General features: G+C 40.3%; 1 protein-coding gene across 1 annotated transcript; it reads left to right on the forward strand.

Annotated features, from left to right (window-relative positions):
* Window positions 1-592: 592 nt before the first annotated feature.
* chrdl2 (chordin-like 2) lies at window positions 593-64,749 on the forward strand. Its single transcript, XM_072595385.1, is given in 14 exon segments — window positions 593-681; window positions 1,819-2,068; window positions 3,272-3,310; window positions 3,313-3,432; window positions 5,463-5,575; window positions 6,821-6,917; window positions 15,904-16,049; window positions 26,193-26,286; window positions 29,733-29,800; window positions 41,597-41,771; window positions 46,859-47,053; window positions 50,151-50,333; window positions 59,164-59,262; window positions 64,093-64,749. Coding segments are annotated over 13 exon segments (1,548 nt in total). The 5' UTR covers window positions 593-681; window positions 1,819-1,980; the 3' UTR covers window positions 64,224-64,749.
* The last annotated feature ends 79,430 nt before the right edge of the window (window positions 64,750-144,179 follow it).

Consider the following 144,179-nt stretch of genomic DNA (forward strand, 5'->3'; position numbering starts at 1 on the left):
TTTTCTACTGAGAGGGGTAACCAGCTTCTTGTATCCACAGGAGATCTGAGCTTATTTTCTGTTTGAATGGCCTCTCTCCCCTTTTGAGTTGCTGTCTAAACTTGCCTTGACACTCTTCTGGTGGGATCTCTCCTGATGAATTAGGGGGCTGAATGCTTCACACAGGGATATGACAGTCACAAATTTACATTCTCAGCCAACCTTCGCTTGAATGGCCTTCTTTGAAAAAAACACGTGGTACTTAAAAGTTTAATATATCCGTAAGTAATGGTGTTTGTTAGGGCAGAATAAATTGAAATTGAAATAATTTGAAAATTGTCAGTCCCCCTAATTTACAAAATTACAAAAGGTCTACCACTATGTTGCATTTTGTCTTCAAGTCCGGAAACCATATGATGTCAGATGGAATTCCTTAAATATTCAATCATTTACAAAGCATTTCTGAGTTCCTTGTGTAACCGTTCGGACTGCCTAGTGATCTAATCCTTCTGTATTTGATTTGCAGATGACTCAGTGATAGGAGAGGCAAAAAAAAAATCTTTTCATTACCGTTTTATTTTTGCAAATCTCTCGTTATTTTTATTCAAATACAGAATCTTTATAAATACAACCGGAGTTTCCAGGTTTCAAGAAGCATTGAAAACAGAGCCTTTGATAGCATGTCTCTAAAAGTGACTGACGGTGAGCAACGTTTGGGAAAATTATTTGTTTCAATGGACCTCATTCTATTTACTAACCAGCTAGCAAATTGCAAAAGTCTGTTGTTAAATATAATTTTTTTTTCTGAACTTTACGTCCGGTAATGGGATTGTTGTTTCGCTTTCCCCGTAATGCTGACAAACAATTTAATACAGGGCCATGCCACAATTAGTCGAGTACAATCGCTTTATTTTGTGCATGTCACAAATGAAATGGCTTTTGTCCAAGGCAGATAATGTTCGCAGAAACTGAGAACACAGTGGATTCCGTGTGAGGGGGGGCCAGCAAAGACACAGGAGTTGTTGTTTTTTATTGCAGGCAACTCCGGATACTAACCCCAACTTGCATCTGTTTCCTTATCCAGCTTAAATAACAATTCTTAATGGCTTGACCAAAATACGCTTCACTGCATTCTGTTTTAAACAATTTATCATAAATTCCATTACCACTCTCCTAAGACGTGTTTTAGAACTTGCAATTTCGCTGGCTAACATTCTTTTGTTCTCCGGGGTTCTCTGACACCAATTTAGCGTTCTGATGGTCAGTATTGAGTTGCACTAAGTTAGCCAAAGGACTGCAAGTGAAGTTACTGCGTTCCTGGTGTGTGATGCGCCCTCACTGAGCATCCAATATGTGCCCAAGGCGTCTTGGTTGTTTGAAATCTCCGCATCAGATCACAAATGCGAAGGGGGGGGGGGGGAGTGGAGAAGAAGGGAGAATCCCGTTAAAAGTCAGCCACCAGTTCCCCCAAATGATTGATCCGCTCCAAATGGTTATGCTGTGGCCACGCTGTGTACAGCGGCGCTGAGTCCACGCGGCCCACGCTGCAGACCCTGAGGCTGTCATAGGGGCAGCAGCCAGTGGGGGTCGCTGCTGAGTTACTCTGATCCCCTGCAGCAGATTGGAGCTCGGCCACCTGAGGGATTTCAGGAACGATAAGTTACACTTGGCAAAAAAATGAAAGTGTGAACATTAAACACTGGGGCAGTGTCTGGTCATTAGACTGTCAGAGAGGCTTGGGGATATGACTTCATTTGTCTGCATGTGTGCTGCCCAGAAATTCACACACGCACAGTCCTACACACAAGGTGCTCAATTTTCTGTTTGTTTTGTGCTAAGGGGTGGATTTTGAAGAAGACAATCGCTGATCTACCAAACTAGTTGGAACTGCACAGTTGAACTGATTCTTTGATCCGAGCTGCTGTGCCCCTGAGCAACTCGGGTATACCCCAGGCCGTTTGAAAAACCTGCCGTCAGCCAGTACGGAGGACAGTGCATTGTATGAACGCGCTGTGTAACTGGACCGACTTCCCGGGCAGAAAGAGGACCAATAATAAGCGCCTGAACACTGCAGCGTCAACAGCTGTCGGTAAGTCATTCCTTCGTGTTAATGGGATAAGGGTGCTCCGAGTTAAAATCTTTATGCTTGCTTGTCAGTCTTGGAAACAAACTCGAACTCATGTGTAAACTCATTTGGTATTGTAATACAGTAGTTGGAGCTGTGATTGGTTAAAAAACCGTTTTCTTGACCAATATTCCAATATAGTTATTCCGAGGCACGAACGTAAGTTGCGTTGGACAGTTATTCGTTACATGTGCATGCATGGCCATCCTGTACTTCACCAGTATGTCACTTGTAGTCTTAGTATTGAGAAACTTGAGTTTCGAGTAGAAGTGATTTATTTCAAACCTTCGTCAGCTTTCGCCAGCAACATACCAAGAGTGTTGCCAGAAAATACTGGATGACATCTCCAGTAACTCAGGCGAAGTTGCATCAGGAATTAAAGGTCCTCACTCGTCCACTGGAAACAGGCTTCAAAAATAGAATGGTCTTGTGCTAGTCAAGCCGATCAGTCAGAGAGTGATGGAAAATAGCAGCTGCCCAATTAAAGAACTGGGATATCACATCTGAAAGAAACACTGAACTATAGTCAGTCAATCGGACAGGTTTTGAAGAAGGTAATTTTTTAAAAAAATTTAAAACTGAATGAGTGCCAATTAATCCTGACGGGAAATCCTGCCTGAATATTATAGATAGCCACTGACAGTTGAACGTGTAAATGGGAATTAAAGTGATCTCACTTGGACGGTCAACAGCGAGTGGGTTTTTAAACGCAACACTGTCTCAGCAGAGTCATTTTCAGGAATTACATTGAAAAGTCATGGAATGCCTATTTCCTGACAAAAATATTAATGCGTGAAATCCAAGGACGGTCTGCGCTGAGATCATGCCTTTAACTTATTGTCGGATCAGTAGTTTGATGTTTTAACAGTCCAGTCAGAAGCAGAGCGTCCGCTTTTAAATATACCTTGAAACTTTCAATCCCAGGATTGGGGGGGGGGGGGAAGCACGCCTTGAAGTGCCTGAGCGTAGGGACGCGTGTGCAATGTGTTTTAAAATACGCCGTGATTTATTTTGGAAGGGGAAAGTCAGGCGTGTTGGTTGAATTTGTTGCGCAGTCTGGCTGTATCTTCCGACCAAATAAAACAAAAGAGGAAGGAAGGGGGCTGCACCGCCGCGTTAATTCAAGTGACGTTTCCCCCCTTTTTTTTCCGCCGTTCAAAAACACAGCGCCCGTTTTGCTGAGCAGTTTCCGTGGAGACCTGGCCCCGAACTGTGCGGAAGGATGAGAGCGAGCTGGAGACTGACGGGCAGAGAAGGGTTCCGCCTGGTCCTTTACTGCGCGCTCATGTTCCTCAAGGTGGACGCGGGCAAACCTGAGCTGGGCAAGCGTAAGTGGGCAACTCGGTGCCCGGCTTAACAGCAAATTACTGCGGATGCTGGAATCTGAAACCAAACCAGAAAATGCTGGAAAATCTCAGCAGGTCTGGCAGCATCTGTAAGGAGAGAAAAGAGCTGACGTTTTCGAGTCTAAGTGACCCTTTGTCTGAGCTTTGACAAAGGGTCAGTTAGACTCGAAACGTCGGCTGTTTTCTCTCCTTACAGATGCTGCCAGACCTGCTGAGATTTTCCAGCGTTTTCTCTTCTGGTTTCGGTGCCCTGCTTCATCCCTTCACCGGGGAGGGATAGCAACTTCACGCCAACAGCAACAACACACACAAGCACATGCAGGCGTGTCCTCGAAGCAGGGTTCATGTCCAGCGCACAGAACTCACCACCAACTGCGAACGGTTTATTATTTATTATTTCAAGGATTCCCATTTGTTATTCTTCCATCCTGCTCGGAGCCGGGCAGGCGGCTCCCGGAGCTACAGCACCGCGGAGAAGCTAATTGCTAAACCGGCCCCTGAGCCCTTTCCATCTGGGGGGGCGGGCTGCTCGATCCAAAGAACCCGAACCCCATGCAAATGCCGCTCAAGCAACGTTCTTCAGCTCCTCCACAACCGCAGCTCCCCTGCTCCTAATCTAACCCGGCCCTCTCCAGAAACAAGGCTATCGATCCGAGTGGCCTGCCAAGGAATGAACTATTATTGCCCTTTCCAATCCTTGAGCCAAGCCTGGCGATTCTGCTGTGGGGCAATACATGGACAATTGCCGCCCGGCTTCTCTTCAATGAGCCCTATCACCGAAAATGCAGAACCACCCAATTTCAATCACAGGTCACCTTTCTCGCCACAAACTACCATTGCTACTTTGCTTTATCACATGACCCTGCTTAAACTGAGAACACCGCCTGCGGTTTCCCATCACTGTGCACCCAGACCTGAATGATAGCTTTCCCGGCTTTACCCAGGAGCACTGATTAACTTTCACTTCAATCTGACCCGGAGCCGATATAGTTTACTGCTATCTCTGACCTCAATCCGAAAGAATCGCTGTAGTCCCTGCCAACCCTCTACCGCGTGTTACACTAACTCTAACAAGACAAGAATTCTCTCTGGTCAAAGCCATTGCAGAAGTTTGACGTTTGACACACAAGTGCCACACTGTTTTTTTTGGGGGGTGGGGGGTTCCAACATTGAACTCAGCAGATAAAGCTGGAAGTGTGCGGACTCTGACACGCTCTCTTCCTTTGAGAGCCAGTCTCGTCTAAGGGCTGGCTTGGACTGTACCAGTTTGTGGAAACAACCGGTCTTGGGTCAGGGCGGAGTGTTCGATAAGCGGAATACTGCGGATGCCGTGTTTGTCGGGATTCCGCTCGGGTCTAACAATGCTGGTTAGCTCCAGCGAACATGTCCAGTCTGCAGACGAACTGTAACAATCGCCTGCTGATCGCTCAAAAACGGGGAAAACGAACCCCATTCCGGGGCAACTGAGCGGAGTCCATTGCATGTTCCCTAGCTGTGTACGAGTTCCTATCCCTCCTTCATTTCAGATTTTTTTATTAAAACAAAGGTTATTTACAACAGAAAACATTCTAATCTTGTCCAATCGCTCAGGTAACCAAGGCCGGGCACCTCAATGTCTGGGCAGTTCAATGCTTCATCACACCTGCCTGGGCTGTCACATTTCACATTTGTATGACTTGGATATGTTTGGTTACAATGATGTGGAGATGCCGGTGTTGGACTGGGGTGTACAACGTTAAAAACGGCACAACACCTGGTTATGGTCCCAACAGGTTTATTTGGAAGCACTAGTTTTCGAAGCGCTGCTCCTGATGAGGGAGTGCTTCCAAATAATCCTGTTGAGACCATAACCTGGAGTTGTGTGGTTTTTAACTGCGTGTGGTTAGACACTAGATTCAGTCTGTGGAGATATCTCAGACTGCTTCCTTGTCGTTCGGCCTCAATGTTAAATAAAAGGCAGCTATCATCAGGTCGGTTTGCTCACATTCCCGTTGTTGCATTTCCTTGAACAGAGTCCGACGCCTTTTGCGTGTTCCAGGATAAGAAGTATCGCTTGGGTGAGAGATGGCACCCTTACCTGGAGCCCTATGGATTCGTGTATTGTATAACCTGTCTCTGTTTGGAGGTATATTGGCATCATCATTGTCTTCTTTCAGTGTTTGCGATCCCGGGAGTAAATGTGTAAACCCGTGTGTGTAGAAAGTGTGTACGGCCAAACAGAACATTACTTGAGCTCTGTTGTAATAAATGATTACAAGCTTGGCGGTAACAGACAGCGTCCGAGTGCAGCTGCTGTTTAAACAGCGAAATGATACGGAGATACAATTCCGGCATATGTTGGTAGATTCTCTTTTAAAAATTGGAGTACCGAGAACCGTAACCCAAAGCCTGGCCTCACTGTGATCGCTTTTGGCGAAGTTAGAATTGATGGAACAGTGTCGGAGCTCGATAGAGAGGTATCCCCCCGGTGATCAAGGGTTCGGTAGGGTCAGTGATGAGGTGGAGGGGTAGGGTCAGTGATGAGGTGGAGGGGTAGGGTCAGTGATGGGCTGGAGGGGTAGGGTCAGTGGAGGGGAAGGGTCAGTGATGAGGTGGAAGGGTAGGGTCAGTGATGAGGTGGAGGGGTAGGGTCAGTGATGGGCTGGAGGGGTAGGGTCAGTGATGGGCTGGAGGGATAGGGTCAGTGTTGGGATGGAGGGGAAGGGTCAGTGATGAGGTGGAGGGGTAGGGTCAGTGATTGGCTGGAGGGGTAGGGTCAGTGATGGGCTGGAGGGGTAGGGTCAGTGATGAGGTGGAGGGGTAGGGTCAGTGATGGGCTGGAGGGATAGGGTCAGTGTTGGGATGGAGGGGAAGGGTCAGTGATGAGGTGGAGGGGTAGGGTCAGTGATGAGGTGGAGGGGAGGGGTCAGTGATGAGGTGGAGGGGTCGGGTCAGTGTTGGGATGGAGGGGTAGGATCAGTGATGAGGTGGAGGGGAACGTTCTCCTCAGCAGTTTATCACTGCATCGGGAAATGCACTGCACAAACTTCATCATGGTTAACTTTTCAAAGTTGACCATAAACAACAAAGTGAATGAGTCAGAGATGAAAATATTTACAGATAAGATGCGCATTTGAAAAAAAATCAATTAGAAATGACCATATAAACGCTGGAGAAAGGTCCAGTTTTTAGAGGTTATATAGAGTCTTAGATGTAGCAAAATAAGATTACAAAATGGGTTTTTAATGACTGTGGGATGTGCACATTACTTCCTAACAATGATTCCTTGATGATAGTATAATGTAGATAGCCCAGTTCAAAGCCATGTAAACTCTCTTCGGTGTAATGTCTGAATTTGTATTTATGACTGACAAAGGATTTAAATTTCCAGAATGGACACGTGGCCTGCAATCGAGTGAAATGCCCAAATATCCACTGCTCCAGCCCAGTGACAGTCCCACAGCAGTGCTGTCCTCACTGCGTGCCAGGTAAGGACACCGTCTGCCTCTTCTTCAGCATCTACTCGGTCAGAGGTGTTGGCGATTGCGGCAAGTAGTCTGATCCCTTATTTGATTTCATTTTATGGACTGTAGTTGGTGAGAGTTTGCCAATAACTTCCACAAGGAAACACTGGGTTTATTAGTTTCTCTTCTTAAAAAAAAATCTGCTACACAAATTGAAGATGAACTAAGTCAAGCTGCAAACAGTTTCTGATGTATTTGATATGAAAGACTGCCTACATCCCTGGTCTGTCAGGGCACTAACAGCCTGATCTATAGCCTCAGAATTTACATTGCAAGTTTTGACTGGTGCAAATGTACCACCAAAATTGAATTATTGTGTGTAGGTACATTTTCTCACACTTAGAATTTGCCTCCACCCATTGAACAATCTGGATTCTGTTAAAATGTTCAATGAACTGGTATAAATAACTACCTACTATATTCGTGCATTGAACATTTCAATTTTTGACAGCAATCAAGCAAGGTCTAATGTGCAGCCTGAAAACTGCAACAGATAGGTGCTAGTCCATACAGGCTAAAGTAAAATATAGCACGTATAATTAGGGGCAGCATGGTGGCTCAGTGGTTAGCACTGTTGCCTCACATCACTAGGGTCCCAGGTTCGATTCAAGCCTCAGGTGACTGTCTGTGTGGAGTTTGCATATTCTCACCGTGTCTGCATGGGTTTCCTTTGAGTGCTTCGGTTTCCTCCCACAGTCCAAAGATGTGCAGGTCAGGTGGATTGGTCATGCTGAATTGCCCATAGCATTAGGTGGTAAAAACAATGACTGCAGATGCTGGAAACCAGATTCTGGTGCTGGAAGAGCACAGCAGTTCCTGGATGCTGCCTGAACTGCTGTGCTCTTCCAGCACCACTAATCCAGAATAGAGTTAGGTGCATTAGTCAGAGTGGAAATGGGTCTGGGTGGGTTATTCTTTGGAGAGTCGGTGTGGACTGGTTGGGCCGAAGGACCTTTTTCCACACTGTAGGGAATCTAATCTAATCTAAATTGGATAATATATGAAGCACTTCCTTCCTACACTTCTCCATTGTTAAAAAAAACTGCCGAAAATTATAGTTGCCTAGGAAAGTTTATCAGGTCGAATTTCTCATAGGTGAGCTAGCATTGTGATCTGAATTTTACTTCTTTAACTTTAATAAAAGGAACCAGGATATAGAGTTTTGAACATATCCCCCTGTGGCTGGCTTTTTATATGATCACAGAAAGACTGGACATTACTTAAACAAATGTAGAAAAATATTTCTTACTGTAGAATAACATTCAGTACGGCTATGGAAGGCATATTAGGAAATGAATACTCTCTTCTGACCAAGGTATCAGTTAAATTACCACTACCAGAAGATTCACCAAAGCCATATCAGAATGTCTCTTTGCAAAATCTACATTCACTAGCCCTATTATTTGTAGCTGGGAAAGTAGAGAATTTTGATTGGTGCACCCATCTATCAAAGGATGAAAATCATTACTGATAGATTGCTCATTATTCCGGTAGGTGTTTTTTTTGAAGTAGGACATGAGTCAGTATTAAATACCTTTTTACAATTATTTAGTTAATCTGTCAGAAGATACACATCATCAATACATTGTACACTGGGCTCCAAGCATATTGCTTTCCACAAACACAGTTACACATGTAAAAATGGACACATGTAAAGATACATAAGTTTCAATAAGTATTACTGATGGACATCAGCCCTCCACCTCCTGAACTGTGTCCAGGTCCAGCACAAACTGATGCACTGAAAGTCAGTTCGGTCGAATGTTTCTCAGGATTTATTTTGGATGAATTTCCATTGTTGCATTCACAGCTCAAGGTTGCTTCAGAATTAACTAAAATTGGGACAGACTACTTCTCTGTTTAAAAGAGATCCTTGTTGCTGTATAACTTGGGGAACAATTTCTAGCAAGAATGTATAGAAAAGTAAAACCAAAAATCCAGAAGTTCCTGATGAACTCATAAGCTCCTGTGTAAGCTTTGCAAAAATAATATCTGCACTGCCCTGGCTTGCCATATGAATGTATTCAGTGATACAATGTTAAAACATTTGTATTGTAAATCAGGACTAAATTCCTTTGAACAGCCAGTTAAGTCTCAAACACCAACAGAAAACTAACTTTCCAGGTATGAAATATCACTACTTCAAATTTAATAAAATAAAAACTTCTTAAAACTAATCTCTTAATATAATCTCCCTTTAGATTATCAAATGAGGTACAGAAAACATCGAATTCACAATTCTAAATTATTTTTTCTGATTCTGACTCTTCACTGATTGGATAAATAGATATATGAGAATAAAATGGATGCTGAAACTATGAGACAAACAGAAAATGCTGGAAGTATTCCACAGTGTGGTGGCATTCCCTACAGAGAGGGAAATAGGTCATACTTTGGGTGAGAGCTCTTGTATGATTTTGATTGCCAATTTGTATCATGAATTATGGTGCAATTTGATGGCTAGAAAAGTTCCAATACTTAAAAAGAAATGCACAGGCTTATGAACATGAAACATATGACAGTACAGATAACAGAACAATGACGAAAACCATACAAGACTTTCTGCAACGATATCTCTAAATAAACAAGAATTTTAAGAAGTATCGTATAAAATGTGCATGTTACAAAAGAAAACATCAATTATATCACACATCAAAGTTTATAAAAGAGTCACATTTATATATTATAACTTGTTGTAATGCAATTTTTTCTTTTACTATAGCATAGCTGTCTATATTATGATAGACTATAACACCGCTGATTGGGTACATTAACATGTCCTGTTAATATATGAAAATTTGTAACATCAATCCTAATGTGAAAACATGAATAGCAGAGTGAGATTGACAGATGTAATTTCCCAACTTATGTTCAAAAACCTTCATTAGCTTTATATTTTTACTAATTCTTGGTGCTTCCAAAGTTTTCTGTTCCAGTTTTGAGGACAGATGGTGAAACAGGACAAGTTTTAAAGCAGATTTGAAAGTGTTGTTTGGTTGGTGTCATTATTCTCATAATGGTAAAAAATTGCAAATTTCCAGTCTCCGTGAACAGCCTAAATTAATAGCCTCTTTTGAAATTAACAAATATGACCTATTAGATGTTTTCAGATGACAACAAGTTTAATAGCTCCTTTGGAAAGAATGAAGTGGTGGTAAAATAGAGGTAACATAACTGAAAGCTTCTGCTGTACCTTTTCAAAATAATCTCAAATAGTGGCTCAGTTTTCAAGAATACTCAGTAAATCTATATATAGTGTTACAAAAGATATGAGTTTTATTTTTGAAGATTTAAAATATTTACATTGGTTTTTTAAAAAATCACATCGTAGAGAAGCAGTGCGTTCAAAAGGTAATCACAAAAGCCATCCATAAATGTAACATACTACACTATCCAGGCTTGTGGCTTTTGAGAGCCACATGCTGTTAATTAGCATAAATTCTTTGGGTGATCTGTGGTGCAAGCAAACAATTTATTTTAGGGGCATAATACGTACTAGATAGTCAAGGCTTTCATATTTCTGCAGGGCAGGAAATGTGAAGCTTGACAATATATCATATATTGCTTTATTCTGGTGCAAAATACTTTTGATTTTTTTATTAAATGCAGTATAATATATTAGTCATTAATAATGTGCTATATCATCAAAAATGGCATCATGTTTCGTAAGATTGCTTAATTTAAAAAGCTTAAATTCTTTTGGAACATTCTTCTGCTAAAGAGGCAATATTACCAGAAAATAATGTGGGCATGATGGACTGCCAGGGGGATCAAGGGATTATGAAGTGGGCAGGAAAGTGGAGTTGAGGTCCAAGATCAGCCATGATGATACTGAATGACAGAGCTAGCAGAACAGATCATATGGCCTACTCTAGCTCCTTCGCTTGAGTTCATGCCCTCTAAATCCAAGAACACAAGTGTGTTTGAATCAGCATGCTAAATACAATGAGTAGTCCACTAAATACAGTATCTACTCCCCACCCCTTCCTCCCCGGCAATTATACCAGTGGTGAGAATAGCATTGAGCCACTTGTCTACCCGTTGCCAATTAAGGTCCTTAAGTGGGAAGTTGATACCAATTTAAGAGTGTCATCCTGCCACGACTGCCATTTGACTGGCCATAAGAGAAGCCCCCAGCAAATAATCAGTTTGGCAGGTATGGAAGGGCAGTCATTCTTTAACCTGGCCCATTAGAGGGTTCCCAAGTTGTAACACTGTACGTTGCCCTCTCCTCATTGCCTCTCAAATTGCAACCCAAACCCCTCATTGACTTCCAAATACTTTCAAAGCTCTTATCCAGCTTGATTTACCTCATCAAGTGCAGAGCTTGCAGTAACAACTGTCTCCAATGTTCTACTCAGACAACAGAGCTGTCAGCCTCTGATCAAGGTGGCCTTCCAGTCTAAGAGACAGAAAACTAGTTTCTACCCTGATTGCAGGTGTGACCAGTATTTCCTTGGGCTGTCCCCAAGGCCCTAACCTGTTAATCAAAATGGCAGAGAAACACAGCATCATAATTGATTTGCATGTGTGTAACTGCATATACCATGGAAATACATTGGTTGAACTGCAGGTACATGACACCTTGTTAGGCTATGGTAATGAGAGAGACAAAACTCAGAGAACAGGAAGATTGGGAACTTTCTATTATTGGATACAAGAAACAGATTGGAATAAAAAGAGGGTGGCAGTAAGAAACTATTATAGCCATGTAGAGGGGTGATGTAGATGAGGAATCAAAAACAGAATTGATTTGCTTGCAATTAAAGGAGTAAAGAAGTCCTATTAGGCTACTGAATAGAGAATATGAACATCAAATTACAGAAAGATGCAAGAACTATTTAGCTGTAATGGAGAGCTTTAATTATTCCAGTATAAAGTAGGATAGTAACAAGTCATAGAATCATAGAGATATACAGCACAGAAACACACTCTTTGGTTCAACTTGTCCATGCCGACCAGATATCCTAACTTAATCTAGTTCCATTTGTCAGCTCTTGGCCCATATCCCACGAAACCCTTCTTCTTCATGTACCCATCCAGATGCCTTTTAAATGCTGTAATTGTACCAGCCTCCACCACTTCCTCTGGCAGCAAATTCCATACATGCACCACTCTCTGCATGAAAACATTGCCTTTTAAGTCCCTTTTTGTATGTTTCCCCTCTCACACTAAACCTATGCCCTCTAGGTCTGAACTTCACCACCCCGGAAAAAGACTTTGTCTATTTGCCCCAACCATGTCCCTCATGATTTGATAAGCCTCTATAAAGGTCAACCCTCAGCCTGTGATGCTGCAGGGAAAACAGCCCCAGCCTCTCCTTTTAGCACAAATCCTCCAACTCTGGCAACATCCTTGTAAATCTTTTCTGAACCCTTTCAAGTTTCACAACATCTTTTCAATAGGAAGGAGACCAGAATTGCACACAATATTCCAAAAGTAGCCTAACCAATGTCCTGTACAGCCGCAACATGACCTCCCAACGCCTATATGCAATGCCCTGTCCAATAGAAGAAAGCATACGAAATGCCTTCTTCACTATCCTATCTACCTGCGACTCCACTTTCAAGGAGCTATGATGTAGCAAGTGATTAGGATCTGCAATAAAATATTTAGTATAACACTACCTCTATTTTTACTGCTACAGTAACAACACCTTCTTCTCCACTGAAGACAAATGTAAAGGATTTATTGTTTCTCCAGTTTCAGTTTGAAAGACTGATTTATTGAATCTGCCTTTGCACTCTCATTGTACACTAAGAAGAAGGTGTTGTTAGCAGTAAAACAGGAGGTAGTGTTATATTAAATAAATATTTAGTATGCAATGAGAGTACAAAGGCAGATTCAATAAATCAATCTTTCAAACTGAAACTGGAGAAACAACTGAAGAAGAAAGAATTTGCAGCATTACATAGAGAGACAGGGGCATGTAGGATTAGCGGAGTCACTCTTACAGTGGCCAGGCACAGATTTGATCAATTGTAACATTCTAAAAGGAGGAAGATTTCTTGAAAATGTGTATTACAGATATGTTGCCAATCCCATGAGGAAAGAAAGAGTGCTAAATGTGATTAAGACAATGGAGTGGATGAAGCATATTTCCAATGATTGACTATTTAGAAATAGTGATCCTAATATCATCAGATTTTGAATACTTATGAAAGAGAACAAAGAAGAATTGAAAGTGCAAATACTTAACTAGTTAATTTCTGTGAATTAAAATGAGATCTAGCCCAGGTTTAATAGAGTCAAACTTTGGCATGCAGAACAGTATGAACAATGGGAAGCCTTCAAGGAAGAAATGTCTGATACAGTTGCAAAGTACTATAGATGCTGGAAATTTGTAATGAAGTCAGAAAATATTGGAAATACTCATTAGATCAAGCAGTATCTGTGGAGAGGGAATCAATGTTTCAGGCTGACAATTACCCTTCATGAGAATGTCTCTGTTTTTATTGTCAGAATAGGCAAAAGCCTGCAAGAGGGAGAAGGATAACAGCTAAAAGCAGAGCTCAATGTATGATTAAAAATATAGAGATGAAAACGAAGTGATCAAAGAGGTTTATGACATTTTTGAGGTTGCTGGAAAATAAAAAAAAGTGGATCTAGAAAAGAATAAGATGAGCAAAGGGAAAATGTAAGAAAGTGTAAACAAAAAAGGAGTCCAGATACTGATTGTACACGTATGATCATTAAAAAGGTAGTCAGAGACAAGGTAGGGCCAAGTAAGAGACAAAAAGGATTTCAAGTGAAGCAGAGGGTATGGCTGAGGTATTAAATAAATACCTTGCATCTGTCTCAAACAGCAGGATATTGCCAATGTAGCAGTAAAGGTGGATATTCTATCCATATTGGATATGATTAATTTTTATAAAAGTAGGAACATAAAAGAATGGCAGCAACCAAAACAGAAAACTTATCCTGTCAAGTTACTGGTTATTGAATAAGTAAAGGTAGAAATGGAGGTTCTAGCCACAATCTTCCAATCATTCTTAGATTTGGTAATAGACCTAGAGGATTGCAGAATTTCAAATATGACACATTGGTTTATAAAATAATGGGTGATTAATCCAATAATTCCAAACCTGACATCCTCATCTTGGTGGTGTGGGGAAAACAATATTAAGAAAATTGTCTGTACATAAATGCAAATCAGCACAGATTTGTTAAAGGTAAATCATTTTTAAAATAAACTTAATTGAATTCCTTAACAAAGAAATGTTGATTGAGAGATAACTGACTTTCCAAAAAGTATACTTAATATTACTTAAGCTTTATACAAGTTTAGTGATGGTAAAACACATTTACAAAATTGGCAAATATGCAGGAGAGGGAATGATATGGAGAACTAGGCACTTCAGGTATTTGGGGAAGCTGTACTTCTGAAAGCAGAGAAGATTAAGAGTAGCTTTAGAATCCCTATAATGTGGAAGCAGGCTATTTGACCCATCAATTCCACACAATCCTCCAAACAGTGTCCACCTACCCATTCCCTGTATTCCATATGACTAATCCACCTAATTTGCACATCTTTGGACTGTGGAATAAACCAGAGCATCCAGAGTAAAGTCAGGCAGACTAGTTGCCCAAGGGTGGGATTAAACCTGGTCCCTGGCACTGTGAGGCAGCAGAGCCACCATGCTACCCTTTGATAGACGGCATTAAAAGTTGCAGGATTTTGATACAGAAACGCAGAAAATTATTTTCAAAGCATTAGAAAAGTCAGTAAGGCACAGATATAAAGTAATAGAGAGAAAAATTAGAAGGGCTAAGATTTTAAAAAATATACCTATTTTCCCTGATCCGGAATGCCTCGTTGGAATGGGTTGAAGTAGATTTAATAATGACATTCTGAAGCCAGAACAGAAGAATGGGAGTTTTACCAAACAGCAGAGGGGCCCAATGGCCTCTTTGTGTTGTATCGTTCTGTAAGTCTGAACTGTTTTTAATGTAACATGAAAAGAATAGCGTGACGATTGAATCCAGAATAACATATGCTGTTGAGTCAACCTCTGTTTAAGTGTTGCTGCAAAGCTAGTAAAACCGTCACAAAGCGAATTAAGTAGACTAAATGTTGATTTTATAGTGCTCTCGGTTTTAGGGGAGCGTGGATGTGTTTAAATGTACTATTTTTGATGTCTATGTTTATTTGTTGTCGAGGGCAGTATCTTGGTATCCATGTGTGGACGCCTGGCCCCAGGAGCTAGCTGAATGCACGTCACACAACAATCGTTTTGGCTTCTCGTAACTCGCCTGATTAGAAACACATTCCCTCAGTCCCCATATCTCTATCGCTACTTTAATAACTGGGTAGTGCACCGTGTAGCAAAGATACAGGCACGAACTTCTCCAGTCACCTCCTGTACGCCATGTATTCAGCGTATTGCAACGTCTGGCGGCGAATTCTGCTTATTGCAGCTCCTCGTCCATCCCCCCCCAAAAAAAGCAAGACACCCCCGAGACTGTTGTACGATTTGTAAATAACAACAATGTGACCAGCGTTCTTCGAATTCTATCCCAAACTGAGATAGCAATCGGCCAGAAAAAAAGATGATGAATAAATTATAGATTAGATTAGGTTCCCTACAGTATAGCTGCTGAAGGAAGCAATACGTCAAGTAAGTAGAGACTGTACTTAGTGATTGGTAAGTGTAAACTATGCATTGGTGTAGGTAAAGTCTAACATTACAATGTCCAAACTTCAAAAGTAATTCATTTTCTGTAAAACGCTGTGGTACAGCCTAAAGTCGCGAAAGGTGCTATATAAATGCAGGTTCTCTCATCTTTTAACACAGATGCATCTGGCGCATTGTGCAGGTGCATTTTTTTAAACATTCTGAACACAGTTGATAACATGAAGTATACATTCATTGCTATTTTCACTCCACTCGAAATGGCTTTCTGTAGACATTTGCTATTTTAAATGCCATTCCTCCCCTCTCCAATGCAGATGAGCATCATATTCCAGCAGCTGCTAAAATCGTTGGGAAATCCTGTGAATACAACGGCACCAGCTATCAGCATGGAGAGATGTTCGTGGCTGAGGGGCTATTTCTGTCTCGGCACCCAAACCAGTGTGCCCAATGCAGCTGCTCGGTAGGTACACAGTCTGCCAAGGACCATTAACAAAAGCATGCCATACAAAACCTTCAACCTCCTGGCCAGAGAGCTAACATTTCATGTAATTTCAAACATTTTTAAAGCCACATGTAGGGTATTGTTAAGATTCATTCACAGGATGGGCACCTCACTGGCTACAGGTCAGTTTTTTTTTTAACTGCCCATCGCTAATGGACCTGGAGAAGGTGGTGAGGAGTTGCTTTAGTGAATGCTGCAGTTGTTGGGGTGAGTGAGTAAGGACAGCGATGGTGCTGTTAGGCAGATAGCTGCTGGGTTTTGGCCCGATAATAGTGAAGGAATTGAGAGATAGTACCAAGTCAGGATGGTGTGTGCTTGGAGAGGCTGGTGTTCCAGTACCTCCACTAGCCATGGCATTCTAGGTAACTCTGGCAGTATCTGTTGAGTTTATACCATAAGACCATAAGAAATAGGAATGGTAGTAAGACCATTCGGCCCATCGCGTCCACTCTGCCATTCAACCATGGATGATGGGCACTTCAACGCCACTTACCCACACTCTCCCCATACCCTTAATTCCTTGCGAGATTAAGAATTTATCAATTTCTGCCTTGAAGACATTTAATGTCCCGGCCTCCACTGCGCTCTGTGGCATTGAATTCCACAGGCCCACCACTCTCTGGCTGAAGAAATGTCTCCTCACTTCCATTCTAAACTGACCCTCTCTAATTCTAGGGCTGTGCCCACAAGTCCTAATATCTCCACCTGATGGAAACACCTTTAAGCCATGCATTATCTTGCAAGTTTCAATTAAATCTCCCCATAACATTCTAAACTCTAATGAATACAATCCCAGGATCCTCAGCCAATCATCATATGTTAGGCCTACCATTCCAGGGATCAACCGTGTGAATCTCCGCTGGACACGCTCCAGTGCCAGTATGTCCTCCCTGAGGTATGGGGCCCAAAACTGGTCAGAGTACTCTAAATGGGGCCTAATTAGAGCTTTATAAAGTCTCCGTAGCACACCACCACTTTTACATTCTAACGCTCGAGATAAATGACAACATTACATTTGCTTTCTTAATCACGGACTCAACCTGCAAGTCAACCTTTACAGAATCCTAGACTAGAACTCCCAGAAATTCCTTTGTACTTTGGCTTTATGAATTTTCTCACCGTTTATAAAATAGTCCATACCCGTGTACTTTTTTCCAAAGTGCAAGACCTCACATTTGCTCACATTGAAATTCATCAGCCATTTCTTGGACCATTCTCTTAAACTGGCTAAATCTTTCTGCAGCCTCCCCACCTCCTCAGAACTACCTGCCTGTCCACCTAACTTCATATCATTGGCAAACTTCATCAGAATGCCTCCAGTTTCTTCATTGTGATCATTTATATATAAAGTGAACAGCTGTGACCCCAAAGCTGAACCCTGCAGGATACCGCTTATCACCATCTGCCATTCTGAAAAATAACCTTTTATCCTAACTCCATGCCTTCTGTCAGACAGCCAATCATCAATCCATGCCAGTAGCTCACCTTGAACACCATGGGCCCTCACCTTACTCAACAGCCTCCCGTGAGGGCCTTTTGGAAGTCTAGATCGATAACATCCACTGGGTTTCCCTGGTCTAACCTACTTGTTACCTCTTCAAAGAATTCTAACAGGTTTGTCAGGCACGACCTCCCCTTACAAAATCCATGCTGACTTGTTCTAATTCAACCCTGCACTCCCAAGATTTAGAAACCTCATCCTTAAAGATGGATTCTAGAATTATATCTGCAGCTGAGGTTAGGCTAATTGGCCTATAATTTTCCATCTTTAGTCTTGAACCTTTCTTGAACAAGGGGTTTACCACAGCAATTTTCCAAACATCTGGGACTTTCCCTAACTCCAGTAATTTTGAAAGATTATAACCAACGCCTCTGCTATTTCTTCAGCCACCTCCCTCAGAAACCTAGGATGTAGCCCATCCAGGCCAGGAGACTTATCATTTTTTAGCCCCTTTAGCTTTTCAAGTACTTTCTCCTTTGTAATGGCCACCATGCTCAACTTTGCCCCTTGACTCTCCTTAATTGTTGGGATATTACTTATGCCTTCCACTGTGAAGACTGACACAAAGCATTTGTTTAGTTCTTCAGCTATTTCCTTATCTCCCATCACTAGCCTTCCTGCATCAGTTTGGAGAGGTCCTACTTTTACCCCTCATTTGTTTCTTATGTATTGAAAGAAAGTTTTACTATCATTTCTAATATTACTGGCTAGCCTACCTTCATATTTGATTCTCCTTCTCCTTATTTCTCTTTTTGTTATCCTCTGTTTGTTTTTATAGTCTTCCCAATCTTCTGACTTCGCAGTGTTCTTGGCCACTTTATAGACTCTCTCTTTTTCTTTGATACATTTCCTGGGCTCCTTCGTCAGCCATGGTTGTCTAGTCACCCCCCCACTACCGGGTAATCTTTCTTTTCTTTAGGGTGTTCCTCTGTATGGTGTCCTCAATTACACCCAGAAAGTCCTGCCATTGTTGATCTACTGTCTGTCCCACTAGGCTCTGCTTCTAGTTGATTTTCGTCAGTTCCTCTTTCATGCCCCTGTAATTACCTTTATTTACCTGTAACACTATTACATCCGATTTTGCCTTCTCTCTTTTGAACTGCAGACTGAACTCTACCATATTATGATCGCTGCCTCCTAAGTGTTCCCTGACTTTAAGATCTTTTGTAAAGTCTGGCTCATTACACAGAACTAAGTCCAGAACAGTCTGCTCCCTTGTGGGCTCCATCACAAGCTGTTCCAAAAAGCCATCCTGTAAGCATTCCATGAATTCCCCTTTCTATGGATCCACCGGCAACATAATTCACCCAGATCATTTGCATATTGGAGTCCCCCATGATCACCCTGACCTTGCCTTTCTGATATGCCCTATCTATTTCCTGGTAAATCTTGCACCCCTGGTCCTGACCACTGCTGGGAGGTCTGTATATAACTCCCATTATGTTTTTTTTGCCTTTGTCGTTCCTCAACTCCTCCCACACAGACTCCACATCACCTGACCCAATGTCATTTAGTGCCATAGATTTAAATTCACTCTTAACTAACAGGGCAACCCCACTCCCTCTGCCCACCTTCCTGTCTTTTCGATAAGTTGTAAATCCTTGGATGCTTAACTGCCAGTCCTGAACCCCCTGCAACCACGTCTCTGTGATGCCTACCACATCATATTCATTTATGATGATTTGTGCTGTTAATTCATCTCCTTTGTTACGAATGTTTTGAGCATTCAGGTAAAGCACCTTAATGCTAATTTTCTTATCCTCATGATTTCCATCACCTCTGTCGAAGTTATCCTTCCTTTTTGCTTCATTCCTAAGTTCGTCTGCCTCGAATTTAAACCCCACACACATGCTAACCTGCTGCTTATCTTTCTACTTGATTGCATAGTCCCTGTTGCTTTCTCTTTCCTTTCCCCCCTGACTCAAGTTTAAAGTCCGAGTGACCACCCCATTTATCCTTTTCGCCAGAACACTGGTTCCAGATCGGTTCAGGTGGAGACCATCCCAATGGTACAAATTACCCTGGTTCCAAAACTGATGCCAGTGGCCCATGACAGGGAATCCCTCTTTCCCACACCAATCTCTTAGTCATGTGTTTACTTCCCTAATATTCTTATCCCTATGCCAATTTGCACATGGCTCGGACAGTAATCCAGAGATTATGACTCTGGAGGACATGTTCTTCAATTTCCTTCCTAGTGCTTGATACTCCCCACACAGGTCCTCTATCCTAGTCTTGCCTATGTTGTTATTGCCAATGTGGACCACAACAACTGGATCCTTCCCCTCCCACTCCAGTATCCTTTCAAGCCGTTCAGAGCTGTCCTGCATCCTGGCACAGGGCAGGCAACACACCATGTGGGACTCCCGATCAGGCTCACAAGGGATACTATCTGTCCCTCTAATTATAGAATCCCCTATAAAACTACTTGTCTTTTTGCTCCCCCCCGACCCCCCCTTGAATGGCCTTCTGCACCATGGTGCCGTGGTCAGCTGGCTCATCCTATCCACAGCTCTTTTCCTCATCCATACAAGGAACAAAAATCTCATATCTGTTGGACAAAGTCGAGGGCTAAGCCTCCTCCAATCCTGAACTCTCCACTCCACGTCTCTGCGATGCCTACCACATCATATTCATTTACGATGATTTGTGCTGTTAATTCATCTCCTTTGTTACGAATGCTTTGAGCATTCAGGTAAAGCACCTTAATGCTAATTTTCTAATCCTCATGATTTCCATTCGTAACAAAGGAGAATAACAGGAAGGCAGAGTACTGGGTCAATGGAAAGATTCTTGGTAGTGTGGATGTGCAGAGGGATCTTGGAGTCCATGTGCAAAGATCCCTGAAAGTTGCCACCCAGGTGGATAGTGCTGTTAAGAAGGAATATGGTGTGTTAGGTTTCATTGGTAGAGGGATTGAGTTCTGGAACCACAATATCATGCTGCAACTATACAAAACACTAGTGCGGCCACACTTGTAATATTGTGTATAGTTCTGGTTACCCTATTACAGGAAGGATGTGAAGGCATTGGAAAAGGTGCAGAGGAGATTTACCAGGATGTTGCCAGGTTTGGAGGAAGGTCTTATGAGGAAAGGCTGAGAGACTTGGGTCTGTTCTCATTGGAAAGAAGAAGGCTAAGGGGGGATTTGATAGAGACATACAAGATGATCAGAGGATTAGATAGGGTAGACAGTGAAAGACTTTTTCCTAGGATGATAATGTCAGCTTGTATGAGAGGGCATAACTACAAATTGAGGGGTGATAGCTTTAAGACAGATGTCAGAGGCAGGTTCTTTACGCAGAGAGTGGTAAGGGTGTGGAATGCCCCACCTGCTAATGTAGTCAACTCAGCCACATTAGGGAGATTTAAACAATCCTTAGATAAGCACATGGATGATTTTGGGATAGTGTAGGGGGACGAGCTGAGAATAGTTCACAAGGTCGGCGCAACATCGAGGGCCGAAGGGCCTGTTCTGTGCTGTATTGTTCTATGTTCTATAACTCAAAATCCCACTACCTGCCTCACTTACAGTCCCACCCTGTTCCTGATCACTGACTGAATTTGAATTACTTAATCTACCGGGTGTGACTGCCTCCTGAAACAAGGTGTCTAGGGAATTCTGTCCCTCTCAAATGTGCCACAGTGCTTGAAGCTCAGATTCCAGATCATCAGTTCTGATCTGGAGTTCTTCCAGCAACCAACAGTTGCTGCAGATGTGGTCACTGCCATTCACAATGGGATCAGCCAGCTCCCACATCATATAGCTGCAGCACATCACCTTTCCAGCCATCTCTACTTATTTAATTAATTTATACAAATTTATGAGTTAAACAATTGTTAGTACTTCCCTATGGTCTTGTTCAACTAACCAACTAATAGTAAACATTTAATCAATCACACGAAACACAAGAGATATCGGTTGAAAGTTAATGTTTCGAGTCCAGTTACCCTTCTCCAGAAGGTTGACGCTGGTTTCTCTCCACAGATGCTGCCAGAGCTGCTGAGTTTCTGCAGCAATTTATTTTTGCTATAGACCCATCAGCATTTGCAGTTTTTGTTATTTTATTATCTTTCTCGGCGGTGCAAGTTGCCGGTTTGCATGTGGAGAAGCCTAGGCGATTTATTGCAGTGACCTTAGTCATAAAGTACACATCCAGCAAAATAGTAAATCAGATCAGAATGATGAGCTTTATCCAGCTAACAGCACTACGATCAGTAAACGAAAGCACACACAGACACACACACACACAGTACTTTCTTAGTTCATGGGTCTATTGTCCTTAAAGTCAAAATATTACAAATAAGCCTGGCAGCTGTGCCTTTAAAGCATACCTGGCTGAGTTCACCCTCGGTAATTACATTGAAAAAACAACCATCTTGAGTCTTGAACAACTGCGTCCCTTGTAGCTTTCTATAGCTTGAACTAACGGGATGTGAATCTAGATAATGATTTTGCAAAACAAAATCGCATGAAAGCCTTACAGAAACTGCTGAATAGGCGGATTTCACTCGCAGGCTGAGCAATCCCTTGCAGCATTTTTTTTTGACATGTCGAATGTTCGAGTCCCAGTACTATTCCCACAGTGAGGAGCCAAAACACACGTCGGCTAGTGGAAATTTATTTGCGAGATTGTTTTTCACTCGCTCTAGCGTCGGGAGTGCCAAATTGATGGCGCCAAATTAATAGAAACATTTCATCTTCGCCAAGCTCTTAGGGCGGACATCACACAGTGCTCTCTTTTTATATTTACTTTTGCTCGAGAAAAATGAGGGTCTAAATTAACTCTGTTTACACCCAGACAAGCAATAGCGATCTAAAAGTACCTGGTGGGAGTTGATTTAATGAATAATCTTACCTTTTGGAAACGCAGAACATTTAACTGTTGTAGTACCTGTTCATAGATTTTGCTTCAAATGTACTATGTCTATGGTAATGTACATTAATAGCGGATACCATTAATAGCACAACTTTAAAAACAGGCAAATAATATATATTTTAAATAAAAGGTTATTCTTAGAAAAAAAAATGTTGGAACACTAGTATGTTCAGATTGGCTGGAAGATATGTTTTCCAACATCTCTGAGAATATGCTCTTCAGCAGACTGTATCTCTGTTTTGCTTAAGGTCAAACACTGCTTAAAAACACAGAACACAAATCCAGTTTCTGCACAGAAGTGTTACTTTTGTAAAAATTGAGAGGTTAATTACAATAATACATTTCTATGTGCTTGATGATAATCCAGTCATTTGAAAAACCCTCACTGTTTTGTGGCCCACGTGTACAATATTGTTTAATGGACTGTCAGTCAGTAAACAGAGTTGTGATTTCAGTTCACAATTACTTAATGAGGAACTAAAGCAGAGTTTCTCATTAGTCCAAATAAAATCTAACACATTCTCTTCAATGAAACAATAGTCAGGCAGAATACTGGGAGCTGTCAATAATGGATTACAGATAATATTCTGCAGGCATGTTTGTCCTGGAATCTTCTTCATCCTTTCTTGAACTCTTACTGCAAGCACATCTCCTACGCATCACTCCATTGACATGCTGATGTGTGAGCAGACTATTTCAATGTGGGAAGCCCATACCAACCCTTACATTCACTTCATTTGTGTCATTTTTACACTTTGGAAACCAGTTATCTGATTCCTGATATCTTGCTTATTTTAGTGGTAGGGAGTAAAATTTCCAATTACTTCATTTTGTTTGGTGGGTGAATTAATTCTGTTAGGCCTGCTAGCAGTAACCTGGCAAATCAGGACCTGCCTGTGTTTTTTTTTGTGCCTCTTAAGTAGATTAATGGCTCCACAATGAATAAAGGAAAGGTGAAGGATATCAGTCTTGTTCTAGAAGGTGGATAGTGGGGTCTCTTGTGAAGGAGTAAAGCCCCTACCTCTAGACTAGGAAGCCCAGATTCAGGTCTCACCTGAATAATACCTCTAGATCGGTTGGTTAGGAAGTGGGCAGTTGTGGCAAACTCGTCTGAGCAGCACACTTGCAAAGCTCAATTGCTGAGAAGCCATTTTTAGATTTTGACAGAATAATTTGTAAATATATGACAACTGAAATAAAACATTTCCTGTTATGCACATGATTGAGTTCTATATTTTGAATTTAGAAACAAAGTCCTGTTAAAGTGTGCATGATCTGGGTGAACAGATTGCATTGAAATCATATTTAAAAGTATTTATTACTAACCTCTAGGCTTTATTTTACTTGTTCTAACTTAAAAGACTCAGAATTTGACATATCTGTGTTTTCACTTGGGAATTTACACCCCGAGACAACCTCTCCTACCAGCAGAAATAATAAATAAATAATTGCAGCAAAATCCGTGTTGAAATGATCCTCAGCCAGAGTAAATAGACAGATTCATTGAATTGACTCTAGCTCACTGGGAGATCTAATTGGTTACTACCTCATTATTTAAACTCCCCCAGCAGAGAGATAAGATAACGTATAGTGAAAATAAATTAACAGAACTACAAATGCAAAGTAACTGTAACCAATTGTACATTTTTATGTAAATTAAAGGAGTAAGGCTGAAGAAATTTTTTTTAAAATTGTTTCAGTTTACTTCATTTTTGCTCAGCTTAGTAATTTTTTAGTGTCAATGCCAAAAAAACAATTTAAGGAAATATCTGTTCAGTTCAAGGTCACAGATCTCTGTAATATGATCAGGAACAGGACCCTTAGATGATTTATTTTCTCCACCACATTTGCAGGCAGAATAAGACCTGGACTGTTCTAGAACAGAGACCAACTGCGTAAACAGAGAGCAAAATCTAATCTAGGACCTTATGGGCTTGTATGGTTCAATAATAAAGCTGTTGCCTTTACCCATCAGTCTATGAAGGGATTTAAAAAAAAACTCTTTTTTGTCATTTATGAGGGGTGGAAATAATTGTTGAAAAATAGAGAGCCAAACCTTCCATGACGTTTTTTTAATATGAGGAGGTTTGATTGGAGCATGCTGGGTTGAATGACCTGATGGTGTGCTGTAAATAGTTTTTAATTATTTTGTATGTCAAGTGCTGATAAACAATGAATATGGATTGGCATTTCTAAATATACAACTCTTCAACAATTTATAAATCACTCTGTCAAGTATTTAATGTGACAAACAACAACTCACATAATGCTAAGACAAATGCTTCAACACATAATAAAGCAGAAAAAACGTACCAAGAGAACTTTTTAAATTATGTACTGAACTACCAAAAAGTTGGTATACTAGTCAACATATTGCATAATATATAAGTCATGTAATTCCAATATGAGGGCTCTTTTGGTGCAGTGGTAGTGTCCCTATGCTTGGGTTTGAGTCTCATCTACTCAAGAATTGTGCCATAACATATTTGAATATGTTGATTAAAAGTTTTTAAATTTTAAATTTACTATTTCAAAAAATGAACACAATACCATGTTTATGTATTTTATTTTATGCAGTTTATAATAGACGATTCTGACCTACAATATTTCTGGTTAATCACTCATGAGGAATACAAATGCTAAACTACCAGATTATCTGATTGGTCAGTTACTTTTCTCTCCATCAATGAAAGTGTGACATAATTAATTTTCTTGGTACAAACCAAAGACTGAAATCCATTCGGCCAATTTTGGCAGAAAGAAAACTACATCTGTATTTTGAAATTATTTAACATTCTGTAATATTTTAATAATTTTGTAGTATAATCATAATCAATAGTATTTGCCAGTACTACAGAATGCCATGTGGCCCATCACACCTATTCTGTTGCTTTGAAAAAGTGACCACTTAGACCCAATTCTCTACTTCCCTGTAACTGTATTTTATTATCTTACATTGGTGTTGTAATTACTTTATTGGTGTAACCTTAAATGTATAGTACTGTTATAAAAAGCTTTTATGAATAATACCAAGTGATAATTTAATCACACCACGCCTCTAAATAGGTTACTGACACACATACTTGTTATGTAATAATTCAGTTTTGTAGCTTATTTCTCTACTTCTTGCTTCTCTCTATATCGTCTAATTTTGCTACATTTATGAAGGATGTTTTTAAGATTTTGACTGGCAGAAAGACTGACATTGTTTTTGCCTTTTCTTTATCGTGAAGGGTTTGATATCCAGGTTAGCCCACACTCTTAGCACTGTACCCCTGTGCTCTAGAACATGTTGGCTTATCCTTGTACAGGGATGCTGTTATATAGAAGGGAAGAATTAAAATTTTGTTTTTATCATATCTGCTTTTATTGGTGTATTAAGGATCACATTCTTCAATTTTGTAAACTTATAATTAGGCTCAATAATTCAAATTCAGTTTTCTTCTTTGTATTATGTGATTCATGTGCTATAATTCTGTGCGATTTTCTGTGAAAGTTGCAATTCAATGGTTTTCCAGATGCAGCAAAAAGAAGTATATTTAAATATTGAAATCTGGTTCATTGAATCCAAATGAACCAGTACACATGATGTTTATTAATACTAATGGCAGTGAGTCAGTGTTTTAATAAAGTGTTTGTGTTGGAAATATGTTTTCATACGACTGCAGGAATGCTCCTGTGGACTGGAAATGTTAATGGTTTCTTTTCTTTGATGTGAAGGAAGGAAATGTATACTGTGGCTTGAGGACATGCCCAAAGCTGACCTGTCCATTCCCAATATCTGTTCCTGATTCTTGCTGCCAAGTTTGCAGAGGTAATTTAAAAGTCAATCTTTACATGCTTCTGAACACACACAGATAATATATAAATACTTAGTTCATTTTGTACTCATTTCAGAATGCAGCATTTGTTCAACTTTTGACATCTTGAGTCAGTGTCAAGCAGTTTCAGATCAGGTATGACATGTACCAGATGTGGAGTTATGATCCCTCTACTTTGCCAGAACAATCCTCAAGAGTAAATCTCAGTAAACCCAAATCCTCAAAATAAACAAATCCTTTTACGAATGTTAGCTCCCTGACTGAGATCAGTAGTTTAGTCCAAATTATTATCAAATTATGAGCAATTTGGAGTTGTAGATTTCTGCTCACCAGGAATTGACTTAAGATTAATCTCATTTCATGTGAAATTCAAAGGGACATTATTATAAAAAAGCATTTGTAATTAAAAAATACATTTGAAGAAGAGAAGATACAATATCACAAATCAAAACTATATCATATGAATCTTGTGGTGGACCCCACTAGGGAACAAACAATACTGAATGTAGTGTTGTGCAATGAGGCAGACTTGATAAGGGAACTTAAGGTGAAGGAACATTTAGGAGGCAGTGATTATAATATGATTGAATTTACTGTGCAATTTGAGAGGGAGAAGATAGAATCAGAGGTAACAGCATTGCAGCTGAATAAAGGCAACTACAGAGGCAAGAGGGAGGACCTGGGTAGAATTTACTGGGAGAGGAGCCTAGCAGGAAAGACAGTGGAACAGCAATGGCAGTAGTTTCTGGGAGTAATTCAAGAGACACAGAGATTCATCCTTAGGAAGAAGAAGCATGGTACAGGGAGGATGAGGCAACCGTGGCTGACGAGGGAAGCCAGGGATAGCATAAAAGCAAAAGAGAGTGCATATAATGTGGCAAAGGGCAGTGGGAAACCAGAGGTTTGGGAAGCTTACAAAGACCAACAAAAAAAGAAATAAGGAGGGAGGAGATTAAATATGAGGGTAAGCTAGCCAGTAATATAAAGGAAGACCTTAAAATTTTCTTTAAATACACAAAGAGCAAATGAGAGGCAAAATTGGACATTGGGTTGCTGGAAAATGGTGTTGAAGAGTTAGTGTTAGGGAACAAAGAAATGGTTGAGAAACTGAATAATTCCACGTCAGTCTTCACAGTGGAAGACAAATAATATCCCAAAAATTCAAGAGAGTGAGTGGGCAGAGCTGAATATGGTGACCATCATCAAGGAGAGGGTGCTAGAAAAATTGAAGGTGGATAAATCACCTGGACCAGATGGACTACACCCCAGAGTTCTAAGGGAGATAGCTGAAGGGATAGTGGAGGCATTAGTGGTGATCTTTCAGGAATTGCTAGAATCAGGGAGGGCCCCAGAGGACTGGAAAATCATTAACGTGATACCCCTGTTTAAAAAAGGAGTAAGGCAAAAGATGGAAAATTATAGACTGACTAACGTAACCTCAGTCGTGGGTAAGATCCTGGAATCCATTGTGAGGGATGAGATTTCCGAATACTTGGAAGTGCATGGTAAAATAGGGTAAAGTCAGTATGGTTTTATCAAGGCGAGGTCATGCCTGACAAATCCGCTAGAATTCCTTGAGGAAGTAGCAACCAGGTTAAACAAAGAAGAGCCAATGGATGATATCTACCTGGACTTCCAGAAGGCCTTTAACAAGGAGGCTACTGAGTAAGATAAGGGCCCATGGTGTCAGAGTCAAGGTGCTAGCATGGATAGAAGCTTGGCTGTCTGGCAGAAAGCAGAGAGTGGGGACAAAAGGGTCTTTCTCAGGATGGCAGCCGATGACTAGTGGTGTTCTGCAAGGCTCCGTGTTGGGACCACAACTTTTCACTTGATACATTAACAATCTAGATGATGGAACTGAGGGCATTCTGTTTTCAGATGATACAAAGATAGTTAGGGGGACAGGTATCATTGAGGAAGTAGGGAGGCTGCAGAAGGATTTGGACTGGTTAGGAGAATGGGCAAAGAAGTAGCAGATAGAGAACAATGTTGGAAAATATGAGGTCATGCACTTTGGTAGGAGGAATAGAGGCATGAACTATTTTCTAAATGGGGAGAAAATTCAAAAGCCTGAAGCGCAAAGAGACTTGGAAGTTCTAGTCAAGGATTTTCTTAAGGTAAACTTGCAGCATGAGTCAATAGTTAGGAAGGCAAATGCAAGGGATGTCATTTATTTTGAGAGGACTTGAATGTACTTTTGAGGCTCTGGTCAAACCACATTTGGAGTATTGTGTGCAGTTTTGGGCCCAATATCTCAGCAAGGATGTACTGGCCCTGGAGTGTGTTCAGAGGAAGTTAATGAGAATGATTCCAGGAATGAAAAGCTTAACATATGAGGAATGTTTGAGGACTCTGGGCTATACTTGATGGAGTTTAAAAGGATGAGGGGGGAATCTAATTGAAGCTTACAGAACACTGGATGGCCCGGATGGAGTAGATGTTGGGAAGATGCTTTCATTGGTAAGAGAGACTAGAACCCAAGGGCACAGCCTTAGAGTAAATGGAAGACCTTTTAAAATGGAGATAAGGAGAAACTTCTTCAGCCAGAGAGTGGTGAATCTATGGAATTCATTGCCACAGAAGGCTATGATGGCCAGGTCATAGAGTATATTTAAGGCTGAGATAGGTAGGTTCTTGATTGTCAAGGGGATCAAGGGTTACAGGGAGGAAGTGGGAGAATGGGGTTGAGAAACTTATCAGCCGTGGTTGTATGGCTAAGCTGACTCGATGGGCTGAATGGCCTAATTTCTGCTTATGGTCTTAACATAAGAAATAGGAGCAGGAATTAGTCCTTTGTTCTTTCAAGCCTGCTCCACCATTCAATAAGATCGTAACTGATCTGATTATGGCTTTAATTGCCCTTTCCTGTCTGCCCCAGATCAAAACAAAATCTGCCTAACCCTTCCTTGAATTTATGCAATGATCAATCTTCCAGTATCCACTGAGGGAAAAAAAGAAATCCAATTACCCACTGACTGAAGAAATTGCTCCTTTTCTTCATAATTTGAAGCACCCTTATTTTCAAACACTGCAACTGATACTAGGTATCCCCTAAATGTGGAAACATCCTCACAGCCTCTACCCTGTCAATGTTATGTGTACTACACTTAAAATGAACAGAAAAAGAGAGCTCTTGTCCATCTTCAAAAAAGTTTGGCAAAGACTTTTTCACAACCAAACTGGATCTGTAGGAAATATTTCTTATTAGTTTATTTGCTAAATATACAAATCGGGTAGCTGAAAATTTACAAAGGGCATTATAATAAAGTATTGGTGTCTAAAATATTTAATGAATTTTTCATCCAATGGTACTCGTTGCTTCTGTCTGTTGAATGCTCTCCTTACAAGGCGGGACCATTTCCAGAAGAAATATGGTAACTAGTATTTACTCAAATATTCTAGTATGTTTCCCATTTCTGAACGTGTACATTGTTGACAGGTGAAGGAGACTCGTCGTGGGACACAGCAGGTGCAGAAATATTTCGGCCACCATCCAACAGGGAAGCAGTAAGTAACTGAATACAATTCCTAATATAATAGTAGGGATGATGTTTCAAAATATGTTGAAATTAGGCGAGCAGGCTTTATTTCCTATGAAGCTGTACAAAAAAACACACAAAAGTCAGACATACAACTGTTTTTGTTTTATTTAGCTACACCACAGTTTCACCTTCCAAGAACATTTATCTGAATAATTTGACAATCAAGTGTAGTAAGCAGTCTACATAGAATGTCTTTGCATTGAATCAATGGCAAATTTGCTATTGATTTTTTTTTGTCTAGTTTTGATGTCACATGAAAATATTTTCAGCATATTGTATCTGTTCTTGATTATCTCATTGACAATGTTTTTGGATTATTCTATGTATATTGTGATTAATTGCTTTAATCCTCATAATTATAACCCATCAGCACAGCCACAATGGTCATTGTCTACATATGTGAATATTTTGTAACTTCTTCCTACTAATTCAACCTTATCCCTCTTTGAACTTTTAATAACCCAAACTGGAAACATGTGTTGGGTACATTTCAGAACAGGTCACATCACCTCCTTCTTTCCTCCACCTCACCCTAAAGACACAGTCCTAAAGTATAACAATCTTACAAAACAAATATAGGCAATATTTTACCATCATTCAATGACAACAAAAATGTTTTGCCAGCTGATTGTATTGTCCACGTATTGATAGCCCAATAGATAAAAGTTTATTTTGTGCAATAACTCATTTCTATAGCACTCGTCAGATAAAATCACTTAAAAAGTATTTATAATGAGGGAGCCTGAAGCTGGTTGAGGAAGGGGCAGAAATTCTAGGGTTGAAGCAACATGGTTGAAGGCAAGGAATGTTCGAAAGTTTTTGAAAGGAAGGTAGGAGATGACAGGTATTCAGGAACTACACAGTTCAAAGATCACCCCAGGGGCAAAACGAAGGGACTGAGCATAAAGCATAGTAGCAGTGAAGGGCACTAACAGTATAAGGAGGTGACCAAAATAGGGTGGAACAAAATTATGAAAGTGAAAGTGAACACTCAATATTCAATTACCTGCATAGAAAGGACAAGTGGGACTGTGTGGAACTTTGTTCCAGTGATGTTTCTGCATATTTAGTAATTTATGCAGGGTAAAGTTTGCATAGAACAATGTTTAAAGGGTAAGCTGCAGGGTGGTAATGGTAAGGATTAAGGTTTTGCCAGAAGTAAATTGAAATGGCACAGGGAGGCTATATTACAAAGGTGAAAGAAGCAGTTTTATCAATGGAACTGCAAATGTAGATTCACGTAGTATGCCATGTTTGCATAGCACCAGATTTACCTGAGGCCATAGTTAGGGAGGTTAATGAAGTTGAGATTAGAGGGTTAGAGGAATGTGTTTCCAGAGAAATTTGTTTTTAGTTGATTGGTAGAAGACATTTTAATTTATTGTAAGCACAATTAACAAGATATAGAAGCAGTTTTGGAGTTGATCCAGAAAGCGGAAAGGTAAAGATGGATGTGAGCATAAATGTAAAATCTGATCTAGTGATGATCAAACATGATTAAATAGCGATGATTACACATGATATGATTGAAGAATAGAATATAATAATCTTGAAGAGGAGGAATCAAGGATATAGAGACGAGGCAGACCAGAGTGTGTATCTCGGCATAGGAAATAGAATAATCCAGAGATATTCTTGGATGTAAGTGAAATTAAAGGGAAACTGGTTTAAGGACAAGGATTGAGGACAATAGAATTGTTGAAAGTCTCAATTTTTCGAAGATAAATTGCAGAGCTGAGGAGACACAGATAATCACATGCAATAATTGGTTGACAGAAATTGTGTAGGAGAGACACAGGAAAAGGGGAAACAGAAGAAAATCAGAATCAATAATGTGCGACAGTCAAAATGAAAAGGAGTGGGGGCTTGAATAATTGTGAAATTTAGAATAAAACTGATTGTAATTTAAACACACTGACAGCGAATGAACAGGTTAATAATGAATGAAAGATTAACAGATTTTGACAGACAGTGAAAGTAAGTGCAAAAAAAAGAACATTCTGTCAATACTCAACAGTTTTAGGAACATCTGTAGAAACAGAGTTAAAGGCCCAAATTTTCAAAGAGTGTTGCAGACTCCACAGACCTTTAAAAATGTGGGGGAATCCCAAATCTGTAAATCTCAATTTAATTTCCAATGAATTCCATTTTTTTCCTGTTGGGAAAAGGCACAACTCCCGTGTGAGAGAAATTTGAACTCAGCAGGACCATTTGAATGGGGTGCAGAGTTTAAACTGACCTAATTTTCACCAACGTGAGGGGTGTAAGAGGGCATGGTGGTGAGTCAGGGTGCATGAATTGACATTGGAGCATAGATTTGGCATGGGGAGTAAGTAGGGTATGATAGAAGGTGTGTCATGAGCATTAGAGGGCCTGAAATTTCACCTGGCAATTGGACATAAGTGTCAAAGCACTGAGACAATCCATTTAAACAGTCTGTCTTGGCACTTGAAAAACCATGTGATCTAGTTTGACCTGTTTCTGGGATGGTAGGCACAGCTCTATACTGCATACAGTCATTCAGGACGAAAGATCCCAGCATTTGGAGGAGTTTCTCCTGAAGCGAGTGCAGTGAGCAGGGACTTGCACTGCCCATCTCAGGAGTAAATATTCAGGCTAGTGTTTCAGGTCAATTACCTATCATTAAACCCTGACCTGAAATGTTAGCTGTGTTTGCGCCTCCAGATGCTGCCTGACCTGTTCACCAGAATTGTCTTTTATTCAGATTTTCAACATTTGTTATATGTTGCTTTTGTGTTAATAGCCTTCTGTTTTTTCCCTCAATATTAAATATACTTTTCTGCATATTTTCTCATGTTGAAACTGGATTTTCTTTGCAACAAGATTAATCCAATCAAAATCTCCAAGTGATACAGAGCAGTACTTGAGCTCCTAGCATTTTAAACTTAATAGTACAAATCATATTGAAATAACTGGGTTCCTTCATCTTGATTTTTAATTTTAAACAGAATCAAGCATTTGACTCAAAAGTGCAATAGATGAAATTAATAAACAACGAAAAGGAGAAAAATGGAGACAGCGTCTGAACTTATTCAAGTTGAAGTCAGACAGACGTGCCAGTGCACCAAATTTAGAAGTAATGTAAGAATTGTTCAAACAGAAACTGTTCAAGCTCAGGTCAAGATTTTATTAAATCAAACATACTTTTGGCAGAATGCTTTGCGAACAAAAAAAAATCAAAATCTTTCATAAACAACGCTATGCGTACATGAACGTTCTGGTCTTACATCCCAGCACAAGTCACTGGGAAAACACAGTTTTAAACTAATGTTTACAAAATGAACAAATGATATTGAAATAAATTTAAACACTTGAAACACCCAGCTTTCTGGCATGTTCTTAGTTTTGCACTGAACAGTTTAATGCTAAAAAGGGAAAGATTTGGTGAGTGCACAATTTTTTTTTAACTTACAAAGCTATGATAATCACCAAGAAATCAAACTTAAATTTAGAATAAATGATTTTTAGCCAAATAGTGTGACTATGGAACTCACCATCCCAGGCAGTACTTGTTGTGAATAGTTAAGATATATGTAAAGGAACAAAAAAAAGCAGTTGCTGGAGAAATTCAGCAAGTCTGTCAGCATCTGTGGGTAGAAAGCTGAGTTAACGATCCAAGTCTGTTGATCCTTCATCAGAATCTAATCTTGTCAAATCCTAACATGATGCCATCTTGTACCAGTTCATAGTTCGACCCTTTCCACGGCCATGCCAGTTTAACAATAGCCACTAGCTCCTAAGGACACAGGAGAAAAAAAAATTATTACATCAAGTTCCTTTTTGCAGACTAAAGTCTTTTGAGAAAAAAACACTGTCACTCATTAAAAGAAATGTTGACAGCTGTTGAACGGATTTTCCACTTTTTGACAAGTCAAAACAGTTCTTGACAGTTTTTGATATTTCTTGATGATTGTTGACACTTCTTGATCGGTCATCAAGAGTTTGACAGGAATTTTACAGGTTTGACCATTACAAGGAGTATATAATCTGTTGTACAGTTAACAATCCCAAAGAGTCCCCACAACATCTAACATAGAGGTTCAATGTAATCTATGACCATATCTGCAGAGGTACTTCTGCTCAGCAAACAAGGTGCTCTTGCTTTCCAAAGCAAAGGCATCTGTTTTTACCTGGTCTAATCTCTCCATTCTCCAGACAGCAGGTATTCCAAAATCTGATTTGAGTGTAGGCAGCTGATCATTTAAATGGCCAGTTCCCTCTGACCCACACATGCATTAACCACAGCCCATGTCCAATGCCGTTCTAAATCCCATCCATGAAAATGGGAAATGCCTGATTTGATGGCCAGACATAGGATTTCCAGTGTCTTTCACATTGATCTTGTATGTTCTGATATATGTGTAAGTGCAAAGAAGCTGACTCTACTGAGCTCTGAAATGCTTAGGGCAGGCCATTCAAGTTTTGTCAGTAATACACCAGTCAGAAAGGAAATACACATTTTTATTGATGTATTGAGGCATATTAGCTGAGATACATAGAACACATTATATTTTTGACACAATGGGCAGAAATTGGACTTTATTGCACGATTCTATTGGAGTAAAATTCATGTGATGAGAGTTAATTTTTAGGACCAAGATCTATTGCTCCTTAAAAGTCTGACAAAATATTGAATTGGATCTTTTTGTGGACACCCTGGTGGTCTCCTCAAACAGACGTTAGGTTGCTTATAAATGTAACTGAGGGTCCACCATCTTTTTTGAGCCCTCTTTTGGGAAATTATCCAGCAATGAGTGAGGTAAGAGCTGTGCTTGGTCTGCTTAAAATTCCCAAGTGGATGCTAACTTGTTTTAAGAAGCATTCAAAAATCACTCATGTGGAATAGGGAGGGGTGGAGTGTTTATCCAACTTTCCAGCCCCTGCAAGGCCACTGGAGTTCAGGGCCTTTGGAAAAATACTTTGCTCAGCCCAAACAGATTTGAACAGATCGAAATGCAAAGTTTCTTTTCCCTGCAGAGGCCTGAACTTAGCGTGTCTACAGTTCCATTAGGGTCTGCATGGGCCAAACAAGAGTTTTTCCAAAGGCTCTGAATGGGCCAATAGGATTAAGTATATCCGAAAACTAAAAATATTATTTAGGCCAAAAAAAAAGGATTCCCAATGTGTTGCCATCTTTTTCTAACAGATAGAAGCATCATTAACTCACTCAAATAATAACAACCTGGATTTTATGGCGAAAGTGAAGAAGCAATGCCTAGTTTGCTGTAAGAGAAAACCTATCACAAAGGTTTAAGAAACTCTATCCTATTGATCTCTTCCATCCTTCGAATCTTTCCCCACCTGTAAAGCTTAGGTAGTGACCAGGTATAGCGAGATAATTAAAATACTCACAGTAGGCAAAACATAAACAAAAAGATAGGAATTATAATTCCCTTTTGAATGACTTTACAGAATGCAAATTAAAGATTGTGACAAGCACATGGGAATATGGTAAGCAGTGGAATATAATAATATTTAAAATGCCAAATATTTAAAAGTTATTTTGTCTTTTATTTTATCCATGTAAGTAGTATTCTACATTGTTCATTTAAAAATGTTCTTCTGAGCGAAAGGGACTCCACACTGATAAAAAAAAGTTGTCAACATCACAGAGGTAGTTTAGCAACAATTTTGACCTAGTATGCTGACAAAACCTCTCACATTTTCTCAACAAGATACATCGACAGCGGTTATTACAGCAAGAATATATGAGAAAAGTTCACATTAAATCAGAAACATTCCATAGGCTGCATCTAATAAAGACAACAAAAACCCACCTTATGTAGGAGCAGGATATTACTCGCTGTGCCTTCAGATTTCTGATGTGTGAAGATGCTAGAAGTTGCTGTCAGTTTCAAAGAGTTCAAATGCCATGCGCTGAGTACTTACACTGGCAAATTCCTGGCCATTATATTAATGAGGCCCAATTTCATCGTCCAAAAATTATGTGTTAAGGTAATTACAACGTACCAACCTTTGACTTTGATTTATATTAGCATTATGCAGTTACTATTACATTTTGTGGTAAGACATTATTACATTATGTAATTGCAAATTGACTAAAAATGTTTTGTTAAATTTTCATATGGTGGAAATACATTTTCAATTCAAAACCTGAATTCAAATTGACATCTATTCGTGTCCCTATTGTCATTTAGTAGTATTATCTAATGTGGGACAGAAAGTAAACCAAACAACTATGGATGTTGGAAATCTGAATCAAAACTGAAATAGCTAGAGAAACTCAATGCATCTGGTAGCATCTGTGGAGAGACAGCCGAGTTAAGGTTTCAGGTCCAATGACCCTTTTTCAGAATTGTTTGTAACTGATTGTAGCATCACGTTTTCTGCTTGGGAACCCTGCAAATTCCAGGATCAATACTGAGTTCAATAATTATAGGGCCTGAGTATCTTCTTCCATGTCCTTCCCCCAACCCTGAAACACCAGGCCTTGTCATCATGTGGGCTGCTGCCACAACCAACCCATTGTTTGATAATAATGATCCCCATTACCACCTATTCATTGTCCCACGTTGACCTTTACCCAGTCCTTTGTCTGCACAACTATTGTTCTCTCTCTCTGGGATCCATCTCCACCTGTCATTTACTTCTACTCCCTTTCCCCACCCCATCTTCAGCATTTATACCAACCTTTTCCTAACTACAGATAGCTCTGGAGAAGCATTATTGGACTTGAAATGTTAACTTTAATTTCTCACCGTAGATGTTCCTAGATATGCTGAATTTCTCCAACAATTCCTAATTTTGGGACAAAAACCTTGTTGCTGATTTTCTTTAGCTAAATGTCTTGTTAAAATAACTGCCTGTGCTGAGTTCAGATGACCATGTTACCCTGCAATGTCTACATTCTAACTCCATAGTTTATTTGTATTCATTCATGAGCTGTGGTCTTCACAAGCTGCACTATATATTTTTTTCATTCATTCAAAGGATGTGGGCATCATTGGCTTGGCCAGCAATTATTGTCCACCCCTAATTGACCAGAAGGCAGCGAAAGTCAACCACATTGCTGTGGTCCTGGAGTCACATGTAGGTTAGACCAGATAAGAATGGCAGTTTCCTTCCCTAAAGGATATCAGTAAACCAAATGGCTTTTCCCAAAAATCAACAATGGTCACATGATTATCATTAGACACTTAATCCCAGATTTTTATTGGATTCATCTGTTATAATAGGATTTGAACATTACTCTTTGGATTATTAATCCAGTGATAAAACCACTAAGCCATTGCCTCCCCATTGCCTTTGAGAAGGTAGTGATGACCTGCTTTTTGAGTCGACACAGTCTATTGTGTTATACAGTTAGAGAGGGAGTTCCAAGATTTTGACCCAGTGATAATCAAGGAATTCCAACTCAGTATGATGACTGGCTTGGAAATTAACTTGCAGGTGATGGTGTTCCCATGTATCTGCTGTTCTTGTTTTTCTTGATGGTAATGCTCATGGTTTTGGAAGATGCTGTCGAAGGAGACTTGATGTAAGGTTTAGGACCAGACGTAGGCCACTCAGCCTATTGAGTCTGCTCTGCCATTCAATGAGATTTTGACTGATATGATAATCCTTAATTCCACCTTCCTGCTTTTTCCGGAGAACCCTTGATTCTCTTACAGTTTAAAAATCTGTCTAACTGAGCCTTGAATATAATTAATGACCCAACCTCTATAGCCCTCTGCAGCAAAGAATTCCATAGTTTCCTTACTTTCTTGGAGAAGCAATTCCACCTTATTTCCATCATAAATGGGTGACCCTTTACTCTGAGATTATGCCCTCTAGTCCTGGACAAGGAGAAGCCAACATTTCTATATCTACCCTGAAAAGACCCCTAAGAAATTTCTTTGTTTCAATAAAGTAATTCTTCTAAACTCCAGTAATGCAGGTCCAATCTGATCAATATTTTTCATAGGACAATCCCTCATACCCAGGATCATCACAGTGAACCTTCTTTGGACTGTATATCTTTCAATGTCTGCATATTTTTCCTTAGAAAAGTACACCAGAACTGTATACAGTATTCTAGGTCTTGCCTAACTAGCGCTTGAATAGTTTTAGCAAAATTTCCCAATTTTTATACTCTATTTCCTTTGAAACAAAAGGGCAACACTCCATTTGCCTTCCATGTGCCTGCTGAACTTAAATGCCTGTTTTTAAAAATGATATATGCACAAGAACTTCCAAATCCCTTATTCAAATTTCTATTTGAATAATATTGAACTCCTGTATTACTCCTGCCAAAGTACCTTACATTTTCCAACTTTATATTCCAGCTGCAAAGGTTTTGCCCATTTGCTTATGCTGTCTCTATCTCTTGCAATCTCTTGTGACATCCTCACCGCTCTCTTCCCACCTATTTTTGTGCCGAGTACAAGCTTGGTTGTATTGTATCCACTTTTCTCATCCAAGTTAATAATATACATGTACATAATTGTGGCCTCAATGTTGATTTCTGTTGCACTCCAGTAGTTACAGGTTGCCATCCTGAAAATATCCCCTCACCCACCCCGCAACATATGCCAACTCATTTTCTTCTTTTAGTTGGTGAATCCTGTATCCATGCTGATATACCATCTCCATCACCGTGAGCACCAAATTATTAAGTAACCTGACAGAAATCCAAATATATTACATCCACTGTTTCCCCTTTATTTATCTTGCTTGTCACCTCCAATTCTAAGAATATTTTGGCATGATTTTCCCTTTGTGAAGCCCTGCTGGCTCTGCTTGTACATCTAAATGCTCTGCTATGACATTCTTTAAAATAAACTCTTAACATTTCCCAATAACAGATGTTAAGCCAACTGGCCTATTTAGTTAATTTATTTTTAAAAACTTTCCTTTTTAAACAAAGGTATTATATTGGAAGTTGTCCAATCCTGTAGTAGCTTTCCAGAATCTAAGGGTTCTTGAAAAATTGCTACCATTGTATTCATGATTTCTGTAGCTATGTTTTATAAAATGGGACGCATTCCACTAAGTCCACGGGTTTTATTCATCTTTAGCCCCATTATTTTCCCACCCACTCTTTCTCCGGCAATAGTTATTGTATTTATTTCCTTTCCTTTTTTTTGTCCTTTCATTATTTATCATTTTGGAATCTTATTAGTGTACTCTATTATGAAGACTGATGCTTATTGCACTGAAGTGTTTGTTCAACTCCACTGCCTTTCCTTGTTCCATTGTTATTTCCCCAGACTCCTTCTGTAAGGGGACTATATTTACTTTTTCCTGTCTCTTGCTTTTTATACATTTAAAGAGGCTCTTGCTGTCCGTTTGGATATTATTTGGTGGATTTCTGCAGTGTACCTTGTAAACGAACAAGCTACTGAGTGCAGGTGGTAAAACGGATGAATGTTTGTTGATTTAGCATCAATCAGGCAGGCTGTTTTGCCATTGATGGTGTCAAGTTTCTTGAATGTTACTGGAGCTGCACTGATCCAGGCAAGTGGGGAGCATTTCATCCCACTGCTGATTCAGAGTCATAGAATCATAGAGATGTACAGCATGGAAACAGACCCTTCAGTCCAACTCGTCCATGCCGATCAGATATCCCAACCTAATCTAGTTCCATTTGCCAGCACTTGGCCCTCTAAACCCTTCCAATTCATATACTCATCCAGATGCCTTTTAAATGTTGCAATTGTACCAGTCTCCAGCACTTCCTCTGGCAGCCTCATTCCATGCACGCACCACCTTCTGTGTGAAAATGTTGGCTCTTAGGTCCCTTTTATATCTCGCCCCTCTCACCCTAAACCTAAGCTCTCTAGTTCTGGAGTCCCCAATCCCAGGGAAAAGACCTTTTCCATTCATTCTATCCATGCCCCTCATAATTTTATAATTTGGAGATGCCGGTGTTGGACTGGGGTGTACAAAGTTAAAAATCACACAACACCAGGTTATAGTCCAACAGGTTTACTTGGAAGTACACTAGCTTTCGGAGCGACACTCCTTCATCAGGTGATAGAATTGATTTTATAAACCTCTATAAGGTCACCCCTCAGCCTATAATGCTCCAGGGAAAACAGCCCCAGCCTATTCAACCTCTCTGTATAACTCATATCCTCCATCTCTGACAACATTGTTGTAAATCTTTTCTGAACCCTTTCAAGTTTCACAACATCCTTCCAGTAGGAAGGAGGCAAAATTGCACACAATATTCCAAAAGTGGCCTAACCAACATCCTGTATAGCCGCAACATGACCTCCCAACCCCTATACTCAATGTTCTAACCAATAAAGGAAAGCATACCAAATACCTTCTTCACTATACTATCTACCTGCAACTTTCAAGGAGTTTTCAAGTGAACTAACACTCCAAGGTCTCTTTGTTTAGCAACACTCCCAAGGACCTTACCATTAAGTGTATACGTCCTGCTAAGATTTACTTTCCAAAATGCAGCACCTCACAAACTCCATCTGCCACTCCTCAGCCCAATGGCCCATCTGATCAAGATCCTGTTGTAATCTGAGGTAACCCTCTTCACTGTCCACTACACCTGTAACTTTGGTGTCATCTGCAAACTCACTAACTATACCTCTAATGTTCATATCCAAATCATTTATTTAAATGATGAAAAGTAGTAGACCCAGCACCAATCCTTGTGGCACTCCAATGGTCACAGGCCTCCAGTCTGAAAAACAACCCTCCACCACCACCCTCTGTCTTCTTCCTTCAAGCAGTTCTGTATCCAAATGGCTAGTTTTTCCTGTATTCCATGTGATCTAACCTTGCTAACTGGTCTCCCATGGAGAACCTTTTTGAACGCCTTGCCATATAGCTCACATCCACTGCTCTGCCCTCATCAGTCGTCTTGTTGGTGGAGGAAAGGCTTTGGGTAACATGGAGTGAGGTATCCACTGCAGGATTCCTATGTTTTGTAGCCAAAACATTGGTATAGCTCAACCAGTTCAGTTTCTGATTAAGGGTGGCTCCAGGATAATTATAGTGGGAGTTTCAGTGATAACAATTCTATTAAATGTTATGGGGTGATGGTTCGATTCTCTCTTCTTGGAGATGCTCAATGTGTCTTACATGTCTTAAATACTACTTGCCAGTTTATTCAGCCCAAACCTGGATACAGTCCAGGTCTTGCTGCATTTGGTCTGGATTGCTCCAGTATTCAAAGAGGCACAAACGGTGCTGAACATTTTACAATCATCAGCGAGCATCCCAATTCTGCCCTTGTGATGTAGGGAAGGTCAGTGATGAAGCAGCTGAAGCTGGTTGGGTGTAGGACACTGCACTGAAGAACTCCTGCAGAGCTCTACTAGAGCTGAGATTGACCTCAATCAACCACAGCCATTATACTTTGTGATAAGTATGACTCAACTAGTGGAGAGGATTTCCCCTGATTCCCCTTAACCCTTGTTTTACGAGGGCTCCATGATGCCACTCAGTCAAAAGTGAGGCTTTGATGTCACATTCCCGCCATATTTCAGCAAAATCTAATGATCAGTAGAAGCAGAAAACACATGTCACAAAAAACTTGAAATAGTAACACTTGCCAGGTAACACACGGCCAGTCAATGGCCATTGAAAATCCATTGTGCAAAGAGCATGATTTTGAGGGAATATTGTCATGTTGAAAACTTAATAATGATGCTAGGAAGAAATTGTTGCTTCACACTTGAAGCAGAATGTAATATGTATAATCAGAACACTTTATTTGGTGTTTCAGGACAACTTGCACATTTGAATTAATGGCATTCTAACTTTGTTCAAATAGAGACATTCATACCAGCGGACTCAATACGAATCATGGGGAGGTTCTACAAGCTCTATTGCCAACTTACCCAGAATTTCCAACTCGAGGATTCATCAAGGCTTGCTAACAGATCCGCAACAAGGATCTGGTACTATTGTGCAAATAGTGATTGACAATAAGCACAGACATGGCAGAGGTAATAAAATTTCACAAGTTAAGCGCTAAGCAATTGTTTTTGCATTATTGATGTTTTTAATTGAAGTCAACATATGTTGGTAAGTGAGAAACAACTAAAAGGACCATCAATGCTCATTCTATTAATTATATGATTCAGTCTTAATACTTCAATATAAGCAATGCAAGATCCTGAGGAGGAAGATGAAAAAAGTGTCCAACTTCATAAAAAGATGTTAGCAAGCTCTTTCCAAATCCTATAGGATATTCAGGAAACCTTCACAAAGAGAATGACATGGTCCCTATGGTAAACCTAAACCCTGCACACTAAATAGCACAAGGCCGCTAGTACTCACTGGAAAACAGTTTAGTAATTGTAATCTTGAATGTATATGCCCGTTAAGAAGCTTCTGAAAGAGAATGATGGCCACTGCCTTTCAGCCACTGCATTACACACTCCATCCCCTTGTTGGACCTTTCAAAAGTCAAAGCTTTTCCAGAGGTGTTGGGACTTTAATATCACCTCTGGGACCCTGATTTTTAATTCTCACCCATACCGGGTGCCTATGCCATAGCCCTTTGAAAATGTTTGCTTTTTGTAGCTGTGTCATGTTTCTCCATTGGATAAATTGTTTTGAGTTTGATCATATTCGAAACATAGGAGCAGGAGTAGGTCATTAACCTCCTCGAGCTTTCTGTGCTATTCTAGGTCATGGCTCAGCACCTACCTCAAGGCCATATTCCCGTGCTATTGCCACATCCCTTGATGTCATAAGTAATGTGAAATATTTCAAGCACAGCCTTGATTATAATGATTGCTGTATGATTAATGTTCACTTACCATTAGGCTGTTAACTAAATCTGACTCATTGTTCATTATTAAATTTAATCTTGCTGACCACCCTGCATCTAAGGCCTGCCCACTTATTCTCTTAGCACTTTCTCACTTAACATCTGTCTGTATGCTGACAGCATTCATGCCTTACCATCCCATGCCTGCCTGCCTGCCTGCCTGAGGGCTATCAGTACTGCCATATTGACATGTTCTTTTGCGCAGATGCACAGACAGGCTGCTTATCCTGTTTGTCAGTAAGGATCTATCCAGCAGAGCCTTGCTGTTGTACAGTACACTAAGATGTCAATCTAACACCCACTGCATTTGCCAGTTGCCTGCACAGCAAACACATTGCATGTTCATTCAACTAAATGGCTATATTGCAAAGTGAGTGAGGACTAGTCCTCAGTCTAGTCAAGTGGAGGCTTTAGTCAATAGTGGTCCTGCCACTGTCAGTCATAGGCACAGTCTGCACAGAGTCCAGGGGTGTGGCCACTTGGGTCAGTCATGGTCAGGAGGCAGGTCTGACCACAGTTTGGGGAGTGGGCGCTGGTTAGTCCTGTAAAGCCATCACGAGTTGTCAGGCCAAATCACATACCATCAGTCAGGGAGCGGCAAGGCAATGGTCTGTGGCTTGGTCAGTGATGTCTAAATTACTTGTTGACATTGGTCAGAGGTCTGCAGTAAAGACTGTTAGGACAACTATGGGCCTGTGCATTGTTGTTGAGGAAGATACAAAGGTGGGCTGCAAAGGCAAATGTGGTTCACTGACTAAAAGAGGATGGGAAAGTCAAGTTTGGGAGTTGAAAAACAGAGGCACGTGTTGAGCTTGAGACAAGGATGGTGACAGTGGGAAAGCTTAAGGTATAATTGGGGGGGAGTGGGGTGGAACAGCATTGGAGGGCATGGTAGGTCCATGAGAGGGGAGTTAATGGCAGTGACCATCATTACATCAACAACCAGGTTTGGTATCATTATAATGTAATGGGGGCTCAGTTGAGGGTCAATTGGAAGCAAAGATCAAAGTGGTGAGTCTCCACATGGGATGAATGGATGAAATGGGCTGTCAGGGAAAAGGGAAAATGGTAGCATCAAGTGTGTTGGAAGGGTGCCTGGCAACAAGCTCAGAGCTGAAAATGTGTTGCTGGAAAAGCACAGCAGGTCAGGCAGCATCCAAGGAACAGGAGAATCGACGTTTCGGGCATGAGCCCTTCTTCAGGAACAAGCTCAGCCCAGTACTGATGGGGTCTACCGCAAGTTGTATTCCCTACCATCATTTGTCATTCTCTAGATGCTAGCAATAACTGGAAAATGACTGACACAACACCAGAGTGGGCAGAGTTGCTGTCAATTTGAAAGGGAAAAGTGCAGGATCCATATCCACTACATGCTAGGACATTGAAGGGGAAAATACTTGAAGCAGCTATTTGCAAGCTTTAGTTTATTTAATTTCCAAGCATTCCTCACCCATTTGCAATGTACAAAGAGTGAATGTACTTAGGTTCAAATGCTGGTCAAAGATAATTTGTACCATGTCATTGGTGCTTGCAAAATTAACATTGGTATCACAAGGATGCACCAGTTAGTGGCAATGACTTAAAACGAGATGACTGCTGTCCAAAAGGTTAAACTGCTGAAACCTCCAAAGGTGCTGTGGGAGGAGGGAAACATCACTTCATCATATGTCATGTAAGTATGACAGTGGACTTTACTGAACGTAATAACAATTTGAATGATTGATGTCAGTCTAGAATGGGAAAAGCATCAGACAGCAGGCACTCCCTTTCTAATATATGATGTGTTGGTCATTCAGCTGGCATGGCACCTTCAACCAGGTTTGCATACATGCTATGACCAAGTCTGTGGTGGGACAGATGATAGGGCTGCTGAAGATGCTGTTTGAACCAGTCTTGGGGGTTCTCTAATGTATATTTTACCTCGTGTGCTGCAACATCCTGATGTGTTTTGCTCTTGGAACACAATTGGAGTAGGCAACAAGGTGATGCGCAAATGCTGAGGAGCTGGGAGAATGGAAGCAGGTTTCTGAGGAGGGTGATGAGGACATTGGGAAGGAGGAAGTCTTCTTATCCACGACAGTGTTCAGCATGTGAAATGGTCACTGTTAATGGCAGTATTTGGTTTGCATTGTGGGGTTGAACTGCAGCCTGTATTCATTCTATTTGTGTTTGAATTTGCTGGCTGTAAATAAAAGCTTATGTATGGGTTTATCCACTTGTTTGCCATGTGATGGTTCCTTATTGGACAATGACAAGCTGCAAGTCTGCATTGGGAATTAGGGACAGAGTATGATGACCTTGAGAGGGTGTTTAGGTGGGATGTAGCTACAGTATGCTGTGGTGGCTAATCAGAGACTAGAGTGAGAGAATGTCTGAGGGAGTGTTAGCCTATGTGCTATGAGCAGTGGCTGGTGTGCCCTTACATTCCTGGTGTGGAAGCAATGGCAGATTGCCATTGGGTGCACAGTGGCCTTTTAAAGATGGTACTGGTACCGGTACCAGGAATACTGGTCTTTCAGCAAATTGGTTGAGTAGTGATTTGTTCTGGGGACAGAGCATGGTAAAATGGGCCTCAAGGTGGGCAAAAGGGCAGGATAGCTAATGAAATAAGTCTGGTAAGATCTGGTGGGAAATCTCAGTGGGCCCTGTGGCAAAACAAAATCCTCCCAACGTTCAAGAAAACAGACACTTACCCAAAAAAGTAAGATTCAGCTTTTTGTTTATTTGATTGATGTCTTGTAAAGCTAATTGATCCTCCATCTGTGTCAATTCTTTCTACCTATTAAAACAATATAAATCCATTTATTATGTTTGGTCTACTGATTCAGGAGTTGTGTCAGTTAACTCTTGGGGTCTAGTTATGTCAGAACTATATTGAATATTGAGTACAGTTCAGACTGCCAACTACTAATGGAATGGAGCCACATTAATATATGCCCTTGTTTGTCAACAATGCCCTCGTTTGTAAAATTAATTCAGAGATCATTGTCACTTATTCATGGTTTATATATGTCATTGATGAGGCTGGCATCAATTGTCTACTCCAGTTGAAGAGGTGATGGTGAGTCACGTTCTTGAACCACTGCAGTCAATGTGGTCTAAGTACACTCACTGTAGCTGTTAGGGTTATATCTGTCACTGAAAGACTAAAATAATGCAGTCATTGTAATTATCCTATTCTGAAGAAAACTATATGATTTGTTTCTGGCCAGCCATATGTCTGACATGCACAGAAACTCATTAGCATGTTTAATAGTCTCCAAACCAAACTACTGAGAAATCAATATGTGGAATTTCCTCTTGCTTGATAATGCTCGCTCCCCCATGGTGACACATTTATTGGGATTTAGATGCAAGTTGGCATGGAACCAAGGTATGTACAAAGGTATTACTGATACTTAACTGGCTGAAACCATGCAATTTACTGGCATAATTTATTCACATTGAATGTAAGTCAACTTTTACATTGTTTTGTCAACTAAATCTACATTACCAGTTAAGCACTGACTAGCAAAATCCTACTAATTGAATCAAACAGACTGGGATAAGGCAGAATTTGGCCCATTTGCCTCAAATTTAAAACTTTAATCTTTGCATGTACTCCTATTTTTGATTATAGTAATGTTTGCCTGTGAAAAGGTAGAGGACAGAGTTGCAGTAAGAATAATCCCTATAAATTAATAGCAGTCAGATCTCCAAAATGTTGGAAAAATCTACTGGCTTGAATAGATTAGATTACTTACAGTGTGGAAACAGGCCCTTCGGCCCAACAAGTCCACACCAACCCGCCGAAGCGTATACCACCCAAACCCATACTCCTACATTTATCCCTTCACCTAACACTATGGGCAATTTTAGCATGGCCAATTCACCTAACCTGCACATTTTCTTTGGATTGTGGGAGGAAACCGGAGCACCCGGAGGAAACCCACGCAGACACGGGGAGAATGTGCAAACTCCACACAGAGAGTTGCCTGAGGCGGGAATTGAACCCGGGTCTCTGGCGCTGTGAGGCAGCAGTGCTAACCACTGTGCCACCGTGCCGCCCAAGAATGGCGATATATTTCCAAGTCAGGATGGTGAGTGGGTTGGAGGGAATCACATTAATTTTAGAGTGTATATTTAAATTGAAAATTATTTTATTGTGCAGATGCCATTGTTAATGCAAATTAACATTTAGTTAGAAACTTATAGAGCACCGTGTAAGACAATCAATTGCTATTCAGAAGATTAAGCTTCTTTTTCTTGCGCCCTCAGTTTGTGTTTCAAATGGGAAAACCTACTCTCACGGAGAATCCTGGCATCCAGTCTTGCGTCTATTTGGACTAATGGAATGTGTGCTGTGTACTTGTAACATAAGCAAACAGGAGTGTAAGAAGATCCATTGTCCAGATCCCTACCCATGTAAATACCCACAGAAAATCAACGGAAAATGTTGCAAAGTTTGTCCAGGTAGAGATGTTTTCATCTAAGCTCTAATTGAAAGCTAATTATGTTTAGAAATTTGGAGAGGATTAGATTTGACAGTCTTGTATTACAGCAATACAGCTCAAATAAATAAATAGTTGCTTTGAATTTGCACATTGTCTTTTAAGACAATTTTTTAAATCTCAAGAGTGCAATAACTCTTTTCAATTGAAACTAACAATTCCATTTTATTATGTTTTTAATTCCCGTTCTTCTGCCTCTTGTATAACTCTACATCATGCTAGTGTGTATTTTCATGGCTTTAGTAGTTAATGTTATTTTGTGAATGTGTACAGAGTGTCAGAAAGCAATTTCTAAGGATGGCATCAAAACATTCTATCCTTAAATAACATTTTTACATGTTATTTACAAAATAACTTGCTGATTATTCATTGGGAAGGAAATCCTAAATACAAAGTGAGGACTGCAGATGCTGGAGATCAGAGTCGAGAGTGTGGTGCTGGAAAAGCACAGCTGGTCAGGCAGCATTCGAGGAGCAGGGATTTGATGTTTCAGGCATAAGCCCTTCATCAGTTCATCACCACACCCCATCTGTTCCTACACCACATCGGTGACTGTATTAGCGCCACCTCGTGCTCCCATGAGGAGGTTGAACAGTTCATCAACTTTACTAACAACTTCCACCCCGACCTCAAAGTCACCTGGACCATCTCGGAAACCTCCTTACCCTTCCTGATCCTCTTCATCACCTCTCTGGCGATCGAGTAATCACAGACATATACTACAAGCCCACCAACTCCCACAGCTACTTAGACTACACCTCCTCCCACCCTACCTCTTGTAAAAACGCCATCCCTTATTCCCAATTCCTCCGCCTCCACTGCATATGTTCCCAGGATGACCTATTCCACCTCAGAAAGTCCCAGATGGCCTCCTTCTTCCACAATCGCAACTTGCCTTCCCACATGGTTGACAATGCCCTCCGGTGCATCTCCTCCACTTCATGCACTGCTGCCCTTGAACCCCATCCCTCTCAATGGAGCAAGGACAGAACCCCCCTGGTCCTCACCTTCCACTCCACAAACCTCTGCATACAACGCACTATCCTCCGCCACTTCTGCCACCTCCAAACAGACCCCACTGCCGGAGACATATTTCCCTCCCCACCCCTATCAGGATTTCGTAAAGACTATCCCATCCATGACTCCCTCATTAGGTCCATACCCCCCACCAGCCCACACCCTACTCCTGGCACCTTTCCCTGCCACTGCAGGAAATGCAAAACCTGCGCCCACACCACTCCCCTCACCTCCATCCAAGGCCCCAAGGGATCCTTCCACATCCATCAGAAATTTACCTGTACCTCTACCAATGTCATCTACTGCATCTGTTGCACTGGTGTGGTCTCCTCTACATTGGGGAGGCAGGATACCTTTTTGCGGATCATTTCAGAGAACATCTCTGGGACACCCGCACACACCAACCCCACCGCCCCGTGGTTGAACACTTCAACTCCCCCACTCACTCCGTCAAGACCGTGCAGGTCCTGGGCCTCCTCCACCGCCAAACTGTTACCACCTGACACATGGAGGAGGAATGCCTTATATTCCACCTTGGGACCCTGCAACCACACAGGATAAATGTGGATTTAAATGGCTTCCTCATTTTCCCTCCCCCAACTTATCCCAGTCCCAAGCCTCCAACTCGGCACCACCCTCCGGACCTGTCCATCACTCCCCCCTCTGACCAATCACCTTCTCCCTCATCTTCATCCAACTATCACTTTCTGAGCTACCTTCCCCGAAACTCCACCCCCTCCTATTTATCTCTTAGCCCTGATCCACAAGTCTCTTTCCTGATGAAGAGCTTATGCCTGAAATGTCGATTCTCCTGCTCCTCGGATGCTGCCTGACCTGCTGTGCTTTTTCAGTACCACAGTCTCGTGTCTAATGTTAGAGCCCTACTAAAAATTCCAGAATTTTCATAATCTGTGGTCTTAGTGTAACTGAATACATTTCACTTATCAACTGAGTCACCAACGATCTACTGTAACTGGTAGAGTGTGACAGATATCAGTGCGGGATGCCTTAACTATTTGCTATCTCTTTTAATAACTTTGATGAAAGGACTGACAATGTAATAGCTAAATTTGCAGATGACCCAGAAATAGATACTGAAACAAATTGTGAGGAAGATACAAAGAATCTAGAATGGGATATTGATAGATTCAGTGAGTAGAAAAAATATTGGCAAAAGGGATATAATGTGAGAAAATTTGAGGTTACCCACTTTGGCAAGAACAGAAAGTCTGAAGTTTGAAAACTGAAGAATTTTCCAACATAGAGTGATTTGGGTATTCTTTTATCACAACAAGTAATATGGAAGGCAAATGGACTATTAACCCTTATTGCAAGGGGGATTGAATGTAAATATAGGGAAGTCTTGCTGCATCTATACCAGGCACTACTGAGACTGCACTAGTATACTGTGTGACGTTGTGGGCTCCTTACATAAGGAATTGCATTAGAAGTGGTTCAGAAAAGATCCCCTAGTCTGATCTCTGGGACGTAGGAGTTATCTTCTGAGAACAAGCAGATCAGACTATACTCAACGGAGTTTAGAAAAATGAGTGGTGATGTTATTGAAAAGTATAAAACTCTGAGGGGCTTGACAGGGAAGATTTTGAGAGAATGTTTCATCCTCTGGAGGAATCTAGGACTAGAAAATATGGTTAAAGATAAGGGATATCCCATTTAAGAGGATGATTTTTGTTTCTCAGTGCATAGTTAATCTTTGGAATTCTCATCCACAGAGAGTACTGGAGGCTAGCTATTGAATGTACTCAAGGCTAAGATAGTTAGATTTTTGATTGACATGGGAATTAGGTTATGGGCAATAGGCATGAAAGTGATGTTAAGCACAATCAGATCAGCACTGATTGTGGAGCAGTTTTGATGGATGGAATAGTCTATACTTGCTCATCTGATCTAACGTCATTTGGATAGTGCTACTAATTTCAATCAAGTAGCATTTAGGATTTAGCTGTCAGATATTTTTCAGGGAAAATAAAACTAGGGCTGACAGCCAATGCTATAACTAAAGACACATTTTCATTCCACAGCACCAGAAGTACCAGACTTTTCACAAGATGGCAGTAAGGAAGTAGGATGCGATGAAGAGACTGTTCTCGTTTATGAATCACTCTTGACCCAGGAAACAGATTCTCAGAAAAACAGCAAGAAAATTGCTATAGAGATTGATAATCTTCCAGATGTAGAAATCCATGTCTGGCCTCTAGTAAAAGGTGAGTTTTATGCACCACAATGTTAAAACTAATAATTGTTACTTGTGCTAAAATATTGCCTTCACTCTTATTCAATTCATTTTATCTAGTTATCTGCTTATTTACCCATCTATCTGAAGCCACTGGATACGGCAAAGACTTTGGACTCCAAGAATATTCCAGTAATAGTACTTATGAGATGTACTCCTGAACTTGCCACACCCCTAGCCAGGATATTCCAGTAAAGCTAGAACACTGGCATCAATCCAGTAATATAGGAAATTGCCAAGCTATGTCCTGTGATAAAAAGCAGGCCAGATCCAACCATGCAAATTACAGCCCTACTCTTGATTATCATTAAAGGGGCATATAAGTTTTAGGATGCCATCAATTTTGTGATCAAGCAACACCTTATCAGCAATAACCGTCTCCCTAATGCTCAGTTTATGTTTTGCCAGGGTCATGACAGGCATTAGAGTCTTAATTCATATTTGGACAAAAGAACTTAACTCCAGAGGTGAGGTGAGAATGACCTAGACTGCCCTAGATCAGGGTAGTACATACACTGCAGTCTAATTACACTACAGTCTAATTACACTACAGCAAGTCTTTTGATAAGGCCCTGCATGGGAGATTAATTGCGATGGAAAGAGCTCATGGGAACCAAGAAAATTTGGAAAATTGTATACAAAATTTGCTAAGTGGCAGGAAGCAGGGAGTGATGGTTGAGGGATATTTTTGAAACTGGAAGCCTGCATCCAGTGGAGTCCCACAGGGATCAGTTTTTAGACCCTTGCTATTTGTGGTGTATATAAATGATTTATATATAAATTTGGGAGGGTTGACTGGTAGGTTCACAGATGATACAAAAATTGGTGGGGTGTAAATTGGGGGGAGGATAGCCTTAGATTACAGGAGATTACAACAGGTTGATAAAATAGGCTGATCAGTGGTAAATGGAATTCATTCTCAATAAGTGTAAGGTGATGTACTTAGGCAGGGCAAACAAGGCAAGATGATCATGATGTCCCTTGGAGAGAGAAGACTGAGGGCGGGGAGGCATGATTAAGATGTATAAAATTAAGAGGGGCATGGACAGGGGGGACAGGATGAAACTTTTCCCATTGGTGGAGGGACCAGGAGGCATAGACGTAAGGTAAGGGGTAGGAGGTTTCGAGTGGATGTGAGGGTGCTGGGTTTCTGGAATTCACAACCTGTAAAGATGATAAAGATAGAAACCCTTATACCAGAGATATCGAGATGTAAACTTGCAATCAAGCAACACCTTATCAGCAATAACTTTCTCCCTAATGCTCAGTTTGCGTTTTACCAGGGCCATGACAGGTATTAGAGTCTTAGCTCATACTTGGACAAAAGAACTTAACTCCAGAGGTGAGGTGAGAATGACCGCCCTTGACATTAACCACATTTGACTGACTGTAGCACCAGGAATTCCTAGCAAAGCTAGAGTCAATGGTAATTAGGGGAAACTAATTATCACTGGTTGGAGTCATACCTGACAATAGGCATACAAAACTACGGCCCATTAGAATAGTTAGGTGGTTAGTTTTGACTTGGGAAAACCTGATGTGCCATCATCAAGTTACCCCTCTATCTCCCCAAAGCCTGTCCTTCATCTACAAGATATAAGTTAAGATTGTGATTGAATACTGCTCACTTACATGGAAGTGTGCAGCTCCAATAACACTCAAGAAGCTTGACACCATCCAGGACAAAGCAGCCTGCTTGATTGGCACCACACTCACAAAGATTGACTCCAAATGGTGTCTAAATTTAGCAAATAAATTGGCTAAATATTGCATGTGAGGTCTGATGGTAGTGGTTGGGGTGGAATAATAGCTTTTGAGGGACAAGAACAGGCTGGAAGATTTTGATAAAATGTAGAAGAACACTCCTCCTTCCCCTAGTCCCACAGAAGTCTTCTGATGAAGGGGCTTTTGCCAAAAACATCGATTTTCCTGCTCCTCAGATACTGCCTGGCCTACTGTGCTTTTCTAGCACCACTTTAATCTTGACAGAAAGCTGATCCAGGCAAGTGAATGAAAATGTATTGCTTTCAAAGGTAAATGCTCAGAGAATGCAAAGCACATGTCAGTACTATTTACCTGGGCATTACAAGGTTTAACTGGTAATGTTTCAGAGGATGGCAATAAGAAGCTTGGCTATCTTCATAATACAAAAAGAGAAATAGGCATAAAATGTACTTCTTCAGAGTAACAGAGGTTAGCAAGCAATGTTCCATGGTTGGTGACAATTTATATTCATAACTTAATTTTTGGAATCAAAAGCACAATCTCTAAATCTGAAGATAACACCAGATTCAGGGTGGGATGCATTGTTAGCGGAAAACCAATGAAGTTTTACAAAAGTGTAAACAAATGTGAGCTTATATCTATTAGGAGAAATGAATAAGTTGAGTCTGTTTTCCCTTGAAAATAGAAACCAGCTAGATGACCTTAAGGGAGGTCTTTGAAAGTATGAATTGGATAGACACAAAAAGAATGTTTCCACTTATGGGAAAGAGCAAAACTGATGGCTATCAACATACAATAGTCATTAAGAATCCAAAAAGGGAATAGAATGTGGAGGTTACTACCACAGAGAGTGGTTAAAGCTCATGGTATAATGAATTTAAGGGGAATCTAGATAAACTGGTCAGAAGTAATAAAGAAGGAGAAACTTACAAGTAATATCAATTGGCAAGAGCTTCTTGAAATATATAAAAAGAAAGAGAGAAGCCAAGGTGAACATAGGTCCCTTAGAAGATGAAGGTGGGGAAATAATAATAGGGAACCATGAAATGACTGAGGAGTAAAATGAATAATTTGCATCAGTTGTCACTTTAGAATACACTAATAACATTCCAAAATTAGTAAGTATTTAAGGGACAAAAGGAGGGGAGGAAATAAATACAATAGCTATCACTGGAGAAAAAGTGCCAGGGAAACGAATGAGGTGAAAGACTGATACAGTCCTTGGACCTGATGGGATGCATCCTTGGATATTGAAGGAAGCAGCTAAAGAGATAGTGGATGCTGTGGTAGCAATCTTCCAGGGATCCATTGATAATAAAAGAGTCCCAGAGGACTTGAAATCTGCCAATGTACACCTTCATTTAAAAAGGGAAGGAGACAAAAAAAACAGATAATTTTAGACCCGTTAGCTTAATGTCCATTATTAGGAAAATGTTAGCGTTTATTCTAAAGGATTTAATAATAGAGCATTTAGAATTTTATAATATGATCAAGAAAAATCAGGATGGTTTCATGAAGTGGAAATCATGCCTGACAAATTTACTCAAATTCTTTGAGGCATTAACAAGCAGAATAGATAAAGGGGTAGCAGTGGATGTCATATATTTGGAGTTTTAGAAGGTGTTTGGTAAGGGACCATACATTAGTCTACTTACTAAGATAAGTGCCCATAGTTTTAGAGGTAGTATGTTAGCATGGATTGAGAATTGGCTAATAGAAGACAGAAACTTGGGATACAACTATAAAACCATAGGAGCAAAAGTAAATCATTCAGTCCTGCTGAAATAGACATCTTTTTAAATCAGTAAGGAATCCAGGGTTATAGGCAAAAGGGAGGAAAATGGAATTGAGGATTGTCAGATCACCCATGATCTCATTGAATGGCGGAGCAGACTCAACAGACTCAACAGGCTACATCTACTAGGTATAAACAATGACTGCAGATGCTGAAAACCAAATACTGGATTAGTGGTGCTGGAAGAGCACAGCAGTTCAGGCAGCATCCAACGAGCAGCGAAATCAACGTTTCGGGCAAAAGCCCTTCATCAGGAATAAAGGCAGTGAGCCTGAAGCATGGAGAGATAAGCTAGAGGAGGGTGGGGGTGGGGAGAGAGTAGCATAGAGTACAATGGGTGAGTGGGGGAGGAGATGAAGGTGATAGGTCAAGGAGGAGAGGGTGGAGTGGATAGGTGGAAAAGAAGATAGGCAGGTCGGACAAGTCAAGGAGACAGTAACTGAGCTGGAAGTTTGAAACTAGGATGAGGTGGGGGAAGGGGAAATGAGGAAGCTGTTGAAGTCCACATTGATGCCCTGGGGTTGAAGTGTTCCAAGGCGGAAGATGAGGCGTTCTTCCTCCAGGCATCTGGTGGTGAGGGAGCGGCGGTGAAGGAGGCCCAGGACCTCCATGTCCTCAGCAGAGTGGGAGGGGGAGTTGAAATGTTGGGCCACGGGGCGGTTTGGTTGATTGGTGCGGGTGTCTCGGAGATGTTCCCTAAAGCGCTCTGCTAGGAGGCGCCCAGTCTCCCCAATGTAGAGGAGACCACATCGGGAGCAACGGATACAATAAATGATATTGGTGGATGTGCAGGTGAAACTTTGATGGATGTGGAAGGCTCCTTTAGGGCCTTGGATAGAGGTGAGGGAGGAGGTGTGGGCACAGGTTTTACAGTTCCTGCGGTGGCAGGGGAAAGTGCCAGAATGGGAGGGTGGGTCGTAGGGGGGTGTGGACCTGACCAGGTAGTCACTGAGGGAACGGTCTTTGCGGAAGGCGGAAAGGGGTGGGGAGGGAAATATATCCCTGGTGGTGGGGTCTTTTTGGATTTCGCTGCTCGTTGGATGCTGCCTGAACTGCTGTGCTCTTCCAGCACCACTAATCCAGTACCAGGCTACATCTACTCCTGTGTCTTATGGTTCTATGGACTTATAAGAAGATGGAAAATGGATAAGTTGGATGAGTGAAAACAGGAGGAGCTTGGAGTGAGCATAAGTGCCAGCATGGACTGATTGGGATTTTTTTACAGGTTTCTGCGCTGTAATCCACTACCAAAATATAAAGGTTTGTTTGTTGCCTGAATTTGACAAATTGCTGACTTCCTGCTGGCCATTTCTTGAGCCTTTTAGCGTCTGCAACTCCAGCTGTCCTCCAAAAAAAACCTTACTTGCTGTCACCTAACAGTTCCTCCATGAAATAAACTGACAATCTGGAACAAAGTCACATTTTTCCTCAACATTTTGTTGGCTAAATGTTAATGAGGTCTGAATTTAAAAGGGATTTGGGAAACTTGAATGATTTGTTGGTCAGGCTCCATTGAGATAGAAGCTTAGAAAATAGGAGCAAGAGTAGGCCATTCAGCCCTTTGAGCCTGCTCACCCATTCTGTATTATCACGGCCGATCATCTGACTTTGTACTCTTTTCTCATTTCTGACCAGTATTGTTTGATTCCTTTAGAACGATATTTATTGCCTCTGTGAAAATGGTTTTTCTCTTCCATTTAATGTTTTGACCTCAATCACTTTCAATGGCAAAGGATTCCACAGGCTCACCACTCTCTGAGTGAAGAAATTTCTCCTCATCTCAGCCCTAAATGGCTTACCTCATATCCTGAGACAGTAACCCTGGTTCTGGATTCCCCAGTCATGGAAACATCCTTCCTGAGTTTACCCTGTTTAGTCATGTTAGAATTTTTTTCCACTTCTGTGAGATCCTCCCTCACTCTTCTGAATATAGTCCTAACCAAAACAGTCACTCTTCATTGGTCAGAGCTGCCATTTCCGGTATTAGTCTGGTAAACCTCCATTGCACTCCTTCCATTGCCAGAACACCTTTTCTTAGATAAGGAAACCAAAACTGTACACAGTACTCCAAGTGTGGTCTCACCAAGGCCCTGTAGAATTGCAGCAAAATATCCCTGCTCCACGTTTGAATCTTCATGCTATGAAAGCCAACATACCATTCGCCTTCTTCACTCCCTGTTGCACCTGTGTGCTTACTTTCAATGACTAGTATAGCATGCAGCTAATGGTCTTCCTGTTTGGCATCCAACTCAATTTCTTTACTCAATAACAGTGAAATACTCAGAGGTGAACAGATCATAATATCATTAAAAAAGTAAAGAATGATCAGACAGTTTGTGTCAGGAAAAGATACATTAGAAGCTAGATATTGTCAGATGACAAGTATACAAAAACATTTCTTGTCAAGTTTCCCTGTTTTTTAATTCCAAAACAACTTGCCATCATTTGAGCTTTATACAGAGTTATTGATTAACAAAGCAGATAAATCTGATATCCACAAATGAACTGATCTTCCTGTAGATAGCTCCACTTCATGAAAGAGACATTGCAGTTTAATGTGGGACTATCAAAGATTAAAATTGGCAGTTCCTGGAATAAAATGCATCTTTGAAAAATTGAAGGAAATAAAATGTTGCTAGAGAATGGAAGATGAAGTGATTCAATTGTTGCTGTGGGGAAAAAATTGGTGAATATAAATTGAAAGTATCAACAAAAGATTGATAATCAGAGGAATCATCAATAAAGAAAAGATACATAATGGGAGAGAAAATAGAGAATGGATGGTAGAAGATATGCCTCTCCCAGCCCCAGTAGTAAAACAAAAAGATGCAGAGGAACTACAGTAAGAGTGATCTGAGAATGTTTTTCATGAATATAAACATTGATATATGACTATGTGATGGTTACATACCTAATACTGAAGAGCCAAAGCCATTTGTTAATACTGAATTTGAGTATTACTGACAAAAAGCATAATATGTTAAAGTTTTTCATTTTGCTCTCATCAAGACAATTCATAGGAATACAAATGTAAAAGGGAACCATTAGTTTATTCTATATGAGAATAGCATATTGATGTTTGACCTGCCTCTCAACATTTAACAAAGCCTTCCGTCATACACACATTGTTTTCAAAACACCTTCAGTCATAAAACCCACTCAAAGATTTGAAGTTCTCTCAAGTGTTAGGTTTGTTATAAAAATAAACAAACTTCCCTTCAGTAATGACATCAAAGGTAGCTAGTCCTTCAACAGCTTCTTTAATCTCAAGGGTGTGGTGCTGGAAAAGCATAGCAGGTCAGGCAGCATCCAAGGAGCAGGAAAAGTGATGTTTCAGGCAAAAGCCCTTCATCAGGAATTTCAACTCTAATCTCCAGCATCTGCAGTCCTCACTTACACCTAGCTTCTTTAATCGGTTAATCCAAATGTGAATTCAGCCAACTCTTGTTGATATGAATCCTCTTGTAGTTTTTCGAATTCCAGCTAAGCATTCATAGTGAATACAGCTGTAATAAATGGTTTTGGGAATTGTCAACAATAAACTGTAATGAAACCACAGGAACAGATGGTCAAGATTAAGTTGTAACCAGATAGTTTGATAAGTGAAATAGTCCGACAGCCATTGTTTTAAAGTCTGGCTCATAGCTTCTGCCTGAATTTCCCTTTAATTTGTAAAGATCTAGGGATTTAAATAACTTCAGATCATTGCATCAAAGAGCTTTCATGACCACTCCATAAATTTATGACTTCCATACTGTTGGTTAAATTCCTTGAAATAGTGACAACTTTCGCTGTTTGAACTCAGCACTAAATTCTGCTGAGTTTACCTGCCTTGCTAAGCCTGGTTTTTGTTTGTGTGATTCTCTACTTGCTCACTTCCTACTGCTGGTGAAAATGAACCTGTTTGAAATGATCGGGACTTATGTATCCAGCCACTTGTAAAGGTCTCCGGAATGTAGTGTCAGATTGGCAATGGTCTTCCAAATTATACTTCCACCTTTCACACCAAAATGCACTGAAAACCATTTTAGGTTGACTTGAGAATTGTTAAATTTAACATGGCATTTTGCACTTGTGAGATAAAAAGACATTAGTAGTTTAAGTTCAGACTCTGTATGAAAATATGTCATCCTGAAGATTCCTAGCAGTGATATGCAACTGTTTTATTCCTGTAATTATAGCCAGACTATAAGAACCAGCGGATTGTACCAGCCAGAGAGAGTAATGCAATGCTCTTAGCCCAACAAGTATGCACTCAAATTATTTTTATGACCTCCTGAACAGCATCTCTACAAAGAAAAGTGTTTGAACCGAACTCTTACAACATTCATAAATTTTCTTTTATAGTCTTGTAAACCTTGGTAGTGAAAGATGGTGACATGCAATAAAGATATCATTCCACATTGTACCACCCTTTGGATAAGTTGCTAAATTAGTCATGTTAGTGGCAAACCTTGACATGTATCCTTAAAATAGATTTTTATCACTGGAATCAGGCTGTATTAAGACTATTTGATTTTGTACAATTTCCAATTTGCTTGAAATAGAACAGAAGATTACCTTCTGTTTTATAAGCCTTTAATGCAAAGTGCAAATTGAGAGCTGTTGTAGCTATGTTATACACCTTCTGCATTAACGGATTTGTAAAACATGTCACCAAATGTATAATCAAAGCACTCTGTTAGAGAATGGAGTATTTATTTACATTGTTCCACAAGAGTTAATTTTGCGTTAGAATGTACATGTGTTTCTCAGGAGTTGAGCTTTACATTTGTTGAATGATGTATTTTATAACTGGCACTCGATGATTTCTAGTTCCACAGTTGAATCGGAGTATATGGTGGATGTGAGTAGGTTTGTGATTCAAAGGCTCAGTCATGTATTCAAATTCTACCTTGGCATCTCATAGAAATTGAGTTCAGTTAAGAATCTGGAATTGAAAGCTGGGCTTAGTGATGGGAATCATGAAGCTACCATTGATTATTGTAAGAAAATACATGCTGTTCATGAATGTCCTTAAGGAAGGAAATCTGCCATTCCTACCCAATCTCGCCTTTGTGTGACTCAAGATCTAACAGCAATCTAGTTGAGTTTTTACTGTCCTCTAAGATTCTGTAGGAAGCCAGTCAGCTCAAGGACAAGATGGATTGTCCGCAAATCTAACATACATCCCATGAAATTATAAAAATAAATAAAAAGCAATTTTGAAAAGTAGATTTGTTTTACATATTAACTCAGAAGTTAGAATCTTTAATATCGCATTCATTGTTTTCCATGGCAGGTGTTCTACACCATTTTCACGTGGAAAAAATATCAAGAACAGACTTTGAAAAACAAGTTAACCTTGGATCTTTTAAACCACTCACACGGACTACTCAGAGTAAGTAATAACAGCTCAGAGCCTGCAATACACAACAACAATGGAATAAATAAATTATTTTCCTGCATGTGTCACACAAGACAAGCAAAGTGGGATTGTGAAAAGAGACTGGCAGCTAATGTTAAAGGCAATGTATTCTATAGAATCATAGAGATATACAGCGTGGAAACAGACTCTTCAGTCCAACTCGTCCATGTCGACCAGATATCCTAAATAAATCTTGTCCCATTTGCCAACATATCACTCTAAACCCTTCCTATTCATATACCCATCCAGCCTTTTAAATGTTGTAATTGTACCAGCCTCCACAACTTTCACTGGCAGCTCATTCCATACATGCACCACCCTCTGCATGAAAAATTTGCCTGTTAGATCCCTTTTAAATCTTATCATTCTCACCTTAAACCTAGTTTTGGATTCCCACACTCTGGGGAAAAGACCTTGTCTATTTACCCTATCCATGCCCATCATGATTTTATTAACCTCTATAAGGTCACCCCTCAGCCCCCGATGCTCAAGGGTATACAGTCCCAGTCTATTCAGCCTCTCCTTATAACTCAAACCCTCTAAGTCTGGCAATATCCTTGTAAATCTTTTCTTATAGACAGAGATATAATGGTAAAAGGAGAGTAAAACTGATTAAGGACCAAATGAAGATTTAAATATGTTGTCATGAAGCTTGGCCTAGGTATTAAATAAATATTTTGTATTTGTCTTTACCAAGGAAGTGGATGCTACTCAGGCCTTGGTGATGGAGGAAGAACTTCAGTCACCGAAGGGTTCAAAATTGATAAGGAGGAAGTATTGGATAAGCTGTTGATGCTTAAGTTGACAAGGCCAGATGAGCTATGTCCAAGGATATTGAAGGAAGTGTGAAAATTGTGGAGGCACAGCCATAATTTTGAAATGTTTATCAGAATCATGGGTTGGGAGATGGGCTCGTTCTGGAGGACTGGAGAATTGCAAACATTGTGTTGTTATTCAAAAAAGGGCAGAATGGTAAGGCTAGAAATTACAGACCACTAACTTTGGAAGTGGAAAATCTTCCAGAAACAATAATATCGGGTAAAATTAATGCCTCATGGACAACTGTGGAATAATTAAAAAGAACCATTATGGATTTCTTAAAGGAAAGCTTGTTTAATCAACTTTCTTGGGTTTTTGAAGAAACAACAAAGAGTGTTGATGAGGGGGAATGCTGTTGACAGCATGTACATGAAAATGCAAAATGCATTTGGTACAGTGCCACACAACAGATTTGTGCCAAAGTTAGAGGTCATAGAATAAAAGGTATGGTAGCAACCTGGTGCAAAATTAGCTGAATGATAGGAAACAGAAACTCGTGGTTAATGAATATTTTTCATTCTTAGTAGAGTTAGCCATGGGATTAGAACTAAGACCCTTGATTTACCAATGGTTTACTTTTGGTGTACAGGGGCAAAATTCAAAGTTTTTGGATGGTATACAACATAGAAGCATTGTAAACTGTGAAGAGAACAGTGTAAAATTCAAAAGGAGCAGGCACTTAGATGGCAGATGAAATTCAATAGGTAAAAGTGTGAGATGAGATATTTTGGTAGCAAGAACATTGAAATACGTTAAAAGAAAAGATACTATAAAGGTCATGCTGGATCCAGATCTGGGTTTATAATGGCATAAGTCATTAAAGATAGCAGGTTATATGGAGAGCAATTAGAAAAAGCATACAATATCCTAAGTTTAAGCGCAAGAGCAAAGAGCTTAAGCTGAACTTTTTTAAGATACCAATTAGACCTCAGCTAGTGTATTTTGTACAGTTCAGCAAAGATATGAACACATTGGAGACAGTGCAGAAGAGGTTGACAAGAATAATTTCAAGACAAATTAATGACAAATTTGAGTTATAAGGAATGATTGGAAAAGTTGGGACTGTTTATCTTGGAGAGGAGAAAGGTAAGAGGAGATTTGACAGAAGTCTTCAAAACCAGTAGGGGTCAGAGTAGATAGGGCATATCTGTACCCACTCAAACCAGCTGAGAATGAGACAGCATACATTTAAAGTGAATTGCAAATAAGGAAATATTATATGAGGAAATATAAGGTGAGGAAATACTTTTTCATACAGCGAGCAGGTAAGGTCTGAAGGTGTTGCCTACAAGTATAGCGGAGGCAGTTTCAATTGAGGGATTCAAAAGGGTATTGGATGATTATTTGAATAGAAACAACGTAATACAGAAAAAATGCAGAATGGCACTAAATCATGATGCTCATTCAGGGAGCAGGTACAGACACAATGGACCAAATAGCCTTCTTCTGAATCGTAATAATTCTATGGTATTATTGTGACAGGATTATGTTTTTTGATTTCCCAACACATGTAGGTGAGTTGTCCATTTGTTTCTACAGTGTGATATATGAATGTGTATTGTGGACTCTAAACGATTCTGGAAAATCATATTAGGTTCTTGCATTCATCAACAAAAAAAGTTGGATTCCATTATGTTGGCTTTCAAAAAAAGTGGTGGAGGGAACACTTTCCCTCCAACTCTTCATCTAAGTAATGAAGGTGGACTGTAAATTGCTGAAATCCAGCACTGCCTGCCAACTAGAAACTGCTCTGTTTATGCCCACTGTCTATAGCTAATCCTCTATCTATGCTAATGTACAACCATCTCCATACATCCTTACCTTGCCTATTAAAAGATGCTGTAGCATCTTATTGAATGCCTTTTGGAATTCCTGATATACTACATCTATTTATTTGTTCCCCTTAATCTAACTTATTAGATGTGGACAAAAGAACTAGGGCATTGTTACTAAGTTTGCAGATGACACAAAGATCACTGCAGGGACAGGTAGTGTTGATAAAAAGGGGAGGCTACAAAGGACTTGGACAGGCTAGGAGAGTGGGCAAAGAAGTAGTAGATAGAATACAATGTGAGAAAGCGTGAGGCTGTACATTTTGGTAGGAAGAATAGAGGTATAGACTATTTTTTTTAAATGGGGAAAGGAGATTCCCAAGCATTTTCCGAACAATTGATATAGGGCTAGTTGGCCTGTAGTTCTCTATTTCCTTCTCTCTTGAAAATGAATCTTTCAGTGTTGCTGTGGCAAACTGGCACTCCTCTCTCAAAAACATATGGGTGGATCTATAGCAAATGGACTGCCATGGTTCAAGAAGGCAACTCACCACGGCCTTCTCATGAGCAACTAGGAATGGGCAAACATTTCTGGCTTAGTCAGCAACGCCCACATCCCATAAATCAATAAAATATTGCCAACTTCCAATCTGATAAGAACATTCCCAAACCTAGGAATTTTGAAAAATCATAGCTAGTGGATTCACTATCACTGCAGCTCTATCTTTTACATACATGTAGCCCTTTGTGTCCAGGGATTTGTCAGTATTTAGCCCCTTCATTTCCTTCAACCTGTTTGACTCTATGCCAATTGCCACATGATTCAGATAACAATCCAGAGATTATGAAACAAACACAGAAATTGTTGGGGAAACTCAGAAGGCATGGGAGCATCTGTGGAGAGAAAACAGAGTTAATGTTTTGGATCCAATGATGCTTCTTCAGAACTGATGGTACCTAGGAGGAGGTGATATATTTGATCAAGACTTAGGGTGGGGCAGGATGGTAAAGGAGTAAGTGATAGGTAGGGGCAGATCCCAGAGGGAAAGAAAGGCAGTTAGGCAGACAAAGGAACGGATATTGATAAGCCAGGTGGAAAGAAAGGCTGATAATGAAGACCAAATGTAGGCAAAAATAGATTGTCTGCGCTGAAAGCAGCGCATGAGATGACAGGACCTACGGTAGGAAACAAACATGGAATAGGGTATTGACGCCCTAAATTTATTAAACTCAGTGTTGAGTCCTGAAGGCTGCAGAGTTCCCAAGCAGAAAATGAGATGTTGTTCTTTGAGCTTACACTGTATCTTGCTTGAGCAGTGTGGCAGGCTCGAGACAGAAATGTTGACCCAGGAATTTAATGGTGTGTTGAAGTGGCAGGCAACTGGAAGCTCAAGGTGGTGTTTGCAGATAGAATGCAGGTGTTCAGCAAAGTGATTGCCCAGTCTGCATTCTGTCTTCCCAATGTAGAGAAAACTACAATATGAACAGCTTCACAGATTATGCTTGATGTTCTCCAATTTACTTTGCATCCTAACTCCTCAATTTCTCTGAATACATTATGAATTGTATTGATATTTTGATTTCTGCTTGGGTCACAATTAGATCTTCCTCTTGCCACTGAAAACTCCTCTCCAACTGAAAGGAGAGCTCATGGCATTGGACAGGCCACACAATCTTTGAAGTTTCTAGCTATGGTTGAGAGTCTGAGGACATACTGTTATCAGCAAAGAACTGCATCAATTCAACCTGACTACAATATCCCCATCACTATCATATTCCTCTTTATTGCACCCACTTGAATGACGTTCTACATCGTGGTCCATGGCAAGTATGTTTATCCTTCTAGCAGTCCTTCTCCTCGTCCACATATGTAGAAGAATTCTTGTACTTCTCAAACAATGTCACTCCATCACTACATGCTGGTTTCCCGTAGTGCCTGACTTCCAATCACCTCTCCTGTTCCAGACCATTGACCACCTCTAAAGTTTTGCTTCATTTAATGGGTCTGTGCCTCCTGGAACACATAATCCTCCCTCTTCCTGATGCCTTGTAATATCCGTAACTTAGACTGTAGCTTAGCAACTCAGAACTAAAGTTATGCAAGTTTCAGGCATTCATTGCAGATGTAATTGTCTGAGACTGCAGTGTATAGTCACTGAATGTTGCAGGAAAATACTGCATGTTATTCATTCCTCAAACACATATTTTCTAGGTCGATGGAAAATTTTTAAAGAGGGAGAAGCTCGAATCAGCCAGTTTTGTATGGACCAAGAGTGCAAAACAGAGTTGGAAGACTTGCTTAAGGTTTTACAGCTGAACAAGCCAGAAAAGGAGCACTGCTGAAGTGGGGAAGCTCGCAAGGTGGGGAGGTGGGGGAATGGTGTTGTCTGTGGTGAGGTACCATAATGTTAGAAGGGAAAATTCAGTTCATTGAAAACTGGTCTGTAGCTGGACTGCAGTGGGACTCTGGTGATGATTGAGAGCACCTCAGAACCAAAATGTATACAACAGAAAAATGAATAAAGAAAAATCACTGTGTTAGCTTTCTTTATTACAAGGAAGAGAGAGAGAAAAAAGTGCCTTCAGAGGCAATAAAGAATGGAGAGTGGTCCTAATGTGTATTTATTTGTATTATAAAACACTATTGAAATTACTTACATGATCTTAATTCTTAGGATGCAATTAGTCTGTCAATGTGTGAATAATATTCAAGTCACACATAATGCATACTTTGGTTTTATGTAAAATTTCTTTCTTCGTATAAATCTGCGGAATATGTTGACATTACCCTTGAAGGTATTTGTACTTTATTTATGTACTGACAGTTCATTTTTCTTGAAACTAATAAAGTATAGCCAGTTGTATAACATTTTATTCCTTTGTCATCTATTTTCTAATGTCTATGGATTAACGGGAAACTGGATTTATCTTTATCTCCACACAATTATAAATATAAATGTCTCATGCATTCTTTTTTGTATCACTTTTAAAGCCACAGCAGAAACAACCTGTAATGGATACTTAAAGATACATTCTGTTCCCAGGTCACCAATAATATGTATCTTAGCACTTACGATGAAAGAATGAAGCTGTTCTTAGTACTGTTACTGTTCCCACGACTACATGCATCTCAGTGATGGTAGGGCTCATTAACAGCGCTATCAAGCAACTTACTTCGTACTAATCTGCTCCCCGATTCTGTTTGGCCACTCACCTCAAGACCTCATTATAACCTTTGTTCAAGAATGGACAAAAGAGCTGAACTTCAGAAGTAAGCTGACTGTTGCTTTTAATATCAAGGCTGCATTTTATCGAATCTGAAACCAAGGGGCCCTCGCACAACTAGAGTGCTAAATTGCCCTGTTGCAACTATGGATGTGTAGGCTAGGTGGATTAGCCATGGGAAATAGAGGGTTACGGTGATAGGGTAAGGGGTTGGGACTGGGTGGCATGCTATTCAGAGGGTCGGTGCAGACTCGATTGTCGAATGGCCTACTTCCGCACTATAGGGTTCTCTGATTCTAGAGTCAATGAAAATCACAGCTGGTGGGATTCACACCTACCACAAAGGAAGATGGTTATGGTTGTTGAAGATCAGTCAGATTGGCTCCAGCACTTCACTTCAGGTGTTCCTTAAGGCTTCAGAACACATCCATTGATAAATTCTTAAACCAACAAACAGAAATTCAAGTGTTCCTGCCTGCAGTATGAGGCAAAGAGTTGACTGCTAGAGTCAAGCAAAAATATTAGATATGATGCTGACAAGATCTTTAAGGGCAGCAGATCAACCATTACAATGTGAATTTGTAGATCAATAGCTAATATTTTGCCTAAGGGGGGAAAATAGCGAACTATATGTAACAATGCTCGAGAGCTTAAAATAGTTTGATGGAAATGAATAATGAACTGTATATTAAGTTACGGCTTTCCCATCACCAAATCACTGTGACCTTTCCTTCAAGCATTAAATGCCACCAGTAAAAACACCTGTGTTTACATGCAAAACCTATTATGGGCACTGCAAACTATCAAAAGTGATGGTGAGGGTAGGGCAAGAGGGAAGGGGCTAAATCAAAATGGAGTTGGAGGGAAACTAAAGCACCCTATCTACACTTTGGTACACACCTCCCTCTAAAGGCATTGAGAGCCTTGATGGATACTGCCTGCTCCCTCTACAAGGACATCCAGGCATGAACATTGCCACAGAAAAGGGGCAGACATTCAGTAGATTTACCCCCTCCATAGCCCGCTGTCTGGACCTGTTTATTTCCAGTTTGGCCAGACCCACAAGGTGCAGACTCACAAGGAAGTCCTCTGATCTGCCCATGTCCCAGTTGTCCAAAGATCAGGAGTGTCGGGTTGAAGCGCAACCAAGTACACAACAGAAGATTTTTCAAATAACTGAAAAGGGGGTGCAAATGCCTACAACCAATATAAACATGTTTCACAGATTCCACAGCTTTATAAAGTAAACAGCTGGATTGAGAGTCCATAAACTGCTGTCACCTGGGAGGGTCTGCTTTATTTTTGGTTTTATATACTCCAAAATGCTATCATGCACAAGCGAGTGACTTTCCCACCACCAAAATTACCAGGACGTTTTTTCCCTTTAACTATCACCAGTGATCACCAGTGTAGCCAGTCCAGTATTTACAAGCAAAGTCCATTATGGGAAATTCAGTGTCTGGTGTATTTATTTATTTTATCAGCTATTTCTAATCAATCTGTACAGTGACTTTATCACACACCTCTGGACTTGAACCCTGCTCTCCTGGCTCAATTACTAGAACTGCACCATAAGAGTCCTCATCAGTATCTACTTTATAACATTCTCAGGTGATGAACTACAACCTGGCAGACCATTGCCTGTCACCAAGCTTACTCAACAAGCTACACAAGGAGATTAATTAGTGATACCCCCCCAACCAAAAAGGTGTTATCCATACAATCCCTACAGTGTAGGGACAGGCCATTCAGCCTAATCAGTCCACACCAACCCTCTGAAGAGCATCCCATCCAGAATCATTCCCCTACCTTATTCCTGTTACCCCTGCATTTCCCCATGGCTAACATACCTAACCTGCACATACCTGAACACTATGGGTAATTTAGCATGGCCAGTCCACCTAACTTGCATATCTTTGGACCATGGGAGGAAACCAGAGTGCACAATGGAACGTGCAAACTCCAACAGACAGTCGTGGAAGGGTGGAATCGAACCCAGGTTCCTGGCACTGTTAGCCACCATGCCACCCTGTCACACTGACAAAGGTGCAGAGCATCACTGTTCAACTTGTAAAAACAATGGTTCATTGTCTGATTAACCATGTCCTTTACTGAATGGTGCAAATGTGTGATATTCATCCAAGAACTAAACTCAATAGAGAAAGTTATGGCTTGTCATTTCAAGCATAAATACCATTTTAGCTATGTAATATTGGGAGTTATTGTCAATCAACACTACTTAAAATTATTCACAACAAGCTTAAAGTCTAATTTCTTCAAATTTTAACTGTTAGAACTGTTCCTGGATCAAAATCAAGAAGTTTTCTCCCCAGCATTGTGGGTGTTCTGACACTATATGGACTGAAGCAGCTCATCACCACCATCTTCTCAAGGGCAACTAGGGATAGGCAATAGACCTTGTCCCATAAGTTAATAAAATTAAGGATGATAGCTTCAACAGGCTGACACCTCATTTTCAGGTATGCCTGGTATTTCCATTGATCTAAACTTCATTCGCCAATATTCAATCAAAATACAGTCTATTTGACCTGACCTGAATCCAGTTGGAAATAGAGGTTCAGGTCATTCACCTAGGACAGTGCACCATTTAAACTCTCCCCTTTGCAATTATAAAAAGTTGTGGTAATTCAAGCAGCATTGCTGACTTGAGAGACTTGCAACAGCAAGAATGACGACTTATACCTTCTAGCTGCGAATAGAAATAACAATCAGAAGGTATCCAGTGCTGATCTCACTTACAGTCAGATGAAAACCATTGGCCCTAATTATCTTCGTGAAAAGTGCTGGTCAAATTATGGTTATGTTTGCTGCAATAATTTAAATCAGACTTATCACAAAAATGAATATGACAGCACTGTCATGAAAATGAAAATGTACTGTTTTTTCTTACAATTTAGATAAGAACTGAACACATTTTCCAGAAAAGAGTTCCAATTTAATGAGAAGATATGAAGGGATAGAATGTTCTGCTTATGCGCATATCTCACATGTAACCTTATTGGTTAGAGGCTCTTAAAAACTATTTGTTTGTTGCCAACAATTTGATTTGCTTTCCGCTACTTTGACCCTTTAGTCTCTTTGTTGAGGATTTACAACACCTTTGGAAGTGATCTCTAATATTTCCAACACAATCTCATGGGCAGCTAGTCAAATGTAATAGTTTTTAGAGATAAAATAGCCCAGATCTCAAATTTATGATGTTGGTATGTTTGTTGTCCACTCTACCTTCTGTGACTCCTAGTTATACTTTCCACAGTTCCTTTCCCTCATTGTTCTATCAGCTATTTTCAAGGATAAAATTTGCCCTTTTTGTTATGCTGTTTTGAATATCCTTGTGACCTCGAATGAACTTCGGTATGTTGATTTTCATGTCTCCTGCCTTTGCCTGCCCACTACCATCACCTGTAGTCCTAAGAACAACAGAAATGCATTCCATCCAGAGGGGCATGTGCTAAGAGGTTGTGTTTCATGTTCAAGCAAATTTAAAAGAAGGGTGCATTCTGCCAATTGGCAATAAAGAGCTGAACTTAATAAGATACAGTTGTATGATATACAGGTTACAGAGCTATACAAACCATGGGTTCAGCTTAGAGGGGCTTGTCTTCATTGACACTTTCTGCCTTGTCAGAGTCAAAAAGTCTGGCACAAGCACAGCAGGTCAGGTAGCATCAGAATAGCAGAAGAGTTCATGTTTCAGGCATAAGCCCTTCATCAGGAATGATCATACCTGATGAAGGGCTTATGCCCGAAATGTCGACTCCCCTGTTCTTCGGATGTTGCCTGACCTACTGTGCTTTTCCAGTGCCACACTTTTCGGCTCTGACTCTCCAGCATCTGCAGTCCTCACTTTCTCTCTCCTTCTGCCCCGTGCTCCACAGCTGGTGGCTACGAATGTCCAGGTATCTGGAGCCCAAACTTCCAAATTGCTTTCAGACTGTAACATATTGTTGTAATCATAAGGGGAATGTGTGCTGCAGCTTTTCACACATTGCAGTAAGAATGCAGGTAGCCACAATTCGCAGTCACAATTTCGAAAGCATGCAGCCTTGGGAACACATGGTGGAACTAGAAAATAAATATTAGGAGGCAGGGGTGATCCCCAGATTCCATGTAAGAAAGCCAAGTTTAATTGAAAACAGAAACTACTTGTGTGAGACATGGCATGGACATTTTACATTCCACCACAACATTGTTCAGCTTATTGAAGCAATCTTGTTCAACCCTAAAAGGAGACAAAGTACCCTGGATTTTTCATCCAGGGTGGAAACCCAGGGTCGAGATTATTTCTGCAATCCTGACTAGCCTCTGGGGAGGAATAATGATTAATGGCAAAGGGGGATGTTGGCCGTCCAAATTAAGAATGCCAAAAAGGCTCTTGAAGCTTTCCAACTTAAAAGAAATAGGAGGCTGTAATTGAAAATGAGTAAGAGAGGGGGAACATCAACGTGGATGTCTCTCCCCCAATGTTACCATTCCCACTTTAACCATCTCCCATTGCCTCTAGTTGAATTAATTTTCATGCCAGTGGTGTTGATTGATAATAATTACCACTTATTACAATGTTAAAGGGTACTTATGCTTGAAATTACAAAACAGAACCAACTGTTTTGAATCTAGTTTTGGTTCTACCAGGGCCACTCAGCTCCTAACTTCATTATGGCTTTGGTTCCAACGTGGACAGAAGAGTTGAATGCCAGAGGTGAGATTAGACTGACAGCTCTTGTCATCAAGACTGCATTCAAACAAGTGTGGCATCAAAGAGCTCTAGCAAAACTGGAATCAATGGGTTATTAGGGGCCAAATTCTCCGCAGTTTGGAGTCATACCTGACACACAGGAAGATGTTTGCAGTTATTGGAGGTCAGTCATCTCAGCTCCAGGACATTTCTGCAAGAGTTTCCCAGGTTAATAGCATAGGGCTAACCATCTTCAGCTACATCATCAATGACCTTCCCTCCATTATAATGTCAGAAGTGGGGTTGTTCGCCTATGATTGCACAATGTTCAACACCACTCATGACTCTTCAGATGCTGAAGCAGTCAATGATTGGGACAATATTCAGGTTTGGGCTGACAAGTGGAAGTAACATTCACTCTACACAAATACCAGGCTATGACCATCACCAATTAGAAACAATCTAACTACTGCCCCTTGACATTCAATGGTATTTCCATCATTTAATTCTCCATTCTCACATCCTTGGGGTTACCATTCATCAAAAATTCAACTGGACCCCCATATAAACACATTGACTATGAGGACAGGTCAGAGGTTAGAATACAGTGGAGAGTAACTCACTGATTCCTGATGAAGGGTATTCGCCCAAAACGTTGACTCTCCTACTCCTCGGATGCTGCCTGACCTGCTGTGCTTTTCCAGGACCATACTCTCGACTCTAATCTCAAGCATCTGCAGTCCCCACTGTTGCCTAGAGTAACACACTTACTGACTCCCTAAAGCCTGTCTTTCACTCTATGAGGCACAAGTCAGGAGTTTATGGAATACTCCCCACTTGCCTTGATGGGTGCAGCTCCAAAAACACTCAAGAAGCTTAATGCCATCAGGACATAGCAGCCCGCTTGATTGGCACTCCATCCACAAGCATCTACTCCATCCCCCACTGACGTTCAGGAGCAATGGTGTGTACAATCAACAAAATACACTTCAGAAATTTACCAAAGATCCTCAGATAGCACCTTGAAACCCATGACCACTATCCACCTAGAAGGACAAGGGAACACCACCACCTGCAAGTTCCCCTCCAACCCACTCACCATCCTGACTTGGAAATATATCGCCATTCTTGGGTGACACAGTGGCACAGTGGTTAGCACTGCTGCTTCACAATGCCAGGGACCTGGGTTCAATTCCCGCCTCAGGCAACTGTCTGTGTGGAGTTTGCACATTCTCCCCGTGTCTGCGTGGGTTTCCTCCGGGTGCTCCGGTTCCCTCCTACAGCCCAAAGATGTGCAGGTGAGGTGAATTGGCCATGCTAAATTGCCTGTAGTATTAGGTGAAGGGGAATGAGTCTGGGTGAGTTGCTCTTCAGAGGTTTGGTGTGGACTTGTTGGGCCAAAGGGCCTGTTTCCACACTGTAAGTAATCTAATCTAATCTAATCTTTCACTATTGCTGAGTCAAAATCCTGGAATTCCCTCCCTAACATCATTGTCGGTCAACCTACAGTAATTCAAGAAGGCAGTTCACCACCATCTTCTGAAGGGTAACTTGGAATGGCCAATAAATGCTAGCCAGTCAGCAAGGCCTACATTCCAGAAATGAATAAAAAGTCTACATCTGACCTGCTGCATAAATACAGAAACCTCACACTATTCAATTCATGTCAATGATTATCCAAATGGTGAAATGTCACTTACACAAAATTAATGGTACAGCACCCTTTGTATATTTAATCAAGCAATCACATATCATCCAAAGTTTCTTATGGTCTTGTTAATTTGATGCATTTGACACATTATTTTTATTTCAGTCCATAAAATCAGGGCCCTGTTTAGAAAACATAGTACATAGAACAACACAGCGCAGAACAGGCCCTTCGGCCCTCAATGTTGTGCCGACCTGTGAACTACTCTAAGCTCATCTCGCTATACTATCCCATCATCATCCATGTGCTTATCTAAGGATTGTTTAAATCTCCCTGATGTAGCTGAGTTAACTACATTGGCAGGTAGGGCATTCCACAACCTTACCACTCTCTGCGTAAAGAACCCGCCTCTGATATCTGTCTTAAATCTATCACCCTTCAATTTGTAGTTATGCCCCCTCATACAAGCTGACATCATCATCCTTGGAAAAGGACTTTCACTGTCTACCCTATCTAATCCTCTGATCATCTTGTATGTCTCTATCAAATCCCCTCTTAGCCTTCTTCTTTCCATTGAGAACAGACCCAAGTCTCTCAGCCTTTCCTCACAAGACCTTCCCTCCAGACCAGACAACATCCTGGTAAATCTCCTCTGCACCTTTTCCAATGCTTTCACATCCTTCCTGTAATGGGATGACCAGAACTGTACACAATATTCCAAGTGCAGCTGCACTAATGTTTTGTATAGTTGCAGCATTACATTATGACTCCAGAACTGAATCCCTTTACCAATGAAACCTAACACACCATATGCTTTCTTAACAGCACTATCCATCTGGGTGGCAACTCTCACGGGTCTATGTACATGAACTCCAAGGTCACTCTGCACACCCGCATTACCAAGAATCTTTCCATTGACTCAGTACTCTGCCTTCCTGTTATTCTGCCCAAAGTGCATCACCTCACATTTAGCTGCATTGAACTCCATTTGCCACCTCTCAGCCCAATTCTGCAGTATATCCAAGTCTCCCTGCAACATTCTTCCACACTGTCCACTACTCCACCGACTTTAGTGTCATCTGCAAACTTACTAACTCATCCATCTATGTCTGCATCTAAGTCATTTATAAAAATGACAAACAGCAATGGTCCCAAAACTGATCCTTGTGTCACACCACTAGTAACTGGACTCCAGGCTGAATATTTTCCATCAACCACTACTCGCTGCCTTCTTACAGAAAGCCAGTTTCTAATCCAAACTGCTAGATCACCTTCAACCCCATGCCTCCACATTTTTTCCAACAGCCTACCATGTGGAACCTTATCAAAGGCTTTACTGAAGTTCATGTACACCACGTCAACTGCCCTACCCTCATCCACATGCTTAGTCACCTTCTCAAAAAACTCAGTGAGGTTTGTGAGACATGACCTGCCCTTGACAAAACCATATTGACTATCTGAAATCAAATTGTTGCTTGCTAGATGATTATAAATCCTATCTCTTATAATCCTATCCAAAACTTTTCCTACAACAAACGTAAGGCTCACTGGTCTATGATTATCTGGGTCATCTCTACTGCCCTCCTTGAACAAGGGCGCAACATTTTCAATCTCCAGTCCTCTGGTACTAAACCTGTAAACAATGACGACTCAAATACCAAAGCCAGAGGTTCCTCCCTAGCTTCCCAGAGAATCATCAGATAAATCCCATCTGGCCCAGGAGACTTGTCTACTTTCACTCCTTCTAGAATTGATAACACCTCTTTCTTACTAACCTCGATCCTTTCTAGCCTAATATTTCATATCTTATTCTTCTCCGGAGTGAAAACCAATGAGAAATATTTGCTTAGCACCTCTCTGATCTCCACAGGGTCCACACACAATTTCCCACTTCTGTCTTTGACTGGCCCTATTCCTACTCTGGTCATCCTTTTCTCCCTCACATACCTATAGAAAGTTTTAGGGTTCTCCTTTGTTCTACCTGCTAAAGTCTGCTCGTGTCCTCTCTTTGGTCTTCTTAACTCTCTCTTTAAATCCTTCATAGCTAATCTGTAACTCTCCATCACCTCATCTGAACCATCTTGCCTCATCAACACATAAGCCTCCTTCTTCTTCTTAATGAGAGATGCAATTTCTGTAGTAAACCTCAGTTCTCTTACCTTATCACTTCCTCCCTGCCTGACAGGGACACACCCATCAGGGACACACAGTACCTATTCTTTAAACCAGCTCCACATTTCGACTGTCCACATCCCCTGCATTTTGCTACCTCATTCTATGCCTCCTAAGTCTTGCCTAATCGCATTATAATTGCCCTTGCCCCATCAATAACTCTTGCCCTGTGGCATGTACTGAATTATGGTCACTGTCTCCAAAGTGCCCACCTACAACTAAATCAAACACCTGGCCTGCTTCATTGCCCAAGCACCAGATCCAGCACAGCCTCCCCTTTTGTTGGCCCTTCGCATACTGTGCCAGGAAACCCTCCTGTACACATTGGACAAAAACCTGATTCTTCTGATGTACTAGAGTTGCAGCATTTCCAGTCAATGTTGGGGAAGTTAAAGTCCCCCATAATGACCACCCTGTTCTTTTCACTCCTACCCAGAATAATTTTGCCAATCCTCTCCTCCACCTCCCTGGAACTCTGCAAAGGCCTATAGAGTCATAGAGATGTACAGCATGGAAACAGATCCTTCGGTCCAACCTGTCCATGCTGACCAGATATCCTAACCAAATCTAGTCCCACCAGCCAGCACCCGGCCCATATCTCTCCAAACCCTTCCTATTCATATACCCATCCAAATGCCTCTTAAATGTTGCAATTGTACCAGCCTCCACCACTTCCTCTGGCAGCTCACTGCATACACATACCACCCTCTGCGTGAAAAGGTTGCCCCTTAGGTCTCTTTTATATCTTTCCCCTCTCACCCTAAAGCTATGCCCTCTAGTTCTGGACTCCCCGACCCCAGGGAAAAGACTTTGTCTATTTATCCTATCCATGCCTCTCATAATTTTGTAAACCTCGATAAGGTCACCCCTCAGCCTCCGACGCTCCAGGCAAAACAGACACAGCCTGTTCAGCCTCCCCCTGTAGCTCAGATCCTCCAACCCTGGCAACGTCCTTTTAAATCTTTTCTGAACCCTTTCAAGTTTCACAACATCTTTCCGATAGGAAGGAGACCAGAATTGCACGCAATATTCCAACAGTGGCCTAACCAATGTCTTGTACAGCCGCAACATGACTTCCCAACTCCTGTAATCAATACTCTGATCAATAAAGGAAAGCATACTAAATGCCTTCTTCACTATCCGATCTACCTGTGACTCCACTTTCAAGGAGCTATGAACCTGTACTCCAAGGTCTCTTTGTTCAGCAACACTCCCTAGGATCTTACCATTAAGTGTATCAGTCCTGCTAAGATTTACTTTCCCAAAATGCAGCACCTCACATTTATCTGAATTAAACTCCATCTGCCACTTCTCAGCCAATTGGCCCATCTGGTCCAGATCCTGTTGTAATTTGAGGTAACCCTCTTTGCTGTCCACTACACCTCCAAGTTTGGTGTCACCTGCAAACTTACTAACTGTACCTCTTATGCTCACATTCAAATCAATTATGTAAATGACAAAAAGTAGAGGGCCCAGCACCGATCCTTGTGGGACTCCACTGATCACAGGCCTCCAGTCTGAAAAACAACTCTCCACCACCACTCTCTGTCTTCTACCTTTGAGCCTGTATCCAAATGGCTAGTTCTCCCTGTATTCCATGAGATCGAACCTTGCTAATCAGTCTCCCATGGGGAACCTTGTCGAACGCCTTACTGAAGTCCATATAGATCTAATCTACTGCTCGGCCCTCATCAATCTTCTTTGTTACTTCTTCAAAAAACTCAATCAAGTTTGTGAGACATGATTTCCCACGCACAAAGCCATGTTGACTATCCCAAATCAGTCCTTGCCTTTCCAAATACATGTACATCCTGTCCCTCAGGATTCCCTCCAACACCCTGCCCATCACTGAGGTCAGGCTCACCGGTCTATAGTTCCCTGGCTTGTCTTTACCGCCCTTCTTAAACAGTGGCACCACGTTTGCCAACCTCCAGTCTTCCGGCACCTCACCTGTGACTATTGATGATACAAATATCTCAGTAAGAGGCCCAGCGATCACTTCTCTAGCTTCCCACAGAGTTCTCGGGAACACCTGATCAGGTCCTAGGGATTTATCCACCTTTAACCATTTCAAGACATCCAGCACTTCCTCCTCTGTAATATGAACATTTTGCAAGATATCACCATTTATTTCCCTACAATCTATATCTTCCATATCCTTTTCCACAGTAAATACTGAAGCAAAATATTCATTTAGTATCTCCCCCATTTTCTGTGGCTCCACACAAAGGCTGATCTTTGAGGGGCCTTATTCTCTCCCTAGTTACCCTTTTGTCCTTAATGTATTTGTAAAACCCCTTTGGATTCTCCTTAATTCTATTTGCCACAGCTATTGCATGTCCCCGTTTTACCCTCCTGATTTCCCCCTTAAGTATACTCCTACTTTCTTTATACTCTTCTAAGGATTCGTTCGATCTATCCTGTCTGTACCTGACATATGCTTCCTTCTTTTTCTTAACCAAACTCTCAATTTTTTTATTCATCCAGCATTCCCTATACATACCAGCCTTCCCTTTCACCCTGACAGGAATATACTTTGTCTGGATTCTTGTTATCTCATTTCTGAAGGCTTCCCATTTTCTAGCTGTCCTTTTACCTGCGAATATCTGCCTCTAATCAGCTTTTGAAAGTTCTTGCCTAATACCATCAAAATTGGCCTTTCTCCAATTTTGAACTTCAACTTTTAGATCTGGTCTATCCTTTTCTGTCACTATTTTAAAACAAATTGAATTATGGTCGCTGGCCCCAAAGTGCTCCCCCACTGACACCTCAGTCACCTGCCCTGCCTTATTTCCCAAGAGTAGATCAAGTTTTGCATCTTCTCTAGTAGGTACATCCACATACTGAATCAGAAAATTGTCTTGTACATACTTAAGAAATTCCTCTCCATCTAAATCTTTAACACTATGACAGTCCCAGTCGATGTTTGGAAAGTTAAAATCCCCTACCATAACTACCCTATTATTCTTACAGATAGCTGAGATCTTCTTACAAGTTTGTTTCTCAATTTCCCTCTGACTATTGGGGGGGGTCTATAATACAATCCCAATAAGGTGATCATCCCTTTCTTATTTCTCCGTTCCACCCAAATAACTTCTCTGGATGTATTTCCAGGAATATCCTCCCTTAGCACAGCTGTAATGCTATCCCTTATCAAAAATGCCACTCCCCCTCCTCTTTTGCCTCCCTTTCTATCCTTCCTGTAGCATTTGTATCCTGGAACATTAAGCTGTCAGTCCTGCCCATCCCTGAGCCATGTTTCTGTAATTGCTGTGATATCCCAGTCCTATGTTCCTAACCATGCCCCAAGTTCATCTGCCTTCCCTGTTAGGCCCCTTGCATTGAAATAAATGCAGTTTAACTTATTAGTCCTACCTTGTCCCTGTCTGCCCTGATTGTTTGACTCACTTCTGGTCTCAGCTGTACCCGTCTCAGATCGATCTCTTTCCTCACTATCTCCCTGGTTCCCACCCACCTTACTAGTTTAAATGCTCCCAAGCAGTTCTAGCAAATTTCCCTGTCATTATATTAGTCCCCTTCCAACTTAGGTGCAAACCATCCTTCTTGTACAGGTCACTTCTACCCCAAAAGAGATTCCAATGATCCAAAAATGTGAATCCTTCTCCCATACACCAGCTCCTGAGCCATACATTCATTTGCTCTATCCTCCTATTCCTGCCCTCACTAGCTCGTAGCACTGGGAGTAATCCAGATATTACTACCCTTGAGGACCTCCTTTTTAAATTTCTACCTAACTCTCCGTAATCTCCCTTCAGAGTCTCAAACTTTTCCCTTCCAATGTCGATGGCTCCAATGTGGACAATGACCTCCTGCTGGCCCCTCTCCCCCATGAGAACATTCTGCACCCTCTCTGAGACATCCTTGATCCTGGCACCAGGGAAACAACACACCATTCTGCTTTTTCTCTGCTGGCCACGGAAATGTCTGTCTGTACCTCTGACTACAGAATCCCCAAACACAATTGATCTCTTGGAAGCCAATCACCCCCCGTTGCATTAGAGCCAGTCTCAATATCAGAAACTTGGCTGTTCTCGGTATGTTCCCCTGAGAATCCATCACCCCCTACACTTTCCAAAAAAGCATACCTGTTTGAAATGGGTATGTCCACAAAAGAGTCCTGCACTAGCTGCCTACCTCTCTTACCCTTCCTGGAGTTAACCCATCTATGTGACTGTATCTGAGACTTTCCCCCCTTCCTATAACTGCCATCCATCCCATACTGTTGCTGTCACAAATTCCTCATCGCTTCTATTTGTCTCTCCAACCAATCCACTCGATCTGTTAAGATTTGCATCCAACAGCATCTATGGCAGATATAATCCGCAGTAACCCTTAAACTCTCTTTAAACTCCCACATCTGACAAGAAGTACATATCACTGCAAAGGCCATTTTTGCTCCTTCACAATCTACAGACCCAGAAAATAACACCGTCTTATTCCTCTACAAAACACTGCACCAGGTTAGATTAATAGCTATGGCTTATATTTTAAGTTTAATCAAGAGACTTATCTCCAAAAAACATATAATCAAGAAAGAATCCACTGTACCCACTCCTGCCGTCTTTCTCTTGGACAGACTTAAAACAACAATTATCTTATCTGATTCTGTGCTGTGAACTTTGCCAAACAGTTCCTCCAAGATTAGTTGTGAATTTCACTGTTTGTTAATTTTCCCAGATGCACTCTGATGTCCAGTGATGCACGAATTCAAACAGCAAAGGCGGTAACTGTGCAGGTTTTTTTTTCTCTCTCCTGCACTGTCCTCACCATGTACTTCCTTTGTCTGCTCTTCTCCCTTTTAAACTGCTGTTGTTTTGCCTTTTCTTTTCCAAAGTTCCAAAACAATGCAACAGCATATAAAACAGTAATTGCTGCTCCTGGAGTTCAAGGAAATCGCCTCCAACACCTAAAATACCTCAAAAAAAGGAGCAGCTCTTACAGCCAGAGATGTTTCCCATCCTTCATCTTGGATTACCCAGAATCCCTTCAAAGAACTCCCAGCAGTGTGACCTCTCCTCTCCTCTTTCTAACCTCAGCTCATGCTACCCCTGTCAAAAGTTCTTTCAGCCACCGTTATACTATCCTTGACTAACAAGGCCACACCTCCCCCTCTTTTACTACCTTGCCTGTTCTTAATGAAAGGTCTAAACCCTGGAACCTGCAACATCCATTCCTGACCCTACTCTATCCACGTCTCCGAAATGCCCACAACATCAAAGTCTGAGGTATCTATCCATGCTGCAAGCTCACCTACCTTATTTCGGATACTTCTGGCTTTGAAGTAGAGACACTTCAAACCAGTTTGCTGTCTGTCAGCACATTCCTGTGACCGTAAAATCCTGACCATGCCCTCCCTACTCTCATCGTCCTATGCACTGGAACTACACCTCATAGTTTACATAGCTGAGTGCTCAAGTCAGAACTAAATATTTCTTGGCTGTATTTTCTATAGGTCAAATGGTATCCTGCTGGAAGTTTCTCCTTTAAGCAAGACAATTTTATTTAATCTTTCAAGGAAGGTGTCATAGCCAGCATTTGTTGCACATCTTTCATTGCCCTTGAACTGAAATGTTTGCTTGGCCATTTCAGAGGGCATTTAAGAACATTACTGGAGTCACACTTAGGCCAGACCAGGTAAGGTCAGCAGATGTCCTTCTTCAAAGGACATTAGTGAACCATATGAGTGTTTACAATGATCCATTCATGGTCATCATTACTAAAATCAGTTTTCAGTTCAACTATAGATTTAATTCAGATTTCACCAGCTGTCATCATGGGTTTTGATACTTGTTCCTCGAACTTGAACCAGGATCACTCACCCAGTAATATTGCCACCACACCACCATCTCCACATCATAGCATTGCTGTTTTTTGGGATCTTGTTTTGTGCCAAAGTGCTTTCTTTTAACAGACATAACATCACAGAACATCAAAATTAGCTCTAGATATGCAAAGAACTTTGAGCTATTTCTGAGAGAAATTATCAAATGCAAATTTTACTTTGCCTGGGCTACCTCTTTTGAAAATCTTCAAAGACAAAAGATATTATTGTAACAAAGGTCATTCAAATGATAAACTCCATTAACTCAAACTCTACACCAATAAGTGCTAGTCGCAATGTTATAGAAGTAGCAGCAAAGCAACAGTCAACATATCCTTTTAGATTGTAAACATAGTAGAGTAATTATTTAGTTTAATGCTAGCATTTCTGGCCATGAATCAAAAGGTGCAGAGGTGCAGTGGTGTATGGAGACTGGTTCTCCATTCTATGTCTTATACTAACACCTGGTGTGATGCTTATATATTGTTGTCTGTGGTTAATCCTCATTCAACACTAACCACTCCAAGCTGCTGATATAAAGGTGGCTATGGCCATGGAGGGAGTGTTGATGTTTCAGACTGTTCATCAGTCTAGCAATCTTTTCATTGCCTTACAATGATCTTCAAGGTAAAAGTGTGAAAATCTGGAAAAAAACAAACAAAACAATAAGGATACAATACATAGTCATTCTCCTGTACAATTTTTGTACGTGTATATAAAAGGAGAGGTGGTGAGTTCCAAATCAATTTGGCCCAGGCAGTACTTTGCTTCAGAGATTGAAGCCAAATTCTTGACTCAGCTCAAAGCTCGGCTTGACCTCGAAAATATCTGGCTCTTCCACCTCGAGTGATGACATCACTGAAATGTCAAAGGCATGTTTTTGGCAGTGGACTCGCTGTTAGCTGCTATGAAAACAAATTAATGGCTTAGAGTGTTACCACAGAATGTCGTGCAATTACTTTATTCATAACACATGTATTAATTTAAAACTGGTGGAATAAAAGCATTAATTACAGTGAATTACTGTTATATAAGTAATCTCAAATTGCGAAGATTAAATTTAGATTGAAGTTGAATTTAGGGTGACACATGTCAGTAATATGTAAATTATGCCTGCCAATCTTTTGCATTTTAAAATTACAATTTCGGACAATTGATTTTAGACTTGTTCAAGTTGAAAATTTAAATAGCACAATGGTATAAAATGTTGTAATTTTCCAATTTGTTATGCCACAAAAAGACAGAATATATCTTGCTTTGTGGTTTGTCCCTGTGATCAGTGCAACTAGTTTCCAACTTTCTGCCTGCTGACAGCCAGTAAAAGCTGAATAAGCCTCTAAATTGTGTGGCTTTAAACATCTCCTAATTAAGAGTTTCAAAAAGTAATTCAACAGCACTCGAAAAATTGTTGTCTGGCCATCCTCTCTCTCAAGAAATGATAACTGACTGTAATGAAGGAATCTAAAAGAAAAACATTTCTTCAAGTATCCATTTTTATAGACACAATTGGATATTGCACTAGGCTAAACGTGTCCTGTGTTATTCTTGCTTTGTTTCGAAGGGTCTAATATAAACCATAGTGGAGGTTGTGGCATTATAGCTAGCTTCATGATTTGGACTAGGCAAATAAGTAACCTGTTCTGAATTACTACTCTGTCTTCCTGCCATGAAGTGCACATACATGGATGTAGAATAACCAACCACCAAAAAGTTACAAAATGTACCAGTCCAGATAAATATATGGAAAGTGGTATGGTCCTCACTGCTTACAGTGGGCACGTGAAATTCATCCATTATATGGCCAAAATAACCTAACAGCCAAGATCCTAGAACTGGACAGCAAGACAGCAGTTAACTAGCTATTGGCTGACAACTGCCATTGCAACAGTGGTGAGTTTCCGGTAGAGGATTCACATTGCTCAGTCAGTATCTGAGCTGCCGTATAACTATAGCAGTCTTTCATTGAGCAAGACCTGCAAAGGTATTAATGGTAACAACCAATCAAAAAAGATCAAAATGTTCAAACAGAGCATGTAAACAAAAAATATAAAGAAAAATTATTAAAATGAAGCAAATGCAGTTTTCAGTTTTTACATAGCTAATCTCTCCTTGAGTATTTAAGAAGAAACCTATTCAAATGAATGTCTTTTAATCATGCGGTGAATTGCCTAATTGCTGAGAAATGTACATATATTTTCATTTCCAATTCTCACTGTTAACATCAAGCAATCCTAATTTGCATTGCTCAACTAAGTTTCATTTATTCCGCTTCCCGTACAAAACATCACTGCATGGCATCAAGTACAATTCAATATTAATGATATTTCTGCATAGATTTAAAAATTTAACCCATATTCATGGTATAAAATCTTATTTGAAATTGTTTCCCCTCAACATTTGCAACAAATGTCCAAAACCTAAATACAAATGCCTTATTTTAAGAAATGCTATTAGAAATAATATCAAATCTAATTGTCCAATTTACAGTTAAAGTAAATATTGGTAACAGAAACTATTCACATGCAACCAGCATGCAGATGTTACTGTGTAATTTGTCATTTGAGCTGTTTGTTTTTCATTCGACAGTGGATGTAGAAGCACAAGCAATTCAAGTTGTGGTAATTAAGTCAAGCAGATGGATATATTGCCAATCCACCACTTGATTTATATAATCTGTCCACAGTAATTAAAGTGCTTTAGTGCCTTTTGGGATGACACAGATAAGAAGGGAGACAGAATTAAAAACCGGTCAGCCTAACATCAGTGATAAGAAAAGTAATGGAATTACAATGAAGAGAATGGAAGAATATCTATCAAAAAGAAATATAATAATCAGCAGGCATTTCAAATGGGGAAATCTTGCTTTACCAACCTTACTGAATAATTTGGCAATTTAACAGAAATGACAGGCAATGTTAATGCATCAGAAGTAATTTTTTTAAATGTTCAAAATACCTTTGAGAAGCTGCAATATAATTGACTGATACATAACGTTAGGGATAAGAACAGAGGTGACAAGTGACAGAATGGATTGCTATCTAGGTTTAAGATAGAAAGCAGAAAGTGGAGATTAAAGGTACTTATTCAGAGTGGCAAATGGTCTTCTACAAGGTTTAATACTGAGATCTCTACACTTCAAAATTTGAACATAAAACATAGAACATCACAACACAGTACAGGCCCCTCACCCCTTGATGGTGCGCCAACCTGTGAAACCAATCTGAAGACCATCTAACCTACACTATTCCAATTTTATCCATATGTGTATCCAATGACCATTTAAATGCCCTTAAAGTTGGCGAATCTACTATTGTTGCAGGCGGTGCCTTCCATGCTCCTACTACTCTCTGAGTAAAGAAATGACCTCTGACACTTGACGATATCTTTCACCGCTCAATTTAAAGCCATGCCCCTTCATCCTAGCCATCACCATCTGAGGAAACAAGTCCTCACTGTTCAACCTATCTAATCCTCTGATTATCTTATGTGTCTTTATTAAGTTACCTCTCAATCTTCTTCTCTCTAATGAAGACAGCCTAAAGTCCCTTAGCCTTTCCTTGTAAGACCTTTCCTCTATACCAGGCAACATCCTAGTAAATCTCCTCTGAACGCTTTCCAAAGCTTTCATATCTTTCCTATAATGCAGTGATCAGAACTGTATGCAATACTCCAAGTGTGGCCACATCAGGTCTTTGTAAATCTGCAGCATGGCCCCATGTATCTGAAACCCGATCCCTCTACTAATAAAGCTAACATACTGTATGCCTTCTCAAGAACCCTAATAACCTGATTGGCAACTTTCAGGGATCTATGTACATGGACGCTGAGATCCCTCTGCTCATCTACGCTACCAAGAATCCAAAACTCTGCATTCCTGTTACTCTTTCCAAAGTGAATCACCTCATACTTTTCCGCATTCAACTTCAATTGCCACCTCTCAGCCAAGCTTTGCAGCTTATCGATGTCCCTCTGTAACCTACAACATCCTTCTGCTCTACCGACCTTCGTGTCATCTGTAAAATTACTAACCCATCCTTCTACACCCTCATCCAGGTCATTTATTAAAATGACAAACAGCAGTGGACACAAAACAGATCTTTGCGGTATACCACTAATAACTTAACTCTAGGATGAACATTTCCCATCAACCATTGCCCTCTGTCTTCTTTCACTGAGCCACTTTCAGATCCAAACTCCTAAATCACCCTCAATCCAATGCCTCCATTTTTGTACAATAGCCTACTGTGGGGAACCTTATCAAAAGCCTTACTGAAATCCATATACATCACATCAATTGTTTTATCCTCATATACCTGTTTGGTCACCTTCTCAAAGAATTCAATAAGGTTTGTGAGGCACAAACTACCCTCCACAAAACTGTGTTGAATATCCCTAATCAGCTTATTCCTTTCCAGGTGATTAGAAATCCTATCTCTTATAACCTTTTCCAACACTTTACCTACAACCAAAGTAAGGCTCACTGGTTTATAATTCCTAGGGTTGTCTCTACTCCCCTTCTTGAAGAAGAGAACAACATTTGCAATCCTCCAGTCTTCTGGTACTATTCCTGTAGACAATGACGACATAAAGATCAAAGCCAAAGCTCAGCATTCTCCTCCCTGGCTTCCCAGAGAATCTTGGGATATATCCCATCTGGCCCAGGAGGTCTTATCTATTTTTACACTTTCAGAATTGCCAACACCATCTCCCTGTGAACCTCAATCTCATCTAGTCTAATAGCCTATATCTCAGCATTCTCCTAGACAACATTGTCTTTTTCGAGTGTGAATACTGATTAAAAATATTCATTTAGCACTTTCCTATCTCCTCTGACTCCACAGACAACTTCCAACTACTATCCTTGATTAACCCTAATCTTGCTCTAGTCATTCTTTTATTCCTGATACGTCTATAGAAAGCCTTAGGGTTTTCCTTGATCCTATCCGCCAACGACTTCTCATGTCCCCTCCTGGCTCTTCTTAACTCTTTCTTTAGGTCTTCCCTAGCTAACCTGTAACTCTCAAGTGCCCTAACCGAGCCTTCATATCTCATCCTTCTTCTTCCTCTTCACAAGAGATTCAACTTCCTTAGTAAACTACGGTTCCCACGTTTGACAACTTCCTCCCTTCCTGATAGGTACATACTTATCAAGGATCTGCAATAGCTGTTCCTTGAATAAGTTCCACATTTCAGTTGTGCCCATCTACTGCAGTTTCCTTCCCCATCTTATGCGTCCTAAATCTTGCCTAATTGCATTGTAATTGCCTTTCCCCCAGCTATAACACCTGACCTGCGGTATATACCTATCCTTTTCCATTGTTAAAGGAAACACAACCAAATTGTGGTCACGATCACCAAAGTGCCCACCTACCTCCAAATCTAACACCTGCCTGTGTTCTCTACCCAATATCAAATCTAATGTGGCCTCATCCCTTGTTATCCTGTCTACATATTGTGTCAGGAAACCTCCCTGCACACATTGTACAAAAACTGACCCATCTAAAGTATTTGAACTATAGTATTCCCAGTCAATATTTGGAAAATTAAATTCCCTTATGACAACAACCCTGTCACTCTCACTCCTATTGATAATTATCTTTGCTATCCTTTACCAATTTAGATTTTTGAAGTCTAAATTTCTAAAATCACAGATTACATCAGTTTGAGAGGTTTTGCATTTGAGGAGTTCTGCAACAAATTACAGGAGGACATTAGTAGAAATGCAGAATGATTAAGTAGTTGGTAAATGACATTGAATATAGACATATACAAATGTGTGGCAGGAAGAAGGGAAGAAGTTCATTTATCATTCAAAAGGTATGAGTCTGGGTAGTGTGGACGAGCAAAGGGACCTCAGAGTAGAAATACAGAAATGGCTGAAAGTTATGTCACAGGTTAGCAGTGCTGTAAAGAAATCTAATCCATCACTAGGCTTTATTCCAAGGGGGATTGAATTGAGATGTAGGGAGGTTATGTTAAACCTGTTGCAAAATTGTGGTTAGACAAGACTTAAAGTTAGAGTCACAAAGATGTACAGCATGGAAACAGATCCTTCCGTCCAACCTGTCCATGCTGACCAGATATCCCAACCCAATCTAGTCCCACCTGCCAGCACCCGGTCCAAATCCCTCCAAACCCTTCCTATTCATATACCCAACCAAATGCCTCTTAAATGTTGCAATTGTACCAGCCTCCACAACTTCCTCTGGCAGCTCACTCCATACACATACCACCCTCTGTGTGAAAAAGTTGCCCCTTAGGTCTCTTTTATATCTTTCCCCTCTCACCCTAAACCTATGTCCTCTAGTTCTGGACTCCCCGACCCCAGGGAAAACACTTTGTCTATTTATCCTATCCATGCCCCTCATAATTTTGTAAACCTCGATAAGGTCACCCCTCAGCCTCCGACACTCCAGGGAAAACAGACACAGCCTGTTCAGCCTCTCCCTATAGCTCAAATCCTCCAACCCTGGCAACGTCCTTTTAAATCTTTTCTGAACCCTTTCAAGTTTCATAACATCTTTGCGAAAGGAAGGAGACCAGAATTGCACGCAATATTCCAACAGTGGCCTAACCAATGTCTTGGACAGCCGCGACATGACCTCCCAACTCCTGTACTCAATACTCTGACCAATAAAGGAAAGCATACTAAACACCTTCTATCCTATCTACCTGCGACTCCACTTTCATGGAGCTATGAACCTGCACTCCAAGGTCTCTTTGTTCAGCAACACTCCCTAGGACCTTACCATTAAGTGTATCAGTCCTGCTAAGATTTACTTTTCCAAAATGCAGCACCTCGCATTTATCTGAATTAAACTCCATCTGCCATTTCTCAGCCACTGGTCCAGATCCTGTTGTAATCTGAGGTAACCCTCTTCGCTGTCCACTACATCTCCAATTTTGGCGTCACCCGCAAACTTACTAACTGTACCTCTTATGCTCACATCTAAATCATTTATGTAAATGACAAAAAGTAGAGGGCCCAGCACTGATCCTTGTGGCACTCCACTGGTCACAGGCCTCCAGTCTGAAAAACAACCCTCCATCACCACCCTCTGTCTTCTACCTTTGAGCCAGTACTGTATCCAAATGGCTAGTTCTCCCTGTATTCCATGAGATCGAACCTTGCTAATCAGTCTCCCATGGGGAACCTTGTCGAACGCCTTACTGAAGTCCATATAGACCTAATCTACTGCTCTGCCCTCATCAATCTTCTTTGTTACTTCTTCAAAAAACTCAATCAAGTTTGTGAGACGTGATTTCCCACGCACAAAGCCATGTTGACTATCCCGAATCAGTCCTTGCCTTTCCAAATACATGTACATCCTGTCCTTCAGGATTCCCTCCAACCACTTGCCCACCACTGAGTTCAGGCTCACTGGTCTATAGTTCCCTGGCTTGTCTTTACCACCCTTCTTAAACAGTGGCACCACGTTTGCCAGCCTCCAGTCTTCTGGCACCTCACCTGTGACTATCGATGATACAAATATCTCAGCAAGAGGCCCAGCGATCACTTCTCTAGCTTCCCACAGAGTTCTGGGGTACACCTGATCAGGTCCTGGGGATTTATCCACTTTAAACATCCAGCATTTCCTCCTCTGACATCTCATCACTACTTTATAAATATGAAATAGAGACATTGGTGAGGATGTTTAGAAAGCTTATGGGCAAAATACCAGAAATGCCTATCAGAAAAGGAAGAAGAATCTGGGTACTCTTTATTGTGCAAAACAAAAACTGAGGAAGATCTCATGGAGGTCTTGATGGAGTCGAGACTAAGAGAACATTTTCACTTTAGAGGTAGAGCATAATTGGAGGCCATCAGTTTAAGGCTACCACCAAAGAAAAAAGGCAATTCAGATAAATGTATTAAGTAAAAGGTGGTGAGAATATGCAATGTGGAGCTCATTACCAAAGGACGTACTGGAAAGAATAATATAGATGCATTAAAAGAGAAGCTAGACTCTTACTCTCCCCTGAAAGGATTTGGGAGCTAGGTAGAGGAATGGATAAGTTGCGAACCCTATGACAGGCAGTCAGCATCACCGAGAGAAACAGGCCAGGTGAGGATCCTGTGACAGGCAGTCAGCATCACCGAGAGAAACAGGCCAGGTGAGGATCCTGTGACAGGCAGTCAGCATCACAGAAACAAGTAAGCAAGGTGATGACTTGCGGCAGGTAATCAGCATCACAGAGAAGAGTGGACTAAATGCAGACTCGAGATAGGCAGCAAGCATCATTGAGAGGTATGGGTGAGCTGAGAACCATCACAGAGAAGTAGGTAGGCAGACTGCTGGTGGACCTGAGTGGGACAGAACGTAAACTAGAATAAAACTTTTCTAGTCTATACTTAAATAGGAGTAAGGGTAAAATAAAACTAAAATTGTAATCTAAATATTCTTTTTAGTTGTTATGTTGGGGGATCTCAGTTCCATGATTTACATACTGTGCACTATCTGGAAATTCCTAGATGCTCTGGCAGTCTGGAAGACCATACATACAGGAGCTGCCTCCAGCTAGAACAATATGAACTTTGGGTTTTAAAATTTGAGCAGTAACCAGAGCAATATGACACATTCATGAGACTAAGAGGTTTGTTTCAGAACGAGGTCACTCCCGGAATGAGGCTTATGGAAGTGCAGCTGAGCAATGGGTGACTGCCAGCTAGAAAAAGGGGACCAGAGCGTGAGGGAATCCTCTGAGTGCTTCAGTCTTGGAAAACAGTGAGATTAATGTAGATACCAGTCAGAACCAAGGCAATGGCATGGTGGATGATTCGACTGCTGTGGGGAGGCAATAGTGGTAAGGGATTCGTTAGGTCAGGGTATAACAGCTATAGAAGTGACTCTGGGATGGTATTGTTGGACCAGTGGCATGTGAAGAGAGAAATGAGGTCCTGCAGGAAGACTTTAGTGAAATTGAAAAGCAGGACTTCAAAAGGCAGTAATCTTCAGATTAATCTCGATGGCACGCAATAGTGAGTAAAGGAATAGAAAATCTGTTGTTGGAGAGACGGTGCAGGACTTGGGGGCTTAATATTCCTGACAGATTCCAGCTCTTTCTGTAGGAGGTGGGAACTGTATAACTTGGAATGGTTAGATCTACACAGAAATGGAACCAACATACTTGTGGTGTAGTTTGCAAATACTGTTGGGGCTGATTTAAACTAGATTGCTAGGGGAGTGGGATCTTGACTAGTCGGAAAGCTGAGAAGAAATTAGAAGTTAAAATGTGAGTAAGTGATTCTGGAAAGCCAGGAAACAAAGGCTAGAATTGAGTTTAGCAAAGTAAAATGGAAACAAAAATAGAAATTGCTGGAAAAGCTCAGCAGGTCTGACAGCATCTGTGGAGAGAAATCAGGGTTAACATTTTGGATCGAGTGACCCCTCCTCAGAAATGGGGAAGAGTCACTCGATCTGAAATGTTAACTCTGATTTCTCTCCATTGGTGCTGCCAGATCTGCTGAGATTTTCCAGCAATTTCTATTTTTGTTTCTGATTTACAGGATCCGCAGTTCCTTTGGATTTTATAAAGCTAAATAGAACATATTTTAATGCAGGAACCCGGAGGAATAAGATAAATGAGAAGAAATTACTGATAGGCATTTAGGAGTATGATAGTACCAAGATTTGGCTGAAGGATGGGCAGGATTGACAGCTCAACATTTTTGGTTGTAGGATATTGTGATGAGATAGAGAGGGTGATACATAGGGTGACAGGAAAGGGTGATAGGAGATGGTCATATGACAGGGTGATAGAGAGGGTGATAGGAGAGGGTGATGGAGAAGGTGATAGAGACGGTGTTGGAGAGGGTGTTAACAGAGGGTGATAGGGTATTGGAAAAGGGTGATAGAAGAGTGTTATAGGAGAGGGTGATAGAGAAGGTATAGAAGAGGGTGATATAGAGAGGGTGTTAGAAGAGGAGGAGGTATGGTCACAATGTTAATCCAGCAATCAATAGTTGCAAGGAGGAGGGATGGTATCTTGGAAGGATCATAAAATAAAGCTTCTTGAGTAGAAGTTGAAAACACAAAAAATGACAAAAAGGCAGTTGGGTGTGTCCCACAGCTCTACAAACAGTTAGAGGATCAGACATGTATTATTTCAAAGAAGTGTAAGGATCAGAAGGCAATAACAATTGGGAAGTTTAGCTCAATATGAACTGGGCCAGTTTCATTGTGCAAGATCAGGAGGGAACGAAATAGTTAAATTGCTTCGACTTGAATATTTTTAGAAAGGTCGACAAGGCAAAGGGACAGTTCTGGATCTAAATGAGCTCAGGCAGGTGGAAGAAATATTAATAAGGTAGCATTTTGGAGATAGTGACCATGACTCAATTAGAAATAGGATAGTTGTGGAAAAGCATAAAGATGGGCCAGAAACAAAAAAAAAATCTTTACTGGAGAATGGTTTATTTTACTAAGATAGACAGGGAGCAGTTATTTGCAGATAAAAGTATGCCAAAGCAGTGAGAGGCATTCAAGGAGGAATTGGCAAGAGTACAGGTCACCTATGTTCCTGTCGAAACAAAGTGTAGGAGCATGACTGAAAGATCCTTGGTTTTAAGTGATATACGGATTCAGATTAAGAGAAAAAAATCTTATGGCCTATACTGAAGGCTCAATATGACAGAATCCCTAGAGGAAAATAGCAGGTCATAGTCTAATAGGTGTAGTTGGAAGCATTAGCTTTTAGAGTGCTGCTCCTTCATCAGCTAAAAGCTAGTGCTTCAAATAAACCTGTTGGACTATAGCCTGGTGTTGTTTGATTTTTAACTTTGCAGCACCCTATTTTTATCTAAATTAAACTCCATTTGCCACTCCTCTGCCCATTGGCTCATCTGATCAAGATACCATCGTACTCTGAGGCAACCTTCTTCACTGTTCACCACAGTTTAACTTTGGTGCTGGGTAGTTATTAGAAAAAACTTTGAGGAATAGACTATATCTACACTTGGAGATACTGTGATGAATCAGAGATACTCAGTGTAGACTTGTTAAAGGGAGGCTGGGTTTTATAAATTTTAGAATCAGCAGTGTTGATGAGTGCATTGCATTTGATATGTTCTGTTTAAACTTTAGTAAAGCTCTTGATAAAGCAGACTGGTCAAGAAATTAAGAGCACATGGGATCCAATACAAAGTGGCACATTGGATCCATCGGCTGAGAAGCAGGAAGGAAAATGGTGATGATAAAGGGATATTTCTGTGACTGGTGGTCTGTTTACAGTGAGGTTTTGCAGGGCTCAGTGCTGTGGCCCTTGCTGTTTGTGGTGTATATTAATGATATGGGTTTAAAGGAAGCTGACTAATTTGAGAAATTCATGGATAACATGAAAATTGGTGGGGTGATAAATGGTGAGAATTATAGGATAATCTGCAGGGGGATATCAATGGACTGCTTAGATGGTGGAAAATGGAACTCCACCCAGAAAAGTGCAAAGGTATGTCCTTGGGAGCACGAACAAGGCAAGGGATACACGAGAAATGGAAGGACCCTAGAAAGTACTGAAGATCAGAGGGAAATTGGTTTACATATCTACAGATCTCTGAAGGTAGCCAGACAGATAAGGTGATTAAATGGGCATATGGGATACTGGCCTTTATTAACCAAGATATAGAACACAAGTACAAAAGGTTATGCTAGAATTGCATAAAATGCAGGTCATGACACATTGGGAGTACTGCATGCAAGTCTGGTCAGCACATTATAGAAAGGACATGATTGCATTAGAGCAGGTGCAGAGGGGATTTACCAGAATGCTGCAGGCTGGAGGGTCTGCGCAACGATGAAAGCTTGGATAGACTTTGGTAGCTTTCCTTGAGAAGGTTGAGATGAGCCCTGATAAAGGTGTATAATATGAGGAGTCAATAGGAAGCAAGTTTTTCCTGTTAGTAGATGGGTCAATAAACAGGGGCATAGATTTAACCTAAGGTGTAGAAAGCTCAGAGGAGAGATTTATTTTCACCATGGATGATGGAGTCATATTTGTTAACTAGCATGAACACAATTGTACAAGTGGCTTCCCTCTGTGCTGCAAGTATCTATGTGCCAAGACAATAATAGGACAGAGAAGGAATAGAAAATTTTAGTGGCAGGTTCAAATGAGGAAAGATGGAAAGATCCTTTAATCAATTACAAATTCTGCCATAGATTGTTCAGGCCAAATGGCCTGTTTCTGTGTTTTATGTCCTATGTATGTAATCTTGTGTACACTGTGCTTTTAAACTGCATTCCAAGATTAAATTCCCCTTCTTAGATAAACACTTGCTATCCTTCATAAAATTCTACTGCCTGTCTCCAAAGTCATACCAAGTCTTGCTCCTTTGTCCCTCTTGTGTTCATGAACCTACATTAACACCAGATCAAACATCGGCTTGTTTTAAAATCTCACTTTTACTTTCAAATCACTCCAGGTCCTCACTCATCCCTACCTCTGTTAGTTTTTTCTGCCCTATATTCCTTCAAAGTGCTGTGCTCCACTCGAGCATAATCACTTCAATCATTAGTGCCTGTGTCTTTTGTTAATTTAGCCCTAAGCTCCGCAATTCCCTCCCTAAACCTCACTGCCTCTCTCTCAATGCATTCCTACTTTAATACACTCATTAATAACTACCTCTTTCACTAGGCTTTTACTCATCTAACCCAAGATCTCATAATGTGATGTGGTGTCACGTCTTGTTTTATATGCATTTAAGTGTCACCTCCCTTCCCACCTTTCTTCAAGTAGACATTTAAAACAAGTTTCCCCGTCAAGTCTGACTGCCTATGCCAACCATATTCATGCATGGGTTGTGTATCATCAGGCTCAATCAAGCTCTTAACAAGTTCAATTAAGACTTAATTACTTTTTTAACACCATGGTTGCCCTGTGAAATTCTAGCAGCAGTCCATCCTCCATATTATGAGAGGAAGCTTGGGGTTGGCAGAACAGGGATAGACTGGGAAATCCTATCGATTTTACGTGCCACTCACCCCACCAGACCAGACAAGAGCATGTAACATCCAGCCCACAATGTAAATATAGGCAAGTTGTGTCTGTTGATTGCTTGCACATTTTTTTTTTCAATTTACCCTTCAGACTCTCATGAAGCCTGCTGAATGCTTTAAGAATGTGACTGAAGCATGCTTGAGACTTTTAGCCTCTCAGTATAACATGAGGTTCAGCGCTCTTACTTCAGCCTGATTTTGATACTATCACCCTCAGCATGAAATGATTGTGCAACTATTGATGTCAACCCCCCCCCCCCCCAACAACCGCTAACTGAGCCTTCCTTCCCATTTGCTGCTGCTAGCCACACTTATTTTATAATGTGGAGGTGTCAGTGCTGGACTGGGGTGGACAAGGTTAGAAGTCACACAGCATCACGTTACCCCTTCGTCAGGTGTAGGGGTAGCACTCCAAAAGCTTGTGATTTCAAATAAACCTGTTGGATCATAATCTGGTGTCATAAGACTTTTGACTTTCACTCCATTTAGGCAATAGCAAAGAATTTTCCTTTCAAAAATAATTCTTCAGGAATGAAGAAGGGCTGATGCCCAAAACGTCGATTCTCCTGTTCCTTGGATGCTGCCTGACCTGCTGCGCTTTTCCAGCAACACATTTTCAGCTCTGATCTCCAGCATCTGCAGTCCTCACTTTCTCCTCAAAACTTCAATTCCAGCCACCAACACCTTTTAATTACATATCCTTAAGACTGGCCCCTCTCGCCAACATTCCATCTGCTTCTCACTTACTGCTTTTAACATTTTAGAAATCTGAAAAATATTGACCCACTGCACTAATTTTACCATGTTAGGGAATATTTTGAATATTTTGGGATTTAATTTTTATGAGTTCTCTTTATTACAAGGACAATGTGTGCTGAACAACCATTTTAGTCAATGCTATGAGCACACTAGGAAGTAAAACTGATTGAAATGTGATATCAAAAATCAACATAACTCATTAAAGAATGTTGTCTCTTGGAGGTGATTCAAGAATTGAATAAAAATTATTAACAGACTGTATTAATATATTAGGGACGGTCAGTCAGGTATTGTAATACAGTAGTTGTATTTACTGAAGTTGCAGTTTTAGCATTTTGAGTTCCATTGAAATTTGAGAATTCAATTCCAATTTATGGAAATAAAAAGATGTTGTGATTAAAGAAACCAGGAAATATGCTGAATGCTCTGAAAACCCAACTGGTTTAGTAATGTCTTTTATGGAAATAAATCTGCTATCCTTTATTAAGAGGTGATTGTATCTTCACATTGTTATGACCAGAGGCGGATTGGTGAAAAGACTACCCTATGATTCCACTCTTAATTTGACCATAATAAGGCTTTTGCTTTAGAATTTAGAGAGCATACACCATTGCCAATTCTGTAAGTCTCCCACTATTTACCTTTTGAGGCTATGAAGAAGTTATTTAGTCAGGTTACCTTAGGTTAAACAAAGTACAAGATAAGTTTATTGAGCTAACAAAGTCTAAGTAGTGTGGCACCATTATTAGAGTCAAACACATTCATCTGGATTTGCATACAGACATTACTATAGGATAGGCTTACAAGGATTTTACCCTTCATGAAAATTGAGGCAACATAGTCAAAGTTAGCTGTACCTTGATCTCTATTTGCAGAATTCAGCATTGTTCTCCTTAGTTCATTGTCCTCATTGATGCAGCTGTACGTAGCAGAATTCCATGTTTTAAAAGATTTCTGTTCACAGTTGATTTCCCGTGGCTGATGGTCACTTTTGCAGAATCACTTTCAAAGACAGAAGGAGAGCCTACAGCTTCTTAGCCTTTCTTCGTACAGGATTGCCTTAAGGGTCCTTGAAGCACTTTGCTTATTTGTATATTTCTGAGTTCTTTTCTGCAGCAGTTGTTTACAGAATTGCAGAATCAAAGAACTGTTATGGTGCAGAAGGTGGCCATTCAGCCCATCATGGCTACATCAGCTCTCCAAATGAACATTATAACCTAGTGTTGTTCTGCTTTTCCCTGTAACCTTACATATTGTTTCTATTCAAATAATCATCTTGGATGCCTCAATTAAGCCTGCCTCCACTACACTTGCAGGAAATACATTTGGAATATTCCAGACCTCAACTACATGCAAAGTGAATATGTTTTTTTCTCATATCTCATTTACTTCTTTTGCAAGTTGCTTTAAATCTGTGCCCTGTAATTCTTGATCCTTTTATGAATGAGAACAGTTCTATCCAACTTCTATTTTCTTTCTCTGCAGAGCTGCCAGACCTGCTGAGTTTTTCCAGGAATTTCTGTTTTTGTTTCAGATTTCCAGCATCTGCTTGGGACAGATTGATATTGATTAAGAACAATTTTAGATCTCAAAACTGGATTACAATAAAGTTCTGTGAGCTAGTAGCATCAGAAAATTTGTTACATCCACAATGTGTAAGCTCACAGTTCAGCAGATTCCTTACTCTTTAATGACCATCACCCCAGATGACCAACAATAAAAAGTATAAAACAACATGCCAAGAACAACATCTGGACATACCTAAAAATGAGGAGCCAATCTGGTGAAGTTACATCACAAAACCACACGCATTCTGAACAGGATAAAAAGGATTCTACAGAGAGAGAGAGAGAGAAATAAGTGGTCCCAAAAAAATCAGTGCAAAACATTACAGTTACATTGTGGTTGAATGGTGATTAACCAATTAATAGGAAACAGAAACATAAAAGATAGCAGCAGGGAGAGGCCATTTAGCCCTCTGACCCTACTCTGCTTGTTCATCACAATCATGGCTGATTGCCCAATGCAATAGCCTACTCCTGCTTTCTCCCCATAACCTTTGATCCCATTCACCCCAAGTGCTATATCTAGTTGTCTCTTGTTTTGGCATGTTTTGACATCAACTACTTCCTGTTATAATGAATTCCACAGGCCCACCACTCTTAAGGTGAAGAAATGTCTCCTCATCTCTGTACTGAATGGTCCATCCCAAATCTAGGACCCCTGGTCCTAGATGCACCCATCAATGGGAACATCCTTCCAGCATCTACCCTGTCTAGTCCAGTTAGAATGTTTAAGTCTCTATGAGATCCCCCTCATTCATCTGAACTCCAGGAAAAACAATCCTAACCTAGTCAATCTGTCCTCATACGTCATAAGTCAGGCTGCATCCAAGGAGTAGGAAAATCGACATTTCGGGCATTATGCACGAAACGTTAATTTTCCTGCTCCTCGGATGCTGCCTGACTTGCTGTGCTTTTCCAGCACCACATTCTTGACTCTACTCTGGATCATCCTCATCACAGTTCATCCTCCCACCCAACTTGGCATCATCTGCAAACTCTGAACTGCTACATTTTGTTCCCTTATCCAAGTCAATAATAAATGTTGTGAATCACGCGGGTCCTAACACCGATCTCTTTGGCACCCCACTAGTTTCTGCCTGCCAATTTGAAAAGGACCTATTAATTTCTAGTCATTTTTTTCCCTCCCTGCCAACCGGTTTTCTATACACTTCCCCTAATCCCATGCATTTTAATCTTGCACAATGATCTCCTATGCTGGACTTTATCAAACGCTTTCTGAAAGTATGGTGTCAGTCTTTATGTTCCCTACAAGCTTACTTTCATACGGTCTTTTCCCCTTCTTAATCAATTCCTAGAGCCTTCTTTGCTGAATTCTGAACTGCTCCCGATCCTCAGATCTATTATTTTTCTTGGCCAATCTGTAAGCTTCTTCCTTGGATCGGATACTATTTGTAATTTCCTTTGAAATCCATGGATCATCCCTCTTACCCTTTTTGCTTTTGTGCCAGACTGGAATAAACAGTTTTGCAGTTCTCTCATATATTTCTTGATTGTTTGCCATTGCCTAGCCCCTGTTATCCCTTTAAGTAACCTTCCCCAATCTATCAAGGAAAGGGAAGCCCTGTGACTATACATATTATGACTATACATATCAATGATAGTGGAGTTCAACATAGGAATGCAAAGATAAGACAGAAGTAATCACAAACATCTTCAGTTAAATCAGAATGGCACAGGGCCATAGAAACATGGCAAGTCACACACACCCTTAAATCTTAGGTCATAATCAATCTTCACACCCACTTCTGTACCCACATCTGGCTCAGCATTCAATGTATTTTGTGGTAGAGATTTCAAGTTTTCCCCAACTCTTTCTGTGAATATAAAAGGTTAATAATAACAGAGTTACTACCTTTAGAGGTCATCCTGAAATGCTGTAATCTGAATAACTTCCATGTTTAATAAAGTGAGCAATGACAGTCAGTAATTAATGATGTGATCATGATAAGTGATCATGAAATAATGTGATTGATAGAATTGTTACTTCTGATAAGTGGCCTAGTGGTAAAGTCACTGAATTAGTAATCCGGAACCAGAGGTTAATATTCTGTAAATTTCCACTATGACAGAGACTGAAATTTGAAATCAGTGAAAATCTAGTATAAACAGCTAATCTAATGGCAATAGTGCAAAATTGTTGATTGTGATGAAAAACACATCTGATTCATTAATGCCCTCTAGGGACCAAAATCTACAATCCATACCTAGTGTGGCCTACATGTGACTCCAGACCTTCAGCAATGCTGTTGACTCTTAACTACACTTTGAGCAATTTGGGATGAACAACAAATGCTGGAGCTAGTAATGCTCCAGTCCTGTGAACGAGTGAAAAAGAAAGACTGTTAAGTGCATTATAAAGTAGATATATCTGCAGTCTGCATTGGAATATATTATCCATTGGATAAAGTTCTATTCTGTATTGTACAACATTAAAATCCTAGTCCAGTGTGAAGTCCAGAGCTAATAGTTCAAACTCTTTCAATGTCTTTCATTCAACTTTTTACAAATCATTCAGCCATCTGTTTTGCTGCCTGCAAGCAAGTTTTTTTAATTGCCTTTAAAAGCACTAATGGGTTCTAAACTGCATTGTTCATTTATTCAACTCTACTGGCCAATTTAAGTTCAGAGGTGTTGACAGACATCAAATTCTTATCATTACACTTGATTGGGGAAAAGCATTGGAAAGCAAATTCCACTATTGCCAGGGTTGTCACAAAACTTTAACATTTTATTAAAGTATGAAAGATGGTTAACTTGCATTCTGATCGACTCTGGTTAATAGAAAACATGAACCAGGTTTCTGTATTTACAAATAAATAGATCTTAATCCCAGGTAAACAACTATCAACCATCAACATACAACTCTACTAGTCAAAACTCCCTTCAAAAAGAGATTTTGTTCACTCTGAGAGCTAGCTCTGAGAAAGCTGAATCAGTGTCAAGGACTTTCCACATGTCAATAAAGGGTGACTTGGTGACGGGATACCGGCTTCTATGGAGTTTTTTCAAAAACAACTGACTTTCTTTAGCTTCAGGTATTTTACTGGAGAGGGGGACACACCACCATCCCTTTCCAGAGATATGAGTACCTCTCACTGTAACGTTCAAACCCAAAAGCTGTTCAGCTATTCAGGAACCAAAACGCTGGCGCTGATGAAGAGTCATCTAGACTTGAAACGTTAGCTTGCTTTCTCTCCATGGATGCTGCCTGACACACTGTGATTGCCAGCATTTTTTTTTCACCAAAGAATTGTCATTAGTCTGATGATCTCTAGATCCAAGACTGGTCATGATTGCACAGAGCAATCAGTTGTACAATTGCTTGGAATTTGCTTACTTTGAACTCTGATTGTTCTGGCCTAAAAGAAATAGCATCTGCATGGGTATACATGAGAAAAGAGATCTGTTCAAATAGTTCAAGTTTTCAGAGAATTTTAAAGTTAGAGTGGCATTCTTAAAATTTAAATTAATCAGACAGCCTTAAAAAGTGATCTCTGTATATGTCATTATCAAATCCAAATTGTCTTATCCAACCAATCTCATTCCATTTTGCTCTGCTCTCTCAGCAAATTTAGCATTTCTGTTTTTTTTGAAAGGGTTTTGTATTAATGCTATATTTGCAGTTTAAATTGTATTATTGATTTGATGGGAATTATTCTGTTGAAAAGAACAGAGGTTTTATTCTAGAGGGAGGCTACTGAAATTTAAGGCATTTCAAAAAGTTACTAAGTAAAATGTCTTTGTTTTCAATTGAATCCAAGACGTTGGATCAGCGAGTGGTAAAGTTAGAATGTTGTTCAAATATGGATATCAGACTAAAATAATTCAATTTAGAGTAACATTTCCCAAAGGGAAATTGGTAGTCATTATGTAGACATAAAAATGAAACTGGCAGAAAAGAGGTAAAAAGTAACATCAATTGGAAGAAATAAACTGGACTTTTGAGTTCATCTCAACTGTGGTCACATGTAGTCACTATGTAAACATTGTTTTAATAACAACATACCTTATGTTCATTTATATAAAATGTTATAAATTGCACACATTTCCCAAAACATATTTATGATTCAGTTAATTTGAAATACACGTTACCCATCATGATTGTTTTATTGTGATATTAAAAGAATCAGTAGGCATTATGTTCCAATTACTGAATCTATAAATGTTCTATAAATACAAGACAGATTTATTAATATGATATAACTCTCACACTGTTGGAAGCAGGCCATTTTAGACTATTTCAAAAGCAGATATATTATCCAACAACTTGGCAAAATATGACAACTTTGCAAAATAAAATTCCAGGTTGCTGGAATATATGTGCAGTAATAATTTATATAATATAGCTTGACTCCCCATCTTTCTGAAAATAGATTCAGAACGTAAAATAGAAAATAATTCTGTTGGTGCCTTGCTGTCAAAATAGGCTTTGTTTGTTTTTGCAGTTTAATGTGTAAATTAGAGGGAAGGCAGTGATGATGTAGTGAGATTGTCATTGAGCAAGTAATCTAGAGACCCACATACATTCAAATACCACCTGGGCAGATAGTGAAACTTGAATTTCAAGAAGACTTGGCATTAAAGGTCTAATAATGACCATGAAATTCATCTAGTTTGCTAATGTCCTTGTAGAGGCAAATCTGCCGTCATTTTTGTCTCTATCATTCGCTGGTCTGGCCAACCTGAGAAACTCCCTACCCACTGCGATATATTACTTATTAACTGTTCTCTGCCATAGCCCTGCAAGCCACTCAAAATGGTAAAGAAAAATTAAAGGAGTGAAACAGGACAGACAAATTAACCTCTGAGGGACTAGCAATAAAATTGAGAGAGCTGTTCACTGATTAGTCAAGCAACAGCCTGATATAATGATAATCAAAGAATTGTGCCTTACTGACCACTTCCTAGACACCACCCTCATTGAGTATGCTTTCATCCAGCAGTGGTGCTGTAATTGCCCTGGGAGTTCTCAACATTAACTCCAAACCACATTAAGTGTTATGACATGGGGTCAAGCAGGTGAAAGGAAACCTCCTGCTGATTACTAAGTACCATCCCCACCTCGGGTCAGTTGATGAATCAGTATACTTCATTGTTCACAATATGTATATTAATGATTTAGAAGAGGGAACTAAATATTATACATTCAAGTCAGCAGGTAACACAAAGCTGGGTAGGAGGGTAAACTATGAGGAGGATACAGACATGCTTCAGTGTGATGTGAACAAGTTGAATGAGTGGATAAATGCATGGCTAATGAAGTAAGAAAGTGGGTAAATGTGAGATTAACTATTTTTGTTGAAAAATCAAAAAAAGCAGATTATCATCTCAATGGCAATAGATGGGGAAAGGGGGAAGTGTAATGACAGCTGGGTATCCTTGCATATGAGTCGCTAAAAGTTAGAAAACAAATGGTACTTTGGTCTTTGTAGTGAGAGAGTTCGAATACAGGAGCAGGGATAAACTACTCAATTGCTCAGAAAATCCTCAGATACTGATCCGTTTGTGAAGGTGGAATGTACTCATCTCCATGTATGGGACACTGGTTTAGATGGGGTGGCTGATGGAGATTGATAGTACTATGTTTGATGAGGTGCAGGGGGAGCTGTGACCTGCTGATGGTGTTCAGCAGTTAGCTCATCAACCTCAAGTCTTCAGCCAGAAGTGCTAAGTAGATGATCCATCTCGGCCATTCCAGTGGTCCCCATGTGATATCAAAAGACAGTTTGAGACATTTGGATACTGCAAAGGCTATGGACCCTGACAATATTCTGGCAAAAGTACTAGCGACTTGTGCTGCAGAACTTGTTACTCCCCAAGCCATGTTCTTCCAGTACAGTTACAATATTGGCATCTACCTGACAATGTAGAAAATTGACCAAGTGTATTCTTGACACAAAAAGCAGGAAAAATTCAATCCAGTCGATTCATAAAGTAGTAAAATGTTTCATCAATGTTATCAAGCAGTACCTGCTCAGTAGTAACTTGCTCAGTGCCGCATAGAGTCAATCAGCTCCTGACCTTGTTCCAGCCTTGGTTCAAACAGGGACAAAAGAGCTGAATTCCAGAGGAGAGGTGAAAGTGACAGCCCTTGCCATCAAGGTTGTATTTGACCAAGCGTGTCATCAAGGAGGCCTAGCAAAATTGTAATCAATGACATCAGGGGGCAAGCTCTTCACTGGTTGGAGTCATAGCTGGCACATAGGAAGATGAGGTTGGTTGTTGGAGGTCAGTCATCTCAGTTCCAGGATATGTCTGCAGGAGTTCCTCAGGGGAGTGCCCTAGGCCCAACTGTCTTCTGCTTCTTCATCAATGACCTTCCCTCTATCATAAGGTAAGAAGTGGGGTTGGTCGTTGATGATTGCACAATATTCAGCACCATTTACAACTCCACAGATACTGAAGCAGTCCATGTTCAAATGCCACAAGATCTGGGCAATATCCAGGCTTGGGCTGACAAGTAGCAAGTAACATTCATGCCACATAAATGCTAGGTGATGACCTTCTCCAATCTAATCACCACTCCTTGATGGTGTTACCATCACTGAATCCCACACTACCAACATCATTGGAGTTACCATTGACCAGAAACTCAGCTGGACTCAGTACATAAACACAATAACTACAAGAGCAGGTCTGAGGCTCAGAATGCTGTGTCAAGTAACTCACCTCCTGACTCCCCAAGGCCTGTCCATCATCCTCAAGACACAAGTCAGGAGTGTGATGGAATACTCCCCACTTACCTGGATAGATGCAGCTCCAACAACACTCAAAAAGCTTGACACAATCAGGACAAAGCAGCCCACTTGATTGGCATTACATCCACAAGCATTCACTTCTTCCACCACCGACACTCGGTAGCAGCAGTGTGTATTATCTATAGGATGCATGGCAGAAATTCATCAAAGATCCTCACACAGCACTCTCCAAACCCATAATTACTTCCATCTAGAGGGACCAGGGCAGCAGATATGTAGGAGCACGACCACCTGACTTGTAACTATGTGACCACTCATTCACTGTCACTGGAATTCCCTCCCTAATGGCACTGTGGGTCAACCTACAGCATGTGGACTGCAACAGTTCAAGAAGGTAGCTCATCATCACTGTCTCAATGTCAGCTAGGGATGGGCAATAAATACTGGCCACCCAGAAATTCTCCATTCTCATGAGTGCACTAATAAAATAATGGCCGTGAATCAGATCATCAGAAGCCTCCATTGTATGTATCTTTCTTTTTTGGTTTCTAGTCCAGGTGCCTGATGTTGCTGCCCTGCCTCCTCCTTCACATCCTCTTTATCAAAGAGGAGCTACTCTTCCTAATGTTGTGTGGATGTAAGACGTGATTGTGGAAACCCTCATTGTCTTATATTGCAGAACTCCTATAGAAGAACCCAGAGAACAGAATCACATCTTGAGCGAGTGCTCTGTCTATCTTTAGCTTAGGGTGAGCCATGGGATGGTTTCGTACTGGCCCTCACTTCAGGACCAGGATTCCCCTCCAGAATTAGTAGGCATGTCTTGAAAGGACAGCCCTAGTCACTGAGGATCAATCTGTGGAGGAGTTGAGAGGTCTATGAAGGACTGGAATAACTGTGGCATATGGGAGTGCTGAAGTAAATATGTATCATTAGCATTCCCTGGAAATTGGGCACATAGCTGCAGGATTCACTTTGAATGACTTTTGACAATTGGATATTTATGGAATAGAAGTTATTTGTGCTGTTGAAGGCTGCAGGGTGGTCCATTGGAAATTTGATGGCCACATCGATGCTATCTATTATGCCCATCACATGTGGAAAACCTGCAGGTGATCCGAAGAAAGCATACTTCTCAGCTTTTCAGGAATAGCAAGGGATCACATATACTCTCCAGCCTTCTTACTAGCACACTGGTCATCTTCCTAATTCAGTAGTGTGAGGTTGCCTGGGATATTGTCAACATATCTCTGGTGGATCCTTTAATGATCTGGAGGTGTAGAAAATCATCACACATGGTGATTTCTGTCAACATGGGTGTAGATGCCCATCCAGTCCCATTGCACACAGGCTGTCCTTTGACATCCATGTAAAGTTCAGTGACAGAGATGTACTCTTCTCTGGCACTGCTGCTCCAACAGCTGCAGATTGACTTGAACAACTTCAGAAGATTCTGGAATAGAGAACATGTTTCTGTCAGCCTTTCTTACATTGTAATCCCCAGTAGCATCTTGGTGCAAGCTGCACCATTAGCTGCTCCTGTGGGCTCAAGAATGGAGGCTATAGGGGCTGGCATAACATTCTTCTGCGGTTGTCTTCCAACACTCTTGGATCCTGGAGGTGTGTTTGGATGTGAACCATCTTTAGAACACGCTCCATGCTGTCCTTAGAGGAAATGTCCAGCAGTTGCCCCTTCAGCCTCGTCCAGCTGCCCTTGTTTTGTGCAGCTTTGTCCCTCAGCTACACTGCTGCACTGTCTCTTGAAACTGCCTCCTGTCATCTTCCCATAGAATGTAGCTGCAGAACGGTTGGCCTTGCTGACAGAGTCCAAGACCCCACCTGGAAACCACCGCTGTTGTATTCTCAGGAGCCCATGGCTTTGATGCCTGTTTACTGATGTTTAAGTTAGCAAGGCACATTTGATTCCATGAAGTAGCAGACCTTTTCAACAATTTGTGTGTAGCATTTTCATCTCTATGCTTTCCAGTCACTTGCATGACTTGGCCCTCAGTTCCTAACACAGAGTCTCCAAGGTGCACTATCTCATGTGATTCTACAGCCTCACATGCTTCTCGTGTTTACAAGCTGCATTAAATTCCATGCACTTTCTGAGGAATTTTGAATGGAACAGGAATTTGGTAAATGGAGAAAAGAAAATTATCTATCCGTCAATGCAACAACCACGTAAAGGATTTTAAAGAAATCCAACAAGCAAAAAAGTATCAATGGACTCTGTCAACACATATCCCCAACAGACTGGAGCTTCCTTTCAAGAGATTAGCTGGTTATTTCGCTTATGGTCTTCCTTCCACTGAATAAATAATGGAATGTTGGATAAATCTGCAACTTCGGTGCTGGTAGATGAATGCCTTATTGTGTTGTGAGTACAACTTTTTTTTGAGTCTATATCCAAGAGTTGCTTTTGAGCAGGCAGCTATTTTGAAGCTGTTGGCAATCTTATGAATGTTTTGCAGGTTGGCATGTTTGTGTGTCAGCTCAAGGATGAAGCAGTTGATGGTCATCTCCTATGAATTGCTATTACTGTTACGTTTTTACTTTCTCAGCTTCTCACTCTAAATAATTTTCACGTCCAAGTTTCAGACTACTCAAACAGGTGAGCTTATTACAAGAATTTCAGGAAAGGCATTTTCAATTGCCCAGATATTTAAAGTAAGTCAGTTGTATGGCCAAGAAATAAAATCTATTTCAGTCACTATTTTACCTCATTATCTTTGCTTCAGAAAGTGCCGCAGTAACTTTATTTTTATTTACTCCTGGGATGTGGGCATTGCTGACGTGACCAAAATTTATTGCCCATCCCTAGTTGCCCTTGTGAACATGTTGGTGAGTTCCCTAATTAGAAACTGGACAAATGAATACACTTGTAGCATGTATGTTTACAGATTTGGAAAGCTTCACCAAATCATGAGAATGGTAGAAAATAATAATAAGAGCAAAATACTACAGATGCTGGAGATACAGTTATAGAGTCAGAGAGTCATGCAGCATGAAACAAACCCATCAGTTCAACTTGTTTGAGCCAAGAAGACATCCCGTTTGTCAGCATTTGGCCTTATCCCTCTAAACCCTTCCTATTCATATACCCATTCTGATGCCTTTTAATTGTTGTAATTGTACCAGCCTCAACTACTTCCTCTGGCAGTTTGTTACATATATGCAAAACTCTCTGTATGGAAAGGTTACCTCTCAGGTCCTTTTTAGATCTTTCCCTTCTCACCTTAAAACTATAGCCTCTACTTTGGACTCCCGCACCCCCCACCCCCCCTCGGAAAAAAACCTTGGCTTTTTACCCTATCCATGTCACTCATGATTTTATAAATCTCTAGAAGATCACCCCTCAGCCTCCAACGCTCCAGGGGAAAAAAAACCCAGCCTATTCAGCCTCTCCCTATAAGTAAAAGCCTCCAATCCTGGCAATATCCTTGTAAATTTCTTCTGCACCATCTCAAGTTTAACAGCATTCTTCCTAATAGAAGGGTGAGCAGAATTGTACACAGTATTCTAAAAGTGGCCTCACTAACGCTCTCTACAGCTGCAACATGACATCCCAATTCCTATACTCAATGTTCTGACTAAAGAAGGCAAGCTTGCCAAATGCCTTCTTCACCACCCTGTCTTCCTGTGACCCCACTTTTAAGTAACGATGCACCTACACCCTTAGGTCTCTTTGTTCAGTCACACTCACCAGGGCCCTCCCATTAACTGTATAAGTCCTGTTCTAGTTTGTCTTACCAAAATGCATTGCATCACATTTATCTAAACTAAACTCTATTTGCCATTCCATGGCACATTGGCCCATCTGATCAAGGTCCTGTTGCACAATGAGATAATCTTCTTCACTATTGCTACACTACCAATTTTCATGTCATCTGCAAACTTATTAGACATGACCTCAATATTCACATCCAAATCATTTATATAAATGACAAAAAGCAGCTGCCCCAGCACCAATCCTTGTGGCATACCACTGGTCACAGATCTCCAGTCTGAAAACCAACACTCTGTCTCCTACTTTCAAGCCAATTTTGTGTCCAATTGGCTAGCTCCCCTGGTTCCCATGTGATCTAACCTTCCTACCCAGTCTACTATGTGGAACTTGGTCGAATGCTTTGCTGAAGTCCATATTGACGACATCTACTGCTCTGCCTTTATCAATCTTCTTTTCTGAAATTAAAAAAGAAACGCAAGTCCTGCAGAAACTCAGTAGGCACAGCTAGTACTTGGACTCTAATATGATGCTTCTTCAGGAGAAAATAAAAAATAGTTTGTGACTGCTGCATCAAGTTATATTTGGGGCTGTGTAGTTCTACTGTCGTCTGCCATAACTTCAGTGTAAGAAATGTCGAAACGAGGATTCCAACATTAAGAGGGATCCATGAGACAGTGAGGACTAGCTGATTTGTAAGTGTGAAACCAAGAAGTGCAGGACAGAAGTTGCACTCAGTGTGAAAAAGAGGGAGAAATAGAAATAATAATTTAGCTTCTCCCCACAGCATCACCACATCCTGTTAGCTGCCAAGTTTCCTATGTCCCAGGAAACCCAATCAGCTAATGGTAAAGCTGAAATCCGGGGAGAAAAAGGAGGCAGTCAGCCTCAAAGTATTTAAATGAGTGGTCTACTTCCAGAGATGGGCAGGCCTAAGACAGGTTAGGTTCACAGTTGAAACATCTTGCACTTCTTCTTCCAGCCCAAGTTTAAGGATTAAAATTCTGTTCAGAGTTTACTCTGTTTTTACACTGTTATACTGAGTTTCTGAGGCATTCTGCCAGAGCTACAATGGTGAGTGGCAAAGTCATCTGAGTAGCTCACCCTGCCCTCTTTGTTTGGACCAGTTCATCTCGCTATTGTCTGTGGAAGTTATATAGTGTGATTTCCTATGAAGACTTTAGATGTATTCACTGATTCCAATAAGACTTATCTTCAAAATGTGACCTGGTGCCAAGCAACAACTTTTTCTTAAATGCATATCAATTTAATGAAAAAGGTCTGTCCATTTGAGCACATAAAATTTAATATCTAATAAAACTTCACATTCTACTGATTAAGAAAACAAGGTATTTTCTGACATCATGCTTTTGGCGGGCAATATTGTGCATTTGAAGCACTTGCCAAAACTTTGGGCTGCTTCCTGTGCATTATTTAAATTTATGGCTTTATAATTGATCATCACAAATGTCTCCAATATGTGTGCCAGGTGGATGAGACTTCTTGCCAGGACAGTTAAGTTGGGTAACCACCACGGTATGTGTTTGAGTATGGTCATGATGTTATACCATTACTTCTCAATTTCTTGTATTTTGCACTGAAAATGTATCAGCTATATGACATATCTGCTCCAACATATGCAACTAAACGCTAGTTGCACACAATTAATGGAAATTCAACTGTGTGTGCCTGAAGACCATTGAGTGTTTAATTACACACAGTCACTGGTTCATTTTGGAAAGAACTTTAACTTTCTTTGAATACGTTTGGCTTAAAATTTCCTGCAACTGCTTGGCCTGTCACAATCATTCTTGGTCAGCCACTGTAGGTGGATGGCAAACATATCTGAAAATTGCAGAAGACTGTGGCTGTTGTAAACTGGCTGGGATCTGGACTGCATTACTCTAAAGGGCAGAACGTCTGCTTGCGTGAATGACTTTGCAACATCTTGGCCATTAGTTTTGGGACATTACTTAGAATGCCTTACAAATATATCAGCTCTGAGCATATCGAATACATAAATGAATGGTACTCCCTTGGGAGATGCTGAGATGTAAAGGAAGAGATGATACCTCCAAGGGTAAAAGTACCTGAGCAGAAATATCAGACTTTGACTGTTTTGTGATGAAGAGGTCGCTATTTGTTCTGGCTGCAGGTTTTTCCATTATTAGTTTGCACACATGTTCCTCATCACTGAAGGAGGTCTACCAGCCAAAAATATAGCTGCAACAAAATGATTTTCGAACACTGCAAGGTGTGGATGTGAAACCATTTGTTCCTGCAGAATCTACACTTGAACAGGGCAAGGGCAAGGTGACAAGAACAAACAACCTGTATTAGTACAGAACCGATTTGAAGCAGTTTGCTAACATAAAGAGATAGTTAAAATTTGATCTCTTTGGGCTTCAACACTATCTAAGTTGCACATCATAAATATAGATTGCTACTCTCATGACAATTCACACCACTTAGCATATGTCTGAATCACCATCAAACTGACATTTATTTCTGCAGTTGCTTTGCTTTATATTGGTGGTGGGTTGCAGCTAGTAATTTGTAGTAACCGCTGCAACTCAGAATGTGGCTTGGTTGTCACAATAAATGGCATTGTAATTCTCTAATGTTATTGACCACATTATCTAGCAACCCACATAATTTCATTCTATGTTATTTCAATGCTATTACACTTTTGATGCTAGATCTTTCAATATTGTTTTGGTTTCAAAATCATACATTTAAACGCTACAGGTACGCAAGTCTATTTCTTATCCTTTTTCGCAAAATAACTGACTCTGTGAATTGCTAAATATTTACCATAAATTGTTCACTGTTTTAGTATTTCCTGTCTTCTAAAACAATGACAGGACCTTTGTGCTGATTTTACTGCAAAACTCTTCACCATAGTTGGTCCAGTAAAAATAATCAGATGCTTAGAATAAACTTTTCAAGTAAAAAGGTATTATTTTCATTCATTTGTGGCAAAGGAGACAAAAATCTTTGAAGTTGACTCAATAACAACTTATTGGCTTTAAGCATGAAAATCTTGATCTAAGTAGTGCATTTTTAAAGTTAAGTGACTCGCCAGCAACAAATTCATAGTCAAATAATTTACCTTTGAATCCTGATGTGAGTCAAGCCCAAGTATGTTACATATGGGAATAAGGTTCCTGGCACAAAAAAAAAAGTCCATGAATACTTGCTCAGTTCCTTTGCATATTTGAGAATAATATTTTCCATGAAATTATAAAGATGTAATTATGGCACTGAAAAAAGTCAATAGAATGAACTAGTTAAGTCCCAGTCTATTGTTCCAAGTCTGAGCCCAGAAGGTTAATGTTACAAATAATGTCCTCTGTTACTCAACTAAGAATTTGTTTCTGTGAACCTTCTAGAGATTGCTGCCCGCTGGGTGCTGCTTGCTTGGCACTAAGCTGACATTGTAATGCAAAGTCAGTTCATTTGAATCCTATGGTAGAATTGGAATTCAATAAAAATCTGGAATTAAGAGTCTAATTTTAACCATGAAACCATTGCTGTTTGTCAGAAAAACCTGTCTCATTCACTAATGTCCTTTAGGGAAGGAAATCTGTTATCCTTACCTGGTCTAGCCGAAATGGGATCCCAGACTCATATCAATGTGCTTGACTTTTAACTGCCCTCTGTGCAATTAAGGATGAGTAATAAGTCAGAGATACCTCCATCCTGAGAATGAATAAAAAATACCCCAAGATATTCTGCTTCACCTAGGAGGTTATTCAAGTTTGTTGATAAAGGGTGCATGAATCTGAAGCAGTTAATACTAAGTTGGGCTTAAGCACTACCTGAATTGATGATGGCATACAGATTTTTTGGGAGATCAGCTTTAGCTGTCAAAGGAATAAGATTGATCATCCAGGTCCTTTTCATGGTCTCTGTAACAATGGGCTGATTCTTACCATTTTTGGCTAAGGCTGAGTTGCATGAGGGCATCTGGAGGGTCTTTTACCATGAGACAGAGTGAATTTTCTTACCACATCTTACTAAATGTGCCTCATTAACTACTTACCCTGAGTCATGGCATCCATGACATCTGATTCTGGGCCTATTTTACTAAACCAAAAAACAACAACATCCCTGGTCTTTCCCTAGCCTCTGTGTCTAAAAGTGAATGAGTTGGTCAGTGATATGTGTAGCAGGGGGATACGCAGCAAAATAAATTTGGATGGCCAGGGACTAGGGAGCCCACAGGTCTGTGTCCTGAACACTGTGTGCCTCTACGTGTAACATTCTTTCTCTTTAAAAGGTTGCAGCCCTTCCCTTCAGGTCAAGACACTGACACCTCTCACTTCATGTGTGCCGCAGCTGTTTTCCTTTTCATAAACATTTTTGTTACCCAGCAGGATATAGGGCAACAATGAACCCTCCTTGGTCAATGCCATTCTCTGGCATGCCTATCAGGATAGTGACCCCCTTGTCATTTCTGGCATTCCTCTGTGCCATCAATGGTTCCTTGATCTCCTTCCATCAATACTGCTCTTCCTTAGGAAGACTCTGAAGAGGGAATGGATATGCCCATGCCCTTTATGTTCTTTCCTTTTCCTGTGCATTTGTGGCAGCCTACTTTCCCTTTTCCTCTCTATATTCTGGGAGAAGTTGCCACTGCTCCCTTGTGTTCCTTGCAGAATGCTCCTGTCTGTTAGTACAGTCAGCTATATGAAGCCAATGCCCCTATCCCTGTCCCACTGGTGCGTTACATACCTCTCCACTGCCTCTCATTAATGCTTCCATTTTAATACTCCTTTTGCCATTTTATAGCAAAGGACTCCATTCCCCATTCCTTCTTCCTCCACACATTGACTCTCAGTGTAAATGCATGGCAAAGATAGCGTTGAACTCTGACATTTTTGTCACCACTTTAACCAAGCAGGCCTCCGTAGCCGGTTGGTTCTGTGCACCATTCATAAAATTCAGAACCTCTGTAAAATTGAAGGAAATTGGAATGCAAAATCCCCTAACTGACATGCCATTAATTGACTTCACACTATAAATGTGTCCTGGCTGCACTTTTAATGCCATTCCAACCACTGCATCTACTTTGGCAGTCAAACTCTTTCTTTCCCTCCTTCCCTCATATGTTTCTTTCATTTGTTCCTCTGATTCCACTGTTACCCATTCCCATTGTTGCTTTTATTTAATCCACACTCTCTGTGTCTCTCGTTATTTATTCTCACATTTACTTTCTCTATACATCTCTCACTCCCTCACCTTATCTTTCTCCCATCCACTATCTCCTTCTCCCACCTTTTTTTTCTCTGCTTCCGAACCCATCTTTTTCTCATCTCTTATTTTTTCAGAAGGCTCTCCTTTTCTCATTATACCAACCTTAAGAAAACTGAACGGCTCTTTAGTTCATGAATCTGACCATTGGCTCCATTCTAGAAAGTTTCATCTGGCACCTTTCCTGCAACAGAGTCCAATATTGCTAAGGGTTATTGTTTGTCCCAGTAGCAGCTGTGTCATGTGCAAAATTAAATGGAATCCTTTGCAAGTATTGTTTGCAGTTCTAGTCACCACACTATAGAAAGGATGTGTAGGCTTTGGAGAGGATGAGAAAATGGTTTTGTCTGGACTGGAGTGTATTAGCAATAATGAGAGGTTGGACAAACTTGGTTTGTTTTTACTCGAGCATCAGACGCTGAGGGGGGTAACCTGATAGAATTTTTTAAATTATGAGAGACATGGATAGGGTGGATAGTTGGAGTCTTTTTCCTATCATGGAAATATCAAATGCTAGTACGATAGGTTTAAGGTGAGAGAGTGGCGATTAGATTAGATTACTTACAGTATGGAAACAGGCCCTTCGGCCCAACAAGTCCACACCGACCCTCCGAAGAGCAACTCACCCAGACCCATTCTCCCACATTTACCCTGTCACTTAACTCCATGGGCAATTTAGCATGGCCAATTCACCTACCCTGCACATTTTTGGACTGTGGGAGGAAACCGGAGCGCCTGGAGGGAACCCACGCAGACACGGGGAGAATGTGCAAACTCCACACAGACAGTTGCCTGAGGCAGGAATTGAACCCGGGTCTCTGGCACTGTGAGGCAGCAGTACTAACCACTGTGCCACCATGCCGCCCATGAGATCTTGGAGGCAAGCTTTTTCCACAGAAGATAGAAGGTGCCTGGAATGTTTTGCCAAGTAGATGCGATAGCAACATTCAAGAGGCATTTAGACAGACTCAAGCACAGGCAGGAAATAGAAGCTTATAGAAAACATGAAGGCAGATGGGATTAGTTTAGAATGGTAAGCATAGTCAGAGCAGACACGGTGGGCTGAAGGACCTGTTCCTGTCCTGTACTGTTCTGTGTTCCATGTTCAAATCAAATTCCATAGGTTTGTCAAAGGGCATCTTGCAGCAACTTTAGATCAACTCCATTTCTAATTGTTTACTTAGATTGATTGGGGTTACCTTCATTTGAAGTATTTGAAGTATATCCAAGTGAACAGCAAAAGTTGCAAAATGTTCAAAATCATCACCTTACTGTTGGAATAATTGCATTTTTCATAGGGAGAATTCAACAAGACTTAATCAATGATTAACAACTGAACAAAACAACATTGTATTGTATCATGGAACTGATGCTTCCAGCTTTCATGGTAAGATTCTTATGTTGCGATCTAATGAGTACTAGCAGCTGTGCAACATTAAATATCTGATTGAAAAGAATTGTTCAGGAAAACTCAAATACAATAAACCACAGCTATGCATTAATAATAAAAACAAAGAAAATGGCAAAAAATAAATGTTCTTAAATCATTGGCTTTAAACTCCTGCCAGCATTTAACTCAGCCCTGAACACAATGATGAGTGAAAGGAGAGCCAAGGCATAGTGATGGTCAATTTTTGTATTTAAATATGTCACATTTCAGAAATATGAAACTGCATCACACAACACATCAAAGACTTGGATGTACTGAGACTGAGTGGCAGTGATGTAATTCTCTGATGTGGCAAGGCAATATGATCAGCACTTTCCTAATTTAAGAATGTATCATCTTGCTTCCTGTTGTCAATATTAGTTCTTCACAGCAATCTTTTTTAACCCTGAACAAGACATCTATGCATCATAAAGTGAATTTAAAATGTACAAAGATACATAAGATAATCAAATGGTTAGTGCTTCTGTAACCGATTACCCTTTGTGGATAATATTAAATACATGAATTGGCCTAATGAATTATAACCAATTCTCCAATCTCCCCATTATATGCTAAAAGAGAAGAATATAGGTGCAATGTTTACTTCCACCTTGACATAAAAACTAAATGAGATTAATTTAACTATTACATTTATGGACATAGGATTACAATTAAATCTCCAGTGAAATCCAAGGGTTTATTCTTGCTTGAAATCAGGCAAGTGTAATTTTTGTTGAGTTTCGTGAAGGATATCTTTGCAATAACTCCACCATCAATGCCTGTGGAAGCACTGTGTACCGTCTACACGATGCACTGCAGAAACTCACCAAGGTCCTTTAGACAACACTTTCCACACCCCTTACTTCTATCCCGTAGAAGGAAAATGGCAGCAGATACATGAGAGCACCACAACTGCAAGTTATTCTCCAAGCCAGATACAATAGAAGTATTTTGTTCATGGTAATAGGTCAACATCCTGAAACTCACTGCCTGTGAGTGCACCTACACCACATAGACTGTAACAACTCTAAAGACTGCTCATCACCACCTTCTCAAGGACAATTAGGGGTGGGCAATAGAGGCTGGCCTAGCTAGCAATGCCCACATCTTATGAACTATTTTTATAAAACACTAAGAAAACCAAAATGAAATTAAAACAAGATGTGCTGGGAAAACTCAGCAGGTCTGGCAGTGACCTGTAGAGACAGAAAGAGAGTCAATATTTCGAGTCCAGCTCCAAATGAGAGGCATTGGACTTGGAATAGGACAGTTCTTTCGAGGACACGGCAGTGAAAATAAATTACTTGAATCAAGTGTTAGCTATTAAATCCAGCCACAATATATAAAGGGTAAAATTGTTGTTACTTCTTTTTTTGCTGTGACGACTGTGCTTTCTGCCCAAATCACCGAGTAATAATGTAATTGAATGTCTCAACAGCAGTTTGATTCAAATGTATCAGAGATTTCCCTAATAACCTGCTATTGCCAAGAAGCAGTATCTTCAGAAATAGAAAACCTCTTCCATATCTGTTCCCAGTACAACTCCTGAGTACTTCACAGGCATTTCCTTTGAGATGTCAGAGCAGATTTCAGGTTGGAGCTGCAAGTCTGAACATTCTGTCAGGGCTCAGGAAACTGCGCTACTGGGAGCTATGCTTTTGTCTTCAACAAATCTGTGCTACTTTTCCTTAATTAATCCAGACCTGCTCAACTTACTGTAAATTTCTATTCTAAGAACTTTTCCAGCACTAGCCTGCAGTAGATGGCATTGCCCATAATTTCTTTTGAACAAGTATGTGACTTTTGCAGTTCTTCAGTCCTCTGTGTCTTAGGTTTGCAATATTATACCCAGTGCTTCAGTAATTTCCTCATTTACTTCCCTCAGTATCCTATAGATGTATCATATCTGGCCCTGAGGACTGACTAGCTTTTAGCACAGTCAGTCTTTCTAATGCCTCCATTGTATCAATGTTTATCACATCATGTCTCTCAACTACCTCCTCTTTCATTATGGCTTTGGCAGTAACAAAGGCAGAGACAGAGGCAAAGACAACATTAAGTACCCTAGCTTTCTGTTTCTATGTGTAGACTCTTTTTAGTTCCTAATTGATCCTACCCTTCTCTTTCTATGTTTTGACTATTGAAATGTCCATACAGGACTTATGGGTTCTTTTTTAAGTTAGTTGCCAGTCTGTTCTTATACTCTTCCTTTGCCCTCTTATTTCCATTTTCAATTTCCCTCTGAACAGTCTTTATTCAGCCAGTTTTTCATTTGTATTATCAATCTGACATCTGTCAATTGCATCCTTTATCTGTTTCATCTTACACCATCTCTTTTGACTTGAACAGAACCTCTTACTTTGAAGTAACAACAATTTGACCCTTTATATATTGTGGCTGGATTTAATAGCTAACACTTGATTAAAATAATTTATTTTCACTGCAGTGTCCTCAAAAGAACTGTCCTATTCCAAGTCCAATGCCTCTCATTTGGAACTAGACTTGAAATATTGACTCTTTTTCTCTCTCTAGAGATCTCCTCCTATGAATAGACCTTGACCTTATAGCTCAGAGTGGCCCATTGTTCAATTGCAGTTTTGCCAGCCACCTTTGATTCCAGTTTACCTTGTCCAAATCAGACCTCACAGCACTGAAATTAGCCCTCTTCCAAGTAAACATTTTTACTCGACGTTGCTTGTTTTCCTTTTCGATAGCTAATCTAAACTTTATAATACTGTCATCACTGTTCTTAATTTTTTTTCCCCAATTTACACATAACCTCCCAGACCCAGATCTGGCAATGCATCTTTTATCATTGGGCTAGGAACACGCTAAGCAGGAACATTCTCCAAAAATCACTTCTGAATCTCTTCCTCCTTTTTGCTTTTAACAATATTATAGTTCCAGTAATTAAAGTCTCCCATTACCACTATTCTATAATTCTTGAACCTCTCTGTAAGTTTTATGAAAATTTGCTTCTCTATATTTTTCTATTAGTTGGTTGCCCACAGAATACACCCTGTTCTTTAATAACATAATAATTCACCAGTGTATCTAAATTTCATTTTCTTCCAGGTGAAATGCTTCTAGCTCAAATTCCAAACCAGCTTTGCTGTGTAAAGTTCCTTTTACATTGCAGAAATTTATGAATTATTTGTGTAATTTACAACTATTGTGCATTCTATCTGGATTACATGGTTATGGTAGCACCTATGATGCTAGACCACTTGATGAATCTGTAACAAATTGTCTCTTGTTGTAGACATCAGTATTCAAAACTAGTGTAAGCGCAGGTTTATAACATTGATGTTTTTGAGTGAGGCAGTTTGATAGCAAGGCACGACATTTTGTAATTGTGATGTGAATGGACTGTCACATATAGGCCACCACAAACCCTTGACATACCCATCGGCAACACATTTACATAACTGAGTTTCTTAAATATAAAGTTACTGAATGAATCATTGGCTAAATGTCACAGTGTTTGAGAGGTTTCTGGATTGTCATCTCCTAAACATAGTCCAGCAATATTAGACAGTTAAGGACAATGGATAATGTGGAAAAAAAGGAAGGAAATACACTCAATGTACAAGAAAGGAAAGCACTAGAAGGACTAAAATATATTTAAAAATTGTTATCCTACCTGCAGACAAAAGATGCTTGACAGTCATTTTAAACCAAAGAGACTACATTGAAAAAGTGAATACACCACTTGCAGATACCAACGCTTAGCAACAAGTGGCGATAAACCCGACCCCATAACTAGAGAACCAAATCACAGCCCTATTCAAAAAACTTCAGAAATCTGGAGAAATAAATAAGACTGACTTCCAAAAAATGAAACCAGACGGATCCAACACACCATGCTTCTATGGATTACCAACAATTCACAAACCAGGAGCCCCCCTCAGGCCCATAGTCTTGTTACCTGAAACACCAACTTACAGATTTGCCAAGGAGCTACACCAAAGACTAAAACATTTAGTAGAAGACTCACGCCACTCCATCCGTCCACCCAAGAATTCCTGAAGACGATCAAAGGCACTAAGGTAGAAGAGGATGAAATAATAGTTTCCTTTGATGTAACAGCCCTGTTCACATCAATCAGCATCAACCTGGCCAAGGAAACATTGACTACATTATTAGAAGACCCAAAGACACATACAGCAAACACCACCAACTTCATCAGCAAGGGCAGTATCATCAAGCTAGTGGATTTATGCCTTACCACCCACTCACCTTCAACAACAAAACCTACAGAAAACCAAAGGAATACCCATGGGATCTCCGATATCAGGGTTCATAGCAGAGACAGTAATGCAGAGACTTGAACAAGTAGCTCTGCTAACTATCCAACCCAAACTTTAGGTCCACTACGTGGATGACACCTTTGTCATCACTAAACAAAACAAATTAGAGGAAACCTTCAAGACCATTAATAATATCCTTACTGGCAAAAAATTCACTAAAGAGAAGGAAAACAACAACAAACTGCCATTCCTAGATGTCACAGTAGAGGAAACAGCCAATGGGGAGCTTCAAACCAGTGTCAACAGGATACAACACATACAGACCAAATATTGAACTACAGAAGCAATCACCCCAACACCCACAAACAAAGCTGCATCAGAACATTAGTTCAATGAGGCACCACACACTGCAGCACAGAGGAACTATGCAGAGCAGAGGAAAATCACCTCTACAGTGTATTCAAATAAATGGGTACCCAATGAACACAGTCTGCAGATTTCTCAGCAACAAACCCAAACAAGCAGACAAAACATGTCCAGAAACCCTCGCCACTTTTCCCTACATCAAAGACATCTCGGAAATGACTGCCAGACTACTCAGATATCTTGGCATCATGGTAGCTCACAAACACACCAACACACTAAAACAGCAACTAATGAACTTGAAAGACCCTATACAGACAATAAACAAAATTAATGTCATTTACAAAAGACTGTGCAAGGACTGTAACAAACACTACATTGGACAAACAGGCAGAAAACTAGCCACCAGGATACATGAACATCAACTAGTCACAAAACAACATGACCCTCTCTCCCTCTTACATACAGATGAGGAAGGACACCACTTCAACTGGGACAACACCTCCATCCTACAGCAAGCCAAACAGAAACTTGAGAATTCCTAGAAGCATGGCATTCCAACTGGAACTCTATCAATCAAACACACTGACTTGGACCTGATTTACCACACACTGAGAAAACGAACCGGAAATGACATCACCACAAGAAATGGCATCTCCAACCCAAAGAAACCCAAACACATAAATAGCAAGTGGGAATCATCGGCAGTGTTTTGTCCAGAGCCTCACTGAAAATGTTTCCTAGTATGGTGATGAAATGTCTGAAAATGAACCTCCAGCTCAGCAAGCAAACCTACATCCAGTGTTCTAAATGTATTTATTTGGTACGAAGGTTAATTTAAGTTCAACACCTATGGATTTCAGAAGATGGGTTGATGACGTCCTAAGAATTGAAGCTAAGAATCTGCTGATTAGATTATTAGAAGAGTATCTGTAATTGCTCAGCTCATGTAAAAGCCAACCTAGATCAGTGCTCAACTAGTATATATCAGTATATATTACCATACTGAATGGTAAAAATCAAATAGAATCCAACAGTTTGCTGATTATATGGCTTACTTACCCAGAGTTATTCTGTGGATAATTACCTGGGTATCACAGGAATGATGCTGTGATTCCACAGTGAGTCACAGTGGAAGCAACAGTGGGAAGACTTGAAGAATTTTAATATGTGTGTCTAATTAGCATTTTTTTTAGCAGACGTCCTTAGCAAGATAGCCATTCAAACCAGGTGGAATCTAGCTTTAATGGATAAAGTGATCAAAAGAGGAATAGAATAAGCAATGGACAGAGGAAGGATACTGAGAGTACTGGAGTTCCTTGTAGGGTGTAAAACACCCATATTTCAGCTAGTCCATGGCAAAATTTAAAAACTATTATTAAGCTTACTTTTCATGGTCTTTTCTAGACCCAGGCCCCAAATCACAGGATGGAATAATATGAGACCTGATTGATATGCATTTTGGTGGGGAATTTGAGAGAATCACGTGAAGAGTTGAGAGACGCCTATCTTAAGATGGAGAGCAACGAGTTGCACTTTCTACCAGAGTTCCATACAAGACTCTTGCAAGGCACCAATGAGATGCCTATTAAGGGGCAATATTGCTGACTGTCAGCCTAATTAGTTGCAGATCTCATGATAATATGCAGCTTTGTATCTTACCAATTGCTGCAAACAAATTAGACATCGCAAAATATCAGCATGAGCAGTTAACTGGCAATTCCAGTTTGTCATGTGCTAAGTACCTCCCTCTTGGGCACCTGGTATCAGCATCTGAGGGCATGCTCCATGCACAATGACTGTACACACCTCGCATCCAGGAACATGGCATTAGACACTTGGCCAGCCCTTTTACATATTGATGGCAGATCTCTGATCTAATTACACAGAGTTTCAGAATTTTAAAAGTTGCACCTCAAGGTGCATTGTCCCTACCATTGAACAGCTGCTGCAAGAACACCTTACACACAGGGACAGGCACCCAGTTTACAGATTGGAACAGGCTGCATCTTAAGGTTGTCTGTTTACTGTCTTAACCGTCACTCACTTTGAGTCTATCTGGATGCTTACTACATCCTTGCCTTGCCTTTATCCGTTTTTTCCCCTCAGCCAGAGTTACCTAGACTAGAGTAGTTTGGTCTTGTATTGTCGTTCAGCACAGTCACAAAGTCAGGAAGCTTGTTATGGCTGTCAACAATGTTCAGTCAAGTCAAGGGACACAGGCTTCTGTAGAGAGACCTTGCACAGTGTGTCAAGAGCAGCAGCTCTGATGCCAATCCAGGACTTGAGTGCAGTCAGCCAGCCATTTGTTACTCCTAAAGGGGTGAGGTGCCAAATGTCAGGGGAAGTATTGAAGGAAATGAAAGTGGGTGGCAGAGCTGTTAATGATGGTGTAGGTGGAAGAAAAGTGTTGATTTGTCCCAAGTAGGCAACGTAGAAGGCATAGAGGGTAAGTGGCATCTAGAGCTGAGATGTGTGAGGATGAGGGAAGGAAGGTATTGCTCACAATAGTGAGAGCAGTAGAGAATGAGCCATGGTGGAAGGTGAGTAGCAAATACTGACTGAGTATGAGGTAAGAGAGCTTACTATGATGGATCCGAGAAGGTCATTGAGCTTCCTCCTATGTTGTTGGACATTCTGTCAGAATGCACTAACCTGGGTGGTAAGCTTAGGTCAGGTTGGCAGGTGCTGATGTTGTGGCCTCTCTTGGATGGTCTGGGGTAAGAGGATGGCCCTGCTCCGCACCACTGCTTGGAGAAGGCCCTGCAAAACAGAAAACCAAATTCCCCTTCTCTGCCACATCCAAGGCAAATGGTGCGCACAGTGCAGAGTCCTGCTGGTCTGCCGGTGCTTGTCCAGGTGCACAATGGTCCAGGTCCATTTTAAAATAGTATTGTTAACAGGGATGTCGGTGCATTCTGGATTATCTGGGCAGTAGCAAGTTCTTAAAGTTACAGTGAGTGGTCAAAACAGAATAGCAATGGATGAGAGGTGTACCATAGGTGTGAGCTAGATAGTCAATGAGGCAAGTTGGGAATGATGGCATGAGAAAACGAGTTAGGCCTCTTGTAGAGAAATTCTCCATGGAAGTTGTGAAATTGGCACAGTTGAGAAATCTAAGATTCAGCCTACAGAACTGTTTCTGTGAAGAAGGGGGCCATTTGTCACAGCACCAGGGATACAGGTTCGATTCCACACTCAGGCAAGTGTGTGTGCGCATATGTGGAGTTTGCACATTCTCCCCAGGTCTGTGTGGGCCTCCTCTGGATGGTGCAGTTTCCTCTTACAGTTCAAAGATGTGCAGATTAGGTGGCTTGGCAATGCTAAATTGCTCATAATGTCCAGGGATTTGCCGGCTAAGTGGATCAGCCATGAGAAATGTAGGGTTACAGGCTTAGGATAGGGGGGTGGGTCCGGTTGGGATGCTTTTCAGAGGATCAGTGTGGACTCAATAGGCTGAATGGTCTGTTTCCACATTGTAGGGATTCTATTATTCTATAATTGCACTGGTTCTCTGCATATTGAGATCTACAAATCTGTTGCACCCTGGATTTGCTTCACTCATTGGTGGTCATTCATTCAATTACAAAACCACTAAATTGTGGAATTTCTTTTCTGAACTTCTTCATTGTTCTACATGTGCTTTTCCTTCAAATTTACTTTGTCCTATAATACCTCCTCATGCCATTCAGTGTCAAAGTTTTTGGACAATATTCCTGAGAGGCACTTTGAGACATTTTACTGTGTTAAAATTGCTATTTTTTTAAAAATTCACTCGTAGGATGTGGTTGTCACTGACTGGGCCAGCATTTATTTTTCATCCCTAGTTGCCCTTGAAAGGTTAGTGTTGAACAGCCTTCTTGAACTGATGCAGTCCATGTGTTCTAGGTTGACACACAATATCATTAGTGAGGGAACTCCAGGATTTTGACCCCATGACGATGAATGAATAGCGATATATTTTCAAGTCAGGTTGGTCAGATGTTTGGAGGGGAACTTGCAGGTGGTGGTGTTCCCATGTATCTGCTACCCTTCGCCTTCTAGATGGTAGTGGTCATGGGTTTGGAAGGTGCTGTTTGAGGATTTTTGGTGAATTTCTGTTGTTTATCTTGTAGATAATACAGACTGCTGCTACTGAGCGTCAGCAGTGGAAAGAATGAATGTTGTGAATGTGGCAACAATCAAGCAGGCTGCTTTGTCCTGGACGAAGTTAAACTTGAGTGTTGTTGGAGCTGTATTCATCTCAGCAAGTGTGAAGTATTCTGGTACACTCCTGACTTGTGTCTTGTAGAAGGCGACCAGGATTTGGGAGTCAGGAGGTGAGTTACTTGCCACAATATTCCTAACCTCTGTTGTTGTAGCCACTGCATGTAGGTGGAAACTGAGCTCTCCCAATAAATTCAAGTGTTAGAATAATCACTGCATTTTCCAAAAAACGTTCAATGGCTGCTCTACTGTTTAGTGGGAGTACATGAAGCAGACTTTATCTGGCTTCTTCTTTACTCTAAAGTGAGTGGATGTTACTAGTTGGTATCCATTGACTTATTTTCCAAATAGGAAACAACTGGAAGCACTGTTCAGAAGGAGAGTTACTGGACTTGAAACATTAATTTTGTTGTCTCTCCACATATGCTGACCTGCTGAGTTTCTTCAGCAATTTCTGTTTCTTTTTTGTTACAGAAGCAGTACATATTTCATTAGTCATGTAATGTATTGGGAAAATGGTACAACAGCTTTCAGGTTTTAGGACTCCACTTACCCAGTAGCTTAGGTGGCTTGAGATCCTTAAGAGCACTGGAGTGAAGCCTGGGTCATTAGAGTCATAGAGGTATACAGCACAGAAAAAGCCCTTTGGCCCATTGAGTCTGCGCTGGGCAAAACCAAACGCTTAACTATTCAAATCCCATTTACCAGCTCTTGGCCCGTAGCCCTACATGTTTTGGCAGCAAAAGGACAATCCTAAATACTTCTTAAATGTTATGAGGATTTCTGCCTCTACTAACCTCCATGGCTCTGGATTCCCAACACTCTCTGGGCCTCATTACCCTCATCCAAGATGAGATCCCAATGAGAATCCAGTGGAAATGATGAGGCCAGTGGAGTGAAGCATTCTACCTTCCTGTATATTAAAATATAATACTGTGTCTCAGAGTATAAGGAGCATGGGCTTGCCAATGGAAGCTGACACTCTAGTGAGTACTGGGATTGCACCTGAATTGCCAGAGTTTGCTATTTTTCAAATGGCGTTGGCCAGTTCTTTTTAATTTTACCAGAATATTTTAACAATGTTGCTGTACATAACAGCCAAAAAATTCTTACTGCATAATTGTTCTGCAAACTAAATCTCTGTAGCAAAAGGGCGTAGTTTCAAATTTCTATCAGATTTAGGCTGCCATACTTGGGATGACATGATTATGAATCAGAGTACAGACAGTGCTTAGCTGCAGTCTACCAGGAATTGTTCATAAACAGCACTCAGGCATCAAATTGAAAGAAGCAGATACTGCGAGTCACTGTTAATCATGGGCTTATTCCCTTGCCAAATCTATGCAACTGTCAGTATCTTTTATTTAATTGCCACTCAAGAGCATGCAAACGGGCCAAAATCTTAAACTGAAGATAAAAATTATTGAGTTGTAGACCACCAAAATTAAATAATAGAAGCAGAACAGCAGCTGCCCTTTGATTGCTGTCTGAAAATGTAGTACTAAAACTCAAACAAGACACATTTCCTTCCAAGTTGTTAATATTAGCCATGAATCCTTCTTTTGTCCTTCTAAGTTTGAGGATTACTAACCTCAGTGCAATGCGGACAGCAAAGAGGCTGCCAACTCCTCTGTGGCTTTAATACCTATGATGCTTTTACATTACCCAACAGGAAACACACTTTAGTATACAGTAAGGCATATGGTGTTACTTTTGCTCTGGCTGCAAAATATCACCTGACAGCCCAGCTGGTAAGTAAAGAGACTTGCCACACACATGCAGCTTACTTGACTCAAGCATCAGCCATCCACAGGTTTCTAACCCCACAAACAATGTCAGGGAATGCTCTAAATAATGTTGTACAGGCTTGTTACGGCTAAAGTATTGAGTGATGAAACACAGTTGTGTGAAGCAAGCTTTTTATCCACAATAGCAATATGATATAAGTCCCTCATTAATGCAGCTTAATAAAGAATTTACATTCACTGAAATAATGAAAACACGTGAACCTAGAAAACATTTCAAGAAAGTTGGTGCAACTTCAAAAAAAACTAACAAATCAAAACACTCCTGAACTTAGATCTTATGATAATGAAAATTTATGTGATTACACTGTGCCATGGGAAAAAGGATGGTAGAGCAGCTGTCTTTCTGGAAGGTGTGCTCACAGGGAAATATCTTTGAAGCAGACCACCTGGGTGGTCATCAGTAGTCAACCAGAACTCCAAGAAAACCCAGAAGATGCCAACAGCAGAGCAAGTTTTTTTGGGATAAACACAGTGGCTGCAAGAGCAGGCCAAAGGCAAAGGATACTGAGGTGAGTAACTCACCTCCTGACTCCCTAAAGCCTGTCCACCATCTACAAGGCACAAGTCAGCAGTGTGATAGAATACTCCTCACTTGCTTGGATGGACGCATCTCCAACAGCACTCAAGAAGCTTGACAACATCCAAGTCAAAGCAGCCTGCTTGATTGGCTCTACGTCCACAAGCATCCACAACCATCAATGCTCAGTAGTAGCAGTGTGTATTATATTCAAGAGGTACAGCAGAAATTCACCAAAGATCCTCAGACAGCACATTAAAAACCTGAGACCATTTCCATCTAGAAGGACAAGGGCCACCAGAAACATGGGAACACCATCACCTCCAAGTTGCCCTCCAAGTCACTCAGCATCCTGACTTGGAGATACATCGCCATTCCTTTACTGTCACTACGTCAAAAAACTAAAATTTCCTCCGCATTGGCATTGTGGGTCAACCCACAATAGGTGGATTGTAGTGGCTTAAGAAGGCAGCTCACCACAACCTTCTCAAGGGCAACTAGGAATGGGCAATAAATGTTGACCAGCCAGTGACACCTACATCTTTCAAATAAATAAAAACTATAACATTCCTTCAGGATTGGAGTCTCAACTAGCCCTTTCCTTGCCATTCGCTGACAGGGTGGTAAGGGAGCAGGGATTTCGAATGTTCCTGTGCCACACCTTTGGTTGGGATTCAATGTAGGTATACTACTGGTATGTCTAGCATCAGCAACATACCTTGCCAAAAGGAATAGATGCAGAGACCACTGGTATGGCACCCAATTTTCAAAAGGTGAAGCAAACATTTTTCCTCAACTTAAGAAAGACTGTCTGCACCACCTCTCCCACACACTCCAACACCAACAGTGATGCACTGTTGTCATCAAAAACCCTTTTGATGATCCAACAGCACTGTCTGTGGGTGAGTGAAGCCAGCACCTAGGACAAGTAGTGGTGTTCTACCCATTGTGAATTTTTTAGGACAACTGCTTTGGTCAGAAACCACTAATTAAGGGTACTTGTTGTTATTTAGAAACTCAAAGAAAACAAAGCTACACATGCCAGCATACTTAAATGAATCAGAAAATGCTGTTAGTGTAAGTGAGGTAGTCTTCATATTTACAACAGTATTGTAAGACAAACCACTTAGTTACTTTGGCGATCTAAGGAAGGTCACATCGACTTCAGATTTCATTTAGTATGGCAGTATAAAAAAAACTCTTATTTTCTACACAGTGGTAAATACTCTATAACAGTGACAGAAAGGCTTTTTCAGTTACTATAGTGGCTCGAGATTTCTCATTAGGGAAAGAAGTTTGATATAGACTTGTCATTCAGTCCTGCCGTGTAAAACAAATGTCTCATTCACTATGGCAATACAAGACAAACCTCTCATTCACTAAAACACTGAATCATAGAATTTTACTGTTTAGAAACAGACCTTTAAGCAGAACAAGTCTGCATTGGATTTTTTGAAGCTTAAGCCACCCAGCCTAAACTCATTCTTCTGCCTACTCCCTTTAATATTCCTCTTTCTAAAATGTCTCATTCTCTTATGGACGCTGGCTCAACAATTGTGTGTAATGCACAGTTTCAGAATCCAATCACTCACTTGATGAAGAAATAATTCTAACCTCTCCCTTAATTCTTTTGTGACTATTTTAAACCTGTGGCCCCTCATTACCATGTCAACAGCCACAGTAAACCATCTATCACTAATTGCATCTTCGTAACTCTTCACGATTTTGAAGAATTTCATGAGGTCATTCCTTTAACCTTTTCAATGCTAGTGAAAAGATGCAGCTCATAGTCACCAACTGCCCTCATATGGAATGGACAGCCTGTTGTTTCAAGCTCCAACTGCTAGGTTCATATCATGATTTGTAAGTTAGCATTTCTGGCAGCAACTGGCTCTTGCTCCAAACAATACATAATATGCCTCCTCTGCAAATGTGCAGTCAGTATGCGCAGCAGGACAGGCAAACTGCAAATTTTTCTTGTCACAAGTCAGTCTTAGAGATTGCTTTGAAGGTTTCAATGTGCGAAAGGAAGAAAGGAATGGTAAACAAAGGCTAATAACATTGACAAATAAGTGAGACTGACGTGGGTCAACTCAAAAAGGAGAGGGAGAGGGACTGGTGCTATCCCACATTGTATGCCACATTCTGAGGTTCCACCATTGAACTTGCAAAGACTTAATGAACAACACTAGAGCTAGACTTTCTGTTATACACAGCCCAGACGTTCCACTCAAATGTTTTAATCTGTTAAATTAAATTTGCCTCTAGTCAGACCAACCATTGTGAAAATGAGCCTAAAGATATTGGAAGTAGGAGGGATTATGGAATTGAGGGCACAAGCAGATCAATGATGGTTTTATTGAATGGGAGAGCATGTATCAGGTAGCACCCGCTCAGCAATAAGTAGGGATGTTCGCCAATGATGGCTCAATACTCAGTATGTTTACAACTTCTGGGATACTGAGCAGTCCATGTCCAAATGCAACAAGATCTGGACAATATTGTGATGATGCTGTCACTATAAAAGGCTATTTTGCCCCAGTTTTTTTTTAAGAGAAGTTATAAGGCAGAGGTAGCAAACTGGCTACTTGAAGACAACTTAAGTAAACAACTTGTGAGGCGTTTAGATTATTTTAAAAGTAAAAACAGTGGAAACAGCCTGGGTGTGGCCAGTTCTCTCATACCAGGCATTTTAGTTTTTAGATTGAGATTTGATCAGAAGCTGTTTGGGGTCTCAAAAGAGTTGGAACTTTTAGTGAACGTCTCCTAGCCTCTACACTCTTGAATTTTCTCTGGATGTTTCTTTCTCTCAGATTGGAGAACTGTGTGCATGAACCTGTGTCTGAATTTGTCTTTTTGCCAAGAGATGTTATTGGGATGTTATTATAGTAGAACAGTTAATTAGTATCAGATTCTGTATCTATTATTTGGTTAAATTTTCCAATAGTTATTTATTCTAAATTCCTTTTTTTTTCCTTTGTATTTTAACTGTAGCATTTAAATAAATTGTGTTTTGCGTAATATTGAGTAGTTTAACTAGTTGCATCACAATTGGAACAGGGCACTTCATGCGTACCTTTAAAATACAAAAAAGTTAGGTTCTAGGCTACCTTCTTAAAATATTTTGAGGGGGTCTGGTCTGGTCTGAAACAATATCCAGGTTTGGGCTGACAAGCAGGCAAAAGTGAGGACTGCAGATGCTACAGGTAGGTTAGAGTTGAGAATGTGGTGCTGGAAAAGCACAATAGATCAGACAGCATCCGAGGAGCAGGAGAATCAACGTTTTGGGCAAAACCCTTCATCAGGAATGAGGCTGTGAGCCAAAGGGGTAGTGAGATAAATGGGGGGGCTCTCTTCCTCCCCTTCATTGCCTCCACCTATAAGAACTCAGTTCCCCTTTCATAAATTTCTAAATCTAACATTGTAAAACAAATGGACAAACATAAGAGCAGTGTAAGTCATTCAATCTCAACTCTGCTTTCCAATTCACTCATTGGATGTGGCTAGGCCAGCATGTATTGCTTGTTCCTGGTTGCCCTTGAGAAGATGGTGGTAAGCTGCCTTCTTGAATCACTGCACTCCACATGCTGTAGGTGGACCCACAATGCCTGAAGGAGGAAATTTTCAGCCAACGATAGTGAAGGAACTGCGATATTTTTCAAGTCAGGATGGTGAGTGCCTTGGAGGGGAAATTGCAGTTGGTGGTGTTTCTGTGTATCCGCTGCCCTTGTCCTTCTAGATGGGTGTGGTCATGTTTGGAAGGTGCTGTCTAAGGACCTTTCGTGAGTTTCTGCAATGCATCCCTGTAGATAGTACAGACTGCTGCTTTTGAATGCCAGTGATGGTGGGAGTACTTGTGGCTGGAGTGCCAATCAACCAGGCTGATTTGTCTTGGATGGTGTCAAGCTTCTTGAGTGTTGTTGAAGATGCATCCATCCAAGCAACTGTGGAGTATTCTAACACACTCCTGACTTGTGTCTTGTAGATGGTGGACAAGTTATACAGACTTAGGCACTGGGTTACTTGCTGTAGTACTCCTTACCTCTGACCTGCTTTTGTAGCCATTGTGTTTATATGGGTGAGTCCAGTGAGTTTCTGGTCAATGGTGAATGACAGACCAGACCAGACCCCCTCAAAATATTTTAAGAAGGTAGCCTAGAACCTAACTTTTTTTTAATTTTAAAGGTACGCATGAAGTGCCCTGTTCCAATTGTGAAACAACTAGCCAATCTACTCAATATTACGCAAAACCCAATTTATTTAAATGTTATAGCTAAAATACAAAGAAAAAATAAAGGAGGAATTTAGAATAAACAACTATTGGAAAACTTAACCGAATAATAGGTACAGTATCTAAGACTAATTAACTGTTCCACTATAGTAACATCTCATGAACACATCTCTTGGCAAAAAGACAAATTCAGACACAGATTTGTACATACAGTTCTCCAATCTGAGAGAAAGAAACATCCAGAGAAAATTCAAGAGTGTAGAGGCCAGGAGATGTTCACTAAAGGTCCCAACTCTTTTGAGACCCCAAACAGCTTCTGATAAAATCGCAATCTAAAAACTGAAAAAAAACTTGAAAGCCTGGTATGAGAGAACTGGCCACACCCAGGCTGTTTTCATTGTTCCTGCTTTTAAAAAAATCTAAACGCCTCACAAGTTGTTTACTTAAGTTGTCTCCAAGTAGCCAATTCCTCACCTCTGCTTTATAACCTCGCTTCAAAAACACCTGGGACAAAATAACCTTTTATAGTGACAGCATCATCACACTATTGTCCAGATCTTGTTGCATTTGGACATGGACTGCTTCAGTATCCCAGGAGTCCTGAACATGTTGAGTATTGAGCCATCATTGGCAAACATCCCTACTTATTGCTGAGTGGGTGCTACTTGATGACACAGTTGATGATACCTTCCATCACTTTACTGATGTTTAAGATATTTGAGCACTATACTGATGCTCAAACTCTATTGTCTCAATTCTAGAAAATTCCCCCTCCCTCCCTGTAAAAGGTCATCCTGTCTGGTAAGCAACAAGTCTCTTAATCTGGCTGCTGTGGCAAGGAATCAGAAAATATGATTTTTGACTAGACCATTTAGTAGAATCTTCAGGAAACCATGCATTGCAACATAGCTCAGCTCATCCCCTTACCTCTACTCAATAGGTATGGAAAATGTACTCTCCACTGTAATGTTGATAGAATTATATTGAGCATATAAAAGTAATTTATATTTATGTTTACAACCTTAAAAAATATCCTTCTATTCCAGCTGCTTCATCTCATATCGTTCGATTCCCCTTTCTCTTTTGTGCTGGAGGTCTTTTGCCTCAACTACTTCAAACAATTCTCTTTGTAAAGAACTTTTTTCCTATTTCCTTTATTATTAAATCTTTATTAATAACACTTAGTTTTGTGTTATACCAAGTGGAAACCTATGCTGCACAACTATCTTGCTGAACCCAGTCATAAATCTGCAGACTTATGTCAGGCTAATTCTATGTCTTTATTTTCTAGGGACAAAGTCACACTCTGTTTAGCCTTTTCCAATCACTATAATTTCTTAGTTTTGGATCAATCTTATAAAATTTACATAGTACTTCTTATTTGTTAATTCAGGTATATAAGTTTACTACAATTTCCTACTTTTAAAGTATACAACCTCACAGATAAACCTTGATGTTTGTTCACATGTACAGTTACTTGCTTTGAATGGTTCATCCACCTGTTCCTTGACTACAATCAATTCCTTATTTCTTAAATTTTTGTGAAATTTCTATTATTTCAGCCAAAGTGCATCACTTCATTTAACTAATGTTAAGGAGTAACATTAGAGAGATAAAACCCTGCTCTAATCCCCCTGATTCACTACCAACGTCTCCAAAACTTACCCATAACCTGACTCTGCCAGTAAAATACTCCAACTGCGTCAAACTGACCCAACCTGACCACTCACTCACCCAGAATCCTTCAACGCACCCTCGATCTGCCATTCCCTGAACCCCACCCTGACTCCTCAAACCAATCCATGTCTGCTGTTTCTTGTACTTTAGCTTTGAGACACTTTTACATGAAACAAAAACAGAAATTGCTGGAGAAACTCAGCAGGTCTGGCAGCACCTATGGAGACCTAGAAAATAAAGACATAAGGACGTCTATGGAGAGAGAATTGAGTTAAAATTGAGTCCGGTGACCCTTCTTCAGAACAGGATTCAAAATATTAACTTTGCTTTCTTTCTACAGATGCTGTTAGGTCTGTTGAGTTGCTCCAGCAATTTCTGTTTCTGTTTCAGATCGCGCACATTCATAGTTCTCAGTTTCATTTTTACTTGAAGCTGATTTTCAGCTTTTGAGTTTGTACAATGGAGTGATGCTAATCAAGTTTTCTTTAGAATACAAATCTCTTTATTCTAGGCAACAATCTCCTAAATCTAACATAAAAAAGGTAAGAAATAGAAAATGATATCATACTATTGTCATAATATTCCTCAGTATCTTATTACCTCAATGCTTTTGCTAATCATTTTCTCACATATAAAGAGTCACACATTTTGTATTTTTTTAAATGTCTCACAGCACCAGGGACTTGGGTTCAATTCCAGCCTTGGGTGGCTATCTGTGTGGAGTTTGTACATTCTCCCTGTATCTGTGTGGGTTTCCTCCCACAATCCAAAGATGTGCAGGTTAGGTGAATTGGCCATGCTAAATTGCCTGTAGTGTTCAGGGGTGTGTGGGTTAGGTACATTAGTCAGGGGTATATGTAAAATAATAGGTTAAGAGGAATGGGTCTGGGTGGGGTGCTGTTCGGAGGGTCAGTGTGAACTTGTTGGGCTGAATGGCCTGTTTCCACACTGTAGGGATTCAATGATAATAATTCTTTTTTGAGCTTCAAATTAGATTGAATCTTTCTGACTATTCATAGAGATCTAGTACATAGTACATTTCCATTTTTCCTACTGCCCTGAGGGCTGTGGAGACTGAATTATCCTATTGGGCCAAGACTCTGAACAATATATTTCTCTACATTAAGACCACCAAGGAATGCAGGGTTAGTGCAGGATCATTGTGATGTGTGATCTCATTGACTGATAGAGTGGACTGAAGAGCTGAAATGCCTACTCCTGTTCCTATTTTGTATGCACTAGAAGATAGCAGCATCTATACAGAGTCTAAGCTGCACTTTTTGAGAGAGTTTTACTTCAGTTAACCACACACCCCATAATTATATGACCAATTCTTATCCAATTAACCCTCAATTAATACACCCATCCCCTCTTCCCATCAAGTCTCAGGAATTCTTCAAGTCATTTTGGATGTTAACAGATTCCACTTGTTCTTTTTAAATTATTTAGAGTCACAGTGTCATAGAGATCAACATCTACAGCATGGAAACAAACCCTTCGGTTCAACTCGTCCATCAAAATGTCTTATTACATTCCCTTTATAATCTTTGCACAGTAAAGTTCAAGCATCCATTTTCCAAAATGTCCATTATTGATCTAAAAAGAACAGTAAGTTCTAAGACAGAGAAATGACTAATGCTATCCACCCATTAAAATTTGGTAATTTCTCCATTCTTTAGCATATATTTTAAAACCGCAACATCAATCCTGTCTTTTTAAAATTCACACATTGTGCTGAGTGTTCATTATCCCACAGTGATGTATGATCAATGTAGAACTTAAAGCACATTGTTGCTAAATGCCTCTTTAGAATTACATTCAAAATTTTTATTCAGAAAAATGCTATATTTACTGCCTTACCAAGACAGAGTTGCTGCCACTAAGATACTTTTTCTATTGTTCTGATCTTTATAGCTTTCCAAGCTAAAGCACACCATTTACCTGTTACCACAAGAAAAAAATCATAAAGCCTCCTGCACTCCAGAATCCATCACATTTTGTCGAAGATGTATACAAGAAGCATCACTAAAAACAATAAATTTAATGTTCCTTGTATCTCCCAATGATGGCAACTTCAAAATTATTTATTATGTATCATTAGTTTTAATTTTTTCAATTTTCTATTTACACAAATAATATCTTCTACTTTAGGATTTTTCACAGTTTTACTCAACTCTAATACTTCAAAACTGTCATGTAGACTTTTCTGGGTGTCCAGCCAATTCAGCTGTCCAATTTGACTTCATAATTCCCTTGTTTCAGTGTTGGAAGCTGCTGCATCTTTTTGTGAGGCCCTGCTTTAACTCAGCAATGGGAATAACATTTTCCAATTTGGATTGATGACACTTAAGCGATACTTGGTCCATTCTGCTTGGTTTCTAATCCATTATATTGAAAAGCCCTAAAAGTCTGACTTCCAGGTTTAAATCCTGCTTTATGTCCATTTATGACAATGTTTTCAAATTCACTGCTTACGCTCAAAGAAGATTAGCATGCATCAGGTGGGCACATGAAAGTTGCCCCTTATAATGCTGGTAAAACAGGCTAATTTTAAGACGGCAGAATTTGCTGAGAAGTAGCAAACTCTGGAGGCACAATTTAGGCTGTAAACTTTTACTCAACTTCAGAGAGTCCCTATTGCATTCAGTGTCTTTTTGGGAAGACAAAGAAACAGGTCTCTGTTGAGCTGATCTCCAAAAATGCAACTGTAATATCAATAGATCTACACTTCCACACATTTAACAACAAAGCCAAGGAAATATTCAAAATTGCTTTTCCTGTTATTAGTGCGTCAGCTCCAGTTTTTGTTCAAAATCTTGTGCCACAAGCCTTACTTCAGGATTATAAAGTCCCACCTGGAGATACTACTACTACGTATATCCATGTATGTGATAAAGATGGTTGTTCCCTAACTACACATCTCTGCATTCTCCAAATTCTCTTCAACTTTGTAGTTCAAGTTATTTGGCGTTTTTCATAACTGGTGTCCTGGTTGTTCATGGCTTAAAAATGTGTTGCTGGAAAAGCGCAGCAAGTCAGGAATTCCTGAACAAGGGCTTATGCCCGAAACGTCGATTCTCCTTCTCCTTGGATGCTGCCTGACCTGCTGCGCTTTTCCAGCAACACATTTTTAAGCTCTGATCTCCAGCATCTGCAGTCCTCACTTTCTCCTGGTTGTTCATGGCCTACTAAGGCTTCTCTAGCACATGGGTTTCTGCTGGTATTCATGGTTTATATTAGATTTCTTGTTCTTGTTAAATCATGTCTTCATTCTCTTTCTGGATTAATACTGGTTGAAATCCCCCTCCTATTTATAAGATTTCTTTCAATGGCTTACAATCTCTTTTTAAGGGAATGTTTCCTCCCAGTCCCCCTGTTTGAGCTAATACAGCATTACCTTGCTTTCAACATCTTTGTACTTCATATTCCCAATCTATGGGCTGAGCCACCTACCCTCATCCTATACATTTATTCACCTTTCACATTTTCCAGTGGCCTTTCCTGTGCTAATCATAATGGTTGCATTACTCCATTGACTAACTCCAATAAATATGACTTTATTATACCATGTGCTACAATTCATAGTTAAATGGTACAAAGTTAAAAATCACACAACACCAGGTTATAGACCAACAGGTTTAAGTGGAAGCACACTAGCTTTCGGAGCGACGCTCTTTCATCAGGTGATAGTGGAGGGCTCGATCATAACAAGAATTTATAGCAAAAATTTGCAGTGTGAAGTAACTGAAATTATACATTGAAAAATTGATTGTTTGTTAAGCCTTTCATCTGTTATAATACAGTGATAGTTTCACTTCTTTCGTGTGTAAATCACAAAACCTTTTTTTTAAAAAAGTTGCATTCTCGGGTTAGCTGTTAACAATGGTGATAGCTAGACAATATGTTGAAGGTGTTAGCCCCCTGTGTTCTCTGTCTATGACCTGATGTTTAGATTGATTCTAATCTAAAAAGTGAGATAACAGAGTTCTACATGAATGTATGCAGTTTTTGAGCAAAGTGCAATGTAACTCTACAAAAACATATTGTCTAGCTATCACCATTGTTAACAGCTAACCCGAGAATGCAACTTTAAAAAAAAATTTTGTGATTTACACATGAAAGAAGTGAAACTATCACTGTATTCTAACAGATGAAAGGCTTAACAGACAATCACTTCTTCAATATATAATTTCAGTTACATCACACTGCAAATTTTTGCTTTAAATTCTGTGTTACGATCGAGCCCTCCACTATCATCTGATGAAGGAGCGTCGCTCCAAAAGCTAGTGTGCTTCCAGTTAAACCTGGTGTTGTGTGATTTTTAACTTTGTACACTCCAGTCCAACACCGGCATCTCCAAATCATAGTTAAATGGTACTTTGACTACACCCTGAGCATTTCTGGTCTTCATTCTCTTATTGTGAATTCAAAATTCCCAAAATTATTAATAGCATTTTGTCCTTATTTCTAGGAGTTTCATTTCTCCTATATTTAGACAGCTTCATGAATTTGTTAACACTGTGTTCTCCATTGCTGTTATCTTACCAATTACCTCCTTCATGCAATGAATACTAACCTCAGAATTACTTTACTGTTCTTGACATTCATTCAAGCAGTACATGTTTACCTGCAACCTAAAATTTTCAGTGAAATTCGTCTTGCACAGGTTTGACATCCATTATATACTCTCCCACAATACTATCCTCTATTCTAAATTTTGCAAAATCTGACCATACATCACAAGCAGTCATTAAGTCATTATTTTTGACAAATTTTATCTCTGAACATTGTCTGTTTAAACCTTTATTTATATTCAAATGATCATGCATTAATTCCATAGAAACTTTGCTCCTTTTCCTGTCTCAGTGTGGGAGCAAATATATGAAAGCAATTCATAGAAGATCATAGAATCCTTACAGTGTGGAAACAGGCCCTTCAGCCTGCCAAGTCCATCCCAACCCATTCCCCTACCCTATTACTCTACATTTTCCCTGAACTAATGCACCTAACCTACACATCCCTGAACACCATGGGCTATTTAGCATGGCCAATTCACCTAACTTGCACATCTTTGGATTGTGGGAGGAAACTCATGCAGATACAAGGAGAATATGCAAACTCCATACAGCCAGACAGTCACTCAAGGCTGGAATCAAACCCAGGTCTCTAGTGCTGTGAGACAGCAGTACTAACCACTGAGCCACTGTGCTACCCATTCCTTATTGCTTTTTTTAAAAAAAGAAATGAAGCAACCCTGGCTCCTATTGTAACTTTGCATTTACACTGGTCATTAGACTCACTTTATGAGAACAGGGTGAACAATCATACCCCAAAAACTTCACATTTTGACTCAAACATCCCCTACTATTGAAGGCATACACTAGACATTAACAACATTCAAGGCCATACTTTTTAACTGAGGCCTTCATTTCAGTTGACCACACTCTACAAAATCCACTTCCACTGATTACTAGCTCCCCCTATTTATACGGCCAATGCTCGCCCAATTAACCCTTAATTGATACATCCATCACCTGCTCTCACCTTCCATCAGGTCTTAGCATACAGGTATCATTGCATTGAGCCATAGGGAGAGGCTGAATAGGTTGGAGCTATTTTTCCTGGAGTGTTTCTGTTATAGAAGTTTGGAAAGTCATGAGGAGTATGGATTAGGTGAATAGTCAAGATCTTTTTCCCAGGGGATTCCAAACCAAGAGGACGTAAGCTTAAGGTGAGAGGGGAAAGATTTAAAATGTACTGAAGGGGAACTTTTTCATGCAGATTGTGGTGTGTGTCTGCCAGAGAAGATGGTGGAGTCTGGTACAATTACATTTAAAAAATCATTTGGATTGGTACATGAATAGGAAGGGTTGAGACGGATATGGGCTAAACGCTGGTAAATGAGACAAGATTAACTTAGGATATCTGGTCAGCATGGACAAATTGTACCAAAGATTCTGTTACCATGCTGTACATTTCTATGACTCATATTTTATTGTTTGTTAAAGTTAACTTGCCACTTAAATGGCCAATTTATAAATATTCTAATAATTTCTTGTATTTTATTGCATTCTTCTTCAGTGTTAGCAATACTTCAATTTGTTATTATATTTTGTAATATTATGAATAACAGTAGTCCAAGCACTGATCCTTGCTACGTGACTGCAATTCCCCTGTCCCCAAAATTTAATCCTGAGATTATGGTGTAGTGTTGGACTTAAGGCCTTCACTGGTCTATTCTATCCATTGCCTCTTTGATGTATTTGATCTGTTTTATTAAGAATGTCTACTCTTGTTATGTTTTCGGCCTCTATATGTTCTTTAAACACTTCTTTAAAATAAGAATTTGGCATCTTTCCTATCAGTGATGTTAAGCAAACTGGACTTTAGTTCCTGGATTTAATATGCCCTTATTTAGATATATAGGAACAATATTAATTATCTGTCAGCCCTCTAACATCATCACTCACCATTTTAATATTTAAACCAGTACCTCTGCTATTTACTCTCTGGTTTTGCTGCTGATAAATGGTCACACCAAATCATAGATTTTACAACTGAGCTCTCCTGAAGCAAATCTTTGCATAATATGAAAGAAGAGGTCAGCAAAGCTCCTAGGAGTTTCCATCCATACTGTTTCTTCCATTGGTTGTCATGGAGGAAACCTAGTACATGGTGATCTGATGATTTTTTTTTTGTGTGGTGTTAATTTTTACATGTCTAATATTTTTGAAGGTTTCACATCCATGCTTAACTTAGGTCTGAGTGATACCTAAGCCTGCTGCATGAAATAAAGTCAATAACAACAACATTAAAAAGAACATTCATGATTTATCATTTAAATAATTTGACTAATCAAAAGGAATATTTAAGTATTGACCATTCAGTACTCATTTCAACCATAGACTGCAGTGGCTCAAGAAGGCAGTTCACCACCTTCTCAAGGGCAAATGCTGGCCAGCCAGTGAGCCAACATCATACAAAAGAATTTTTAAAAAGCAATTCTTGTATTTTTAGAAAGAAATCAAACCACTAACATCATCATGGTTATTCTTTTGGTTCTGAAATTTTTGGACTTTGTTCCTAATAAGTTTGGTCGGCAATTACTTGAGACATATGAAACATTACAGTTTTTATAAGTTAAACATCAGGGGTTAACTTTTATATGATCACCATTTTTGGGAATATATACAGCACTTGATTAGAAAAGTGGAGTGATCATACATTATGTATTTGAGGCTGAATATATAGCTCGGGAATAGTTAAGTTGCAAGTGAGTTATTGTGAGCTTTGTTTCATGAACCTTCAGTCATTCTAAATCTTGGCAAGAGCCCTGCTTTTGGAACAGTTTTCAGTTTTTTTTTATTATGAGTTTGATAGTTTTAAATCTCGTTTATTAAGAAGGCATTGTAGTTGATTTATGAAGCATTGATGCCATGTAGATATTAGTGGAGCATTGTGAAAGAGTGAGGTAATAATTATTTGTGATACCAAATGCTGACAGAGGATATGAAAGTCTATTTGCTGAGACTTTGAACTAGGTTTTTCAGCATTTTGTTAGACATTTTTGCAAAAACAACCACTATTTCAACTTCACTTGCGATGCAGAAGTCTGAATGATTGAACTCCCAGATTTATGTCACCAGATGGCTTTCCACATGTGCAGCCCATATTGTGACTTCAACCCTTAGTTCAAACAGGGGTAATCAATAAACTCAAGGGAGATCACACCAGCAACATGCAGTTTATACTAACGTAAGGTAAGATTCATGTTTGTATTATGTCAGGACCTGCCATAACATGGCAATGCTGTAGCAATCAAACCACTTTTTAGATCTTTAAGTCTGTAAACCAATTTAAGAGATAATTTCTATAAGATTAAAGATTCACTCTTTTCAAAATTGTCAACAACTTTTTAAAGAACCCAATCAATAAAGTCCAATAATGGTATGTCTAAAAACAGATGATAACCAGATGCAGTGGTGACCAAATCTTCAACATGCTGTGGATGCACTTTTCTTGCCTCTATGCACCTCAAAACACCTCTCTTTACTGATCAACCTGGAGTACCCAGGATAATTTTGATGTGCTGTACTTAGCATTACATTTTCTAGCATCAGGAATTGGAGCTGAGCAAGAAGTAAGGCATGGGGACCTATTGTTTCTGAAGGAATCTGAGGGTCTGAGAGAAAGGTGAGGAATCCATCACAGCTCTCATATGCGGCCCAGGATACCAGTGATTCTTGTAATGCTCTGATGTTACCTGAATTGGACTCGAGTTACAATGACATTCAACACCAATCCTCATCAGCCTAACTCCACTGAACCAAACATGTCTCATTATCAGCCATTACTCTTTGTATTTCCTGTCAACTCCTGTCTTTTCCTTTCATCGGTAAACAGTTAAAGTTGCTCAGACCCTCACCTGACCATTTAGATACTCTGGGCCAATGACCTCCAGCTGTAGGAGCTTAGGAAAGTTTGGTTAAAGATTTCTCTTGGTGCTCCTGGGCAGAGACAGAGTCAACCATCAGGACAGGGCACAGCATGGAGCGTATTAACTATGGATGAAGCAATGGGTAAAGAGAGGGAGTGTTTTGAGTGGAGTCTCTACTTCCATGTCCTCCTGACAGTACAGATTCATGAGAAGTGCCCAAGGCTATCATTCTGGCCAAGGTCACCAGAGATATCGGCATTCAAAGTTTACATGGCGTGGTTAAGGCCTTGGTGGTCTTATTTTGTTGTGGTGATACATGTCATATAGAATTGGGCACTCTGTCTTCCCACGTGTAAAGAAAGGGTGACTTGGTGATGGGGTACTGGCCTCTGTGAAGTTCTTTAACTTCGTACATTTAATTCAGGCACATGACACATCTGGTTATCTCTAACCATATCTTTCTTTATCCTGTTACTGGACCAGAGATCCTCTCTCCATCTCTTCACTGTCCTGGCAGTACATCAAGATAAACCTCATTTAATGTAGGCTGCAACCTTTAAGTATCCAGAGCCCGATATGAAATTGTTTCCTTTTTGCCAACCTCTCAACTCCTCAAAATGCCATCTTCAGATTGTCCCTTTTGATACTGGAGGTGAGCTGCACTCCTGCAGGTCTGGACCTTATGTGTTGCATTAGCTCAAGTTTCAAACACAGAAGTCAAATGATAATGAGGCTAGTGAATCAGGATATTTCAGACAATTGGAAATCATTTCTAGGTTTTGCACCTGGTGTGGAACTCCACCAATTGCATTGACTCTGCAGCTAATATTGTGATTAATATCCTGTTACCTGGTGCTCAAATGAGGTCTGTTTTCTGGCCAGGAAGTTCTTCCAATTGCCTTCACCTCGCAAGAAAACCATTTGTGGTTTCCCACTCAGACTACAGTTAACATCGCTGTCAGTCTCCAGATCTGAGTTTAAGAAGAAGCAGAAGGGAACTTTTGCAGAAGAGTAATTTAAATTTGAAGCTGGCAGGATGTGAGCAGGGCTGGGGCGTTGTACCCAGTTTCAATGAACAGGCTGGTCGGGTTTGAATTGCCCAATATGATATTCTAGAAGATTTCTGTTATCATGCATCATTACCCAAGTGATTGGTGGAAATTCAATAAAAAGGTTGCCATCTGCTGGATTTCTGAGAGAATTACACCATTTACTGACGTACAAAAGCATGTTTATAAGGACCTGAACAAGCTGCTTAACAACAGGAAAAGGTGAATGAGTAATGCACAGAAGCAAAACAAAGGAAGTTACCCAACAATCGCTGATACCCTTCCAACTAGACATTCCTCTTCACTATCTTTAATATGTGTCTCATTAGGAAGCAGTGGAAAATCTCGGTTTTTCCCCAAAGAGAACAGTTTGTTTTCACATTTGGTTGGCGTTCAATTTGAAATGCCTAAGTTCGAATAGAAATCCAGCCAAAAAAGAGAAACCTTAAGAAGTTTTCATATGAACCAGTGCAGGTGGTGCGTGTTGGTGTAATTTGGGTGCCCACTGTCATGACTTTGATTTAGAAAGTCCAGCATTACTGACATGCAATTCCTAATAGGATGCAGCAAGACACAGGCATTGATGAGGTTCTTTTACAATTGATTTTTTAAAAAAAATCCAAAGTCAAGTTCAGTTGCTCTTGTCAGTAAGAATGCATTTGGCAGGCTGCAAGTTAAACCAGGACCCAGTAAACAGCCAGCCCTGGAGTTTCATGGATGATGTTTTAGACAGATGCTAAAGAAGACAATGGATATATTCAAGTGGAGCCCTTCTTACATTGGAAGCACGTTAAACCTCTTTCTTGATGCTGATTCAACATGCCTCCCAAGAACCAGCAAACAATATCAAACCCTTCTGCCTATGGGGCAGCATGGTGGCTCAGTGGTTAGCACTGCTGCCTCACAGCCTCGGGTGACTGTCTGTGTGGAGTTTACACGTTCTCCCCATGTCTGCGTGGGTTTCCTCCCACAGTCCAAAGATGTGCACGTTTGGGGCAATTTAGCATGGCTAATTCACCTTAGTGTTAGGTGCATTAGTCAGAGGGAAATGGGTCTGGCTGGGTTACTCTTCAGAAATTCGGCATGGACTGGTTGGGCAAAAGGGCCTGTTTCCACACTGTAGGGAATCTAATCTAATCTCTAAGACATTATGACATAAGCAGAAATAGACCATTCAGCCAATTGAATCTGCTGTACCTTTCAATGAGATTATGGCTGATCTGATTATCCTCAACTCCACTTTTGTGCCTTTTTACCCCAGAACCCTCTTTCCTTAATGATTGAAATTTTTTTTTAATCTCAGCCTTGAATATACATTACATCCCACCCTCAACAACCCTCATTTGTAAAGAATTCCACAGATCCATTGCCTCTGGGAGAAAACATTCTTCATCTGTCTTAAATCTCTCTAAGATCATACCCTCTGATCCTAGTCTCTCCCATAAAGGGAAGTAACTTCTTGTATCCACCTGCCTAAGAATCAATAAGGTCATGTCTCATTTTTCCAAACTCTAAACACCACCTACCTGACTTCTCCTCATAAGAAAATCCCTCTATGCCTCAAATCAACCTAGCAAACTTTTTGTGGACTTCCTCCAAAGCTAATATCTTTTCACACATAAGAAAACCAAAACTGCTCACAATATTCAACTGTGGTCTGAATAGTACCTTGTACAGTTTTAACACTGCTTTCCTATTTTCAAAGCCCATTTTGAAATAAAGGTCAACAAAGGGGTGGCACGGTGGCTCCGTGCATTAGCATTGCTGCCTCACAGCACCAGGGACCCAGGTTCAATCCCAGATTTGGGTGACTGTCTGTGTGGAGTTTGCACATTCTCTGTGTTTGTGTGGGTTTCCTCCGGGTGCTCTGATTTCCTCCCACAGTCCAAAGATGTGCAGGTTAGGTGGATTGGCCATGCTAAATTGCCTTAGTGTTAGGTGCATTAGTCAATGGGTATGGGTGGGTTACTCTTCGGAGGGTCAGTGTGGACTTGTTGGGCTGAAGGGTCTGTTTCCACACTGTAGGGAATCTAATCTAATCATTCCATATATCCCTCTATTACCCACTGAGCTTGTAAGTCAGCTTTTTGCAATTCACGCAGGGGATCCCTAAATCCTTCTATTCTTCAGCTTTCTGCAGTCTCTCACCATTAAAATGCCCTTCAGTTCTTCTGTTCTTGCTGCCAAAGTGCATAATCCCAATCACTTAATCTAGGCTATGAAGGGTATTTAAATGGCATTTACACAGAGTTGTGAATGCATGGAATGCGGTTCCAGCTGTGGTGGTGGAAGCAGAGTCATTGGGGACATTTAAGCAACTACTGGACATGCACATGGATAGCAGTGAGTTGAGGGGTGCATAGGTTAAGTTACTATATTTTACATTAGGATTAAACCTCGGCACAACATTGTGGGCCAAAGGCCCTGTTCTGTGCTGTACGTTTCTATGTTCTATTCTGAAAATGCCACCTTTATCAGTACAAGTGCATCAGAATCAGCATTAGTACAGGAGTCAAAGCCATGGGGAAATTAAACTATGCATAAAAGACAGATCCACTTTACATCAAAATAAAAGAACTGTGATTACTGGAGATCTGAAACAAAAACAGAAATTGCTGCAGAAAGTCAGCAGGAATGACAGCATCTGTTGGAAGAAAACAGAGTTAACATTTTGTGTCTGTTGAGTGTGATCAGTTCTTATTTTGAGTCATCAGACTTGAAACATTAACTCTGCTTTTCTCCCACAGACACTGGGAAATGTAATGAATTTCTGTTTTTGTCCCACTTTATATCAGCTGAGTCCTGATAGTTTTCAACCCCAACAAATCATCATGGAACATAAAGGAATGGGATTCTTTGAGTTATGTACAAAAAAAGCAACTATTGCTGAGGGCTAATTTGATTGCTGAACTGTGCAATTATTAATGATGATGCAGATCATTAATGATTATTAATGATACATTTCACTGATGGCTTATTGTAATTTTATTTGCTCTTGGCAAGGTAAGGCCAGCATATCTTGCTCATCCTGAATTGCCTTTGGTGTGAAGCCATTGACAGCTACAGATGATTTTAGAGGACAATTAAAACACATTGTAGATCATGAATTATATGTCGGCCAGGCATGGGAAAGAGGACAGACTTGTCTAAGATGAATGAGGTCTTTTATTTCCACCATCTGATAGTTTCCCTCTCTCTGAGACTAGTGATTTGTACTGGATTTGATGTAAAGTCGATCTTTCTTTGATACATACTACTTATTTAAATTCCCCCGGCTTTGGTACCTATACTGTTGCTTGCATTTGAAGAAGTTTTATGATGCAAAATGTTGAGGGTTTACATGTCTAGTAGTATGTGTTATATTGCTTTGCATTAGACTGAATTTTTAACTATTAGTTAATTGAATTTAAACTCTCCCAGCTACTGTTGTGGGATTTGAACTCATACCTGTGAAATGTTCATCTAGGCCACTAGCCAAGTTAACATTGCTGTTCTCCCTTCCCCTGTCCTGTCACGGACAGCTTCCTGCATTACTCTTGGGGTTCTGGTGGTGGTTCAGCAAAATCTCTTCCAGCTCTTGCTTTTTGTCATGCTGTTTTGTTGGCTGCAGTGTGGATTTTCGTACTCCTTGCTCAGGCCCCTTTTGTATGGAATAGATTATTGTTTCACTGAAATGAAAAGAATTTTACTTAGACCTTTCCACAAGCTTTTATGTACAAATATTACAATCACAGGTACATCAGTGTCCGGGCTAACCTTACACTATTGGTTTAAAACCTGAGTAACATGCTTGTAGTTGTGCCATGCTTCATGATTGAAGTAGAGTTTGAGACCTTTTACCCTTGGGTCGCATGCTTTCAGACAGTGATGATAGCATGAGTGTGCCTCTTAAAGATACACTGACTAGGAGAGATAATGTCACCTCTCCCTAGGTTTCTCCTGGACTGTCCTCCAAAATATACCCTCCTCCATTTCCCCATCCCCTCCTTTTATAGACTCCAATATATTTTCACCCCCAAAGTGCATGATTAACCTTTTTTTGGCAGCTATCTCTATTCCTTTTGCAGCTCAGAAAACTCCTACACTGAATTCTACCCCTACTGGAACTGCCAGAGCTTCCAGCCACACCCATTGCTGAGCCTCCCTTTGCCCATCCTTGGTGCATGATCGCTTCAGGGCAGGCTTTTTAAAATTTAGCCCAATCAGGACCGACTTTCCTTCCTGGCGGTTTGAGCCATCCAGTCACATAAAATCCAGCTTAATGTTTCAGATCGATGACCTTTAATCAGAATTTGTTGTCCGTCCAGAGATGCATGCTAACTATTTCTAACATTTTTGGCTATTATTACAAAATTCGTAAACTAAGAATCAATTAAGCTTTTCCTAGTTGTTGAAAAGTTTTTGCAAAAGTACTAAAGCAAAACAAGATTTCCATTGCATGATTATGGTAATAAAAACATTTATTTTGAGTTTCATGGTCAAATAGATTGGACTAATTCTGTGATTCCATTGGCACCCCTTTAAAGTCACTGGGCAATATGTTTCAGTAAAATATTCATCAGGGCTTTGACATGACAGTTTGGGTTTTGAAAGTGGTATCTCAATAATAGTGATTAAATGATAATGATGAAAGTTGGGATAAAAGAATGCTTACATCCCAGGGAACTATGCATCTGGTAACAATGCCTTATGCCAAGTTTCATCTTTTTAACAACATATTGTGTCACATTTATAGCTGATTAATGGCACAAGACATTACAGGCTATAATGTTTTGTTAAGAAAAAAGCAACAAGCAACAGAGCTAGATTACAACATTTAAAGATCAAATGGTCAACAAAAGAATGATTAAATTAAGGGCACATAATATTTACAAGACCGTCGTAACCCATAAGCAAGCATGTTTCAGATCCATGTGTTTATTGATCCTAAAATCAGCTCAAACCAGGGTAGTAACTTGCTATTTTTATTAAACCCTTTTTATTATACAATGCCACATGCAACAGGGCACCCTAAATGATGACCTGCCTTTCTTACTTTAACATATGATCTGAGAGTGTCAGAACTTCAAGCTGAAATGTTTGTTTTTAGTTTTATGACACTTATAAAAATATCAAAGATAAATTATTATTGTCAATCAATCGTTTGATGCTATTCTGAATTGTAAACTGTATGACAAGCTCATGTCCACCATTGTTAATTCACAAATGGGGAAGACTCCAATTATAATCCCATCAGACAGCGAATACTCTGGTTATTAAAATTCTATCATACTCTACCAATTAGAAACCAGTCTTGGCCAGCAAGGCAGCTGACAATAAATAATAAAAAAAGAAAGACATACCCACATTATTAGGAGCCAAACATTCTGTGTTCAATCTTTCAAGAAAAGATTCCATAAAAGTTTTGCATCTTCTAAACGAAAGGAATTCCTGGAAGAACATTTGGCAGTATTAAACAGTTGGCTGATGTATATAATAATACTAATATTTAATGTTGATCTTATCTAGCTAATTAGAACAATCTGCAATAGAAGGAAGTAAAATCATTAGCTACTTTTGATATAAACTTTAATGAAGAATATGTTCACCAGCTTCTGTCTAGGTGAATGCAATTACTCTCACATTCCCACTCAGCTCCTCATCAAATATGCAATTATGGCAATAAAAACATTTATATAGGTTGGACTAATTCTGTGATTCCATTGTGTGTTATTGCCAAACAATGATCAAA

Source organism: Chiloscyllium punctatum, chromosome 25 (genome assembly GCF_047496795.1).
Source record: "Chiloscyllium punctatum isolate Juve2018m chromosome 25, sChiPun1.3, whole genome shotgun sequence".
NCBI classification, from domain to species: domain Eukaryota; kingdom Metazoa; phylum Chordata; class Chondrichthyes; order Orectolobiformes; family Hemiscylliidae; genus Chiloscyllium; species Chiloscyllium punctatum.